At 35.6% G+C, this 144,179-nt stretch overlaps 1 protein-coding gene across 1 annotated transcript; it reads right to left on the reverse strand.

The window, feature by feature from the left end:
* Window positions 1-24,144: 24,144 nt before the first annotated feature.
* Window positions 24,145-93,744, reverse strand: LOC131161813 (GABA transporter 1-like). The gene is made up of 7 exons (XM_058117799.1): window positions 93,371-93,744; window positions 57,518-57,640; window positions 54,607-54,701; window positions 54,310-54,496; window positions 54,097-54,227; window positions 53,567-53,782; window positions 24,145-24,668 (listed from the first exon to the last, which is right to left on the reverse strand). Exons 1-7 carry the CDS (start codon window positions 93,591-93,593, stop codon window positions 24,273-24,275), a joined length of 1,371 nt encoding a protein of 456 aa, XP_057973782.1. The 5' UTR covers window positions 93,594-93,744; the 3' UTR covers window positions 24,145-24,272.
* Between the last annotated feature and the right edge of the window lie 50,435 nt (window positions 93,745-144,179).

Genomic DNA, 144,179 nt, shown 5'->3' on the forward strand with positions numbered 1-144,179 from the left:
ACACAAAAATAAATAATACAATAAAATAATAAAAATAAATATCATAATACATAATACAAAATATGAATATACCCAGAATCAAAAATACTAAGAATATTTAATATTGGAAGTAATAGGCAGTAATGGTAATGATAATGGTAACATATTACTATAATGACAACCCTATGCTAATTATATTACATTAATAATATAACCCGATATTATGATAGCAATACATAATAATATTATAACACTACTACATAAATAACAATATTACAATAATTACATAGCACGCGCTCATAACACATAATCATAATAATACTGCCTTAATAATAATATAATCCTAGCTTAATAATAATAACACATCAATAATATAATGGTAGTAATAATACCATAGTAATTCGGTACATAATAATAACAATAATAATAATAACAACAACTATATGCCATGTGTACTATATACCGATAAATCACTATAATACCTAATAACATATCCTAATAATAAACCAACCTAATAGATAGTAATGATATACACATAATAATAATAATAATAATAATAATAATAATAATAATAATAATAATAATAATAATAATAATAATAATGTAACACCTACCATAATAATACTAAACTTATAATAATAATAATAATAATAATAATAATGATATATCATACGTAATAATAATAATAATAATACACTAGCATATAGTAAGACATTAACATCCTATAAATATTATAATAATCACTTAGAAATAATCAAAACCCCAAATTTAACTCTCAATATCTGCACATATGGAAACAATTAATAATAATAATAATAATAATAATAATAATAATAATAATAATAATAATAATATGGAAACAATTCAAACCCTAAAATAAATATACGATATATACAATAATCATTATGAAAATAATTGAAATCTTACCATTAATATACAATAACAATGTGGAAACAAATTAAACCCTAGAAATTATGTACTTTTATAGACATGTAAGGAAAATGAATGTGATTATGGACAATAATTCACGTCATGAATCTATTATAAAATATACACAAACTCTAAAATATTAATATACCTTAATATGGAAATGTTGTACATAAATATGGAAAATAAATCAAATTCTTCCAAGCCATATAAAAGCCAAAGAAGTAATATACATTTTATGGAAACCCTTAAAATCAATATTCAATGGTATGGAATCCCTAAAATTAGTACACAAGCTATGACTTCTAGATATGGAAACCAATCAAAATTCTAAAATTGATAAAAAATCTATATAGAGGCAATCAAATCCTAAAAATATTAATAACATGCTAATTATAATAACGATGATAATAACAATAATATTTTAACAATAATAAACAATATGCTTGTATTCATACATAAGCAATGTACTTAATACTACCAATAATGTACAAATAATATAATATTTATACTAACACAATTCATCTAATAGTAATACTAATAAATTAACGATGATATAACCAATACTAGTATACAAACCAATAATAATATTAACAATGCCAATAATAACATTATTACTAACAGTGCTGCACAAACAATACAACATTAATACTAATATAATAATAATATTGTTAATAATAATATCATAACATTACTGTTAATAATAACACACCATAATATTGCTAATAATAATATCTTCTGAATGATAATCAACTGTATATATACAAAGGGACTGCCTTGATATGTGTATATATATATAAACATATATACCTAGCTGGCTGGGGAAAGTGACTGGAGAACTGGTCGGCGGCGACGGCGGGCACAGGGAGGCAGCAGTAGTGCTGTGTGGGTGGTCTGGAGGAGGAGGTCTTCGGGTCTCCTGGGGTTGCTGGGCTTCGGGTGGACGGCTGGGTTGTCTTGTGATGTTGGATTGCAGCTGTGGTGAAGCCGTGGCTGGTGTGGTGTGGTTCTGGCCATCGAGTGTTGCAGAGAGCCATGAGGCTCTATCGGAGAGGGCAACAGCTTGCTGTGGAGAACTGCTACTGCTGCTCTTCACCGGAGAAGACGATCAGGGACGGAGGAACGCCGGAGAACCTGTAACTGAGAGATGAGAGAGAGCCAGAGGTCGAAGAGATGGAAGGAAAGCATAGAGCAGTTCGCGAGACTGAGATATTCCCGGATGAAGAATACGATGCCAAAGCACACCGGTGCAGAGACGTCAGAGAAGAGAGAACCACCGGAGAGATAGGGTGAACAACGATGAGCGCCGATGAAGATGACTGCTGCTGAGAAACTGCAAGATGGCCAGGGAAAAAAATAGAGAGTTAAGAGAACAACGCTGTAACGGAGAACGAACTATAGGGGATGCCAGAGAAACCCATCAGAATCAGGACGTCTTCTTCAAGTTTGTGTTGTAACATGCCGGAAGCCAGGGATGTGATGGCGAGATCGGTGGATGCGGCGGTGGTGTTTGGTCGTGGGGCTGCAAAGGCATGCACAAGGGAGTCGTGAGGGCAGAGGGAAGAAGATGATGGTGTGAGGGCTTGAAGATGGAGATGAGGGTTGTGCTTTTTGTTTGGCTCCCTTCAGCGCTGGACTACGCTGCGCCTCCTAGCTGGGCTGTGCGCCCGGCCGTGCCCCCCCTTTTATAAAATCTCAACCCTAAAAATTCCTTCTTCTCCTTTCCTTTTTCATTTTTATTCCCTTCATATTTTATGGTAATAATATATATAATAGTAATGACAAAAATAACTAATAATAATAATAATAACAAGATAAATAAATAATAGTAATAATAATAATGATAATAAAGATACTAAAAATAATAGTGACAAAAAAATAATAACAATAATAATAATAATAATAATAATAATAATAACCAAAATAAATAATAATAATAATAATAATGATAGTAATAACAAAGATAAATAAATAAATAAAATAATAATAATAATAGTAATAATAAAGGTAAACATACTAATAATAATAATAATTAAAAATAATGTCAATAATAATAATAAATAATAATAATAATAATAAACAATATAAATAGAAATAAAAATAAAAGTAATAATAATAATACTAATGAAAAATAATAATAATAAATAAGATAATAGTAATAATAGTAAAAAAAATACTAATGATAATAAAAATAATAATGAAAATAATAATAATAATAATAATAATAAAGTACTATTAATAATACTAATGAAAAATAATAATAATAATATAGAAAATAATAATAATAATAATAATAACAAGATTAGTGAAGATTAATAATAATAATAATAATAATAATAATAAGAATAAATAATAATAATAATAATAATAGTAATACATATATTGGGCCTGGGTAAAAATGAGGTGTCTACAGCTGCCCCTCTTTGTAGGATTCGTTGCTTCAAAGTAAAAGTAAGATCTCTCTTACGTTATTTGTGGCAACAAGCCTACAAAGATAAAAGACGCTGATTTTGGACCAGGCCCATTGTAACGGAAAAGACCAAAATGATTTGTGAAAACCGATTTGCATGTATGCTTGAGAGCACATGAGAATGACTTGCGTCGAGTGTAGGAACCCGAGCTATAGTTCATGAGAGGTGACTTGCATCGGGTGTAGGAACCCGAGCTATAGTGCACGGAAGGTGACTTGCACCGGGTGTAGGAACCCGAGCTATAGTTCACGGAAAGGTGACTTGCACCGGGTGTAGGAACCCGAGCTATAGTGCATGGAAGGTGACTAGCACCGGGTGTAGGAACCCGAGCTATAGTTCACAGACAATGACTTGCACCGGGTGTAGGAACCCGAGCTATAGTTCATGGAAGGGTGACTTGCACCGGGTGTAGGAACCCGAGCTATAGTTCATGAAGGTGACTTGCACCGGGTGTAGGAACCCAAGCTATAGTTCATGGAGGGTGACTTGCACCGGGTGTAGGAACCTGAGCTATAGTTCACGGAAGGGCGACTTTCACCGGGTGTAGGAACCCGAGCTATAGTTCACGGAAGGGTGACTTGCACCGGGTGTAGGAACCCGAGCTATAGTGCACGGAAGATGACTTGCACCGGGTGTAGGAACCCGAGCTATAGTTCACGAAAAGGTGACTTGCACCGGGTGTAGGAACCCGAGCTATAGTTCACGAAGGGTGACTCGCACCGGGTGTAGGAACCCGAGCTATAGTTCATGAAGAGTCAATAAGGTGGGACCGTGAATGGTCAATAAGATGGGACCTCGATGGGTCAATAAGGTGGGACCGCAAAGGGTCAATAAAGTGGGACCGTGATAGGTCAATAAGGTGGGACCATGAAGGGTCAATAAGGTGGGACCGCGAAGGGTCAATAAGAATGGGACCGCCAAGGGTCAATAAAGTGGGACTGTGAAGGGTCAATAAGAGTTGGACCGCGAATGGTCAATAAGATGGGACAGCGATGGGTCAATAAGGTGGGACCGCAATGGGTCAATAAGATAGGACCGCGATGGGTCAATAAGAATGGGACCGTGATAGGTCAATAAGGTGGGACCGCAATGGTTCAATAAGATGGGACCGTGATAGGTCAATAAGGTGGGACCGCAATGGGTCAATAAGAATGGGACCGTGATAGGTCAATAAGGTGGGACCGCAATGGGTCAATAAGATGGGACCGTGATAGGTTAATAAGGTGGGACCGCAATGGGTCAATAAGAATAGGATCGCGAATGGTCAATAAGGTGGGACCGCAATGGGTCAATAAGAATAGGACTGTGATAGGTCAATAAGGTGGGACCGTGAAGGGTCAATAAGATGGGACCGCCAAGGGTCATAAAAGTGGGATTGTGAAGGGTCAATAAGAGTTGGATCGCGAATGGTCAATAAGATGGGACAGCGATGGGTCAATAAGGTGGGACCGCAATGGGTCAATAAGATGGGACCGCGATGGGTCAATAAGAATGGGACCGTGATAGGTCAATAAGGTGGGACCGCAATGGGTCAATAAGATAGGACCGTGATAGGTCAATAAGGTGGGACCGCAATGGGTCAATAAGAATGGGACCGTGATAGGTCAATAAGGTGGGACCGCAATGGGTCAATAAGATGGGACCGTGATAGGTTAATAAGGTGGGACCGCAATGGGTCAATAAGTATAGGACCGCGAATGGTCAATAAGGTGGGACCGCAATGGGTCAATAAGAATAGGACCGTGATAGGTCAATAAGGTGGGACCGCGAAGGGTCAATAAGATGGGACCGCGATGGGTCAATAAGAATAGGACGGTGATAGGCCAATAAGGTGGGACCGCGAAGGGTCAATAAGACGGGACCACGAAGGGTTAATAGGAATGGACCGCGATGGGTCAATAAAAGTGGACCGCGATGGGTCAATAAGAGTGGACCGCGATGGGTCAAATAAAAGTGAATAAGATAATCAAAATAATTTGGATGAAACTGCTCTCATGAATGAGGTAATCAAGAAAGCTTTGAGGTGATCCAACACCTCGATTTCGTCGTGAACAACACCAATTTTGGATGTGAGGGTCGATGCCCTAATTTTAAGGTAGATGACTCAATTTGGACCAGGAAAATGGCTACTTTGTATGGGGGATGATGAATCGGGTACGAAGTCTTGAGATTTTTTTGGAAAGTGTCTTCAAGCATAGGGCTCAAAATTATTCCATTGGGGATTATCAATCGGGAATGAAAACATGAGTTTCTTTGGCTGTCTTTAGATTACCCTCTTTGAGACTCAACAACCAAGAGGTCAACTGCCACAGTTTCAAAGTATGTTAATCTGTGCATTGGGGCCAGCTGCCCCAATTTCAAAATACGTCTAGACCAGAATGGCTCAGTCAATGAGGCAAAAGAATTATTCAAAAGTTTATTCAACCAGGCAAGTGTGATTGAATAGTACTCTATTGCTATATGTATGCATGTTGCTACCTAAGATGCTAGAATGCAGTGAAATGTTATTCTGTGTGCATAGTGATGCGTGAATGCAAAGATGTATGCATATTGAATGAGATGCCCTTTATATTTTCTTTCTTATGCAATGCATAAAATGTATGGTAATGAATGAAATGCATGGTAATGCATGAATCTTTTCTCCTTCCAACATGCTTGTAATCAACAACCCAATCTCTGATCTTGGGTGTGCCTGCTGATTCTGGCCATGTTTCAAATTCCAAAAGGCACTCAAAATCTGCCCTAGTGTTTACATGCCACTGGTCATGACCCTGTTTTTTACTTTGATTCTGTCCTGAAAGCTCTTGAATTTGCTCCAATGAACTCAAAAATTGCCTAGTTTCGATCTTCATCCACTGATATTGGCTATGTTTTCATCATGCACTCTGATATGACGGCATCGGAATTAGTCCAAACAAAACTCAACCCAAAATCTGCCCCATTTACCATCGTTTGTTACTGATATTGGCTTCAAATTTGATTTTGACACGAAGGCACCCCAAATCAGCGTCACTAGAACTCAACACGGAGTTTGGATCATTTGAGTGCATCTGTAACTATTCTTGACAATTTTACCTGTCTTTCACAAGGATCCTCTTTTGGCGAATGTGTCAGTGATTAAGCCCTTTTGACCATCCGTCCTCCTTTTAGAGCTTTTGAAGAATGGATTTTTTTTGGATAGGGGAATGAATGATGAATGATCATGCATTTAGGACATCAACTTACTAAATCAAAAGGTCATATGCACAAAATAGATGTTTTACTGAGTTCGCTTGCTATTTCAATGGAAAAAATTCATACCAGTATTCGAGAGCCCTAATGATGATGGTGCTAACTTTTCGAACTGAATAACTGATTTTCTTTTTTAACCGATTGCCCTAGTTTTATTGGGGGACTATTCTTCCACCTTGTTCTGCCGTGAAACCATTGAGAACCTTTTGTTTAATGGTTGCCCCTAGTTCAGTCAAGTCCGACTAATGTTTTGATCTCAAGATGGTCTTTAAGACTCGGGACGAACTGTTGGATGAGGGATATAGGTTTTCAGAATAAAAGAAAAACTAAGGCTCAAAAATCCCATCCCATAATGATGTTTTATGCTCCCCGTTTGAATTGAGGCACTTGCAAGATATTGACCGAACTTGTCATTTGGACAAGTTGCCTACGTACCCTTTCAGGATCAGGTCATTACGTAGTTCAGACACAATATTGCGTCTGACAAATCATTTGACACAACAATGTATACCAATCTGGTCAGGACTTCATTTGGACTGTAATGCAAGCTAGGGTTTGGGTTAAAGAAGAAAAGAGTTAAATAAGGCTCAAAATCATTGATTTTATCAAGGGTAATTTGGTCAAAGATCACATATGTAGTATGTCCCTTATTTTTCTTTCTTCTTCCTTTTCTTCTTCCTTTTATCGCAACTTTTGCTTTTCCTTTTATGAAGGAATCTTAACTTCATTTTCATTTGAATTCCATTTGGGACTGATCATTTTCTTAAAACTGCCCCAGTATGGAGTGTGATCCTTTGACGGGTTAAGAATGAAATTTTTCAGGCTCAAAAAGGGCTTTGCAAGGGGTTTCTCTTTTGCCTTTCTTTTGGGTAGCAGAAAAAATAGCCTGCCATCCTTTTGATAATGATTATTGTCTCAAATGACTTGTCAAATGCTAAGGCACCCAAACCCGAGTTAAATTTCTGGTGAACTGACTTTTAAGAAAAATTAGTTTAACAATCAAGCTCAAGTGGGTTAACAAATGGTAAATCACTATTGGGTTCTTTTTAGGGATAACTGATCGGCCAAAGATGGCCATCTATCATTCGATCAAAACTTGATTAGCGGACTAACATGAGATTCATGGAACCAACCCATATTTTACTGAGGCTTTCAGAACTTCTTCGCAGTATTCGAACTCATGGAGTGACGAACATTGTTTCATCTTGCTTTATTTTCGTCTCGTAGCTTGAATTTTTCATAACTAACACCTGCTTTTGGTTCATGAATACTGGTATTTTATTTTCCTTATCTTAGCAAAGAAACACGAGTAAACAAAATTTTGAACATTGAACTCCTGATGCAAGTGATATACGAAAATGCATAATTTCGTTTCTTTGATAGCAAAGGAAACTTCGGAGATAAAACCTTTAATAAATTGCAACAAAAGAAAGAAGAAAACAAAAGAAGATAAAAGCATCCATGTAGGGGGCGAATAATCAAAAGCTTGCCACTTGTATTTCTCTGTTTCCATGGTCAAAAGTAAACCCATTTATTCAGACTATATGCGGAATATCTCTGGTTCAAAACTTGTTGTACTTCTTTGACAAATCTGATCTTCAAAATATTCCTTCAATGTTGCATAATAGGCTCCTCCACGTCAATTGCCAATAGACCCAAATCTCTTAAGGTTTGTACTTTATGCTTGAAATGCCAACATTTTTCGATTGAATGACCTATTGCCCCAGAATGATACTCGCATCGAGCATTTGGGTCGTACCACCTTGGGAAAGGGGGTTGTAGCAACAATCCTGGTATGGGTGCAACCATTTGAATTTCCACCAATTGCGGGAACAATTCTGCGTAAGTCATCGGAATAGGTTGAACTTCTTTTCTCTTTCTTTCCATTAGGGGGCTCCCTCCCATCCTGAACACTCAGCTGCCTTGAAATAGGCTTAGGTCCGAAGGGAACTGCTTGGGGTTGCGCACCTGAATGCACTATCTGATGGACTATGGGTTTGTAGGAAAAATTCTTATTTGTCCCCCGGATTTTACCCTCTTGGTAATGATGCCCCTGAATCATCTGTGCTTCCTCGTCTTTCTTCCTCTTACTTGGGTCAGTTTCTGCATCACCACTTTTGGTTTTTCCGACTTTGATGACCGTTTCAATTCTCTCTCCAGTAGCAACAATATCCATAAAGTCATGTGGGGTTGCCCCTAGGAGATGTCCGAAGTAGGGATCTTTCAATGTATTCACGAATAGGGAGATAGCCTCCCTATCTTCCACTGGAGGGCTCACTTGGATGGACATGTCCCTCCATCTATATGCATATTCTCTGAATGTTTCACTAGGTTTCATTTGCATGCTTTGTAAGGTCATGCCATCAGGTACCATTTCTATCACGTGGTGGTACTGAGCTATGAAGGAATTTGCCAGATCTTTCCAAGTACGAATTCGAGCTCGATCCTACTGAATGTACCATCTGATAGCTGCTCCAGTCAAACTATCTTGAAAGCAATGCATCATCAACCTTTCATCATCAGTATGTGCAGCCATTTTTTGGCAATACAAGCGCAGGTGGGTCTGAGGACAGTGGGTCCCATCGAATTTTTCAAAATCCGGCAACTTGAATTTTGGCGACAGAGTGACCTTTGGTACTAGGCAAAGGTCATTAGGGTCAACGGAATCAAATGTATTATACCCTTCAATTGCTTTCAAGCGCTCCTCCAATACGTCACAACGACGCTCAGACTCAGGTCTATTTATCCCCATATCAGGAGTTGTTAAGGGGGAAGTCCCTGCCACTGGAAACCCCTGTGCAGGCACAGTTGGGATAAATGGAGGCATATTTGGCATTGGATCCCCCATGACACCCGGCGGTGGAGCTGATGTTTGTCCATGATTTAGGGTGAACCCTGGAGGATGAGTAGGGTCTATATCTGTTTCAGAATCATTTTGTACCGCTTTTCCTTTGTTCATCAACAATTCCATAATTTTACTCATTTTTTCAATCAATTCTTCCTGTCCTTGTTCTATGCCCAGGACTCTACCTTCCAATTGTTCACTTATTTCTTTTGCCCTTCTCCTGGTATTGTATTGATGCGTGACAGTCTCAATGTTGCTTGCTCAGACGAATTCTGTGGCTAGGCACTGCAAACCAAAACCTTCCCTTTTTAGAATCGTGAATGCATAGGTATGAATGCATGGATGCAATGTATGTTTGTGCATGGATGTAACTAGTGCAATTACACATACAAATAGAGATATGAACATGCATGTGACCTAGCGTGCATGATTACGCGTGAAATTACGCATGAATACATGGATGCAATGTAACCTAACTAACTACTTTGTCAGCATTCTAGGAAAAGTCCCACTAATGAGAGATTTCAAGACAATCGTTGATGGGCCACAATTTAAATTCAATTCTTCCCTCAATCGGTTCATGTATCTCAGATTCTATGAAGGGTCAAATTATGATCTGAGGTTGGGGTTGACCCAGGTTGGTCAACCCGTTGGATTTGTTCAGTGCGGACTTGTGGACTTTAGTGTGCACTTGGGCCTCAAGTATTTTAAAATATGGGCTTCAATATACTTCATGATGGGATCAGACCCTAATTTTAAAAGGATTTGGGCTTGGATTGTTTAGAAAATATGGGCCCGGATTTTTAGGGTAATAAGGCCGAAGCCCATTTATGGAAATCTGGATTTGACCCATTTTGAAAATCAGGCCTGGACCGAGTTTTTACTTGGGAAAAGGTTGGGCCTATACTTGTTATCTCTCAAAAAATTGGGCCCGAGTTACTTGAAAAGGGTTTGGCCAACCCATATTTTAAAATGCTTGGGCCAAGTGTTTCATTTTTTGAAAGGATGGGCCATGGTCTCATTATTGGGCTTTTCCAGAATACTGGTTAAGTAGTATGTATGGATGTCAAATGTATGATATAATACAAAGTATCTCATAACTTATATACAACACACTATACGTGGAGAAGGATCTGGCTCCTGTCCCAACCCAGGGTAGGTACACCTATTTTATAGGGTTTCTTCATGGCTCTATCCTAATTAGGGGAAAACTATGGACAATTACGTGTGGGTAGGCTTTAATCCCTATTGACAAAAAGGTCCCCAATTTAAAATTTCATCCTCCCCCATAGGGGTTCGGACAAAACTCGCATTGAGCGGGGTGGTTCGCGGGTCCCATCAAGCTTAAGCTACGAAGGGACAAACGCTATTACACCCCTATCTAATCTTAGCAGGTAAAGCTCGGGTATAGAGCGTGACAGTGTGTGAATTCAAACTTTAACCTAATCCCGCAATCCCCACATTTATTCACATGCTATAAAGAATATGGAAGCAAAATATCTATCATTAATGTATTTATTCACAAGATATGGAAACATATTATCTGCCATTAACATGTTGATTCTAAAAAATTTGGAAACAAAAAATAAGGAAACAAAATATTTATGATTAGTATACAAAATATCTATAATTAATATGCTTATTCACAATATCTACAATTAATATGCTTATTCAGAATATTTAGAAACAAAATATCTACAATTAATGCTCAACAAATTAGGAAACAAAATATTTTTAATTAATTGAGGTCTTTTACAAATTATGAAAGTAAAATATTTACAATTAAGTAAAGTTATTTACAAATTACAATATTTACAAAATAAGGAGTAATTAATAGATTTATTAAATTTAAACTTGGGATAATTTTTAATTAATTAATGGCTCGACTCTCTAGGTCCCCAGTGGAGTCGCCAAGCTGTCGCGACGTCCCGGGAGCGCGTGTGCCCGAGCGGCGAAATTAAAATCAGTTTAATATTTTCATAGAAAAATATGGTATAGGAGTCGCCACTAACCTTTAGTACGGTTAGAACACATGATTACTACCCCGTTAGGGGTAGAATCGGTCTACATTACCAGAGTTAGGCTCGGGAGTTCGGTTACGCGAGGGGAAGGTACGAGCACCCCCTACGCGCCCGTTCTTTCGAACGGTACCTAATTAATTTAAAATTATCCCTTAGTTAATCTAATAATTCTTTAAATTACTCCTTTTTTTATGAATTTATAAGTACATGTAAAAAATAAATACATAAATAAATAAAATAATAAATAAATAAAGATAATATATATATATATATATATATATATATATATATATATATAGATATTTCCTCAGAGCTTAGGGTACATGATGCCCGAAGGCTCATACCCTCGCAATAAAATTATAGGGATAATATACACACAAAAATAAATAATACTATAAAATAATAAAAATAAATATCATAATACATAATACAAAATATGAATATACCCAGGAATCAAAAATACTAAGAATATTTAATATTGGAAGTAATAGGCAGTAATGGTAATGATAATGGTAACATATTACTATAATGACAACCCTATGCTAATTATTTTACATTAATAATATAACCCGATATTATGATAGCAATACATAATAATATTATAACACTACTACATAAATAACAATATTACAATAATTACATAGCACGCGCTCATAACACATAATCATAATAACACTACCTTAATAATAATATAATCCTAGCTTAATAATAATAACACATCAATAATATAATGGTAGTAATAATACCATAGTAATTCAGTACATAATAATAACAATAATAATAATAACAACTATATGCCATGTGTACTATATATCGATAAATCACTATAATACCTAATAACATATCCTAATAATAAACCAACCTAATAGATAGTAATGATATACACATAATAATAATAATAATAATAATAATAATAATAATAATAATAATAATAATAATGTAACACCTACCATAATAATACTAAACTTATAATAATAATAATAATAATAATAATAATAATAATAATAATAATGATATATCATACGTAATAATAATAATAATAATACACTAGCATATAGTAAGACATTAACATCCTAAATATTATAATAATCACTTAGAAATAATCAAAACCCCAAATTTAACTCTCAATATCTGCACATATGGAAACAATTAATAATAATAATAATAATAATAATAATAATAATAATAATAATAATATGGAAACAATTCAAACCCTAAAATAAATATACGATATATACAATAATCATTATGAAAATAATTGAAACCTTACCATTAATATATAATAACAATGTGGAAACAAATTAAACCCTAGAAATTATGTACTTTTATAGACATGTAAGGAAAATGAATGTGATTATGGACAATAATTCACGTCATGAATCTATTATAAAATATACACAAACTCTAAAATATTAATATACCTTAATATGGAAATGTTGTACATAAATATGGAAAATAAATCAAATTCTTCCAAGCCATATAAAAGCCAAAGAAGTAATATACATTTTATGGAAACCCTTAAAATCAATATTCAATGGTATGGAATCCCTAAAATTAGTACACAAGCTATGAATTCTAGATATGGAAACCAATCAAAATTCTAAAATTAATAAAAAATCTATATAGAGGCAATCAAATCCTAAAAATATTAATAACATGCTAATTATAATAACGATGATAATAACAATAATATTTTAACAATAATAAACAATATGCTTGTATTCATACATAAGCAATGTACTTAATACTACCAATAATGTACAAATAATATAATATTTATACTAACACAATTCATCTAATAGTAATACTAATAAATTAACGATGATATAACCAATACTAGTATACAAACCAATAATAATATTAACAATGCCAATAATAACATTATTACTAACAGTGCTGCACAAACAATATAACATTAATACTAATATAATAATAATATTGTTAATAATAATATCATAACATTACTGTTAATAATAACACACCATAATATTGCTAATAATAATATCTTCTGAATGATAATCAACTGTATATATACAAAGGGACTGCCTTGATATGTATATATATATAAACATATATACCTAGCTGGCTGGGGAAAGTGACCGGAGAACTGGTCGGCGGCGACGGCGGGCACAGGGAGGCAGCAGTAGTGCTGTGTGGGTGGTCTGGAGGAGGAGGTCTTCGGGTCTCCTGGGGTTGCTGGGCTTCGGGTGGACGGCTGGGTTGTCTTGTGATGCTGGATTGCAGCTGTGGTGAAGCCGTGGCTGGTGTGGTGTGGTTCTGGCCGTCGAGTGTTGCAGAGAGCCGTGAGGCTCTATCGGAGAGGGCAACAGCTTGCTGTGGAGAACTGCTACTGCTGCTCTTCACCGGAGAAGACGATCAGGGACGGAGGAACGCCGGAGAACCTGTAACTGAGAGATGAGAGAGAGCCAGAGGTCGTAGAGATGGAAGGAAAGCAGAGAGCAGTTCGCGAGACTGAGATATTCCTGGATGAAGAATACGATGCCAAAGCACACCGGTGCAGAGACGTCAGAGAAGAGAGAACCACCGGAGAGATAGGGTGAACAACGATGAGCGCCGATGAAGATGACTGCTGCTGAGAAACTGCAAGATGGCCAGGGAAAAAAATAGAGAGTTAAGAGAACAACGCTGTAACGGAGAACGAACTATAGGGGATGCCGGAGAAACCCATCAGAATCAGGACGTCTTCTTCAAGTTTGTGTTGTAACATGCCGGAAGCCAGGGATGTGATGGCGAGATCGGTGGATGCGGCGGTGGTGTTTGGTCGCGGGGCTGCAAAGGCATGCACAAGGGAGTCGTGAGGGCAGAGGGAAGAAGATGATGGTGTGAGGGCTTGAAGATGGAGATGAGGGTTGTGCTTTTTGCTTGGCTCCCTTCAGCGCTGGACTACGCTGCGCCTCCTAGCTGGGCTGTGCGCCCGGCCGTGCCCCCCCTTTTATAAAATTTCAACCCTAAAAATTCCTTCTTCTCCTTTCCTTTTTCATTTTTATTCCCTTCATATTTTATGGTAATAATATATATAATAGTAATGACAAAAATAACTAATAATAATAATAATAATACAGAAAATAATAATAATAATAACAAGATAAATAAATAATAGTAATAATAATAATGATAATAAAGATACTAAAAATAATAGTGACAAAAAAATAATAACAATAATAATAATAATAATAATAATAATAATAATAATAATAACCAAAATAAATAATAATAATAATAATAATAATAATAATAATAATAGCAATAACAAAGATAAATAAATAAATATAATAATAATAATAATAGTAATAATAAAGGTAAACATACTAATAATAATAATAATAAAAAATAATGTCAATAATAATAATAAATAATAATAATAATAATAATAAACAATATAAATAGAAATAAAAATAAAAGTAATAATAATAATACTAATGAAAAATAATAATAATAAATAAGATAATAGTAATAATAGTAAAAAAAATACTAATGATAATAAAAATAATAAAAATAATAATGAAAATAATAATAATAATAATAATAATAATAATAATAATAATAATAATAATAATAATAATAATAATAAAGTACTATTAATAATACTAATGAAAAAACAATAATAATAATACAGAAAATAATAATAATAATAATAATAATAATAATAATAATAATAATAACAAGATTACTGAAGATTAATAATAATAATAATAATAAGAATAAATAATAAAAATAATAATAATAATAATAATAATAATAATAATAATAATAGTAATACATATATTGGGCCTGGGTAAAAATGGGGTGTCTACACTGCTCACTTTGTATCAATGAAGGTTAGCTATTCTTTGAGTAGGCTAGCAGATTTGTGCGTGCAAGAGATAGTCAGAACGCATGGGGTACCGGTGTCCATTGTTTCAGATTGAGACCCAAGATTCACTTCTCGATTTTGGAAGAGTTTACAAGAAGCATTAGGGACAAAGCTTACTTTCAGTACAATGTTCCACCCCCAGGCTAATGGACATTCAAAGTGGACGATACAGATCTTGAAGAATATGTTACGGGCTTGTGTGTTAGACTACGGTGGTAGTTGGATTCAATTTCTACCATTAATGGAGTTTGCCTATAACAACAGCTTTCAGGCTAGTATCGGGATTGCACCGTTTGAGACATTGTATGGTTGGAGGTGTCAGTCTCCTCTGTATTGGGATGAGGTCGGTGAACGGTAGATACTGGGTCCTGAACTCGTACAGCTGTCATCTAAGAAGGTCAGATTGATCAGGGATAGGATTAAATTTGATGAGAGTTGGCAGAAAAGTTACGCGGATGTTTGTCGTCGTGAGTTGGAATTCGAGGTTCGAGGTAAGATATTTCTGAGAATCGCTTCGATGAAAGCGGTGATGAGATTCGGGAAGAAGGGCAACTTGAGCCCAAGGTATATCGGACCATTCAAGGTACTAGAACAAGTGGGTCTGATGCCCTATAGGATTGCACTACCCCCAGCGCTCTCGAGGATCCATGATGTGTTTCACGTATCCATGTTGAGGAGGTACGTGCCGGATCCATCGTATGTGATTAGTTACGAGTCCTTAGAGATTGGGAATGCTTTGGCGTATGAAGAGATACCCGTTCAGATTTTGGACCGTAAAGTTCAGAAGTGGCGTACCAAGGAGATACCGTTAGTGAAGGTATTGTTGCGGAATCATGCGGTTGTGGAAACTTCTTGGGAGTTAGAGACAGAAATATGCCAGAAATATCCGCAGTTGTTTTGAGTAGTAGTTTTGATAGCAGGATTGGTATGGGTATGTATGTATGTAATATTTTGTTATTGTAGTAATGATGTGTGGTTAGTCTTTGGCAGAGTATGTGATATTGTGAGCTCCCAAGAAAGTGTATGTATGTAACCACGGTATTCATCTTCTATAAGTCAGGGTATGTATGTATTTGGGATAGGACAACTATGTGGGTGGCTGTCGGCTCTTCCTAGAGTAGGGTATGCGTTTAGGTATGTAGTTGAGTTGGTAAGTGAGAGATTTCAAATTTCAAGGACGTCGACGAAGGCCCTCTTACTCTTCATAGCCGAAATTCAGAGCTTCGTCAACGAAGAGATACTGAACACGTTGTAAAAGATCGGAATAGGGTTTGTTGCTGAAGGAGCCGATTCGTCGACGAAATGTATGGATGATTCATCGACGAAGGTGCCATCTCATCGATGAGGTTGGCCGGGTCAAAGGGGCTATAAATATCCTATTTCATTGCTTCACGGCCAAGTAGGCTAAAACTCTCTCTCTCTCTCTCTCTCTCTCTCTCTCTCTCTCTCTCTCTCTCTCTCTCTCTCTCTCTCTCTCTCTCTCTCTCTCTTCGATTCTTCGTTGTTCATCGCCTAATTCAACAATCCGACGTTACTGCGTGGATCAGGTGAGGAATCTCTACGTTTTTAGCGAATTGGAAAGTCATTTCGAGGATTTTTTGGGTTTTGATCCAAAACCTAGGTAAAGGTCCAATTTCAGTTTCATTTCGGTATCTATATAATAGTAAGAATTATAGTGAAATATAGTTCTTGGATGTTTAGGTTTATGTGTCTCAGTTCGTAGTTTTGGAACCGTAGAGTTCATATTTTGGTATTCGGGAAAAGGTAAGGGAATTCTGTTTATATCAGTTTATTTTTGAAATCGGGATCGGTAAATCTGTAGTTTACGATCATATATATGTTTTGATTACTTATTTGGCTAAATCTATCAGGTGAAAATGTAGGATTTTCGGGTTACAGTTTTTGGAAAAATTTGGGGGTTTCAGGTATCATCTCTATTTTGTTGGAGAAACCGTATGCTATATTAAAATTGTAGTATTGAGATGATCATACTCATATTCATATTAAACTGTATTCTTGAATTGAAAATGATAGGAATTTCTGTATATCAAATAAGTGTGGAATGAACTATTGTATGTAAAATGTTCCAAGTTTTGTAAAAATAGCTAGGGGTAGCTAATTATCGTACGCTGATGAGTATAGGGACATGAGTTCCAAAATTGTTTCAGGTTTTGTATATCAGCTAGGGGTGGCTAATTACCATACGATGACGCCATGTCTCGGCTAATTACCATGGGTGAGAGTGTTCGACTCTATATCTGAGGGTGTGAAATATCGCCTGTTCTTTCCGGCTAGTCACTGATGGGTGTGAGCTACACCGTACTAGCAACGATATCACTGTGAGACTTTAGTTATTGTAGGGTATCAAATGCTTGAGTGTGACGACACTGGTCATATGTTTGGTATCGTATGTACTGGAACGAATTTGTGAAAAATATTGGAATTATATTAAACTGTATTGTCTTGTATTGTATTGTGTTATGCTTTACGCCGAAACAACACTCGTATGTCACACACTGATATAACCTACTTTCTTCCTTACTGAGAGGTGTCTCACCCTGAATATACAAATGTTTTTTAGGTCCTTCGAGTAGCCGAAACTAGCATCCTAACGTCCGGAAGCGAGGGTGTCGATTAGCTGCTTTTAGTACCCGTGTAAGTACAAGTTTTGTAACCGGGTTGTCATTGTTGGATTTTGTAGACACTCGGAGTATGTACTGTAATTTTGGGAACGTATATTCTAGTTCTGTATAGACTCTGGTATGGTATGATGTATGTATAGAAAGAACATTTTCCACTACTTATTTGATGAGTATGGATATGTGTGTGATTGAGTATAGGGTTTACGTGTACCTCACAGGGTCGGACCCTCATTCAATATTGTATCATGTATGTTTAATTGATATAAAGATAGGTTAGGTTACTATATTCGCACTTGGGACCCATCTGTGGGTTTGGAGCATGACACATCCACCACCCAAATGAGATATATGAGAGTTGTGTTCTTAGCAAACAAAACAGAAATAGCTTTGGAAAGCAAATCAATTGGAGAGCAACCACGCCACTCAAGCTAGTACACATAAACGAGTGTTGTCCATTAAACCCAGTTTCAAATGGACAAAATCGATGCTTTCTCACATTCACTGATGATTATAGCCGGAAGACTTGAGTTTACTTCCTCAAAAGGAAGTCAAAAGCATTCGACAAGTTCAAAGAGTTCAAAGCTTTTGTGGAGAAGCAAAGTGGCTATCACATCAAGTCACTCCGATCAAATCAAGGAGGAGAATATGCTTCAAATGCTTTTCAGAAGTCCTTAGGCAACATGGAATTTGACATCAATTTACCTTAGCTTACACTCCCCAGCTGAAACCGCGTAGCTGAGAGGAAGAACCAAATGATCCTTAACATTGCTAGAAGTATGTTGAAGGATAAGGAAATACCCAAAAGTTTCTGAGCCGAAGCAGTGTTGTGTGTAGTCTATTTGCTCAATAGATGCCTTACCAAGACCTTGGATACAAAGACTTCATATAAACAATGGAGTACTCACAATCCCAATATGAGTCATCTCAGAGTGTTTGGTTTTATAGCCTACACCAAAATCCCAAAGGCCAGAAGAACAAAATTGGAAGACAAAGGAGATAAGTGTATCCTTGTTTGAAATGGCGACAATACTCTGGGTTATCAACTCTACAACCATGTCACCAAGAAAGTGATTTTCAGTAGAGATTTCATTTTTGAAGAAAATGAATCTTGGAATTGGGAACATACTGAAGCTTCAAGAAATACAAAATTAACACTTGAGAGAGAAGAACTAGCATAAACAAAAGAAGTTGCTGGAGAGCTACAACTACTTAAAGACATGCTGACACCCCCACGTGGTTTCCTATTGCCACAAAGGTATGAAGCTCCATTACCAATAGAACAAGAACTCTCGGATATGAGGCCCCAAGGAGCTTATACACTAGATGATCTATATGAAAATACAGAACCTATGGATGAATATATTAATTTATATTGTCTGCTATTAACCAATGATCCAGTTAATTTTGAGGAAGCTAACAAAGAAGACAAGTCGAGAAAAGCAAAGGATGAGGAAATTAAATCAATTGAAAAGAACAAGACATGGGAGTTAACCACTCTCCCAAAGGGTTGCAAGACTATTAGAGTGAAATGGGTCTACAAGACCAAGAGGGATGCTCGAAGAGAAGTCCAAAGATACAAAGCAAGAGTTGTTGCTAAATGCTACAAACAAAAGAAGCGAATTAATTATGAAGAAGTCTTTGCCTCAGTTGCTAGACTCAAGACCATCAGGTTGTTGATTTCACTAGCTATACAGAATAGATGGAAGATTTACCAATTAGACGTGAAATCAGCATTTCTAAATAGTTTTCTTGAAGAAGAAATATATATTGATCAGCCACTTGGATATGTGAAAAAGACCAAAGAAGATAGAGTATACAAGTTGAAGAAGGCTCTATATGGTTTGAAGCAAGCTCTTCGAGCATGGAATATGAGGATTGATGACTATTTCCAGACGAATGGATTCGAGAAGTGTCCCTACGAACATGCACTATATATAAAGAAGGTGACAGATGGAAGCATGCTACTTGCCTGCTTATATGTCGATGATTTGATATTCACCGACAACAATTCATCTATGTTTGAAACTTTCAAGCAAAGCATGGTCAAGGAATTTGAGATGACAAACATTAATCAAATGACTCATTTCCTTGGCATAGAAGTTATTCAAAGTGAAAAGGGAATCTTCATCTCCCAAAGAAACTATGCGAAGGAGATTCTGAAGCAGTTTGGTATGGAAAACTGCAACCCTATCACGACTCTGGTTGAAACAGGATTGGAGTTGAGGAAGAATGAGCAAGGAGATGTTGATCCCATATACTTCAAGAGTTTGGTTGGAAATTTGAGATACTTGACGTGCACTAGACCGGATACACTCTATGGAGTTGGACTTGTCAGCAGGTATATGGAGACTCTTGACCAGTCCCATTTGAATGCAGCAAAGAGGATACTCCGCTATATCAAGGGTACGATCATTGATGGTATGTTCTACACATCGAGTGAAGACAACAAACTTATTGGCTATTCAGATAGCGATTGGCCGGGGAAGAGATCTGGATGAAAGGAAGAGTACAACTGGATTCACTTTCTTTATGGGAGATACATCGTTTACTTGGTCATAAAAAAAAACAAGTCATTGTAATGTTATGGTATTAGGATCAGATTTATTTTGAAAATTTTGAGATTTTCACAAGATGATCCCACATAGGTTTATATCGATGATCGGTTAGCTATTGCTCTTGCAAAAAATCCGGTCTTTCACGAGAGAAACAAACATATTGATATTCGGTATCACTTCATTAGAGAGCATGTGAAGAACAAGGAAGTGGAATTGATTTCTTGTAGGACTTATGATCATATTGTTGATATTTTCACAAAGCCACTCCAGCAACGATAATTTTGCAAGACTAAAGACGATGCTCGGCATGACAAAGACAAGAGAGTCAAGTTTTAAGGGGAATGTTGAAAAGATAAACTTGACAAAATCAATTTATGTGTGCTTCTAGATATTCAACTAGCAACCTATGTGGTAAAAAAACTTGGATTCTTCAATAATGGCAACTCTAATTTGTTTTTGCATTTGTTTTTAAAATAGGTGTGCCACCTACCATCTTTGTACGCCTGTAAATAGATTGTAAGTTTGTAATGAAAATCATGAAGTGAAGAATAAGAAATCTAGAGAGAGAGAGAGAGAGAGAAATTATAAAGGAAGAAAAACTTCCATTGTTATTTTTTTAGATTGATTGATTTCAATAAAATTCAAGTATTATTTGTGTGCAATAATCTCTTAAGAGAATCACAACCAGTGACCTCAACCATTCCACTCCATCCAACGCGGAATTTATTTGTAGGGGAAGACAAAAAGCGTAGTTTGGAGGAGTGTCAGAATTGCCTCCCATTCTGGATTCTGGCATGGAGTTTTGTTTAATGGATATGCTTGCATGCTCCTATTTCCAATGTCTTCTTTTCTTTTAGTTTTCTTCAATTCCTAGTTATAATATTGGCTTTAATGAGGTTTGGTTTTGTCCCAATCCAACTTATTTAATGATGGCCTTCCTTGATATTGTTAATTACTTCTCCCTTTCGTTTTTTGGTTTCTTCTGTTTCAGTGTTGTGGTACCATTTTCTTTAAGCCTCTAACAATAGCTATTCCAATATCAATAATTGCAATAGCTAGCAAGCAATTTACGAGACTAGGTAATTCATATCGGTTTGGGCAAAAGGCGCTCACCTTTCTTTAAGGTTAATAAAAAGATAAAAATCTCTCTTGAAATTCAAAAAATGTCACAAATCTTTTCTAAGCTTGTCAAAAAGACCTAAAAAAATTTATCTCTTTGCAAAATAAAAGGGGAGGTTTGTGTTTTTTTATTAAATTTTAGAGGTCTCTGAAATTTTTAAAACCTTAGGGGAGGTCATTGTTTAATAGATTAGTTGTAATTAGTTATAAAAAGAAATTATGTTGTTATTATGAAGCAAATCAAAATGAAAAACATTTTATGAGTCCATAAAAAGAAAACAATGAATAACTATTCCCAAATTTCATCATACGAATGTTTATTCCTCTCTTATTACAAGATGAATAAAATAATTAGGAATAATTATTCCGTTGATCTAAAATTTAAACTATATTGCATCTCATTCGAATGAATAACTATTCCGCCGAATCAAAACAAGTTGTTCGTTTTATAAATTCTTATCCCAAAGCTTATATTAGTGTGCAATCTAACCCAACCACAAATAAAGTTGTTATATCTATTTCCCTATATCACGCATGCAGATCTCCAAATTAATTATTTTATAGGCATCTCATATTTTGCTTGAAATTATTTAATTAGACTCACCTACGATAAACTTCTTATAAATATTACTAACTGTTGTGAATTGTAACTCACATTTTAAGGAAAAACATGAAGGAAATCAGAATGCACCAATGCAGCAAGGGCAGTATTTTCTATTCTATCTTAAATTGTCGACAGTTTGCCTAAAACTGTCGATGATTTGGCTCAAGACAACGAGGTTGATTTTAAATTTTAAATTTTAACTTTGAACGTTAGTATGATTGAGTGTTTGGAGGAAAACCTTCCAAGTGTTTAGAAATATACCATTTTGGGTATATTCTAATGATGGAAGATCATTGTAAGAGGAATTGTATTGTATGTTGTTTGACACTTACATAGTAAAACTTTGCCAATTGCTCCCATGGATGTAGGTATTAGCGAACCACGTAAATTTTTGCATTGTTGTTCTTACTTTTAGATATAATGCATGTATATGTTCCATATTTATTCTTCATTGGTTGCTACATTTAATTTCCGCTGTACAAATTCATTCACAGCACTAACGTCCTTATTGCCATAAGTTTTAGATCCATTTGGGCATCATCAACCACCACTTGTAGAACTATGAGCTATCCACTTTGGCTTTTGAAACTTTAGCTTTTGAAAAAAAAAAAAAAACACCTAATATAAAATATTCAAAATTTTGGTTCAAGATCTTTTCCTTAGGGAAAAAGCACAAAGAAGTTGAATATTTGTGTTTATTGTGGGTTTATTTTGGGCTTTGTATTGTTTTTGTTGTTGTGGGAGTGCAATGAGGAGTAATTTACCTGCTTTCGTAGCAATGGTTCACGCTTAGCAGATAAAAAACAACTCATTTGCTCTTAAAAATGTTAATGTCATCCATCAAGTCTTTGACAAAATGGCTTGCCTATGTTGAGGAAACATAAGGTGGGGCTGAGAAATGGCTTAACTATATAGTTCAAAGGGAAGAAAACCATAGAATTTGAATGCAGAGGAACTATACTTCTGGTACAAAACTACTATAACACCAGAATGTTTTTTAATGTTAATTAAATCATTAAAAATTGGATTCTATTGAACCCAAAAGCAATTGTAATAGTTTCAACATTACTGATCAAAGAGATTGGAGAACACTATTTTTTTGATTGAAAAAAACATAAAAGATATGCAATAAATTCAGTAGCTAGGGAGTTTTTTCCACAAAAAATCTAGTTGCTAGAAAGAACTTACAAGGTTTTCCTGTTGATGACAATATTGCATCCCTTAAGAACCTTTGTCAACACCTTATGTTTCTCTAAAGGCATTTCAGGACAAAATAGTTTCACCACTAAATGATTTAGGAATCACATTTTTTGTCCCTCAAGGCTTTCAATGTTTTTCGGGATGAATTTTACGTGTACAAATTTTAGGATTTTAAGAGCAATATTTGAAATGATCTATGATCGCATAAATTGACGGAAGAGAATTCATATAGCCGACCCCAATTAGTGGGACTAAGGCTTGGTTTTTATTTTTGTTTTGTTTGAAGAGCAATATTTGTTTGTTAACTATAAGTCTAGGATCTAATATTTATTTATACCTTTTCCAGGAGAAAATATTCTGTCCGGGAAAATCAGTACTACTGAAATTTAAAATTTTGGGGACAAATTTCAAGACATTTCTTGTATTGACATGAAAGTGAGAAAGAGAGACAAGAAATATACATGTACACACACACACACATACATACATACATACATATATATATATATATAGCAGATTTAATTAAAATACAGCGTTTTCCTTGCATATATGTAGAAATTTGATTTGCTTTCGTCTCCAAGGAGAGCTCAACCATTTGATGGAGAAATAGTCATGCTGGAAGTCCTATAGTCAATCTGGAACTAAGAACCGGTAGGAATTTGAGATGGGAGATGGGTTACACAGTGCCCAGTGCAAATCTTTCTTTAATGCAAGCAGTAAATTCATAAAGTTACCATTGTTGACTGAAAAATCTTACAGCGAAGAGAGATTAAGACGGTAGATCAAATACCAAAATCCAAAATCTCACATATCATGAAAGAATTTGTAAGTTTTAATATCATCTATGATGAATCTGATGGCCCCAATGCAACCCAATACGGCAACCACCGAGAACCAAGCTGCTATAGTAAGGTTAAGGAGCTGCAGTGACAGGCGAAGTTTTGGAGACTTGGGCATTCTTCCGGCCTTCAGATATGCCAAAACAGGGAATACAAAGTCAAGAGGAGTAAATCCAATGGCTCCGCAGATGGACACAAAATCCCCAAAGAAAGGCATGGCTGCAGCAACAAGAGTAACAAGAACCATATAAATTGAGGTTGATACAAGGCGAAGAAGGTGGTTTCTCAGGAGAAAATGGTTTGAAGATCCCTGGAACAACATTTTCCGCTCAAAGTACGCATATGTTGGCCTGCAATATATCTATACAAAACAAATATTACAATTAGACAGACCAAAGAGCTACAGTTGACAGACATGAGGAAGGTTGTCTTAGTCGACAAATCTACCAAGATTCAAGAGCATGAAGCCTATACACACTTCAAAATATTCATCTTGGGAGACTTAAATTTAAGTATATAATGTTGAAGCTTTCTAAAAATAAATCTTGATTTTGGTTTTTAAAAAAGAGAACAAGGTAGTGGGATTTGTTCTACATTGGAAAATGAAGTTAATCTAAGGGCTTGTTTAGTTGTAGGAAATATTATCTATTTTCCATTTTCAGTTTTTTAAAAACTAAGAAAAATGTCACCCCCTTTTTTTTTTTTCTTTTTCCAATTTATCAAAATTTAAATGGAGAACTTGGGAAAAAAGAAGAAGATATTTTCCATCTTTTTTATGCAAATGTTGGAAAACTGGAAAACAAGATTGCAAATTTATAATTATATGGCAACCTAAAAAAGGAAAATGAAAAATTGGTTTTACAAAGGTGAGTTCACATGGCTACAATCCTATTTACACACTATTAGCATACATTACACACGATGTGCCTTTAGCAGAATGTGACACTTTGACGGAGCTCCGCACTCTGCTAGGGGATGTTATAATGAGGGTTGCAAGCACTCCATTTATGAACTCAGCTAATCATCTGTGTTGTGTTTTGTGGCTCATATACTTGATGGAGTACATAAACAAAAAAATAAAATATAATTGAAATCACTTGTGCAAAGGAGCAACAGTAAACTGTCGACTGATTGGCCAAATTAGTCGACTGATTAATCTAGAATGCAGACAATTACATTCTGCTTGAATTAGTCGACTGATTGGCTCAGGACAGTGAGACTATTTCGAAATTTGAATGTGAACGTTAATATGGTTGGGTGTTTGGAGGAAAACCTTCGAAGAGTTTATAAATATACAATTCTGGGTATATTTTGAGTGTAAAGATCATTGTATTGGATTGTATTGTATTCTTTGACATTCTCATAGTGAAAACCTTTGTCGATTGCTCTTGTGGATGTAGGCATTGCCGAACCACGTAAATCTTCGTGTTGTTTCTTTTCTTTTAGATATATTTGCGTGTTTGTTCTTTACTTGTTCTTCATTATTGCCGCGTTTATATTCCGTTGTACAATTTCCAATTTCATATTCACAACAATTGGTATTAGAGCATTGTTGTTATGGCATCGGGCACTTCATCTGCAAAATTTTATGTTGTCAAATTTGATGGAACTGAAAACTTCGGTTTGCGGCAGAGGAGAGTGAAGAATTTGCTTGTGCAGCAAGGGATAGTGAAGGCCTTATATGGTGTTCAACCGGAAGGTATGGATGAGGTTAGTTGGAGAGAATTAGAGGCAAAGGTTGTTGCTATAATACAATTATGTTTGGCCGACCAAGTACTCTATCATGTCATGGAGGAAGATTCTCCTGCGGCTGTTTGGCAAAAGCTTGAAAGCCGATATATGCCCAAATCATGGTATTAAATAACGGTCGTTACATAGCGTGACGACCGTTACGTAACAGAAAAATAGGTGGCTGATACCGTTACAGGTCGCATTAGCGGTGAGTAGGAAATTCACATGGGTAACGGCCGTTACGGAAACATAATGGCCCGTAACGGCCATTACACTTACGTTACGGCACGTAACGTCAATTACGACACGTTACGACCGACAGCCCCCTTCCAGCGTACCTTATCTCCTCGAATCTGCTCCATTTGTGCGTCTCTCCTTCATCTGATCGCATCATTTGAAGCCTCTAAAGAACCAAAGAGCAGCTCGAGCCTTCGAACCCTTAGATCTGTCGTCTGAGCTCCCTCTTCACTTGAATCACTCTTCGAGTCTTCGTCTCCTTCCTTCGTACAACTTCGATCTACTGATCTGAAGCTTCAAAAACCCTAAAATCCCAAAAATCAGCTTCGTCTCCCTCAGTCCTTCTCCTCCGTCATTCGTTTGATCGTCTCCCTCAGTCCTTCGTCCAATCGTCTCTTTCGCAGGTAGCAGGCTCGCAGGTCGCAGCCTCCTCAGTCCTTTGTCCAATCGTCTCTCTCACAGGCAGCAAGCTCGCAGATCGTAGCTTCCGTGGGAGTTGGGTGTGCCGTGTGGGTAAGAGTAAGACACTAAGACGGTAAGTTACTTCAAGCCTTCTTCCTTAATAATTTTGTTTTATAATTTCAATATATACTTTATATAAATTGTAAATTTTAGTTTGTTTTAAATTTCAAATTGTTTAATTAGTATAAAAACTGTAAATTCCAGTTTATTTAATTCGTATATAAATTGTCAATTTCAATTATAAATTTAGTTTGTTTTATAATTTCAATTTATACTTTATATAAATTATAAATTTAAGTTTATTTAATTAGTATATAAATTGTAAATTTCAGTTTGTTTTATAATTTCACTATTTTAGTTTAAAAATATAATTAATATATAAATTTAGTTTATTTATTATTTAATTAGAATATAAATTAACAATTGTAAATTAGTAATGATTGTATAAGTAGAATTTATTAATTAAAATAAAAAATTAGTATAAAATTTTTAAAATATAAAATTTATAGAGTTACTTAAACTCTTAGAGAGTTAGAACCTTGACAATTAATAATTTAATATTAGATCTACAATTTAGTAACTTTATGTCTTTAATTAATTGATTCTTCATTTTAATTACATTTCTACATCTTTTTACTTATTAAAGTAATGTAAACTATAAAAAAATATGTTTTTTTTTTTGTAAACAAAGCACTAAAATTAATATAAAAATCATAATGCCTATTAAAAAATATTTGTAGGTTGAATGAAGACCTTTAAAATTCATTAAAAATCATGTATTAATGGATTTCGTGCTTATTTTTCAATTTTGGCATAGTTGTGCATGCATGAAAAAAATTCACAACCGTTATGCCCGCTTCCCGTTATGTAACACCTGCATCTCCCGCGTCTCGCGACACCCGCGACCGCGATTTCGAACCATGCTCCAAATCCCTTACCAACAAATTATTTCTTAAGCAGCGCCTTTATTGGCTTAAGATGGTTGATGGTTCGAACCTGAATCAACACATCAACACATTTAATCAAATCATAAGTGATTTAATGTGGGTTGATGTGAAATTTGAAGAGGATGATAAGACGTTGATGCTACTGAATTCCTTGCCAACAACTCACACATAAGAGAATCTAGTTACCACTCTTACATGGGGAAAAGAGACCCTAAACTTGGAAGAGGTGACAAGTGCCTTGTTGGGGGTTTCATCAAAGGATGAAATTCTACGATGATAATTCACACGGAGAAGGACTTATGGTCAAAGCTAACAATGATCGTGGGAGAGGAAAATTCAGAAATTGATTTAGTCAAAAATATCAAACTCAATCCAAGAAGAAAAAGAATATTCGACATTATAAGTGCAGTAAAAAGGAGCACATTAAACTGGAGTGTCCGGATTGAAAGAAAGGAAATGCTGAAAAGCATGAAGAGACTTCAAAATCAACGAATATAGTTCAAGAGGGAAATTCAGTTTGCAGTGATGGTGATGTACTTTCAGCTTCATCGGGGTCGAATTGCCTCACGAACTCATGGATCCTAGACACGGCATGTTCTTACCATATGACTCTAAATAAGGAGTGGTTCAGCACTTATAGGTTGGTAAATTCAGGTTCAATTCTTATGGACAATGATATCTCATATAAGATCATTGGCATAGGAAGTGTTAGAATAAAAATGTTTGATGGTGTTATAAGAACCTTGAGTAATGTAAGACACATGCCATATCTACGAAAGAGTCTAATCTCACTTGGCACCTTGGATTGTAATGGATTCAACTGCAAGTTCGAAGGTGGGATTATGAAAGTGTGCAAAGGAAATCTGACGGTGATGAAAGGGAAAAAGTTAGATGGTAATATTTATACATTGCAGGGAACTACAATTGTAGGTGGAACTGTAGTCATAGATACTAAATTTGATGAGAGCGTTTTGTGGCATATGCAGCTTGGACATATAGGAGAGCATGGTATGAAAGAACTTCACAAGAGAAAACTCTTGAAAGGTATGGCAACATGTAAGCTGAATTTTTACAAGTTTTGTGTTCTTGGGAAACAAAATAGAGCAAAATTAAAACCAGCTATTCACAAGATGGAAGGTATTCTTGATTACATACATTCTAATGTTTGGGGGCCGGTTAGAGTAGCATCAAAAGGTGGACATGTTTATTTTGTGAGTTTTGTTGACGACTACTCACGGAAAGTCTGGGTATACTTCATACGGCACAAGTCTGATACGTTTGCCATGTTTAAATTATGGAAAGTTGAAATGAAAAACTAGAAGGGGAGGAGAATCAAATGTCTCAGGTCAGACAATGGGACCGAATATGCTGATTCTAGGTTCATAGAGTTTTGTGAGTAGCAGGACATTAAGAGACATTTTGCTATTCGCCAGACACCTCAGCAAAATGGTGTGGCTGAAAGGATGAACCGAATTCTAACTGAAAAGTTCGGTGTCTCAAGCTTAGTGCAGGGCTACCAAAGGACTTTTGAGTAGAGACAGTTAATATGGCTTGTTTCTTGGTAAACTGATCTCCAAAGGCATCACTGGAAGGGAAAGTGGCAGAAGAGGTATGGACGGAAAATGCAGTAGACTATTTTGGATTGAAGGTATTCAGTTGTCTAGCCTATGTTCACATGTTTAGTGAGGAGAGATCGAAGTTTGATGCAAAGTCTAGATGCGGCATCTTTTTGAGATATCAAAAGGGTGTGAAGGGGTTCAAATTGTGGGATCCAATGGCAAACAAGGTGGTGATCAATAAGGACGTAATTTTCGATGAGAAGGCTATGGTGAAGCGTAATCAAGTTGATGATAAAGAGAAACAGGAGCAAGAAAACTGGAGTAGAGACAAACATGTTGTGCAGGTGTAATTAGAAACTCAGGACAACGATAATGATCTTGTTCCTCCGGTTGCAGGGAGTTCTAACTCAGGAAACCAGCAAGTCAACAATATTCTTATACGGAGATCCAGACGCACTATCTGACCACCGCCAAGGTATGGGTTTGAAGAGTTAGTATTTTATACTTTCATTACCAATTGTAATGATCCAGTTACTTTTCCAAAGGTAGTGCACGGCCAAGAGAAAAGTAAGTGGATGGGTGTTATGATTGAGGAAATGAAATCGTTGCATAAGAATCAAACTTGGGAGCTGGTGGAGCTTCCAAATGGGAAGAGGTTGATAAGTTGCAAATGGATATATAGGAAGAAAGAAGCAATTTCAGAAAAGGAAGGAGAAAAATTCAAGGCACGGTTAGTGGCAAAAAGGTACTCACAGAAAAAGGGAATAGATTATGATGAAATCTTTTCACCTGTGGTCTGAAACACTTCTATCAGGGCAGTGTTGGGGTTAGTAGCTCATTACGATCTGCATTTGGAACAAATGGATGTGAAGACGGGATTTCTTCATGGTGATTTGGAGGAATGGATTTATATGGTATAGCTGTAGGAATTCAGTGAATCAGGGTAAGAACACTTAGTTTGCAAGTTGAAGAAATCTCTTAACGGGCTGAAAGAGTCTTCAAGGCAATGGTACAAAAAATTTGATTCCTATTGGATCAAGATTGGCTACAGAAGATGTGAATATGACTGCTGCATGTATGTGAGTAAGTTCGACAATGATTCTCTTATTTTCTTATTGTTGTATGTCAATAACATGTTAATAGCTGCAAAAGATTTAACTGAGGTAAATCAATTAAAGGATCTATTGCATAAAGAGTTTGACATGAAAGATCTTGGTCCAACAAAGAAGATACTTGGGATGGAGATTTGCCGGAACAGAATTGTAGGGAGGTTGTGGTTATCTCAGGATGGTTGTGTGGAAAAGGTGTTAGAAAGGTTCAACATGACTGATGATAAACCGGTATGTACACTTCTAGCAAGTCATTTTAAGTTGTCTACTACTGAATGCCCAAATACGGATGATGATATCTGAGACATAAGGTCCTATGCTAGTGCCGTGAGAAGTTTGATGTATGTCATAGTATGTACAAGACTAGACATGGCACATGCAGTGAGTGTGGTGAGTAAGTTTCTTTCTAATCTGGGTAGACAGTACTAGGAAGGCGTCAACTGGATTTTCAGATACTTACAGGGTACTTCTAGTTATGGCATCATGTTCGGCAAGCAACAAGATAGTCCATCAGTTGTAGGATTTGTTGATGCTGATTATGTAGGGAATATGGATAATAGAAGGTCAACAAGGGGTTATGTTTTTACCCTTATGGGAGGACCTATATGTTGGAGGTCTATGATACAATCCTTGGTGGCATTGTCTATAACTGAATCTAAATACATGGTAGTTGCCGAAACTACAAAAGAAGCCTTATGGCTTACCGGTTTGGTCAAAGAACTGGGTATACAGCAAAATGGGGTTGTGCTACGTTGTGACAGCCAGAGCGCTATCTACTTAGCGAAAAATCAAGTGTATCATGCTAGAACCAAGCATATTGATGTAAGGTTCCACAGAGTCTGGGAATTGATTACTTCAGGTGAACTTATATTAAAGAAGGTTCACACATCTGAAAACGCAATGGACATTTTGACAAAACCGGTTACAACTGAAAAGTTCAAGCATTGCTTGGACTTAATTCATGTCTCCAAGTGCTAGAAGGGAGACGAACCCAACCAAACGTTCCAAGGTCAAGGTGGAGCAACGAGATATGTTTTCAAATTCTCCTAAGGGGCGTATACTCGCCAAGGTAGAGATTGTTGTGTTTTTGTGGTTCATATACTTGATGGAGTACATAAACAAAGAATGAAAACATAGTTGAAATCACTTGTGCAGAGAAGCAGTAGTAAACAGTCGACTGATTAATCCAGAATGCAGACAATTACATTTTGCCTGAATTAGTCAACTGATTGGCTCAGGGCAGCGAGGCTGATTTCAAAATTTGAATGTGAACGTTAATAAGGTTGGGTGTTTAAAGGAAAACCTCCGAAGTATTTATAAATATACCTTTCTGGGTATATTTTGAGTGTGGAAGATCATTGTATTGGTTTGTATTGTGTTCTTTGACATTCTTATAGTGAAAATCTTTGTCGATTACTCCCGTGAATGTAGGCATTGCAGAACCATGTAAATCTTCATGTTGTTACTTTGCTTTCAGATATATTGTGTGTTTGTTCTTTACTTGTTCTTCATTATTACTACGTTTATATTCTGCTGTGGAATTTCCGAGTTCATATTCACAACACTATGAGATATATTAAAAAAAAAAAAAAAGATTTATTTCAAGATGCTTTGTCTAATTTTTGCAAAAATATGGGATTGGTTGATATTTATGCACTTCTAGCTAGAGGCAACTTGAGAGGGAGTGATTGAGAGGCATAGGTTATTTTGTGTTTACTGTGTGTGGGTGGGGGGTGTATATTTTTGTCATATGCACTTTACTAATCAAATGGGGTATGGTTTGAGAGAAAATAAAATAAGATTATCTATGCTAGTTAACTCCTCCATTTTCTCCTTCTTTCTCCTTTCTCTTGCTTTAAACCTAAGTTCTTTTTATTTCATCAACACATTTAAATTGTTGTTTTGAGATTTACAACAATCTTTTTGACACCTATCAACAAACTATGAGGGGATTTTACTAATTTTATGAAATTTAAAAAAAAAAATATTACCTTAAGCAAAATCAAATGAACATTTTCATTGTGAACCCACTCCCACCTACTTGGAAAGACACATTCAAAGAAATTCTAAACACGAGAAAGATACAACTCTCGAGTAAGCTAAATGCTATACCTACAATTTGAGGAGGAATATTGCAAACATGTTGACAGAAATGGCAAGTCTAAGGTCCTCATGGTGAAGGAAGAAAATGTGGCCAACACTTCAGAAAGGAACCAAGAAAAGGTTCAATCATCTAGCCATAGTTCAAAACAAAAATAAGAAAAAGAAAGGCACTTATTTTCCCCATAGCAAACCGAGACAATACAAGAAACAGTCAATTTTGGACGAAGAAAGATGAATATGCTCCAAAAAAGAATTAGCACGATGATATTCAAGGCTAAATAGGATAACATCCTCGAAGATAACATATCTTGGTGGATGGACTGCAGTGCCACAAGGCATATGTGCAATAACAAGAATCTATTCAAAAGGTTTATAATGGGAGTATTTTCTGCATTGTAAATTTTTTAAGCATTCTAATTCAAGGCATGAGATTTGTGGACTTGAATTCATCTCCAGCAAGACTAACTTTGGATGATGTATGCTTTAGTGTCTAGTAGCTCACTTAGTAAGCATGGTGTTATGGTCTCATGTTCCTTCATCCAAAACTTGCATAAGAATCCCATGACAGAAGCCTTGGAGAGGCATCAATGGATGTATCATGAATGAATCACATTATGAACCATTGATTTGGTCAAGGTGTCATTAACATACCTCCAGTGGCAATATGACCAAATAGAATTTTTGTATATATATATTTTTTATGAAATTCTTGTAAATAAGTGGCAGATGACTCCTTAGAGATATTGAAGTTTCCTATTGCCAAAGTGAGGATGGCAGAAAAAGCTTTGTATGGGGAGAACACATGGTGAGCTGCCTACCACCCCCAGTGCTACAATGGGCACTAAAGAAGCATCCTAAGAACGGGCAGTTCCTCGCATCCATTAGAGGTGCTAGGAGCTTCCATGTCAAATTGGAAGCCTTATGGAGTGTTATCTCACACCCCCCTTGGTGAAAGATTGAGCATTGTTCCAGCTAGGTTCCCCAGATTACCACCTTGTGCTGCCTTCTTGTTTCAATTGGGCTATACTGAGTGCCATAGTATCTTCATATGCACTGCATGTAACGTAGTATCCCACTTTACACATGGATTCAAACCATGAAAGTTCAGCAGCAAACATATTTACTCAAGTGTTGTGCTGTGGGAGCTAGAGTGATCGTTAATGCCTGCGAACGAGCATGAACCCATTAGCATTCAGGATATGTTTGCTTAATGACCATTCTAGTTGGAAGAAGAGTTACCCTATCAACTAAGCTCAGACCACTAAATGGATCTATGAGTATTTTTTATACATTGGATGACTATGGCAAGGCAGGACTTCGTAGAGTCGTATTGCCTCATAGACATGCTTCCATTGTGATATCTGAGAAGACCAAGGCAAAGGTGATCCGAGATATGGGTATAAGGATATTTTCCAGCTCGTGACAGTTGGCATCAAAATGGTTACTCCTTTGTGGGGTGAAATTGGATTAATAGTGCTAGTAAGCTCAAAGAGTGACATTGAGCTTATAGAAATGGCATATTGCATGTGTTTTAGTTCGAGCCAAACACACATTTTTTGGAGTTTTTGCTAAAAGAAAATCCGCTAACTCTGCATGAAGCTTGGAAGAGAAAAAGCCAAATCTTAGTTACTTAAAAGGTTCAAGGTAATACAAGTGTAAAGACTAAAAAGAAGAAACTTGGATAAAAAAAAAAAAAAAAAAAAAGAAAAGAAATAGAGTGCATATTTCTTGGATATGCACATGCAACTCATACAGGTTCACTGTTATATAGGCTAATGACTCAATTGAAATAAATAAGGTAACTAAGTATGAAGATTCTATCTTCGATGACACATGACTTTCTTCTTTCCCAAATCAAAGAAGCTTAGGAACTTAGCATTAAACAACATTTAAAGAAGTTCCTATGGAAGTTCAGAAACATAGGAGCAATTTAAAAATCCTATCAACTAGATATGACTGTTCATGGTGGTAAACATTAGTAAAAAGTATAATTTCAAAAATTTCTTCTGTCATTGTCATTGAATCCAATTCAAAGACCTTAAAAGAGATCATAGGTAGATGCTTTAAAAACAGGCACTAATACTTAGATATTAGTATATTATACCTGGACCAAGCCAATCGGATGTAAATGTGCATCTAAAAAGAAGGAAAAGAATTAATGGAACTATTGAGAAACACAATGTTCAATTGGCAACCAAAGGAACTGTTGAAAAACAAAATGATAGATTGGTAACCAAGGCCATAAAAAAAAAGGAAGGAATATGCTGGCTTTGATACTTATGCTTTTAGTTGCTAAAATGACTAATATTAGAACCTTACCAGCATCAGCTTCAATTTACAATCTTGAAACTCACCAATTGAGGTCAAAACAGCATTCCTAAATGGTGCAGTGGTAGAAATTAACATGGAACAAAAATGGGCTTATAGTACATGGACAAGAGCAAGGAGTACAAATTGATTAGGTCCTTTTCTGGCCTTAAAAGCTCCTAAAAATGACATCAAAAGTTTAATGATGCTGCTTCATCTCATAGTTTTACCATTAATGAACAAAATGTGTGTATGCAATTGGTTAGGTCCTTCTATGGCCTTAAACAAGCTCCTAAAAATGACATCAAAAGTTTAATGATGTAGCTTCATCTCATAGTTTTACCATTAATGAACAAAGTGTGTAATGTGTACAGTAGATTTTCTAATGATGAAAGTGGAACTTATTTGTTTATATATATTTCTTTTATAAAGAAAAAATTGCAATAAAAGAGAAAAGAAGATAAATCAAAAAAGGAAAATCAAAAAAAGAGAACAAAATTCCTCTCTCTTTACAAAAAGAAAACCAGGTACACAATCACAGGGGAAAAAAGAAAAAAGACAAAAAAAAAGAAAAAAAGAAAAGCAACTCAATGAAGTAGAGCCAACCAATCCAGCTGTAAGTCTTCCAACGAAAGAAACAGTTATTTGTTTATATGCTGTTGATATAAATATCTGATAATAGATGACTCTTAACTTATGACAAATAGAATCTGCTAACAATTTTTTCTTGAAACTTTGACATAAGAGACATCAATGCAGCAAATGTCATTTTAGGGAATAAAATCATAAGGAATGATTTATTCTAGATGCAGGCAGCCCTTTACCTTCTTGGTATTTTCACTTTTGAAGGTCCTTGAGTGATAGGGAGACGGAAGGGTCATCCTTTCTTAGCTTATTGAATAACTTTTGGTTCTCTTTGGAAGCTAATAGTCTATCTTGGTCTTCAGATCCCTTAAGGTTTTATTCATGCAAATCTTTTTGTAAGTTCTTGACTAGTACCAATTTTTCCTTTCCTCTCCATAAAACTATTTGGAAGGCCAAAGTCATCCCCTTAAAATCAAAGCTTTTCTCTGGTTGATTGTGCTCAATAGGATCAACACTAATAACTTGTTGCTGATTAGGAGGCCTTCGAAAGCTCTCTCTCTAAGGGTTAGTATGCTCAGGTTTAACTGCTCAGAATCTGCTCTGCATCTTTTCATGCATTGTGATTTTTCCTGCAGGGTATGCAACAAGTTATTCAATTATCTTGGAGAATGTTGGGTTTGTCCAGAGGCAGGGGAGAAGTATTTGGCAATTTCTTTTGTCGGATTAGGTAGGAAAAAAGGAAGGAAAAGCATTATGGAAATGTGCTTTCTTTGCAGTATTTTGGGGCCTGTGAATGGATCATAACATGTGTATTTTCTCAGGGAAGAAGTTGCCATTTCTGTTGGTTTGGGAGAAGACTCATTATTTGGCTTCTCTTTAGTGTGTGGGAAACAGGAACTTCAAAGGGGTGTGTTCTTGGATATTCAGTACAATTGGCATTCCTTGTTGACTTGTAAAGGCGTGCTGATTTTTCTGGGTTGTTTTTCGTGCCTTTTGGTTCTTTTTCTTTTGCTTTTTTCTGGGGTAACCCAGAGTTTTTTAAGAAGATATCTTATACTCCAGTTTGTACATTCTTAATCTATCAATAAATTTTTTTTTTCTATAATAATAATTGTTGACACTAACTCAATCTCACTATACTGAAAATATGCTTGAACAATATGATTATTTTTTAATAGGACACTAGTTTCTACTCATGATTCAAGCATATTTTTTAATAGGACACTAGTTTCTACTCATGATTCAAGCATGGAATTATTACCTAATAGTGATTGAGCAATATTGCAATGTATTTTCTAGGATAATTGGTTGTTAAAAGTACTAGTACTAGAGTCGATATTGCTTTTGTGGTTGGCAAGCTTATTAAGTATACTAGTAATCTTGATAAAATATATTGGTATTCAGTACATGATGATGTTAAATACTTAAGAATGCATTATGGCAAGTGTTATAATGGGTATCCAACAATTCTAGAAGGTTATGAATGCTATTACTAATCAAAAAGATAACATGTCCACTAAAGGGTGAATTTTCACTATTGATGGACGAACCGTATCTTTTACTTCCAAGGGCAATCATGCATAACTGATTCTACTTTAGTTGTTGAGTTCATGACATTAGCGACTACAAGCTGCGAAGCAGGATGGCTTAGGAGTTCGTTATTGAAATTCTCATATGGCCAAAGCCCATGTCACCAATTTCTCTACAGTCTGATAACTAATAATGAAGCGACTTTGGCAAGAGCTTATGGTCATGTTTATAATGGGGTTATAATGGTTGATTTGTTACACTGGTCTGAAGTTTAGAAGATCCACCAACATAGGACTTGCAAGGAAAGATAATAGCTAAGCCTATCTAATAACCAACAATGATGGAACTTTGGCTTTATTCATGAAAAATTCATGACTTTGAGTGCACTAACTGCATGTTAGGTACGTAGGATTGGAATGGAATCAGGGGTAATGGAATCAGATTCATCACTTGATTTCATAATGCTCTACAATCAAATTTTCATTCCATTCCTTTCCTATCCCATTCCATTCGGCAAATCAAACATGACATAAGTGATGGTACACCACATAACTGGATGCAAACACCACAATAAATGTCATCCCAAAGTGAGATATTCGGTACATTGCGTGCCAAAGTAGGGTTAGTTATATGCACTGTATAAGCCCATGACTTTTTTTATGTCTAATTATGGGGATGCTTAGATAGGCCTACCTATGTGATTGTGGAAGTTGCCTTCAAGAATTGAAAAGGTTTTAACTCTAAACAATTGGAGAAGGATATGGACCGAGGCATTTAATGGTGTCATGCAGTGGGAGAAACACTTTCAAGAGATAAAATTTGTGTGGGACGTACTCGGCTAGTAAATAAGACTGCTAGTTCAAACACTTATCCATTATGCAACTTAACTAACATTGATATGCTCTCACTAATTGAAGGTTTGAGTCATGAGATTCCTTCATATATGCAGAGTACTATATGTAAGAAAACACAGCATGCAATATCCAATGAAAAATAAAAATTTAATCATTCACATGTCAAGAAGAGGGTTTTGCTCTGAATAACCTCCTATGAGAGTTGCTCCCTTTAAATAGAAAATGTTGGGCTCATTACAAAGCTGAAAATCAGCCATTACATCGTACTATACAAGGTAAGAATAAACACCTATCAATTATATGCCTATATACAATATACTCTTCTATATATGGCTAGACTAAATAAGGTACAATATATGCTGCAAATAAATGCCTATCAATTATATGCCTATATACAATATACTCTTCTATACATGGCTAGACTCAATAAGTTAGAATATATGCTGCCTTAATAGACTAGGCCAGCACATACAATTCTGCTAACATCCACCCCCCCTCAAATTGATGTTGGGCAATTGAGAAGCATCAATTTTTCAAGCAGAAACTGATGGCGAGGACGAGAGAGAGCCTTGGTGAAAATATCAGCGATTTGGTATTCAGTGCAAAAGTGTGGAAGAGTAATCTCTTGACAAGCAAAGGCTTCAAGAATGGAATGACAATCCGCCTCAATATGTTTGGTGCGCTTATGAAAAACGGGATTGGCAGCAATCTGAATAGCACTGGTATTATCAGCATGAAGAAGAGTAGGAGTAAGCTACCGAACACTAAGTTTGCCCAACAACCCTCGAAACCATACGATTTCAGAACAGGCAGCCGACATAGCCTGATATTCAAACTCGGTGGATGACTTCGAGACACGAGCCTACTTCTTACTTTTCCAAGAAATGAGGGCATCACCAAGAAACATACACCAACCCGTAGCAGAGCAATGAGTATCCACACAACCAGCCTAGTCGACATTGCTAAAACCCTCCAACTGTAAAGAATTACCGGAAGGGAAGAATAAGCCGCGACCATATGTCCCTTTGAAATATTGAAGAAGACGACGGACAAAGGCCAAATATGTCTGGCATGGAGCCTACATAAACTGACAGACCTGCTGAATAGCAAATGAGACATCAGGTCGAGTAATGGTCAAATAATTTAAACTACCCACTAGCTGCCGATACATCAAAGGATCAGATAAAGGATCACCATCCGCCTGATGCATCTTCAAATTGACCTCAATAGGTGTAAGAACCTAATTACCATCTTGAAGGCCAGCTAAGGAAAGAAGTTCTTGGGTATACTTATGCTGATGTAAGAGCGTGCCATTCGGACAACGTTGAACCTCAAGCCTAAGAAAATATTGCAGTGGACCAGATCTTTCATATGAAACGAAGATTTGAGGCGCTGTTGGAGCTGTTTAATTAACTGGAGATCAAATCCTCTAATCACAATATCATTGACATACACAAGAAGTATAACGATCCCAAGGGGTGTCTTGCGAAAGAATAGAGAGGAGTCATATTGACTCTTAAGTAAAAGTGAAATCCAATAGAGACATATGAAACTTCTCAAACCATGCCCATGATGCCTGTTTCAAACCATACAGAGACCGCTTCAAGCGACAAACCTCAACAGAAGAGGAAGAAAACAAGCCAAGAGGAGGAGACATAAATATTTCTTCCTTTAGATCACCATGTAAAAATGCATTCTTCACATCCATCTGGCGAAACGACCATCCTTTCGAAACAGCAATGGTCATAACAGTGTGAACAGTAGTCATTTTGGCCACAGGAGGGCATGTTTCCTCATAATCAACCCCATACTCCTGCTGATTCCCAAGTGCCACCAGACGAGCTTTATGTCTTTCGATAAAGCCATCAGCACGTAGCTTGATGGCGTAGACCCATTTGCACCCAATGAGCTTAACTCCACCAGGACAAAGGACAATGTCCAGAGTTTGATTGTCCTAAAGATCCTGAAGTTCGTCTTGCATAGCTTGGCACCAACACTCTTGAGTAGAAGCCTGAGAATAAGACTTAGGCACAGAAGTAGTATTAAGAGTAGCCTAAAGAGCGGAAGAAGAAAAACCATTCCAATCTAGGGGTTGGGAAACCCTAGTACACCGGTGGGGCTCATGCAAGACAGGATCGAGTGGCAGTTCAAAGGAAGGAAGAGGCAGTGGGCAGCGTCTTTGATGCACAATACTTGGCCTAAAACGAGAAGGAGGACTAGATGTTGGCCGAACATGGCTTTCGAATATCGTTTTGATGATAACAAACAAAGGTTGATTTAACATGTTGTGTTTAAGTGATGATATTTCAAGAAAGCTTGAATGACAAAAGTTCAAAAGGAACAAAAGAATGGAAGTTCAAGATCACTAGTACCATAAAACCACACTCCATCTTCAAAGTGATCAAAAGAAAGCTCAAGAGGTCCAAAATGTTCAAAGCATATGGAACCCTAAAGATGACTCAAGCTAAAGTCTAAGAGGATTCAAAGCAAAGACATATATGAAGACTTCAAGCTTAGAGTGTTTAAAGTCTTTAAGATAACCTATGTAAGTACTTCATACTAAATATCATTTTAAAATGCTTTGAAGCTCATTAGGGGTGGTCATGGACTTAGAGACTTTATTTTAAAACCCCGGAAAAAGCTTTTTAAAGAAACAAAGCAAGATAGCTAAGAGCTTTTGAAAACTAAACTGAAAAACAGAAATTATAAATGTTCAAGTGACTGAAGATTAAACCTCAGGCGCCTAAAGAATTTCCTGAACAAATTCTGAAGAGGCAGTGTAAGCCCAGGCGCCTGACCCTGGTAACCTCAGGCGCCTGACCCTGGTAACCTCAGGCGCCTGACCCTGTTTTAAAGCTAAAATCTCACAGTTTTCTAAAACCTCAAGAGACTGACCCCGAGACCTCAGGCGCCTGACCACTATTAACGACTATATTTTTTAAAAGTTTTAAAATTCAAATTTATATTTCTTGTGCCCCAAATTTCATATAAACTTGGGAAACGTTCCAAGTAACTTGGGCAACACAAACTAAACCTTTTTTAGCCTATAAATACATGATTTCTGAATCAAATTAGTACCAAGCATTGAAAATCTACTCTCAAGCCATACTGAGAATTGTTGGGATATTCTAAGTCTCTGATCAATCTTCTCTGAGTTCAAACTTCTGAATTGCTAGTTCTTATCAAGAGAAGAAATCCGGTGAATAAATTCTTGAGTTTCAATTCAATTTCTTTGATATTTGTTTTGAAGTATATTAGTGCTTTCAATTGTACTAACCAACTCTATCTGAGAGCATCTCTTGTATTCCTTATTTTTTTGATGGTTCAGGTCATTGGATCGTTGTACCGAACGTGGGATATTGCTTGGAGAGGGGGCTCCACCCTAAAGGAGGGATTGTAAACGGTTTGTTCCGCCCGCAAAGGAACGGTTTAGTGGAATCCTTAGGTGGTCTTGCCAAAGGCGAGGACGTACGCTGGGGATAAACCAAACATCGTAAAAAATCTCGGTCTCACTCTTGCTCTTTACTCTTTAAATTTTCAACATATATAAATTATGTTTCTAAGTGCAAGTTGCTGAAAACAAAGATTGAGAAAAACTTTTAATTTAAGAGAGTACGTTGATTAATCTTTTGCGGAAACCTTAAAGGGAGTACGTTGATTAATCGTTTGCAAAAATCTTTGTTAAAAGAAGCGCACAAATATTAATTCATACAGGGCTTTAAACAGACTTTTTGAACGCTGAAATAAGAAAGTGCTACAGCTCTCGCAATTGGTTAAGTATCGTGTGTTTGGTTGATTGGTTGATTGTTTTTGTTAAAGGTATTTGGCTTGTGTGTGAGTTGTTGGTGGTTTGATTAAGCATTTAAAATCAAAACATTCTTGTGTGTTTACTAAGATTGTAAAAAGACTTAAAAGAATTTTATAAACCTAATTCACCTCCCCCCCTCTTGCGACTACACCTTAACTTTCAATTGGTATTAGAGCTAAGTTATAGCAAAACTTAATTAGAAGTTATATCAAGGTCTAAATGACACACCTAGGTGTATCCCCTTTTGCTGAAGGTCAATCCTCAACTAGACCGCCTATTTTTTGTGGTTTAAACTATACGTTTTGGAAACAAAGAATGAGAATATATTCAAACTATGGATTGGAAAGCATAAAAAGTTGTCACACATGGTGACTACATTCCTACTAAATTAGTAGATGGTAAAGAAGTTCCTAAAGAAGAAAGAGACTTGACCGATAATGACTATAAATGATGCAAGTAAACTCAAGTGTCATGAAAGCACTATATTGTGCATTAGACGTAAATGAGTTTAATAGGGGCATGACATGTAAGTTAGCCAAAGAAATTTGGGACAAGTTAAGTAACCTATGAAAGAACTATAGATGTTAGAGATAGTAGAACCGACATGCTCACTAGCGAGTATGAGGCCTTTAAGATGAATCCGGAAAAAACTATCACTAGCATGTATACTAGGTTCACTCACATAATAAATTCCTTAAATGCTTTAGGGAAATATTATTCTACATATGAAATGATTAGAAAAATCCTTAGAGGACTTCCTCCGATATGGGAACCTAAGGCCACAGTAATCACGGAAGGAAGAAACCTGAAAAATACCTCCCTTGATGAATTAATCGGATCCCTTCTCACATATGAGATGGCGATGAATGAAAGAAATTCAAAGAACAATAATAAAAAGAAGAAATCAATAGTCCTTAAGGCTGGAAAAGAAAGTTCTAATGATGAAGATGAAGACAACGAATTAGATGATGACGAACTAGCCTTTATCACAAAAAGACTTGGAAAATTTTTCAGGAAGAATAGGAAATTCCCTCAGAAGTTTAAAGGATCAAAAACTAACAAAGGAGAAACAAACACAAAGGAAACTAAGAATGAACCACCTACATGTTATAACTGCAAGAACGTCAGACACATTAAACCTAATTGTCCACAGCTGAAGAAAGACAAAAAGAAGAAAAAGAAGGCAATGAAAGTTACATGGGACGATACAAGCTCAAACGAATTGGAGGATGAATCAAGTGAACAAGAAGTTGCCAACATGTGCTTTATGGCACACAATGCTAAGGTAAACTCTTATTATAGTTCATCGGAAGAATCTAGTGGAGAGTCTTGTAATGATTCATGTGATAGTACGCCTTCATACAAGGAAATCCAAGTGGAACTATTTACCTTACACAATAGGTTCATTAAAGTATCTAAAAGGTACATAGCCTTGAAAGAAAAAAATGAAAATCTAAAGAATCAACTAGAAAGTTTTAAAACAGCTGAAAAAGAAAAGGAATCTCATATTGATGATCTAATGAAGAAAATTAACAACATGTCTCAAGAATTAGTAAAACTACAAGTGAATGGAGAAAGCAAGAAAGACTTAGAAATAAGTGAACTTAAAAGTAAAATTGAAGATAAAGATAAAATCATTTACAATTTTACTAGAGGAAAAGAAAATTTTGAAAAGATGGTTTTACAACAAAGGATGATTAGTAATAAAGAAAGAATTGATTATAATGGAATTGAAAACAAAAGGAAAAAAAACTTATTTATAGGATACTTTGTAAAAGAAGCAAAATACTATGCAAGTATCCTCTACAAATATACATGAAAACACTACTTGCTACTTATGTAGGAATAAGGGACATATAAAGTTTAATTGTCCACTTAAAAAGAAGTATGTCAAAATCAAGAATGAATGGAAAGTGAACACTAAAAATAGATATGCTTAAGAAATTCGATATAGAAAGTAGTAAGCCCATAGGTACCCATGAGTACTTCCATAAGCCTCGATAAAGATGAAAAAGGGAAACCAGTAGATATGAAATATTATAGAGGTATGATAGGAAGTTTGCTATACCTAATAGGTAGTAAGCCGGATATAATGTTTAGTGTATGCATGTGTGCATGGTTTCAATCAGCACCTAAAGAATCACATCAAATAGTCGTTAAAAGAATCCTACGGTACTTGATAGGTACAATTGATTTAGGACTTTGGTATCCTAAGGAACACCGGATTCGAAATGATTAGTTATTCGGATGCCGATTATGCAGGCTGTAAGATTGATAAAGTACAAGCGGGACTTGTCACTTCCTAGGACGATCCCTAGTATCTTGGTCTTCTAAGAAACAAAACTTCATAACCTTATCCACAACTAAAGCTGAGTATGTAGTAGCTGAGAGTTGTTGTGCACAAACCTTGTACATGAAACAAGAATTAAAGGACTATAATCTAAAATATTCTACCATACCAATTAAGTGTGATAACACAAGTGCAATAAACATCTCTAAAAATCCAATATCACACTCAAGAACAAAACACATTGACATAAGACACCACTTTTTAAGAGATCATGTTCAAAAAGAAGATATACTACTTGAATTTATAAATAATAATGACCAATGGGCGGATATCTTCACAAAACCTCTTCCTGAAGAAAGATTTATATCAATTAGAAGAGAACTTGGGTTGTTACACAGTAGGGAAGTGATTTAGGAAGATTTCAGGTTGAGTAAAAAGAGAAATTTAAAAATTTAAGGACTTCAAGAGACTGAGTTAGGAAGTTCAGGCGCCTAAACAGTGTATTTTGGAGGCTCACGGGCCTGAGCCATCAAACCTCAGGCGATTGAGGTGCTACTGCCTGCTGAATCTTCAGGCAACTAAGCCAAATCTTCAGGCACCTGAACTCGAAGGTAATATATATTTTTAAGCGCAAAAACCCTAATTCTTTAGACTCTAGGCTACTGAACCCTACCCCATCACTCACTCGAAGTTCCAACTCTTGGTCTTCCTTGATTCCTCACTCAAAATCCCTCGAATCAAAGCCTCAAAATCCTTCTCCTACACCTTTTCCCACGGATTCTAGGGTTTCTCTTGGCTAATTTCTTCCATCCTCCAAAAATCAAAGATGCCTCGCACCAAAACTACAACAAATCGAGGATCTTCTTCCGGAAGGGATGATAACAACATCGAACAATGGCTTGTCACCCCTCAATCGAAGCTTCAATATCATTTTCATCTCCGTTCTACGGTCCGTTCTACGGACCCGATTTTTGGTATAGTCATCAACACCACCTTCTTCGATTCAGAATTTCCGAAAATCCTACCTATGTTTAGGAATATCGATTGGAAGAATTTCGTAGTTTATCAATCCAAAGGATTGTATCCCAACTTAGTTAAAAAATTTTATGCCAACATGATCCATGGAGAAAATGTCCTAACCACTGAGGTTAGAGGAAAGAAAATAGTCTTAACTCCACAAATCTTATTTTGCATATCACCCCAGGTGAATTTGAATGTCCAGCCTTTGCTCAAACTAGGATTCTAGAGCAAGGCTTCACACCCGAAGAATTTTTTCCATTGATTATGGTAGAAGAACCCGTTTATTTTGGCCATCCACCTATGTATAAACAGTTGAATCTTCAGGCCCAAATACTTCATGAAATCATCACCAACAACATCCTCCCAAAGGCTAGTTCATATGATCATCTTTCCTATGTCAATTGCTTTGTGTTATGGTGTTTACTAAAGGGGAAGAAACTTGATCTCTCTAGCCTAATTTTGAAATGGATGTTGGCCAAATTGGAAGCCACTCGTATAACTCTTCCGCATGGTGGTGTATTGAACCTTATCTTTGCTCAACTTAATGTTACCACACCTACTGAATTGTTCATCAAATGTACAAGATATGACCTTTTCACCTCCACAACCCTTAAGCAAATGGGATATGAAAAACATAATCAGGGTTGGTTTTTGAAAGGAGGACGACCTTAAAAGCCAACAGCTGTACCTCCTCCTCCTCCTCCTCCTCCTCCAGCACAAGACCAAGGACCCCCAACTAACACTCCCTCTTGGTTTATCCCCTTCAATCATGAATTCTCTACTTTCAGCAGAGATATGCGATCAGGTCTTCAAACCCTTCAGGAGAATGTCTCCTCACTTGATCAGCACCTCACTCACATCGAGCAGTATAGGGCTAGCTCATCTCGTAGTGTTGATCCTATGGACACTAGTTCAGCCCCTCGTAGTGATGTTTCATCTGATGAAGAATCCGAGGAAGGAAGTGAGGAAAGTGATGAAGAGGAAGTTGGTGATGATGATGCTGCTGATGCTTGATTTGTTTTGTGTTTTATTAAAATCCTCTCTATGTATTGGCATTGTCTTACGTTGCTTTGTTTGTTTTAGTTTTAGTTTGCCTTGTAACTCCATTGCTTATGACTATGCTCTTTATGTGCTAAGACTCTTTGTGCCCCTGCTCCTCATTTCTTTTTGACTGATGTCAAAGGGGGAGGGATATTTTAGAAGAGCAAACATGAGAAGAGAGCATTTTAGAGAGCAACCATGAAAAATGAGAACATAGCAAATATGTCAAGTAAATGAGAAAAATGAGAACATAAGAAGAACAAGACTATAAGCAAAATGAGAACATAAGAAGAATGAGACTACAAGCATATATGTTGACATGAGCTATAATGTAATATACTTGATTGTGACTTATTGAGTTTTTGAACTTACTTATATTTAATCATCATTTTTTATATTTGTCAAAATGCATGCTTATTGTAAGGGGGAGCCTTATCAAAGGTTCTCTCATTTTTGCTCCTTATTTGTCATCATCAAAAAGGGGAGATTGTTGGCCTAACATGGCTTTTGAATCTCGTTTTGATGATAACAAATAAAGGTTGATTTAACATGTTGTGTTTAAGTGATGATATTTCAGGAAAGCTTGAATGACAAAAGTTCAAAAGGAACAAAGGAATGGAAGGTCAAGATCACTGGTACCATAAAACCACACTCCATCTTCAAAGTGATCAAAAGAAAGCTCAAGAGGTCCAAAATGTTCCAAGCATATGGAAGCCTAAAGATCACTTAAGCTCAAGTCTAAGAGGATTCAAAACAAAGACATATATGAAGACTTTAAACTTAGAGTGTTTAAGTCTTTAGGATAACCTATGTAAGTACTTCATACTAAATATCATTTTGAAATGCTTTGAAGCTCATTAGGGGTTGTCATGGACTTAGAGACCTTATTTTAAAACCCCGGAAAAAGCTTTTTAAAGTAACAAAGCAAGATGGCTAAGAGTTTTAGAAAACTAAACTGAAAAATAGAAATTATAACTGTTCAAGCGACTGAAGATTAAACCTCAGGTGCCTAAAGAATTTCCTGAACAAATTCTAAAAAGACAGTTTAGGCCCAGGTGCTTGACCTTGTTTTAAAGCTAAAATCTTACAGTTTTCTGAAACCTCAAGCAACTAACCCCGAGACCTCAAGTGCCTGACCACTATTAACGGCTATATTTTTAAAAGTTTTAAAATTCAAATTTATATTTCTTGTGCTCCAAATTTCGTATAAACTTGGGAAAAACTCCAAGTAACTTGGGCAACACAAATTAAACCTTTTTGAGCCTATAAATACATGATTTCTTGAATCAAATCAATACCTAGCATTGAAAATCTGCTCTTAAGCCATAATTGCTTTTTCTCTCTCAAAGCTCTCTTGCTTGCACTTTCATACTAAGAATTGTTGGGATATTCTGAGCCTCTGATCAATCTTCGCTGAGTTCAAACTTCTGCATTGCTGATTCATATCAAGAGAAGAAATCCGGTGAATTAAGTCTTGAGCTTCAATTCAATTTCTTTTATATTTGTTTTGAAGTATATTAGTGCTTTCAATTATACCACCCAATGAAGCCGTTTTTGTAGGCCCCTATACATCTGTATGGATGTAGTCTAAAATACCTTCAGTCTGGTAGATTGCAGTGTCAAATTTCACTTTAGTTTGTTTTCCCAAAATGCAATACTCACAAAATTCAAGTTTGCACATCTTTGTACCGTTTAACAAACCTCGCTTAACTAATTGTTGCAAAAATTTTTCTCCTGCATGTGCTAATCGCATATGTCATAACCTGGTTGTATCTAAACCTACATCTTTCTCAAAAACAACAGCTGTTGAGCCAATAACTGTACTACCTTGTAAATAATACAAGTATATTTCCTTATTCCTTTCATCACCACCAGCGCACCTGATTTAATCTTTAAGGCTCCATCTTTCAAAGTGATAGTGAACCCTTTAGATTCTAAGGCACCCAATGAAATTAGATTTTTCTTTAGGCTTGGAACATACCTAACATCAGTCAAAGTTTTAATAGTTCCATCCTGACATTTCAACTGTATTGATCCTATTCCAGTTATTTTACAGGTATTATCATTTCCCATAAAAACAACACCACCATCTAATTCTTCAAAATTAGAAAATCATTTCCTATTGGGACACATGTGATAGGAACAACTAGAATCCAAAATTCACTCACCAAAATAATGTGACGAAGATGTTCCAACAAGAGAAAAATCTGACTCACTTCCATCATCATTGGCAATATTGACATTAGAATGTGCTTTGTCCTTATTCTTCTGTTGTAATTTAGGGCAATCTTTCTTCCAATGTCTACTCTCACGACAAAAGGCGCATTCATCTTTAGCAGATCTCCCATGAGATTTACTCCTCCTTCCAAGCTTACGACTTTGAGAACGTCTCCTTATTGTTAGTGCTTCTGTTATTTCCTTATGGACCCTCTGATCCTTCTTTCTGCATTCAGTACTAATCAATGCAGTACAAACAGCATCAAAAGTAACTTTATCTTTCCCATACAATAAAGTGGTGGTCAGATGTTCATAATCATCAGGTGTCTACTCTGTTTTATCCTACGAAATTCCACTTTGACCAAGCTGACCTCCAGGGAGCGACTGAGTCGCAAAAGTCTTTGAGCACTCGCTTAGACAAGGTCTTTCTTAGGCATCAAACGTGGAATCAAGGATCTTAATAGAGGAACACCTCCGTATCGACACTATTCAACCTAGCTCTGATACCAATTGTTATGTTGGGCACCCCACTTGTGCCAAACACCAATACTACAACTAATGCTATTAAAAATATAAAGAACTAAAGCAAATGCAGAAACTAATAATGAAAGACAGTAAAAAGAACAAGACAAGAATTTAACGAGGTTCAGTACAGAATTACCTACGACCTCGGGCGCCGACGATCAATCCACTACTTCTTGACAAAGCACAACTTTGAGGTCTGTTTTACAAATGGAGAGTTGAGCTCTTTATATAACTTCAACCTCAAATCCAAAAAACACTTCTCACCAATGTGGGAAAAACAATAAAAAAATTCAAAACAACTTTTTATACCAATGTAGAACTATTCTACCAATGTGGGACAAAAAACAACAGAATAGAGCTTCTATGTGGAAATCTCTCTAAAGATAAGAACCTCCTAAAATGATTTTCCCTCGTTCTAAACATTAAGAAATGGTTGGCTGCTCTGAAATTCCTAATCCCTGGACTAGCAGTTTTTGTAAAGATGAACACTCTGAGTTCTGCAGCAAGCCACCTCCTTTCCTCCAAGGAAAACAACAAAAACCCCATTGGCATTCTTCACCATTATCTTGAAAAAAGAAAAACATCATCCTCAACAAAAGAAAATTGCTTATTGCCTGTGAAAAAGATGGCTCCCCCATAATCATGAAAATGAATGAGTCTAAAACTTGAAAACTAAATCAACTTCTAGGCGATTTCATCTTCTTTGGTTGCGTATCACCTCATGGCAAAGTAGCTTTGCCAAAGGAAAGATCATATTTCCTTGGAAAATGTTATTGAGGGCACAGAATCCACTTACAGCTTCTATTGAAGCTGGAAGACAACCATAGGACATTTTCAAACATTTACCTCTGTAAATGAGCAGATGACTTCACCGTGCTTTTCATTTAAACACCACAAGAATTCCAATTTTTAAAGAGGGGAAGCATGCATCATTTGTGATGTTACCCATCTGCAACAAGGGCTTTATAAAGTCAGGATACTCTTCAATCTCATGCACACTCAACCCCTTCTCTCTCAATCCAGCCCCTCTTTCTCTTCACTATCTCACTCTTTGTTCTTCTTCATCCCCCACCCCCACCCATATTTTTTAAATTTAATTCACTATTTGTTCATTTTTTTAGCACTAATTTCCTGGTTTATGATGCAATGTTGGTGCAATTTTTCTCATCATTTTCCTTTCTTTCTTCAAAATTTTTGACTTGCTGCAGTTCTGCTAGTTGATGCTGCAATTTTTCTTTTCTTTTATTTTCCACCTCAGTTTTCTGCTTCTCTTTTTTGCTACAAAATTCCTTTTTTTTTTCTTTTTTTCTTACTTCATTTTGCTACAATCATTCTAATCCTTCTCTATTTCTCCCGTTTTTTATACAATTCTTTTCTTGCTACAACAATGTTTGAGGCACAAGATTCACCCCAACATCGATAATAAGTCCAGTTGGCTAAGCTTCAAGACTGTGAAGTTAAAGATCAGACAACTCCTATAGTCAGTGCAGCTGCAGAGTTGCTTAAAAAATAATAATAATCTACAGAGGCACAAGATTGACCCAATGTTTATATTAGTTTTTTTCTTTTTCGGTTTGCTGCTCTCTGCTAAAATTTTTCTAATTTTATGCTGCAATGTTTACCCTAATTTCTTTATTATTTCTGGCTTCTCTTTTTGTTTGGGTTCTTCGCTGCATTCCTTTTGATCTGCATTTTTTTTTTTTTGGCAAAGTATTTCTGCAATTTTCTTTCTTTTTCCCAACTTTAAACTACCATTTTGCTGAAATTATATTATTATTTTATACTTTTTTGCAACAAGTTTTCAACCACTATTGTCGTCTAATCTGTTTTATCTCTACTTTTCTTGCTGATATTTCTTTAACATGTTTTAATTGTATTCAAGTAGAAACAACCAAGATTTGAACACATTTTTCAAATTTTCAATGTGATCACTGATTTTCAGTTTCTACAGGTTTCTCAGTTTTTCCATATAATCTATTTTTATCACAAAAGAAATTTATTAAGAAATGGAAAAGCCGGATTTACAACCAAGAAGAGGACCAGAGATCCTGAAAGCAGGAAACAAGAAAAAATCAAAATTAAAAAAAAAAAAAACTAACAAAAACCCTAATTTAAAAAACCTTTCTTTAAGCCCTTCCCTTTGTAATTGATAGAGCTCTGCAATCTTGCTAGTTCTCACTACCTTTTAATCATTTTTCTTTGAACACCATACAATTGAACTTCATTTCCTCCCACATCAGCCAGCCATACTCCCATATCATCTACAATTTTTTGAGCACCAACATGCTGTGCACGAATGTCCTCCATTGGAGTAGATAATGATACAACCCTACATTGATTAGTCACAACCAATTCTACCCCCACCCCCCTCCTCAGATAGAAACATCCTCTAAACCGTTAAGCAGTGAGCAAGGCACATAAGAAACATCCCCAAGATAGTCAAAAGAATTGGAACTATAATCCATATTTTCACAAATCTCATCCAATAAAAGACAACTGCCACAAACAAACTCGCTTTCATACTCACTGTCCTCTTCCGAAAAATCCCCACATTTCTTTTTTTTTATTCTTCTAAAAATAAGAAAAATAGAAATTAAAAGGGGAGAAAAAAAATAGAAAACTATTCTCGCTTCCAAGATTATTGTAGCATCTAATTTTTAAAAAACAAAATTCAAAACTAAAACTATTTTCATTTATTTTGAAAATAATAACAATAATAAAACTTGGTTTTGGTTTTTAAAGAAGAAAAGGAGACAGTGAGATTTGTCCCTCAATTGAAGAGGAAAATTATGTCTCGTAGACGTGGATGATCTACACATCTTGTGTACGTGGACACGCTAAATGAGGCCTTGTAATGGTGCACTTCGCTTTTTGCTCTTGCGCATTGGCACAACGCACAAGTGGGGCACTTAAATTTCTGCAGATGGATTGAGTCACAACCAGTGCAGGTTCTGTTCCAATAACAGACCCAACCACTCTGCAGGTCAACCTAGTGCACCCAATGGTTCAATCCAAGTAGCAACTCAACAGGAGCAATTGATTTTTATCAAGTGATGTGATGTAAATAATTCAAAAAAAAGATTGTGCATATCTAAGTCTGACCAATGGACACAACTAATTGAAAAGGTTTTGTCCACTGCAAGAACAAGTCTTATAGAATTGCACCCTTGTTTGTCTAGCAAGTATTCAATGGCCCATCCTCATTCGTGCAGTGCATGTGGATATTGGCTTCAGTACGGCCCTAAATTTCAACAAAAATTCCACTTTCCACCACCCTCAAAACCAACATAGCAGCCAATTTCCATTTTATAAAACTTCTGTCAAAATTTCCACAAATCACTTGAAGTTCATCAAAATCTCAAAATTTTAGTCAAATTTTTGAAATTTTAACAAGGGAAATTTCTTTCTTAATTTATATTCTTTCCTTATTGAAACTAAAGATTGTTACAAGGATATGAATAGCTTTCTGGCTTTCAAAATTATATGAAATTTAGATATCAGCTATAACATTTGATTTGACCATTAATGTCTAAATCATGTGTATTTGTATAATGAATAATATTTAACTGATTTATGAATTTCATTTATATTAATTGAATATAAGTAATACCGTTATTATATCTTGATGTATTTTATTTATGATATTTTAATTCAAACTTTTGTATTACTGAGACTATTAATATTTACTAGATTTTCATAACAGAATTCCATGTTCTACTGCATATTTCCATCATTTTAAATTCAAAATTGAAATTTGCATCAGCAACAAAATTTCCATCGAGATCTGCACACAAATTGTCATATGTGCGAATAAACTTTTAAAGGATGCAACATTTGTAATGTGCCTTGAACCAATTTCTGCATCTTGTTTACACTAGTCTTCCAACATATAAGTCAGGGACAATTCTAATATTCGCAATGTTCCTTGACAATTCACAATCTAAACTCTATTTGATCAGATCAGGAAGTATAGTGCATCAAAAAATCAATAATTTAGAATACTTTGGAATCATGATGCAACAATACTGAGTATATGCTCCACCAACTTAAATTGTTAGTTCACCAACTGAAATTTAAACCTACCATAAGATGCCAAAAGATATTTTAAAATGCACAGTTCTTTGAGAGCATCAAGAGTTTATATTCAGTTCAAGGAAATCAATTCTGTCTATTGAAGTAAATCAACCTACGCTCAGATCTTGGGAAAGAATAAAATGAGGGAAGGGAAAGAAAAGTTCTTAAAATATAAAGAAAACAACTATTAGCCACTTATAAGTGTTGTCCTTGAACTAACCATAATTTGATCAAAATGTCAATTATCAAAAGTTCCTTAAATTCTACAAAGTTGTGTCTAATGGAGCACCTTCACTTTCTGAAACATGTAGAAATAGAAATTACTTCTATACTACTAGAAACAAAAAAATTTAACATAATGGTGAGTAAAAAAAAAAAAAGAAACTTGGTTTGAAAAAATCAGAAAAACCTGCCACAAATATAATTATAACCTTAGTTATCCAATATCATATACTATTAATGCTGCATTTGGGAGCAGACCTTGGATTGGGCTTTGGGTCGATTTGGACAAATTTCAATACAATTTTATATTACTTATTATCCATATCCAGTACAAATCCAAATCCAGGGCCTCTCTAAAACTAGGGTAAAGGCATAGGAAGTAGCCAAGTTCATTGTGGGAAAAAACGAGGAATAATTTTCTCAATTAGGAGAGTTAATTAGATATGTATCTATTTCCTCAAAGAAAAATTGTACTGTACCATATGTTGTATCATGTATCATAAATTTTTTAATATACTTGAGTGTGTATTTGTGCACATATGCTTTCAGGATTGGGATCCATTCAAAACGTGGAATAAAATTGATTACAAATATTTTGCAAATATTAATTACTCATTCAAAAAATGTAACAAAATCACCTGAAAGCATCCTGATATTTGAATCGCAGCAAAAATATTTGCCATAACAGTTGTCCATCTAGGAACAGTTAAAGAAGCCAGTATGTAAGGTCGAACTTCTGAACCAAATGCCCAATAGCCACAAAAGGCCAGCTGCCAGTAAGTCAAAATGATGAGACTGTATGCTGCTGAGACACCTCTATACATATTCTTCTTTGCTGGTTCTCGCAATGTACTCTGGCAAAAGAATGAGCATATATGGTCAATCATAATAAATATTAGATATTTTGTAATAAATTTTAAAAGACTTTCAGTACTATACTCCAACCAAACTTAGTGAAGATGACTTGAACCTTGACTATAAACAAATAAAGACATCTGACCAAAATAGATGCAAGTTAGTCATATATAAATTGGAGTTCAGTAGTTTATTCCTTCTATTACTAATTTAGCAAAGGTAGCTTGAGCCTTGACTATCAACAAATTAAGATATCTATATGAAAAAAAAATTGCAAGTTAACCATAAATAAACTGAAGTGGAAATAAGTTGCCTGAATTTCTGGAAGCATTGCATCTCCAAATGAAAAGGCAATTGCCCCAAGAGCATTAAAGGCTTTAAATGTCCTATACGAGGAGCTCCCTTGCAAACTGTAGCTGATTGAATTTCTATCGATTCTTTTTCCTTCAAGAAGAATGGCAGGGAGGACATGTTGTCATTTGGGTGCAATGAATAACACAGAAAAAGAAACATATCCGACGCCCACCATTATAAATTGTCACCCCAATGGTCGTGCCAGCAAAGCCAATTGTGCTGAAAGTGCATAAAGCATTTACCCATCTCAAAGAATGGATATCTGGAAGCTGGGATAGAAAAAGTTCAAAGGCCCCAAAGAAAATGATAAAGTGCTGCAAGGTTAATGTACCCTCCTTGTGGTAGTATTTGTAAACTGCCTGCACAAAATGGCGGGGAAAAAAAAAGACACAACAAAGTCCAAGTTGAAATGTGAGAGGTACCATTCATTTCTATAATTCACAAGTACTACACAGCCAAATTAACTAACCTTAAGACTGCTGCCTGCAGCAATATGAATGGCAATATTATTGCCTAAAGAAGCTACCTGCTGGAAAAATGCAATAGACCAGCAACCCCAATATCCTTCAAAAACCAAAGAGAACAACTTCTGTCCATGAACCCAAAAAAAAAAAAAAAAACGAAGAATCATAGAGCAACAAAAGAACAAAAATTGAACAACAAACTTTTTAGTTAATGCCAGAACATTCTACATCTATGGCGCATGAAGCTTTTTTGGGCATAATAGAAATGAATATTTATGATGAAGAAAAAATAATTACCACTAAAAATGTTTTGGTAGAAGTGAAACAATTATAATGAAACAGCACAAACAATTGAATAGAATGCACATCAATCTTCTAAAACTACACAAAAAAATTCACGCATTACAATTTTGCTATCTAGATTGAAGTTCATATTGACTACCACAGTCAGAGTAACCAAGAACATTGCTTTAAAAGCACCCAGTGAAAATATCACCAACTTCTCACAATTGAAGGAAACTGATAATATTCTGGTTGGTCAACCTTGAGCAGCCTATATCTACCCATCAGGACCCTAAATGGGAAGGCTCTCAAAATAGGATCCATATGCAATATTGTCAGCAATCAAGGAACAACTATAAGATACGAATTTTCTTTAAGAAAAATGAAAAAAAAAAAAAAGGTAAATCCTTTCCACAAATAGTCAAAACTTCCATTTTCTCACGATGTATGCCTACAATAGCAATGGATTCTAATGAAGGTGCTTCTCTTTCTAAAGGGAGGTATTATTCTTTTACATGATGTCACCCAAGGTCTTAAATTTCGATTTTGACTCAAATTTCGAAGCTCCAAAAGTACGGAAATTTCGACGGAAATTTCGATTTCGATGTTGATTTCGATTTCGATTTGAAAAAATAACGGAAACTAGTAATAAAGCATGGAATTCTTTGTGAAGCTTTAGAAATGGTTAACAAACATAAAAATATAAGTTTTAAGACTAATATATTACAAATTAAATACATCTATGTTTTGTATGAGGTGGAAAAGTTGTAAAATAGTATGTGTATCAAACATGTTTGTAAGATAATGTACATTAAACATATTGAGTTAATGCAAATGAAATTCATGAATCATTTAAATATTATTTATTATACAAATATTGATAATTTAGACATGAATGGTTAAATAAAATATTACTATAAGTTTATTTTTTCATATAATTTCAAAAGCACTTGTGATAACCTTTTGTTTCAATAAAATAAATAAAATAAATTAAAAGAGAAATTTCACTTCACTCTCGAGGTTTCGATATATTTCGACCAATTTCGCTAAAATTTCGAGGTTTTGATAAATTTCGGATGATTTGTTGAGATTTCAACGGAAATTATGCAAGACGGAAATCGACTGCCATTTCGATTTCGAAGGTGACGGAAATCGGAAATTTCGACGGAAATTTCGATAGTTTCGTGGAAATTTAAGACCATGATGTCACCTAACAAACCAAATTGTTATGTACAGAGGCACAATATTCAAATAGCCAAAGATTTTGATTTTGATGTAAATTTCAATTTCGATTTGAAAAAACAATGGTAACAAGAAATAAAGCATGGAATTGTTTTATGAAACTTTAGAAATGATTAATAGACATAATAATGAAAGTTTTAGGAAAAATATATTACAAATTAAATGCATCTAAGTTGTGTATAAGGTGCAATAGTTGTAATATAATATGCAATGTTTTAAAAGGTGAATGCGTAAGGAGAGGCGCTCCAACCCTTAAGTGGCGAGGCGTACACCTCAAGGCGTTGGGGCATAAGCCTTTTGAGATTTTATTTTTAGATAAAAATATGTAAATAAATTACATATTTAAAAAAAAAAAAAAAATTTAAGAAAATCTCAAATATAATGTTAAAAAAAAAAAGTCAAAATCAAATGTAATTTGCAAACTACTTGTTGGCCATTCAAAAAAATTGCTAACTTAAAATCAGTATGTAAATCATGAAAAGAGATAGCTATAACATTGCAAAGTTCAAATTAATTTTCAAGATCTAAGATACAACTCAATTGTTTTGGAAAGGGTCAAGTTCAAGAGTTTTAGAAATCAGCTCATATTATGACATTCCTTTTACATAAACATAGAATTAATATTTTCTAGCCAAATCTCACTTGAAAATCACACACCCAAAATGCGTAAGCCTCACGTAAAAAGGCATGCCTTTTGTACAAATGCGTAAGCCTTAGTGTGTAATGCATTAGCCTTTTTGGGATTTGGTATTTTGGATTGAGCCCAAAGGTGTTTTAGGCATGCCTTGCCTTGAGCCGAGCCTCAATTAAGCCTTTTGAAGCATTGATTATACGTGTATTAAAATATATTTGTGATATAATATGCGTATGAAACATATACAACTAATACAAATAAAATTCATAAATCAATTTAATATTATTAATTTTTTTGAAATCAAGATATTAGACATGAATGGTTAAGTAAAAGTATGTTGTAAGTTTAATTTTCATGTAATTTCAAAATCCTTGCAACGTTTTTTTTTTCAATTAAAAAAAAATAATTAAGATAAAAATTCCACTTGACATCTAAATCACACATTTGAATTTTAAGGAAAATTCATTCTATAGTTAAAATTTTGACAAGTTTCGCTAAAGTTTTGAGATTTCAATAAATTTTGGATGATTTTTTCAAATTTCAATGAAATTATTCAAGTTGGAAATTGACAGCCATTTCAATTTCAAGGGTGATGGAAAGCGGAAATTTTGATGGAAACTTCAACAATTTCGTGGAAGCTTAAGACCATGACCATACCTACAGTACGATCATGTCATCCCATATACCGTGCCAATACTACTACTTTACTAATAGAATAAGAGTCAATTATTAACTTAAATTGAGGTGAGAATACCAACCAAAGATACTCTCAGCAAGATGCTGATATGTAGTGTGCCTCTTTCCATCCCATTTCCATAGAGAAGCAATCAAAAGACTGGAATACCATGTGGACAGAGTTGCACCCACCAAACTACTTACACCTGTGTAGACAGTAGCAAAAGTGCTCTCAAATGAACTTGGGTTGCAAGAATTCCACTTCAAAAGATAAATAAAATTTGCAACATCTAAAGCTAAAGCTAAACAACAGGATGAAAGAATAAATCTCATGATTCTATTACAAATGTTGGCAGTCGGGAAAGCATTGTAAATCAAGAGTCACAATCTCACACATCATCTAAACTATAGAGATATAACAAATCTCTCCCCCTCCCCCCCCCCCCCCTTTTTTTTTCTCTATACACACACACACACACACACACATATACACACACACAAGTCCTTCTTTCGCCTCCAAAAAGCCAATTCTAATTTTTCTCCTGATTTTAAGTTCTGAAAACAAATTAAATTATGTGACAAATAAGAGATCATATTTTGAATTTTAAAGGTCCTTCTAATGTAAAAGGTCCACATGTTTCACCCAATTATTCATTTTTACTTTGGTGAAACAAAAGGAAATATATTTATTATACATTTTAAAAGAACTTTGATTCTTTTTTCTAGTAGAAAGATCTTCAAGACTAAACAAAACAATATCACAGCCCAGCATGCATAGGTAAGGATTCATCTTTAAAATATTTTAATTCTCAGTAACGCTTGCCAAAAAATTCAGTTTGAATTATGGAAGTTCTGAAAGACCTGTTAAAGCACAAACAAAATAGGAATTCTCAGTATGAATTTGCATGCACATACAGTCAAATGCAAAGCCAGCATTGAAGAGCTTAAACACAAACAGAGAAAAGGGATTATACACAATCCATTAAAAGTTAAAACCTGTTAAAATTGAAGAACTAATACTACTGAAACAAAAATAAAGAAATGTAACTGTTCGTGTGCTGCATTCAAAAGCCTAAAGCTCAAGATACTCAATACAAAATCAGCAAAAAAATTGAAATTTTTTATGCTCCAAGTGCAAACAACTGGAAGAAGATCAAAAAGAGCCACTGATGCCACCATCATATGACTGGGTCCCTCCTCATGGATAAATAAAGCTTCTGTAGATAGGAAAACAAATCCATTCAGAAAAGAATACAAGGAAGGGAAAATAAGACTTGCTCCATGAAAGGAAAAGGGAATTACATCAAAGCTGCTTTCCAATCCCTTTGAATATCTGAGAGTGAACAACCCACAAAAACCCCAAACGAATGACCCAAAAAGGAGAAAAAAAAAAAAAACTTTCTCCCAAAGCAAAATCAGAGAAGTCTTCTGGTCTTTGAAAAGTCTAGCATTCCATTGGAGCCAAAGCATCCACAACATAGGATATATTGCACATCTCCAAAACCCTCATCTATTCTTCCCAAAACCCCCAAAAGTTCACCATCAAAAATCAAACTCTGTGGAGCTACCCAATCATCACCATAACAAGAAACAAATCGTTCCACAGATACCTCGCCACCCAGAAATGAAGGCAAAGGTGACCATTAGTCTCAGTTGCCTCATGGCACATCATACAAACATGCGGACTGAGCTTTATCAGGATTCCCTATCTGTAGCAAATCATTGAGGTGATTCTTCACCTTCTGCATGGGTGAAGAAGGTGAAAAGGGGAACTACATAGGACAACCATGGCAGGAGGAAGTGAAGGAAGATCTCTAGAGATCCCAATATTGGCTGCTTTCTTAGTTAGACATCACGCGTCTTTTGAAAGGCATATATGATTACCATGCATTTTTAACTTTTTAAAAGGTGTAAATTAGAAGGCAACTATGCCTATGCTGTGGCGCATTACTTCTTTTCACACACAACCAGTCTCAAGTGAGGGTAAAGGAGGAGGGTTTCATAGGTAGCTGACAACTAGCATAGAATTTGTCAAATATCTATGACTAAAAGTTTTACTGATTATTAGTTGGGGCATCCATTATGAGCAACACTTTGCAAGGTGTAATGGAAAATAGGCAAGGGCTTCATCGTCACCCAAAAGCAATTGAAGGTGCCTGATGTCAAATGTGCAAGGGGTCTAACATTATTCTGAACATGGGGCGATAAATAAGATAGCTCAAAAGAGTAGGGTTCAATAAAAGCATGAAGGTAGTTGAAACAATTATTAGAAGAAAAATTAACATTTTGCCTTCTAAGGAACTAAGTGTAAGAGAGAAACACTACAGAAATTGAAGAGTGAGGATTTGAAAAGTACACCAGCACCATAAGAGAAAAAGATGAGAATAAGGTAGGTATCATGGTATATAAAGACCTAAAAGATAGTATTGTAGATTGAGCTGTTAAAAGAGTAGGGCATAAAAATTAAGATTGTCTTAGGACAAGAGATAACAAATGTCATTAGCATTTATGCTCCTCAAGTAGGCTTAGCTGAAAACCTTAAGAGGCAGTTTTTGGAAGCTATGGATAATATTATAGAATGGTGAGAAATGAGAAAATATTCAAAGAAGGAAATATGAATGGTCTCGTAGGAAATAATAATAAAGTTTATGAGAGGATACATGGAAACAAGGATTCTTAGCCGCATGTTTTTAAATTGCGATAGCGGGTAGCGTAATGTAACGATAACGTGTGTAACAGGAAGTGGGAGTAGCAAATGTTACATAATGGGAAGTGGGTGCAACGGCCGTGAATTTTTTTCAAGCATGCACAACCTTGTGCATATTAAGTGTATTTGCATGTTTTAAGCTTTTAACCCTTCTTAAGGAGTTTTAGTGTATTTTGGATCCTTCAATTAAACCAACTAAGTTGTTTGGTAAGGGTAAGAAGTTTACATTTGTTTTAAACCACGATTGACAGAAATTAAATGTGTATTTATACTCCTCATTGTTCTTATGCATGATAAATTCTTATGTGTGCTAAATTAATAAAACAATATACGTTATATACTCCATTAACATTTTATACACATTAGGCATCCAAATAATACAAATATACAACAACTAGAAAAAAAAAAAAGTTGAAGTTGAAAAATATAGAACATAAATATCAAATTTCTAATGTTATCAAAATAAATTATTTTTTTAACAAGTTAGTATTTTCAAATTAATACTTAATGCATCATTTGGGAGTATTTAAAAAAATAGTAAATTTTGTATCATTATCATCCTCATTATAATCTTCTTCCCCTCTCGCCACATAGTATATTGAGAATGATTTATGAAAGTGGGGGAAAAAACAAGTGAGAAGAAAAAAGTCAAAAATAAAATAATTTTTTTGACATAACAGTCCTGTAGCAGTAACGTAACAGCTTTAGTGGCCTTTACGCAATGGTTGCGATCCGTAATGGCCGCTACCGCTGTGATTTTTCTTCCCACTGATTTCGCAATGTGTAACAGTATCAAGAACCCAAAAAACCGTTATGTAACGGCGTTACGTAACGATCACAACCATTATTTAAAACTAATCTTAGAAATATGATGGGTAATTCTATTAAAGAGATAATGAAATAGGTTTTAGGTGAATCTAAAAGAAAATGCATGAAATGGTGTTTATTATTCCCGTTGCCTCCTCTTGCTATTTGTTTTGCTTTAGTTTCACCACTGCAAATTTATCATCATCATGGACATTGTTGGAGAACTTAAAGTTTTAGTCCCTAGTTTGAGTCATTTTCAACAAATGATAATTTCCTTATTCCATTATGTTTTCTCATGAATCTCTCTTTCTTCTCATTTTTAGATAACCAAAAATAAAAAATTCATCGAAGCAAGAAAAGACAAAAAAGAAAGAAAAAAAGAACCAATCACAAAAAGAGGATAAGATATTTTCCGAAATAAAACAAAAAAAGGAAAACAGGCAATACAAAAGATTTACATTGATGTTGCCATCCAGTCCTTCTGGATATTGGACAGCAAAAGACGCTCAAAATCCCCAAAAGAGTGAGCCCAAAAAGAAGCCAAAAGCGTAGCTTTCTCCCAAATCAAACTTGAGGGAGTCTTTTGATCTCCAAAAATTCTGGTATTCTGTTGAATTTTGATTAAATGAATAACCTAACTTGAAGTTAGGTCTCTCCCTCTATTTATAATAGAAATCAAATACATTCTAATGACAATAATACTCTTACTAACTCTCACTAATTAACATACTAACATACTAAATAATAATAATAATAATAATAATAATAATAATAACAACCTACAACACTCCCCCTCAAGCTAGAGCATAAATATCATATGCTCCTAACTTGTTACAAATAAATTTAACATGAGCATCCTCAAAAGCTTTGGTAAACAAATCAGCAAGCTACATATCAAACTTCACATAAGTGATGGTAATGAGCTTCTACACAAGTTGCACTTGAACAAAGTGGCAATCAACTTCAATGTGCTTCATCCGCTCATGAAAGACAGGGTTGGAGGCAATATAAAAAACAACTATGTCACCCATCAACTTCATAGGCTGAGAATGTGAAAAACCCAAATCTTCTAACATGTTCCTCAACCACACAAGTTCACAAGTAGTGTGAGTCATAGTTCTATATTCTGACTCAGCACTTGGCCTAGTTACCACAAATTGTTTCATACTCTTCCAAGAAACCAAATTACCACCAACCAAGATACAGTACCCGGTTGTGGATCTCCAATCAAAAGGCAAAACAGCCCAATCAGCATTTGTATATCCATGGATATAAGTGTGACCCTAATCATGATATAAAAGACCTCTCCCAGGTACACCTTTGAGATATCTTAACATGCGAATTACTATGCCCCAATGACTTGTCCTCGGAGAATCTAAAAATTGACTCACAATACTTGTTGCAAACAATATATCGAGTCAAGTGACTATAAGATAATTTCCGACAAGTCTCCGGTATTGTCTAGGATTAAGTAGCAAATCACCCATATCCGGCACTAACTTGCTATTAGGATCTATGGGTGTATCAACCAGTTTAGATCCCAACAATCAAGTTTCATCCAATAGATCAAAAACGGACTTCCTCTGTGACAAAACAGTTCCCATACGAGATCTAGATACTACTATACCCAAGAAGTATTTCAATGGTCCCAAATCTTTGGTTTGAAACTTACTCTATAGAAAAATTTTGAGACTTTGAATATCTTAATCATAATCACCTATAATAACAATATCATCCATATGAAAAACAAGAAGGATCATATCTGATGAAGTACGACGACAAAAAACAGAATGATCCACTACACACCGTGGAAGACCAAACTCAAGTACTACAACACTGAAACGACCAAACCATGCTCTAGGAGACCGTTTTAAACCACATAGTGCCTTCTTGATCCAACACACTAAGCTTGACTCCTCCTGAGCAACAAACCTAGGTGGTTGCTCCATATAGACCTCCTCAAGATCACCATCAAGAAGATGTTCTTCACATCTAACTGATCCAGAGGCCAGTGACAAGTAGTAGCCAAGGAGATGAACAGAGATACTGATGTAAGTTTGGAAATCGGAGAAAATGTGTTAGAATAATCCAAATCATACGCCTGATTATACCTCTTAGCAATAAGATGGACCTTTAGACGAGCCACAGAACCACCAAGGTTGGCTTTCACAATGTATACCCAGCGACAACCAACCACAAACATGTCAAGAGGAAGAGATGCAAAGTCCCAAGTGTCATTGTCCTGTAAAGCATTCATTTCTTTAACCATAGCATTCCTCCACCCAGAGCGGGCTAAGGCTTCCAAAATAGATTTAGGAAGGGTAGTAGATAATAATATGATGACCAGATGAGGAAACCAAAGCCGTGGCAGTAGAAGCTAGAGGGGACTCTCTTCCTTGGAGCCGCCGTTGTGAATACACTTGAAATTAAGATGATCGAGATGATGAGAAGGACTCGATCTACAAGGAGACTTAGATGGTTGGTTGGGCAAGGACAGCAAAGTAGAATCTGAAATATTAGGCAGAGGAAGAGACTCAATGAGCTCAGAAGCACTTAGGGATCACGTGTAGTAAGGTGTAAACTCAAAAAAGGTAACATCGGCAGAAACAAGGAAGCAGTGCAACATAGGACTATGACAATGATATCCCTTTTAAGCATATGAGTAGCCCAAAAAGACACATTTTATAGCACAAGGATTCAGCTTATCCACCCCAAGAGATAGTTGATGAACAAAGGACATACAACCAAATATACGAGCAGGGAGCGAAAATAAAGGTGAATTAGGAAAGAGAATGGGGTAGGGAATTTTACCACTAAGAACAAAGGATGGCATCCTGTTGATCAGATAGCAAGGAATAAGTACAACATCACTCCAAAATACTTTCGGGACATGCATTTGATTAAGTAAGGGGCAAGTGAGTTCAAGGATATGTCTATTTTTCTTCTCTACAACCCCAACCCATATTGTTAAGGAGTGTGAGCACAGGATGATTGATGGACAATACCAAACTAAGTCATATAAGTAGTGAATTGTGAGCTAAAATACTCTTTAGCATTATCACTTCAAAGATTACAAAGTACCAAAAACTTAACTTGGATGCAACTCTACTAGGACCCCAAACATCAAATGGGAATTGCAGCCCATTTATTGACTTGGGAAGCAAAAGGGACACGATGGTGCTTTCCCAACTGACAAGACTCACAATCAAGACTAGAAACAAAACTCAAATCAAGAACAAGACATTTTAACTTTTCCAGTGAAGGATAACTGAGACGACAATGAATTTAGAGAGGTGTGGCAGCAGCAGTGCAAGCAATAGAAGGAGATAGCGGCTTAAAGTGATAAAGTCCACCAGTTTCACACCCTTTGCCAATCGTCCTTCCTCGTCTTCAAATCTTGAATAACCACAGAATTAGAGAAGAATGTTACAGAACAATTCATGGATTTAGTAATCTTGTTAACAGACATAAGATTGAAAGGAAATTTAGGTAAATACAAAAACCGAAGGAAGAGAAATAGAAAAAGTGGGATTTACAGTCCCATTTCCCTTGACTTCAGCGGTGGATCCATCAGTAAGAGTAATACAAGGTAAATTTGCAAGATATTGAAAAGTGAAGAAGAAATTAGGTATATGTGTTATATGATCTATGGCAGCAAGTCTATAACCTAGGTACTAAGACGGATAGTACTTGATGACAGACATACTGTGAGATTACCTATTTGGGCAAGAGATGCAATGGAAAGAGAAGCTTGTTGTGACGATACTACTAGAACATGGAATACTCTGACATGGATATAGTACGTTGCCCCCCACTCGGCCCCAAAGGTGTGGGGTCAGTGGGGGCTGCATTGGTTGCCCCTAAAGGTGTGAAATCGGTGGTGACTGCATTGGCAACACATGAAGGTCTACTATGGAGATCCCAACACTGATCAATAGTATGATTACTTCATCCACAATGAGTGAACTTGCAAGGAGTGCCCTACCTCATCCATCTCTACCACTATGACCACTCGAACCACCTCTATAACTTCTTCAGTTGTTTGGTAGAGAACTAGAACCACCCTGTGAAGCAAAGGTTGTCCTCTCAGAGCCAGATGCAAGAGCAGGAGAATTTGTGCTAAAGGAAGCACGAAGGACACAAGAATAAGCATCCACAAATGATGGCAACTCTGCACTACTAAGTATCTAGGACCAGACTACATTAAACTCAGGTCTCAAGCCCGCTAGAACTCGAATAACTATCACCTGCTCCCTCTGCTTTGGCATCTCACGAATGTCGGCAGTTATAGGTTGCATGATGTTAAGCTCCTCAAGAATATACTTCATCTCCACAAAATAATCCACAATGCTCCTATCTCCTTGTTGTAACTAAAAGTACTCCAAAAATAAATCATACATATGTGTAATTTTACTAGAATATAGAAGCTTGGCATAATCCCAAATCACCCTGCACATATCTAGATGCATACACATCCATGCAATTTGTGGCTCCATCAAATTCCACAAGAGGGAAAAGATCAAGGCATCTTCTTGAATCCACACTTCTTTTCTCTTCTTATCAAAAGGATCATATTGAAGCAAGTGGTCAAATTTTCCTAATCCTGCTAAATAAACCCAAACAACTTTAGACCACTGAACATAATTCTTTCCATCCAACTTTTGAGTCGTTATCTATGGAAGCAATGAAGGAAACACATTTTTGGGATTTATAGACTCCATCACAACACTCGCAAACTTGCAGCCACAACAATGTCAAACAAGAAGAACAATCAAAACCCAATAGGGCAATCACAAACTATGTGAAGCACTAACACAGCCACGGACGAGATGAACAACTTACCAACTAAGATAGCACTGCCACAGCCTCACAATCTTAACTTGTGAACACTACCACTGCTCCAAGAAACTCACAAAGAAGTCTTTACAAGCACCGAACAAAAACTAACAGATAACCATGAATGCATGATCGAAAAAGGTTGGATCTTTGGACAAAAAACATGTCCAACAACTTGATAATATTGTCCAAAGAGGGAATTAGAACATGGCAGAGGGGGAAAAAATGGCGGCCGAAAACTCTCTCACACGTGAGCACATGGGGTCGACACTACCAGCAGTTGACCGGCCCGTGGAGGAGCATGGGGCTGTTTCTGTGGGGTTTTGTGGGGATAGGCTTTAGAGGGGTTATGTTTTTGGCCATATGGTTGACTTTGTGAAATACTGAAGTATGGAAGTAGATCTGAGAAGAGCAATAATGGGAATGTGTTTTTCCGGAAAAAGTTGAGTATGATAGGGTTTAGGTTGGACCATACTCTGATATCATGTTGAGATTTTGATTAATTAGATGCCCTAACTTGAAGATAGGTACCTCACTCTATTCATAACACAAATCAATGACAATCTAATGACAATAATACCCTTACTAACGCTAACTAATTAACATACTAACACACTTAATAATAATAATACTAAAAGACATAAATAACCTCTAACATGTTCCTTTCAAGCCAAAGTGTCCACAATATAGGAAAACTGCACAATTTCAAAACCTTTTCTTTTTCCTATTCCTTCCAAACCACCAGAAATGCACTACTATGAAATAATGTAAAACAACCTTCAATGCTACATTGCTACCCAAGCCTCACCAAAACAAGAAAATAGATTGTCCTACAACACTCTTGCCACCTCACAATGCAAAATCAATGACAATTAGTCTCACTCTCCATGCAACACATCATGCAAACATCTGGACTGAGAGCTATATAAGGCCTCCTGATATTAAGCAAGCCATTCACATTAACCATGTTGAGAACCGAATTCTAGATGAAAGCTTGAATATTAAAAGGAACAATAGCCTTCCAGACAACTTTATCCAAATAGAAAGGAATAGGGTTAACAGATTTAGTAAGATGGACATAAAAATACAGAAGAAAAAGACCCTGAAGAGTCCCCAATCCAAAGTCTAGCATCCCCCTTCTATTTGGATTGAAAGAATTCAGCACATCAGCAGGCCAATGCACTTATCTATCCCTCTCTCATTGAGACTCCTAAAAAAATGGAAGTCTTGCAACTCTTTTCATTCCTATGTATATGTTTGGATGCATTTCCTTCGTACATCAACTTGCTTTGGATGCTCATAAATTAGATCCTCATGCAATCAATTGTATCTTTTTGGGATATTCTTGCATTCAAAAAGAGTATTGGTGTTATAGTCTTACATTGGATCAATTATTTGCTTGTGTTGATGTTTCATTCTTTTAGTCTACTCCTCATTACACTACCAAAAATATTTTTGCAAATATTCATGAATCTTCTGTTGTTGGTTCCTATTCTTACTCTTGTTCCCAAGTCCTTATTGTTGATACCTTCGTCTTGTCTCCCTTCTTCAGGCCATCCATCTTTGGCATCGTCACAAGGTTGTGTAGTCAACTATGGATTCACCCATTTTTCCAATCATTCCTTTGTCCTTTGATCCAATTCATAATGAATTAGACCTTTTGATTGCTGTCGGTAAGGGAAGCGCACTTGCGCTTCTTATTACATATCATATTTGCATTCTCTGCATAGTCACAAATTACGCTAAGTTCACTGAAACTTTAGCCAAATTTTGGATTTGGGGTTCAAAATGAAATGAAGATTCAAATTCCTTTTTGCAACATTTGGTAGAAACTATGGGTATAGTGGCTGAAATTTCGTGAATTTAACCAAGTTCTGAGGGGGAAAAAAAATCAAATTAGGGTTATTTATTCTATTTCCAAATTATTCATATCATATGTTTTAATATTTCCCAAAGCTCCATTTGAAATTTCTATAATTTACAATAAGTTTCCGTTGTTTCTTTAAATTGAAATCAGAATTTCTATCAGAGTCAAAATTACCTTCAGGATTCCCGTAAATGATACCCTTGAAATTTCCATTAAAATCAAAATTTTAGTCCTTGATCCTATGCCACCTTCATATTAAGCATTTTTCCCTTCACTATCTTTGATCACTCTTCTACATCTGTTTCTGATACTATACCTCAACTGGCTCAGAAAACCCTATCCAAAGAAAAGATGAGAGATTTGTTACAAATAGGGGCTTCACTTACATAAGTCTGCTCTTGGTTGTTGATGGTTGTTTATGAAGTTAACCTGAAGATTGGTATTGTCTTATGGCTAAAGGCGTACTCAGTTTATGACAAGATTACTTCGATAATTTTTCCAAGGCAAAGATTGCAGCCCTGCATCTATTTTTGTCTCTTGCATCACCTTTAATTTGTCATTGCATCAGCTAGGCAACAAAAATGCCTTCTGCATGGAGATCTTCACAAGGAAATTTTCGTAGACCTACTTCCAGGTTTTGTTGCTTAAAGGAGTCTATGTTGGTTTGTCATTTAAGGAAATCTCTATACTAGTGTTTAAAAAGACGAAGGCATAAGGCAAAACATTTTACCCCTAACAAGGCGAGGCATAAGCCTTAAGGCATTAATGCGAAAGCCTTTTGGGAATTTAATTTTTTATTTAAAAATATATAAAAATATACTATACATATTCAAAATCATAAGAAGTTTATTTAATAATTAAAATAAAGCATTTTCTTTAAATTTTACCCTTAAAATAGCCTAAAAAGTTTTAGCTCAAGCTAGCTATGGGGGCATTGGCTATAGGGCCACTACCACATGCCCATCCAAGCTTTAATATTTAACTCCAAACCCATTGCCTTTCTTGGTTTAAATAGTTTGACTCAGTCATGACTCTCTCTTTCCTTTCTCTCTCTCTCTCTCTCTCTCTCTCTCTCTCTGAATTGATATAAGTATGTGAATAGTGATGATTTTTCGCAAGCATCTGAGTGTAGAGAAGAGAGATTTCTGCATGAAGATCCGAAGTAGCTGAGTGTTGAAGAGAGAGGCTTCCGTATGAAGATTTGAAGCAGCTGAGGGTCGAAGAGTGTCAAAAATCAGAATTAGGTCTTCAACGTAGGAAAGAGATCGCCTGAGAAATCAAGGGCATAGATCTGCAAAAGATCTAATGTTGGTCAACGATTGAAGTAGGTAGAGAGAGAGAAAGAGTCGCGGTGCTTGATTGCCTAAAGAGAGACAACCATGTCGTCCTGTCAAAGGAGTCTTCTTGAGAACATCAATCCATGGAAAGAGAGTATTCATTGATGTCAAGGAAGCTTTTTTTGCCCTGCAATTTGCACAAATAATGGGGTCCGAAATGCGTACGTCTTGTCTGTTGAGGCGTGAAATGTGAGTTTTTCTATGCAAGGTGTACGCCCAACTCCAAAATGCATGCGCTTTTTGAAACTTTCGCCTTTGACATTACGCCTTAGGGCATTTTACCCTCAAAACGCATTACGCCTCAAGAACGCCTTTTAAATCACTGTTGTATATAATTTTAAACAAGACACAAAGATAAAATAAAATAATGACCACCATTGAAAAACAAAAAGAAAATGAATAAAGGACTGAGGAATGTACCTAGATTATCGAGGAGTTAATAACCGAAGTAGGCTCAAATATGGACTAGGTTCAAGGGTGTTGTAGAGTGTCACGGATCCTCAAGTAAGACTCAATTAATGTCGCACGACACTTGTCGAGAGCTCTCCCCCAACCGAGTCAGCTGATAATTAAGTGTTCAAGCCTGCATACATGAGCACCAGATAAGTCTCAAAAACCACTCATAACCATTAAAGCATTTATACAAACAACAATAGATCATGAAGGCAAGAGACATTCATACTCAAGATATTTATATAGATCAATAGGGTATATTCTCTCCAAGACAATGAAACTCAATGATAAATAGGACAACTTATTTTATTTAATTAAGAGGACAACCATACAAGCCATAACACAAGTAACTTGACATCCATTATAAATCCCTAGAGAATACATGTAAAGCCATCTCCCCCCCCCCCCCCAAATCTAACCCATTACATTGTCACCTCCTAACATCCTCTTATTTTATCAGCGTCCTCGTCAATTTGTTGTAAGGAGTCTTCAATCTTCAGATTCTAGTGTTGTTGCCATAGAGTTCATGAAATATTGAATCTTTTGTGTGGCATGCTGGAGGTTTTCTGTCTTCCCCCAACTGTTCTCTTCTTCTCCCAACCCCATCCACTTAACTAGGTACTATTGTTGTTGTCTTCATTCTGGCAATGGTTGATCTCCTAGACTTCTATCTGTATGGATCTTCTTCATCAACATGGGATGGTTTTTAAGTTGTTGGCGTAAAGCACTGGATGGATTGATCTTTGTATTGTCTTAGAAGCCTTCTGTCCTTACCATATGATGAAATCAAAATGTTTCGAGCGGTACTTTTTCAAGCACTAGGTCTCTAACTTCAAATTGTCATGGTCATCACCCCTTGTCCGCACAGTTCTTTGTGAATTGGTAGGCTTTTGGGGACTCCCCAAAAGCCTTAAAAGGACTTGTTTTTTCCCTGATTGGAGTTCACAAAAGGTTGCAAGTACAACATCCCATTAAAGCGTTCTATTTGGGCCATTTGTTTGAGGGTGGTAGCATGGGGAAGGATTAGAGCTTGATCCCATTAAAGCAAAAGAGTTCTCCCCAAAATCTACCAATGAATCTTACATCCCGCTCGCTAATTAGGCTCTCGGGGACTACCCAAAAGCCTTAAAGCTCCCACCATATCCTTTTTTTCTACTAAGTCTGTTTTCGAGGCTTCCATTCCCTCATGGAATGCTTTCAAGGCATTCAAGGCCTTCCGTTTTGGACATTCTACTACACAATGGAGCCCCATGCACAAAATACAAGCAATTGGTGATCAATACTCCCCATTCCTTTTGTCTCTGCCCTTTGACCCTCCAGTTGTTAAGGGTCCCCTATCTCTCCAAAAGCCATTAGATCCCTCTTGTCAATTCCCCCGCTTGTAGATCTATACACCTTGTTGGATTTTTGTTCATTATTGGTGGACGTTAGATAGTTCCTCTTCGAGAACTATCTGAGTAATCATCTAATTGACTAGCTGCTGCGAGGGTTAAGTTTGAGAAATCATATAATTTTTCAGCTGCTGCAAGGGTCGATGGGAGGTCATGAACCCCTTGCCTTCACAGCTCATTCTTTGGCCATGTTTTGAGTCCTCGAAGGAAATGGAATACTCTGTCAAATTTCGCCATATCTTTGATGTCAAGCATTAGGTCTTAGAACTCCCGTACATAACTCCTTATCGAGTATGTCTGTTGTAGGTCATACACCTTGCAACGCGCCATGTACTCCGCATTTCCCGGATAAAATGTGTCTTCAAAGCCTATTTCAGTCCCTCCCAAGTATTGATGGCATACCAATTGTTTTGCATGTCTTCACATTTGGTTCACCACCACAACTTAGCATCCCTAGAAAGATATACTATTGCAATGTTAACTCGGTCTTCTTCTAGTTTGATCCTTGAGCACTTAAAGTAGTGTTCTAGGTCAAAACGAAAATTTCCAACTCCTTTGCATCTCGAGCACCCCCCATAACATTTAGGTTTTGGAACCTTGATTTGAGACCCCTCAATGGTATCGGTTATTGGCCTTCAAGACATTTGTGCCACTACGTTTAACTTAGCATTCATCTTCTGCAAGTTATTCTAAAATTGGTCTGTTATGTTCCGGAACTTACCCACTTCCTTCAAATCCTCTTTCAAGGTACCAATGGATTTTTTGACATTTTCTACAAGAAAAAAAATTTGTCAGTTAATTCCCGTAGGGAGGCCTCAAGCTCTATTAGTTATTCCCCTTGGAATGTAAGGGATTGCATCATGCCCTTAACCCATTAAATTGTCACCCCCTAACGCAGAGCTTCAATGGCATTCAAGGGATTCAAAAGCAAGAATAATGCAAACTTGCCGTAAGGCATGTTTACATACAAAATGATGGTGACATGTCTTGAATGACGATGAGCGACACAAATTTATTCATTCAATGAAGTCAACCAGACAATGATGCGTAGTCGAAAGTGCAAAAATCAAGTCAAGATACAAACCTAAATGCATTGTATATTTCCTAGTCTTACCAAAGAGATGTTTCCCATTGATCAGTCTTGTCAAAGAGATGTTTCCCATTGCAGTCATGGGGTAAGCAAAGGGAGAAGCTCAATACTCCCACTCCTAACACTAGTTGGTCGTAATGAGCATGGGGGCAATTAATAAGGATAAAGTTCAGATCTGTTGATCAACCATGACGTGACAGCCAGTCAAACAACACAAGTAACACATGATCAAAAATCCAAGGTTATATAGACCAGAAAAGACTTATGCATAGCCCAAACAAAAATAGATTGTCAAGCCGTATAAGGAAGTGCTTAAGTGTAGTACACTGCCATAAAAATCATGGAACTGTTGCAACATTCATATAGGAAACAAGGCTTACATTGTTACATGCTAATAAGCATCATTTTTGTCAGACCAATTAATCAATAGAAGCACTAGAAAAGCTCCATGCTTAACGCCCTTTCCTTATTTGGGAACCAAAAAACCACAAGACAAATAATAGGAAGCTACCTTATACCTAGGTAGGCACGAGAGACTCCATAGAGTCCATACTGCACTTACTCTCCCTCTTACACCTTCTACTAACTTGGGCATAACAGGATCATCCAGTTTTGTTTTATAGGTCACATTCTAAAGGCTTATTCAACGGTCACTGATCTATCCAAGCTATCTAACAAAGCTTTGTATCAATGCTAACATGGATTCCAAAGAAATTATCTACTGAACCCACCAGCTTCTGCTGCAATGTCCTTCAAAACCAAACATCAAATTTGCTGAAAAAGAAAAAAATCCTTCCTTGAAAAGTTAAACACCTCCACCTGCACTGGCATGTAAATGAGTCAAGTTGGCTTGCAAGCTACACAGGCTCAACTTTGTAGCTCAATTTGGCATGATTATATTCGCGTTCAAGTTGAGTTCAAGCTACTTAATTAAGCAACTTGACGAGTCAAATTCAAGTTTCATAATACTACTCGCAAGCCTAATTGAGCTAAATTGATATAAATTATTTTAGTATTTATTTATGTAATACAATGGATACATTATATATTTTATTATATATATAATACATTGTGTTTGCTATATGTATTTCGTATGTTTAATATTATTTTATAACCGAATTAAGCTTAATTGAGTCTACCTCAAGTTTCAAGAACTTGCAGCCTAGTCAAGTTCGTGTTGAGCAATTATAAGGTTGATTGAGTTTGAGTTCAGTTAAACTAGAGTTTTGAGCCTAAAATTTTCTGTTGACTCTACGAGTCCAATCTGGTTTTGATAATGACAAATCACTTCGTATTTGATCTGTGGGTTGAGTTTGTGAACAAGAACCATATTAAGTATGCACGGAAAGATAATGAGTGAGTCATGGAAGCCTTAAAGTAAAGCACACATATCTTGGTAAGATCCATGGAACTCAAAGAGTACAAGAATCAAGATGCAAGCGGCAAAGTTCAAGAACATCTTGGGAATGGGTACTTAGACCTCATGTATTTACATTTTCGTATGATTTAATTTGAGGCTCAACATAACTTAGAAAGAATTTAGAATTCATGCATTTCATGTATATCATTAGGGGACTTTCATAGACTTAGAAATACTTTTAAAATCATGGAAAATATGTTTTATAAAAGACCCAAGAAGGGGAGCAAAGCAGAATTTTAAATTAGAAAAGAAAAATTCAGAAAATGGGAACAAACGTCTGAAGAATAAGTTCAGTCGTCTGAAGTTTTATGGGTGAAAAATAGAAACTGGCAGAAGCACCTCAGATGACTGAACTTGACACTTTGGTCGTCTAAACTTGACACTTCGGTCGTCTGACCCTTGACTTCGGTCGTATGACCCTATGTCCAAGCTATTTTTTTGAAGGATAAAATGATTTCAGTCGTCTGGGCTCTTGACCTCAGTCGTCTGAACTTGCGGGAAAGATTAAAAGTGTAATTTTTATTGATCAAACACGCGAGCTATCTCATTGATCCAACGGTTGAGATCAATTCTAAGGGTAAGACACTATATATACTGAATATCTAAACCCCAGTACGTCAGCTAAACACAAGAAGATCAACGTAAAGCGAAGAACACATCTTGTTGAAAAGAAAACTGATACTTGAGCTGATTGCTGTACGTTTGCCTACGCTCTAGTTTCTACACATCATCTTTGGGCAAATCACCTCAGAAAATTTAAAGGGATCTCTATTATACATCTTGTGCTTCAACTTGGTTTGAGGTTTGGTTATTACATTTAGTTTTGTTAGAGAATCTCATATCACCATCTGTTTTGATATCTTTAGAGAAACTTGATATTGAGTTTTCACATTTATATAAAGATCATTTTTTACAAACTCAATACTTGAGAAAGTTTTGTATTTGGCAATTGATTAAAGTTTCTTTATTCAAGTGTATTCTTAGTTTAAGGCTAATATGTTTGAATACATCTAAACTATTTGAATATACATATATCCTTAGAAGTGCATAACTATCTATATACATATTGAAGGATATTTTATGAAAATCAAATATTAAGTTTGTTGATCTTTGGCATTATCATCTTAGAGATACATACATATATATATACAGACATACATACATACATATATACATACATACATACATACATATATATATATATATATATATATATATATATACACATTAAGTCAATATTATCAAGATCAGTTTGAAACATTTAGAAAAATATTGTTTGTTTGACAAAGTGTGTTTGGCATCTTTGCAATCTACAAAGCTATCTTTATATTTAAAGATCTAACCTAAGATCTCCAAAGTATTGTTTTATACAAACATTTTTGGGAGATTTGATAAAAAGGGATTTGTGTGTTAAAGCATATCATACATAAACGATTATATCGTTTCATACATTCTGAACTTCAAGTTATATCATATGTTAATGTATTAGGAATTTGAATTGTACTCACGAGCTTTTGTTTGGAAGCATTTTTTGAGTGTTTTTACAGATTCTATTGTATTCACGGTTCTGTATGTGAACCGGTGTTTGAGGAGAGAGTTGTATCTCTTGTAAGCAGCGGAGTAGAAGGGAGTTGTACCTCTTGTAAGCAACGGATTGTAAGGGAAGTTCTGTCCCAATTTAAGGAGCAAGAATTTTAGTAAAATCCTTGAGTGGTTGCTCAAGGCAAGGATGTAGGCCGAGTTGGCTGAACCTCGTAAAAATCGCGTTTGTCTTCTCTCTTCCTTTTATTCTTTACTTTCAGCACTACATTTAAGTTGTTCATCTTGCATGTGTAGGTTGAATAACATTGCACACAATTAATTGGGTAATAAGAACTCATTGCTAAATATACAAGTAGGGATTAAGTGGTAAATAGATTCAACGAATTTTAAAATACCCAATTCACCCCCCCTCTTGGGATTACACCTAATTCAACAATTGGTATCAGAGCGGGTTTATATAGACTTAATAATCAATTTGTAAAAAGATCACATGGCACATATCGGTGTAACTTCGTTCAGTGAGGGACACTCATCCACTAGACCACCCATTTTCTGTGGTATAAACTACACCTATTGGAAACATAGGATGAACATTTATCTATTGAACGTAGATTGGAAGGTTTGGAAAATAGTGACTAAGGGAAATCACATTCTCATGAAAGTAATTGATAAGATTAATGTACCTAAAACTAAAGATGAGTATACAGAGGAAGACTGGAAATCAGTACAAATCAATGCTACTGCCATGAACTTGCTTTTTTGTGTATTAGATGTCAATGAATTTAATAGGGTAATGGCATGTAACTCGGCTAAAGAAATTTGGAAAAAATTAGAAGTTACATATGAAGGTACTAAGGAAGCCAAGGATAGTAGGATAGACATGCTCACCAGTGAATATGAAACATTTAAAATGACAGTTGATGAATCTATACAATCCATGTACACTAACTTCACACACATCATCAATTCTTTGAATGCACTTGGAAAGACTTACCCTACTTATGAGTTGATCAGGAAAATACTCAAGGAACTACCTCCAGTGTGGGAAGCAAAAGCTACGGCAATAGAAGAAAGGAGAAATCTCAAGGAGATGTCGGTGGACGAACTCATTGCATCGCTCATCACCTATGAGCTGGCAATAAACGAGAGGAGGATTGAGCAAAGCAAAGCAAAGAAGGTCACTGCACTTAAGGCATCATCAAGCTATTCAAGTGAAGGAAGTGATTCCGAAACGGATGATGACATGACCTTGCTAACAAAGAAGTTCGGGAAGTTCTTGAAGAAGAACAAGAGGTTCAACAAAAATTTCCGGTACTCTAAATCGGAAAGAGGAGAGCCTAGCATGAAGAAAAAAGAGGATCCACCAACATGCTACAACTGCCGAGAAGTTGGACACATCAAGCCTAAGTGTCCTAAGCTAGTGAAAGCCTCAAAGAACAATAAGAAGGCGCTGAAAGTCGGCTGGGATACTCACAGCACTAGCGGTTCAAAATCTGAATCCAGCGACGACGAGATTGCCAATCTATGTCTAATGACACATGATGACCTTGAGGTACAATCATCATTTTCATCATCTTCGTATTATTCTAGTGAGTCTGAAAATGAAAATGACTTGATTTCATATGATGAACTGAAACAAGAATACCTATACTCTATTAAAATGCTTGAGAAGAAAACAAAGAAAATCTCTGAGTTGAAAAGAAAGGTCAAAGAACTTTCAAATTTGGTTGAACGCCAAAATGAATCTCATGCATCTTTCATAAAAGATAAAGATTTGAAAATTGAGGAGTTAGAAAAGGATTTGAAAGATAAATCTAACATTATTTGTAAATTTACTGAGGGACAAAACAATTTTGAAAAGCTCCTAGGATCTCAAAGAAATTCCCCAGAAAAGGAAGGGTTTGGCTTTAATGGAAAGGAAAATCTAAAGAGTATACATCTTTACATGGGTTATTTCATAAGAGAGTCAAAGTCATATGTTCCAACTAAGAATTATTATAGAAATACTACATGCTTAAATGTAGAAGGTTGGGTCACATACAATTCGACTGTCCTTTCAAAAATAAAGATGTCAAAATCAAGAAAGAATGGAGAGTCAAAGGAGAATATAGCACTAACCCCTTTGGACCCAAGAAAATCTGGGTACCAAAGCTAGTTGTTTGATTGTGTCTTGTAGATATGCTTAAGATCAGCATCCTCAAAAGATAGATGGTATATGGATAGCAAATGCTCACGTCACATGACTGGGGATAAAGCAAAGTTCACATCCATCACACCCAAGGATGAAGGGTTTGTTACTTTTGGAGATAATGCTAAGGGAAGGATCACAGGTGTAGGTAAAATCGGTAATGATTCCTCACTCATTATAGATAATGTTTTATTAGTTGAAGGTTTAAAGCACAACTTATTAAGCATAAGCCAACCATGCAATAAAGGCTACAAAGTATCTCTTGAACATGACAAGTGCATAGTTGAACACAAAACGGATAATAAGATATTGTTCACTGCTAAGCGTCATGAGAATGCATATACCACAAGCTCTGATAACTTAACTTCACAAAGTGTGACATGTTCATCTGCTATGAACGAAATTAGCTAGATTTGGCATACAAGACTAGGACACACTAATATGGATTTAATCTCAAAACTTGTTAAGAAAGAATTAGTTAAGGGACTGCCTAAGACTAAATTTGTGAAAGATAAAATCTGTGATGCATGCCCACTAGGAAAACAAACAAGAACAAGCTTTAAGAAGAAGAAAGAAATCTCCACCACTAGGCCACTCCAAATGCTACACTTAGACTTATTTGGTCCAAACCCAATTCTGAGCTTTAGAGGAAAATCATACGCTTTTGTCATTGTTGATGACTTTTCAAGATATACATGGGTACTATTCTTAGGCCACAAAGATGAAGCAAGTGAAAAATTCATAAACTTGTGCAAAAAATCCAAAATGAAAAGGGATATACTATTACTAAAATTAGAAGTGATAGGGGTAGAGAATTCAAAAATTAGGGCATAGAAGACTATTGTAATTCATTAGGAATTGCCCATTATTTTTTAGCTCCTAGAACACCACAACAGAATGGTGTAGTTGAAAGGAAGAATAAGTCTATACAACAAATGGCTAGAACTATGCTTAACAAACATAAATTACCTAAGTACTTCTGGGCTGAGGCAGTGAATACCGCCTGTTATGTTCTAAACAAAGTATTGATTAGACCATCTCTTAATAAGACCCCTTACGAATTATGGAATGGTCATAAACCAAACATATCATATTTTTATGTCTTTAGCTGTAAATGTTTTGTGCTTAGAGATAATGAACACCTAAGAAAGTTTGATGTAAAATTTGATGAAGGCATCTTCCTAGGTTATGCATTAGATAGTAAAGCCTATAGAGTATATGACAAACGAATATTGATGGTCATAGAATCTATTCATGTAGTGTTCGATGAGTCAAATCTCTTCTCCAAAAGAACTGATGAAGATGAAATTGAATTAAACAAGGAATTTGAAGAACTAACAATTGAGAATGATTTAGAAAAGAAAAATGAACTTAAGGAACCATCCATTGAAATTGATCAAACTGAAAATGGTTAATGAACCACCTAGAGAATGGAAATATATAAAGAATCATCTCATTGATCAAATAATAGGTGAACCATTACATGGAGTAGCCACTCGCTCCTCTCTTAGGAACATGATTAGTCATTTTGCATTTCTATCTCAAGAAGAACCTAAGAATGTGAGTGAAGCTATAGAGGATGAATCTTGGGTGTTGTCCATGCAAGAAGAGTTAAATCAGTTTGAGAGGAATAAAGTATGGACACTAGTTCCTAGACTTAAGGATAAATCAATCATTGGAACCAAATGGATATATAAGAATAAGAAAGATGAACATGAAATAGTTGTGAGAAATAAGGCTAGCTTAGTAACTCAGGGATATAATCAAGAAGGAGGTATAGATTTTGAAGAAATATTTGCACTTGTAGCTAGAATGGAAGCCATTCGAATGCTTTTAAGCATATGCAGCTTTTAAGGATTTCAAGCTATATCAAATGGACGTCAAAAGCGCATTTTTAAATGGTTACATAAATGAAGAAGTGCATGTAGAACAACCCCCAGGCTTTGAAAACCATAAAAATCCAGATCACGTGTATAGACTGACAAAAGCCTTGTACAGTTTAAAGCAAGCTCCTAGAGCTTGGTATGAAAGGCTAAGCGGTTTTCCATTAGAAAATGGATTTATAAGAGGAAAGATAGATTCAACCCTGTTCATTAAATCCAAGAAAGATGATATTCTCCTAGTGCAAGTAATGTAGACGACATCATATTTGGCGCTTCAAATAAAGAACTGTGTGATGAATTTGCTAATACCATGCAAAATGAATTTGAGATGAGCATGATGGGTGAATTAAATTTCTTCCTAGGACTTCAGATCAAACAAGCAAAACATGGAATATTCATAAATCAATCAAAGTATATTAGAGACCTACTCAAAAAGTTTAATGTGGAAGATGGAAAAATACTAGGTACACCTATGAGCACTTCATTGAAATTAGACAAAGATGAACAAGGTATACCAGTAGATGTCAAACTTTATCGTAAAATGATTGGTAGCTTATTATACCTGACTGCCAGAAGACCTGATATAATGTTTAACGTATGTTTGTGCGCAAGATTTCAATCTGCACCAAAAGAGTCACATCTGTTAGCTGTTAAACGAATACTTAGATACCTAATAGGAACCGTGAAAATTGGATTATAGTATCCTAAGTACACATCTTTTGAGATTCTCAGCTATTTAGATGCTGATTTTGTGGGTAGCAAAGTGGATAGGAAGAGCACGAGTGGTACTTGTCATTTCTTAGGAAATTCCTTAGTCTCTTGGTTTCCAAGAAGCAAAATTCAGTTGCTCTTTCCACAGATAAGGCTGAATACATAGCGGCAGGTAGTTGTTGTGCTCAAACGCTTTACATGAAGCAATAACTGAAAGATTTTGGATTAAGTTATGAAACAATCCCTATTAGATGCAACAATACGAGTGCGATAAATATTTCAAAGAATCCCATATTACATTCACGAACTAAGCACATAGAAATACGACATCACTTTCTTTGTGACCATGTATAAAAAGGGGATGTGACACTAGAGTTTGTATGTACGGATGAACAATGGGCAGATATATTCACAAAACCACTTGCAAAGGATAGGTTTATTCAAATTAAGCGTGAATTAGGTCTCATGCATAGTCGAGAGGTTGCCTAGAATTATGTTAGATGATATAATTCAAAGGGAGCAACATCACTTACAATTGGTATCATATTAATCAAATTTTTGGTATTGCATTAATCCAAAATTGGTATCAAAAATTTGACATAACATTTAATCAACATTTGGTATCCTCATGTAATCTTTGAAATTTATGCGTTAGCAAAAGGAGGATAGTTGATGTCAAAAAGCATGGGAAGGAATTTTTTTTTTACCTAATGGTTGAACACGTTTAAAACCTTAAGATTTCTAAGGAGAGAAGAACATAAGGGTACGTCTACTCATATTTTATTATTTTACACCTTTTTGTTGATGTCAAAAGGGGGAGAAAATTGGGAGCAAAAATAATAGAAATCAGGAGAAAAAAGCATAAATAAGAGAAATCGAGAAAAGGGAGCAAAAATTAAAACTTTGTGTTGGGGAGAAATATCAAGAGCAAAAATTGTTGGCGAAACAAATTGTGCAGAAGGGGGAAAAGTATAAAAACAAAAATTGTTGAAACATCATGAGCATATTGTCATTCATTGAATATTTGATGCATTAATTGAGAGGGAACCTTATTTGGTGTAACCCATTATATATATTTTTGCTAGTACATTTGTCATCATCAAAAGGGGAGAGATTGTTGACTCTACGAGTCCAATCTGATTTTGATAATGACAAATCACTTGGTATTTGATCTGTGCGTTGAGTTTGTGAACAGGAACCATATTAAGCATGCACGGAAAGATAACGAATCATGGAAGCCTTAAAGTAAAGCACATACATCTTGGCAAGATACAAGGAACTCAAAGAGTACGAGAATCAGATGCAAGCGACAAAATTCAAGAACATCTTGGGAATGGGTACTTAGACCTCATGTATTTATATTTTCATATGATTTAATTTAAGGCTCAACATAACTTAGAAAAATTTTAGGATTCATGAATTTCATGTATATCATTAAGGGACTTTCATAGACTTAGAAATACTTTTAAAAGCATGGAAAATATGTTTTATAAAAGACCCAAGAATGAGAGCAAAGCAGAATTTTAAATTAGAAAAGAAAAATTCAGAAAATGGGGACTTCGGTTGACTGAACTTTAAGTTCAGTTGACTGAAGAATTTCCTTAGACGTCTAAAGAATAAGTTCAGTCATCCGAAGTTTTATGGGTGAAAAACAGAAACTGGCAGAAGCACCTCAGATGACTAAACTTGACACTTCGGTCATCTAAACTTGACACTTCGGTCGTCTGATCCTTGACCTCGGTTGTCTAACCCTATGTCCAGGCTATTTTTTCGAAGGATAAAATGACTTCAGTCGTCTGGGCTCTTGACCTCAGTCGTCTGAACTTGCGGGAAAGATTAAAAGTGTAATTTTTATTAATCAAGCACACAAGCTATCTCATTGATCCAACAATTGAGATCAATTCTAAGGGTAAGACACTATATATACTGAATATCTAAACCCTAGAACGTCAGCTAAACACAAGAAGATCAACGTAAAGCAAAGAACACATCTTTTTGAAAAGAAAACTGAGATACTTGAGCTGATTGCTGTACGTTTGCCTACGCTCTAGTTTTTACACATCATCTTTGGGCAAATCACCTCAGAAAATCTAAAGGGATCTCTATTATACATCTTATGCTTCAACTTGGTTTGAGGTTTGGTTATTACATTTAGTTTTGTTAGAGAATCTCATATCATCATCTGTTTTGATATCTTTAAAGAAACTTGATATTGGGTTTTCACATTCATATAAAGATCGTTTTTTACAACTCAATACTTGAGAAAGTTTTGTATTTGGCCATTGATTAAAGTTTCTTCATTCAAGTGTATTCTTAGTTTAAGGCTGATATGTTTGAATACATCTAAACTATTTGAATATACATATATCCTTAGAAGTGCATAACTATCTATATATATATTGAATGATATTTTATGAAAATCAAATATTAAGTTTGTTGAACTTTGGTATTATCATCTTAGAGACACATACATACATATATATACATATATACATTAAGTCAATATTATCAAGATCACAATGAGTTTGAAATATTTAGAGAAATATTGTTTGTTTGACAAAGTGTGTTTGGCATCTTTGCAATCTACAAAGTTATCTTTATATTCAAAGATCTAACCTAAGATCTCCAAAGTATTGTTTTATACAAACATTTTTGGGAGATTTGATAAAAAGAGATTTGTGTGTTAAAGCATATCATACATAAACGATTATATCATTTCATACATTCTGAGCTTCAAGTTATATCATATGTTAATGTATTAGGAATTTGAATTGTACTCACGAGCTTTTGTTTGGAAGCATTTTTTGAGTGTTTTTACAGATTCTATTGTATTCACGGTTCGGTGTGTGAACCGGTGTTTGAGGAGAGAGTTGCATCTCTTGTAAGCAGCGGAGTAGGAGGGAACTGTACGTCTTGTAAGCATCGGATTGTAAGGGAAACTCGGGCCCAATTTAAGGAGTAGGGATTTTAGTGAAATCCTTGAGTGGTTGCTCAAGGCAAGGACGTAGGCCGAGTTGGCTGAACCTCGTAAAAACCGCATTTGTCTTCTCTCTTCCCTTTACTCTTTACTTTCAGCACTACATTTAAATTGTTCGTCTTGCGTGTGTAGGTTGAATAACATTGCACATAATTAATTGGGTAATAAGAACTCATTACTAAATATACAAGTAGGGATTAAGTGGTAAATAGATTCAACGAATTTCAAAATACCCAATTCATCCCCCCCCCCCCTCTCTCTATCTCTCTCTCACTCTCTTAGGATTACACCTAATTCAACATTTTCAAGCCGAGTCGAGCTTGAGTATCCCACTTTGTCAATTAACTCTAGACTCAACTAAAATACACCCCCACCTTCAACCCAACCCAAACACGTAAATATGCAAAGATTTTAACATTACAAGAGACTAATTATGCATACGACAAGCACAAGCACACATACAAATCCATAGGGAATTAATTTCCTTACGATGACCTTAGTGTTGTGTTGGGCACCCCACTTGTGCCAAACACCAATACAACAATTATTATTATTGAATATATAACAAGACTAATACAATGTAGAAACTAATAATAAAAGACAGTAATAAAGAACAACACAAGAATTTACAAGGTTTGGTAAAGAATTAACTACGACCTCGGGCGCCGACTATCAACCCACTACGTCCAGAAAATTATAACTTAGGCAAATTTCAAATTACCAATAGTAATTAGAAATCTCCTAGAGTACAAATACTATTTGTAACTCTACAAATGAGAGGTGTGTATACAAGTGATGAGGGAAGCTCTATATATACCCTCCAACTAAAATTTTAAAAAACCCTCCCACCAATATGGGACAAAAAAACCAACAAATCTCCACCTTGACGACAAATTCAACAAATTTTTCAGTCACAAGACTCACAACATTTTATGGAGTTCCACATCATCGGTGTTTTCCAAAAATATTTAGACTTTCAGAATATTGATTAAGTCCAAACAATGTTGGAACTTGATTGTTGTTACAATCTTGGTCAACATATCTGCGTGATTCTCAGTTGTAGCAATCTTCTGAAGAAGTATTTTGCCTTCATCAATTATGTCTCACATAAAGTGAAATCGAACGTCGATGTGCTTTGTTCGTGCATTGTAGACTTGATTCTTTGTCAAATGAATAGCACTCAGGCTATCACAAAACAAAGTAATGTGATCTAAACAACTCTCAAATTTTCAAGTAAACCCTGCAACCAAATAACTTCTTTACCAGCCTTTAAAGTTGTCATATACTCTGCTTTTGTCGTAGATAAAGCAATAAGGTAGACCTCCAACTCACTGGACCATTAACAAATGTAAATACATATCCAGTAGTTGATTGACGTTTATCAAATCACTTGCAAAATCAGAATCCACATATCCAACAATACGTTGATCAATAGTATTATTTTTCTCAAATACTATACCAACATTAATAGTAATCATAATGTATTGTAAAATCCATTTCACAACTTGCCAATGTCCTTTACCCGGATCATGCATATACCTGTCCACCATACTAACAGCTTGTGAAATATCAGGTCTTGTACAAACCATTGCATACATCAAACTACTTACTGCACTTGCATAAGGAATTGTGACATATACTTACGTTCCTCGTCTAAATTAGGAGAAAAAGATGCAATAAGTTTGAAGTGAGGAGTAAGCGGAGTGCTAACTAGTTTTGACTGCTCAGACATGCCAAAACTTTGTACTACCTTCTTCAAATATTGTTTCTAAGTCAAACTAACAGTCCCTCTCATTATGTCCCTACATATCTCCATGCCAAGTATCTTCTTTGCTTCACCAAGATCTTTCATGTCGAACTCTTGATTTAACTGACCTTTCAGTTTGTTGATTTCTTCCATCTTCTTTCAAGTTATCAACATATCATCAACATACAAATATAAATATATAAAAGATTCATTTTGTAGTCTGTGAAAATAAACACAATGATCATGTTTATTTCTAATGTACTTGTGATCAATTATAAACTGATTACATCATTTGTACCACTATCTTGGAGATTGTTTTAAACCATACAACGATTTTCCTAGTTTGCATACCCAATTTTCTTTTCCAGAAACCTTAAATCCATCTGACTGAGTCATATAGATTTCCTCTTCCAAATCACCATGTAAAAATGCAGTTTTTACATTGAGCTAAACTAGTTCAAGATCAAATTGTGCTACCAATGCCAACAAAATTTGAATGGAAGAATGTTTAACAACTAAAAAAAATATCTCATTATAATCAATACCTTCCTTTTGTGCGTGTAGCCCTCAGCTATCAATCTAACTTTGAAGCAAATATTATTTGCGTCTGGAAATCCTTCTTTCTTTATATAAACCTATTTGCAACCAATTGCTTTCTTACCTTTGGCCAGCTGGGCTAACTCCCAAATCTGATTCTTATAAAGAGACTGCATTTCTTCATTCATCGCTCTTTTCCATTTGTCTGATTCAGAGTTCCTCACTGCTTCTTTGAAAGTGCAAGGAACATCATCATCTACAACTGGAAGCGCAAAAGCCAACATGTCAGCATACCAAGCAGGTTTTTGAATTTCTCTTCTTTGCCTCCAAGAAAAAATTAATTCTTATTATTGTGAAGATTCTTGAATTGAAATCTCCTCTTCTTGTACACTCTTCTCCACTGTGACTGGGTAGTTACATCATGTAGCCTCATTTCTCACTGGGTCTCCCAAAATTATCTCAACCTCCACTTGTTGTTGAGTACCACTGGTCTTTTCTTCAACTCATGACTTCTTACATATTATTTTCTTTATCATTGCAAGTCCATCAAAAGTCACATCCCTGCTTAGAATTATTCTTTTCATCTCTAGACACCAAAGACGATATCCTTTGACTCCTGCACTAATCCCAAGAATATTGCTTTCTTCGCTTTTGCATCTAACTTAGATTCTTTAACATGATAACAAAAAACAGTACCAAATACATGCAAATAATCATAATCATTAGCAGGTTCTCCAGAAAATACCTCATAGGGTGTTTTTCCCCCAATAACAGATGACGGTAGACGGTTGATGAGATGACAAGCATACCTAACAGCCTCAACCCAAAACCTTTTGTCAAACCCAGCATTAGACAACATACATTGAACTTTCTCCAGCAAAGTCTGATTCATGTGCTCTGCCACCCCATTCTGTTGTGGTGTATTTGTAACTGTAAAGTGTCAAGCAATACCTTTATCTTGACATACCATACCTTCATAAACAAATCACTCGTGTATTCACTACCATTATCCGATCTGAGTCGTTTGATTTTTCTGCCAGTTTGAGTTTCAACCAATTTTTTTCCACTTAAGAAAAATATCACATTTCATTTTTATTTTTCATAGCATACACCCAAGCTCTTCTGGAAAAATCATCAACAAAAGTGACAAAATCATGCATCACCCAATGAAGCAGTTTTGGTAGGCTCTCATACATCTATGTGGATGTAGTCTAAAATACTTTCAATTCAGTGGGTTGCAGTGCCATATTTCACTCTTGTCTATTTTCCCAAAATACAGTGTTCACAAAATTCAAGCTTACAAACCTTTGCACCCTTCAACAAGTATCATTTAACCAATTGTTACAAAGATTTTTCATCCGCGTGTGCCAATTACATATGTCATAACTTGATTGTATCTGAACCTGCATCTTTCTCAGAAACAACAGCTACTGAGCCAATAATTGTACTACCTTGAAAATAATACAAGTTATTTTTCCTAATACCTTTCATCACCACAAATGCGCCTGATTTAACCTTTAAGGTTCCATCTTTCAAAGTAATAGTGAACCCTTTAGATTCTAAAGCACCTAATGAGAGTAGATATTTCTTTAGGCTTGGAACATATCAAACTTCAATCAAGGTTTTAACAGTCCCATCTTGACATTTCAACTGTATTGAACATATTCCAATTATTTTACGGGTATTATCATTTCCCATAAAAACAACCACACCATCTAATTTTTCAAAATTAGAAAATCATTCCCTATTGGAACACATGTGATAGGAAGAACCAGAATCCAAAATCCACTCACCACAATAATGTGTCGAAGATATTCCAACAAGAGAAAAATATGACTCACTTCCATCACGCTTGGTTGTATAGGCATTAGAAGGTGCTTTACCCTTATTCTTTTGCTGCAATTTAGGGCAATCTTTCTTCCAATGTCTTTTCTCATGACAAAAGGCGCATTCATCTTTAGCAGTTCTCCCTCGAGATTTACTCCTTTTTCCAAGTTTACGACTCTGAAAACGTCCCCTTATTGTTAGTGCTTCTACTACTGTTTCCATATGGACCCTCTGATCCTTTTTTCCACATTCAGTATTAATCAATGCAATGCAAACAACATCAAAAGTAACTTTATCCTTCACATATAATAAAGTAGTGGTGAGATGTTCATAATCATCAGGAAGAAAATTCAATAACAATAAGACATTATCCTCATCTTTGACCTTTTCATCCAAATTCAACAAATTAGCCATTATTTTATTGAAAACATTTATGTGGTCATTTATAGATATACCTAGTTGATACAGGAAGCGAAACACTTTCTTTTTCAAATAGAGCTGATTTTCCAGACTCTTGGTCATAAATGTACCTTCTAATGTCTTACACAATTTATTTGCAGATGTCACCCTCATAACACAATATTTCTAATTTTTAGCGAGACACAAACGAATTGTACCATATGCTTGACGATTGATCTTTTTCCAATCTTTGTCGCTCATGTCCTCTGATTTATCATCCAAAGCAATATCTAATTCCTACTAGTACAAGATGTCCATCACCTCACATGGTCACATACCAAAATTATTGGTACCATCAAATTTCTCCACCTCAAATCGAGCATTAGCTATTGTCTTTGAAGATGATGACGACGCATGACGCAGCTATTGGGGTGGGAGTTCGTGTAGACAAAGTTTCTTCTACTGCTACAGGCATAATTTCTACCTTCTTCCAAAACTATATATCCAATAGCAAACCAACAAAACAGAAAGTCTATGATGGATAGTACCGCACTTATCCCAACTGTGTCTACTCTGTATATCTTATGAAATTCCACTTTGATCAGGCTGACCTCCAGGGAGTGACTGAGCCGCAATGGTCTCTGAACACTCGCTTAGACAAAGTCTTTCTTAGGCATCAAAAATTGAATTAAGGATCTTAACAAAGAAACACCTTTGTATTGACACTATTCAGCCAAGCTCTGATATCAATTGTTGTGTCGGGCACCCCACTTGTGCCAAACACCAATACAACAACTATTGCTATTAAATATATAATAAAACTAAAGCAATGCAGAAAATAATAATAATAATAATAATAATAATAATAATAGACAGCAATAAAGAATAACACAAGAATTTACAATGTTTGGTAAAGAATTACCTACGTCCTCGGGCGCTGACGATCAATCCACTACTTCCATAAAATTACAACTTGGGCGAATTTCAAATTACCAAGAGTAATTAAAAATATCCTAGAGTACAAATACTATTTGTAACTCTATAAATGAGAGGCATGTATACAAATGATGAGAGAAGCTCCTTATATACCCTCATACTAAAAGTTTAAAAAACTTTCCCACCAATGTGGGACAAAAAAACCAACACTGAGAACCTTAAACCTGGCATAAATAATTAGTAATTACACATGTTAAGCATTAATCAAGTTGGGATGGGTGTTTTTAAGGAAGGAAAATATGATCCATCCACATAAGCATATTAATAGATTTAAATAGCTGCGATTGCTTTAGTCAATAATTCATTTAATACGTCCTAGGGAAAAAAATATTTTTTTTACGTTTAACTGAATTTCCCTGTTCCCAACGTCCCGTGGATGCAGTGAACAAAAATTGTTAAAAAATTAATAATTGTTATGAAAACCATAAGAAATTAATGGTTGTTACCCTTTCGTTTTCCACCCCAATAAATTCTTTGCTATCCTTATTGCCCCTATAAAAGGGCACCCTCTCCCTCTCATCTTGACACACACATTGCATGCTTGAACACACATTGCATGCTTGAAGTAAGTAGACATATAGAAAGGATGAGAGAAAAGGAGAGATAGAAAGAAGAAGAGAGATAGAGAGAAGAGAGATATTTTGTACAAGGCCGGTTCCAAATCATTTGTAATTTCTCCTGAGATAGTGAAGTTTTTTATCTCATCCGCCCGTGGAGTAGGTATAGCTGAACCACGTAAAATTTTTGTCTCATCTCTATTTATTTTCCTGCATCTTTTATAACACGTTATTAGCACAAGACTCTAATTATCTGAGATATTCCTTTAAATCCTATTCAATTTATTTCTTGTAACTTTTACTCCACAAGAGTATAATATTCTCCAGAAGAGAATATGTCTTTTAAAGTTTAAAGAATACCAATCTCCAGAATAGATGGTAAGATAATCCTCTTGAAGAGGCTATATATTTAAATCTCTCGTCTATATATTTAATCTCCCGAAGAGACAGACCTCCTGAAGAGGTTATATATCTAATCTACAAAAGAGATGGTAAATATTTACCTCCTGAAGAGGACATATTTTAAACCTCCCAAAGAGATGTTAAATTCACCCTCCTGAAGAGGTGAAACGTTTATCCTCCAAATGAGGTAGTATATTTAATCTCCAGAAGTGGTGGTAAATTATTACCCAATTTAATATTCTAAATTAGAATCATACTCCTGAAGAGTACAAATTGAGAAAAATAATATAATGTTCCTGAAGCAACATATTTAAGTATCCCGGAAGGGTGGAAATAATATTATATTATTATCTCAATTTTATTTCAATTTTTACATTTTGTTTTCTAAATTACCTTATTATTGTTAATTTATTTAGATGTCGAACCAAAGTAAAGTTGAATTTATTCCCCTTGCCATCAAAGGCAACAATTATTTATCATAAATTCTTGATGTTGATATCCATCTAAATGCAATGAACTTGGGAAACACTATTTTAAATGAAAACACCGCATCCTTACAGCACCGCGCAAAAGCTATGATCTTCCTCTGTCATCATTTAGATGAAAAATTAAAAACTGAATACCTCCCTGTTGAAGACCCACTTATCTTTTGTAAAAATTTAAAAGATAGATTTGACCACCAAAAAACTGTGATTTTACCAAAAACTCGATATGAATGGTTGCACTTGAGGTTGCAAGACTTTAAAACAGTCGGTGAATATAACTTAACTATGCATAAGATTAGCTTAAAACTAAAATTAGGTGGCGAAAATATTACTGATGAAGACATGCTTGAAAAGATATTTACTACTTTCCATCCCACTAATGTGCTCCTGCAGCAGCAATATAGGGAGAGGAAATTTACTAAATTTTCTAAACTTATGCCATGTCTTCTTGTCGCTGAGCAAAATAACGAGCTTTTGATGAAAAATCTCCAAACTCATCCAACTGGTTCGACCCCATTCTCTGAAGTGAATATGAATACATCTCGTGATCGAGGATGAGACCGCATGCATGGTCGTGGGCATGATCGTGGCCAAGGTCGAAATAATCACTGACATTGATGTGAGGCTGCAATCCCCCAGAAGAGGGATAACTCCCGAAAGAGGGATGGCCCCAGAAGCGGGAAAATGGTCAAAATCAGCAACCCAGACATCATGAAAATGAATGCTACAGATGGAGAGAAAAAGGTCATTGGTTACGTACATGTCATATGCCCAGGCACTTGGTAGACCTATAACAAGCCTCTATAAAAGAAAAGGAAAAGAACAAAGAAATTGAAACAAATTTTGCTAATAATGTTGTTCCAATAGACCTTGATGGTAGATCATCCAACTCAGCTTATCATGTTGTTGCTGATTTCCTTGTAAATCAAAACGAAAATAATGATGTAATATTTTAAGATATAAAGTAAGCAATATTGTACTTTGATTTTAACAAATAAATTATTATATTTATTGTTGCTATGATCAATTATAATAATGGGTTTTCAAAATATGTGTTGTAGTGTGAATTGTCTTAAAGCTTTGATCGATTCTAAGATATCTTTGGAAGAAATTTCTTTAACTAGCAATACTGCAACACACAAAATTCTTTGAGATAGGAAATATTTCCATTACTTTAATATATCTTCAACAAATTTTAAAACAATATCTGATTCTACAAAGTTGATTGAAGCCTTTAGAAGAGCTAATATAAAGTTACCCAATGGTACTTTATTACAAATTGATTAAGTTTTATATTCCAGCAGATATAAAAGAAATCTATTGGCTTTAAAATTTAAGACTCGATAGATATCACATTGAACTACAAATGAAGGCAGTAAAGAATTTCTTTATATTACTTCTATTGTTTTTAGGAAGAAACAAATTTTAGAAAAACTGTCAATTTTATCTTCTAGATTGTATTATACAAATATTGAAGCAGTTGAATCATATAATGTCTTGCACCAGAAGTGCAATGACCCAAAGTTATTCACACTTTAGCATGTTCGTCTTGGACATCCTGAAGATGTAATGATGCAAAGAATCATTGAGAATTCACATGGTCATCCACTCAATAACCAGAAGATTCTTTTATCAAATGATTTCATGTGTACTGCTTGCTCTCAAGGGAAATTAATTGTCAAACCATTTATTTCAAAAGTAAGTCTTGAATCTCCTAGTTTCTTACAAAGAATTCATGGTGATATATGCGGACCAATACGTCCACCATCTAGACCATTTAGATACTTCATGGTTTTAATCGATGTATCTACGAGATGGTCACATGTTTCTTTTGATAATTATTGCATGTCACTTGGAATAGATGTTGAACATTTTGTTGCTCATACCCATACACAAAATGGTTTAGCTGAATCTTTTATTAAAAGACTTCAACTCATTGCTAGACCTATGATTATGAGAACCAAATTGCCTTTATCTGTTTGGGGACATGTTATTCTTCATGCTGCATGTTTAGTTCATATAAAGTCAACTGCTTACAATAATCTTTCACCCATGCAATTAGTTTCTGGGCAACAACCTAATATTTCTTATTTAAGAACTTTTAGTTGTGTTGTATATGTTCCTATTACCCCTCCTCAAAGAACTAAAATGGGTACTCAACGTAAGCTTGGTATCTATGTTGATTTTGATTTCCCTTATGTTGATGATTTGAATTTAGTTGGGACTCCTAAAAAGCTCATTAAAGCTGCTAATTATTTAATGACAGAATTTTAGATGAAAGATTTAGGAAAGACAAAATATTGTCTTGGCCTACAGAATGAACATTTGACGGAATTCTTGTTCATCATTCTAAATATACCGAAAAGATATTAAAGCAATTCTATATGGATAAAGTTCATCCTTTAGAATCTCCGATGATGGTGTAATCACTTGATGTTAAGAAAAATCCATTTCGACCTCATGATAAGGAGGAGGAATGGTCCTGAAGTAGCATATTTAAGTGTTATCGGCTCTTTGATGTATCTTGTCAATTGTACACAACCCAACATTGCATTTACTGTAAATCTACTAGTAAGATATATTTCTGCTCTTACTCGGCGACACTGAAATGAAATTAAGCACATACTATGCTATTTAAGAGGTATATCTGACTTGGGTCTATTCTACTCTTTGATTCCAAGTCTCAATTAGTAGGATATGCAGATGCTAGATATCTATCTAATCCTCACAATACTAAATCTCAAACTGGATATGCATTTCTTTATAGAAAAACTGCAATATCTTGGAAATCAATAAAGCAGACGGTTATAGCAATATCCTCGAATCATTCTGAAATACTATCTATCCATGAAACTAGTACAAAATGCGTGTGACTCAGATTAATGATTTCTCATATCCAATCAAATTGTAGTCTTCAAACAATCAAGGGTATTCCAACAGTTTTATATGAAGACAATGCTACATGCATAACTCAATTAAGAGAATGATACATAAAGGGTGACAAAACAAAACATATCTCTCCAAAATTCTTCTATACATATGAACTCCAGAAGAATGGTGATATAGATGTTCAGCAAATCCGATCAAGTAATAATCTAATAGATTTTTTCACCAAAGGTTTGCCTACCACAATATTCAAGAAATTGGTTCATTTTATCAAAATGAAACATCTTAAAAATCTTAACAGAATGAGTTAATATATAGGTGACATCCAAGGGGGTGTTATGAAAACCATAATAAATTAATAACTGCCACGCTTTCGTTTTTCCACCCTAATAAATTCTTTGATATCCTTGTTGCCTTATAAAAAGGGCACCCTCTAACTCTCATTTTGACACGCACATTACATGCTTAAAGTAGTAGACATATAGAAATGATGAGAGACGATGAGAGATACAGAGAAAAAAGATATTTTGTATAAGTTCGATTCCAAATCATTTGGTATAACCAAACCACGTAAAATTTCTGTTTCATCTCAATTTATTTTCAAACATCTTTTATAACAATAATATATTTTGCTTCCAAAAGCTATAATTAAAAAAAATTGCTTCGTTTGGCTAGTTGCTGAGTACGGATCCGGACGGAAAACTAAAAGCAAAAGAGAAGCGTATATTCGCTATAGCTAGCGTTGATTCCTGAGAAAAGTTTTTATCTCGCGTCTTCCAAATTTTCCAGAGTTTTTTTTTTAAATCGGGAACCAAACAGAGGAGGAATGCTGAAATAAAATATATAAGGAAATATTGATTCATGAATTCATGGAATTAGCTAGAGGCGTACCGAGAGGCCAGCGGAGAGAGGCGAGAGCGAAGGGAAGGGGGGCGTAGGCAGCAGGGGTGGCGATGGTGGTGGCGACGTGGAAGGCGGCGTGCTTCCACGTTCCACGGCCGGCGTCCCGATCTCCCCCCTCTGTTCTTCTTCTTTCCTCATCAACATCTCTACTCCTCATGGAGTTCTCATCTGTAGTTGTTGTTGCAGTAGTCGCATCGCATGAATGGTCCATTTGAGCTGTTCTTCTTCTTCTTCTTCTTCTTCTTCTTAACTGAAACTGGTTTGGGGGTTATGAAGAGTTGAGAATAGTCCATTGATGGACGGCGGCGCCGCTTTGACATTTGCGTTGCCTACAGAGACGAGAGACAAGACTCGGGGGGGAGAGAGCGAGAGCATTGACCGGTGATTTTTGGACGTTTTTGAGTAGGTTGACATGGTCAAGACACACGGCCTGGACAAATTATGTGTCATAGGCAGTAATTTAAAATGGCCTGAACAAATTATGTGTAAATTATCTTCGAAGTTGTTTGTTGGTTAATATATGTTAACAAAGGAAAATTATATTGATTTAAAGTTGTCAATTTAATATGATCAGGGATGGAAATTATTGGAGCCATGATCACGAGGTTATGTATAATGATAGATTTCCATTAACAAGTTTGGATGGTTAATTTGATTATGTCAAGTATCTTATTAATATTTGTTATTGTTGGGATGTAAAACAAGTAATGGTTAAGAAAAAATCATGTGTTAGCACAAGTGTTGATTATGGGAGTTGACAATGTCAAGTGAATTATTTTTAGTGTTAATATGTTGGCTAAATAGGTAAATACTTGGCAATTTATCTTTGTATGTCTTGGAATTGATGTATTCCCCGAGTGGAGGGATGAATTGGAATTTTAAAAATTTTTTCCTAATTTTAACTAGATATCACAACTTAAGGTCTTTCTAATCATATACCAATTGCACAAATAATGATATGCGGAAATTAAATCATGCGCAGCATTCACAATATATTAAATATAACATATATGTGTAGAAATATAAAGTGCTGGAAATTAAAGTAGACATTCGATATGTTATTGGAGTTCAGCCAATACTGCCTATCTCCCTGCCTCTAACTCGCAAGTCCGAGGATTCCACTGCGGCTCACTTAACGAGTGAAGCGGCATCGGTTACAATTAGGTCAAATTACCAGGATTGACTTCAATCTTTACATACAATCCTTCCGAACTGGATTATCACCCCTTCAGGCCACGCCTAGAATACAACAGATATTCAATTTAAATTTCGTATACAAAATACGTGCTTCTCCAACAAGCAAATATGTACTAATACGCACAATCAATTATATTTTAGTATGATATGGATGTACAAGGTTAGTGAAGTTTAAATGCCAACAATCAGTTATTTGCAACAATAACAATTTATATGTGAGAGTGGTGTGAATACATCAATATGCATGTCAATCGCAAGCCATAACCTCAAAGATCTCAAGAGCACACTCAAATATCTCTAAAGCAAATATCACGTATAAAATATAAGAGATATTTGAAATCAAACTTGTTTGAAAAGTATTTCACAAAAACACGAAAACAAGCTCAAGAATCTTGCAACACAAATGCAAGACTCACAAAACCTTTGAGAGTTATTCCCAATGAAGACTTATGAATTAAATCACAAGAGAACTTTCAAGCATACTTTTAATAAAATCAATATCAAATAAATATGATGAGAGTGTATGCTAATATGAACAATCTCAATAATACTCTTATCAAAGGATTTTAGCAAGTAGGATGGGAAAGAGAGGGATTTTTAGCTTATGTGAGTATTTGGAAATTCAGAGCATTTTGGCTAATGATATTTGTTAATCTCTCTTTAATCTTTCCAAATGAATTAGTATATATAGACATTCATAAAATTATGACCGTTGGGGGACATAAATGGAATTTTAGAAAAGATTAATGATGGTTAATTAAAATTAACCATGGTTTAACGCGGTAAAAATAAACCAATTCAAGAGATTCAGTTGACCGGTCCATAACGTTGGTCGCCCCAACAAACACAAACTTATTCCAAGTTTTGGGTGGCTGAGGAGAGTTCGATTAGCTGAATGTTAGGGCGATTTCCCAACCTTCGTGGTTTTGGGAGCCTAGTCCATGGTTCGAGTAGCCAAACGTCACAATTCGATTGCCCGAACCTATTTTGAACTACAAGTTCGGTCACCCGGGGACAATGGAAAAAATGAACTTTCATATTCGGTCGACCATAGATATGCACAAAATCAGTTTAGTCGCCTAAGTCATAGTCGATATTTTGACTTTAGGCTGGTTCGATCGACTAAGACATTTATAACGCCAAGGTTCAATTGCCCGAAGTCCTTTGAAAAATATTTCCTCTTCTTTTGACCTTATATGATTTTATCTCTATTTGCATATGCTTGCAATTAGGCTTGAGGGGATTTTTCATGAAGTGAACTAAGATCAATCTAAGGTCTTGAGTTAACCCAAAAAATCTAATGTCGGTCAACCGAACCTAAGGTCATTCTACAGTTATTACTGAACTTTCATTCATACCATACATGCGATGCATTGTTACACATCAAATAAAAAAACTAAATACAATACAATTGAAATTTAAATATCTTCAATCTTCTTTGCTCTTGTGACTTCTTTGGAATGCGCCAGATGATGTACATGTTCTTCGAATTTCTTCTGGCTTTCATTTTCAGTCTCCTTATATGTGTGTTCTGAAATGTTACATGTTCAAGCACTAAATACACACATAAGACACTAGTAGTTTGTCAGCATCAAAATAGAGATTGGATTCAAAAAGTCAATATTATGACTGAAAAATAGACTTAGTTAGTTGATAAATTTATGGGATATATGGGCATGTGTTTTAGCCATTTACTTGTAAGTATAACTTGTGTTTGCCTTATTAGAAAATGTTGGTTACGTCCAACGCAACGTAGGCAACTAGGGTTGTCAACTTTGGACCTAGATAGTTGGAGGCATCAACTGAATATCAATTTAAGATGAGGATGGCATATGGGCACAAGGGATGGACTTGTTTTGTGTTCCTACACATGTTAGAGGATATGTTGCTTTTGAACAAAAGAAAGGTTGGGAGGTGTTACTCCGATAAATATTATTGTCTTGTGAATGCTGTTCAAATGGATATACACTTGCATGACTTAACCAATGAATCTATGTGTGTGTGACATTGGCTTAACCAAGCACTACAAAAAAAAAAATTTATTTTAGTGACGAAATAAAATCGTCACTAATAAGTCAAAATTGTCATCATTAGTTATTAATGACGGTTAGTAACGGTTCAAAATTAGTTATTATATCGGCTGTCTCAAGTGATCATTAGTGATGCTTTCACAAACCGTCACTATTGCTCACTTAGTAGTGACGAAAGTCAACTGTCACTAAAAGAATTAAGACCATTACTAAAACTCAAATTATTTTGAAGTCGAAATTCGTCACCGCTACTTGACTTTTGGTGATATATTCAAATTCGTCATTAATATTCTACCTTTAGGTGACGAATTTGAATCCATCACTACTACTTGACTTTTAGTGACAAATTCAAGTTCGTCACTAATACTTTATGTTTAGTGATATATTTGAATCCATTACTATTATGAGGATTGTAGTGACGGATGGAGATTTGTCACTAATAGTCTACCTTTTAGTGGCGAATATGAACTTCGCTTTCAATGACGAATTCAAATTTTTCATTAATACTCTACTTTTAGTGACAAATATGAACTTCGCTTTTAGTGGGGAATTCAAATTCTTCATTAATACTCTACTTTTAATGACGAATTTGGTTCCGTCACTAATAGTCACAGTTTAATAAATAATGACAAATTTGACTATCACTACTAAGTTAGACAATTTTATTTTATTTTATTTTTTTGAAAATCGGGCGTTCCTGTGAAAATCCTATTCATCATACATCATTCAACCATAATTCGTGGTCCATTGCTATAATCATTAATAAAATGAAAAATATATACATAAGTAGAAAATGAAAAATATGTACATAAGCACAAGAGATATTCGATCAACGTTAAATTGTATGACAACCAACATACATGGCCTGTCCACATGACAAAAAAATTAAAAAAGCAAAATAGTATGCATCATCAGTCATCATCATCATCGTCATCGTACACATTGTAGAGCCTACAAAATAATAAGTATAGAATAAATTAGTAATATATTTTTAACAAATAATGTATAAAAATATTCACAACAATATAAGTAAAAATTATTTGAAATATAGAAAATGATTACTACTTGATTAATTAACAAATGATATAGTTTTAAGTGTCTAACTTTGGTTTTAAGGGTCCAACTTTAAAACCAGGATGAATTTTTAGGGATTTTGAGCTACAGCACACCCATCTCAATGTCACGGGCACGTCAAAGCTAATCCCATTAAATTTGGACCTTTTATGCCCAATTTGGACACTTGAGTTCTGAAATGAATCAAGTACATAAACTATAAAACTCATTTTGATTATAAGTGTCTAATTATCAACTCTAGAGGAGTTTTTACATATTGTCAGTTCTGACACATCTACTTCAATGTCACAGACATATTGAAATTGGCCCCGCTCAAATTAGACCTTGTATGTCTAACTTGGACACTTAGAGTTCATGATTTGGGCACTTGAGTTCTGAAATAAACTAAATCATTTTAACCATCAAGGTTAAATTCGTTCTAAGTGTCCAAATTTAAAATTGGGGTGAATTTTTGGGGACCATAACCTTTATCACGTCCACTTGAATTTCACGGATGTATCAAAACTGACCTCACTCAATTTGGACCTCGTATGTCTGATTTGAACACTTGAGTTCTGAAATGAACTGAGTACCTAAACTATGAATTCTTAGGGATCATGAGCATCAGTACATCCACTTCAATGTCACAGACGTGTGAAAACTAATCCCATTCAATTTGGACCTCGTATGCCCAATTTGGATACTTGAATTCTGAAATAAACTAAGTACGTAAATTATGAAACACATGTTAATTCTAAGTGTCTAATTATCAACTCGAAAGAAGTTTTTGTGTACAATCAGCTCTAGCACGTCCACTTCAATTTTGTGGACAGGTTGGAACTGACCGCACTTAGTCTGGACCTCGTATGTTTGATTTATACACTTGAGTTCCGAAATCAATTAAGTAATTTTTACAATTAAAGTTAAATTATTCTACGTGTCTAATTTTCAAATTGGGATGAATTTTTGAGGACCGTAAGCTCTGGCATGTCCACTTCAATTTCATAGATGTGCCAAAACTGACCCCACTCAATTTGGATCTCGTATGCCCAATTTAGACACTTGAGTTACAAAATGAACCAAGTACATAAACTATGAAATTCATTTTGGTTATACGTGTCTAATTTTTTAATTTGAGAAGAGTTTTTGGGTATCATTAGTTCCAACACATCCACTTCAATGTCACAAATATGTTAGAATTGACCCCACTCAATTTGGACATCATATGCCTGATTTAGACACTTGAGTTTCGAAATTAACTATGTAATTTTAACTACCAAAGTTAAGTTTGTTCTATGTATCTAATTTTCAAACCATGGGGAATTTTTAGGGACCGTGACCTCCGGCACGTCCACTTCAATGTCACAAACTTGTCAAAACTAACCCTACATATTTTGGACCTTGTATGCTTGATTTGGAAACTAGAGTTCTGAAATGAACTAAGTTCCTCAATTATAAAACTCATTTTGATTCTAGGCATCTAATTTTCAATTTGAGATGATTTTTTGGGTACTGTCAGCTCTAATACGTCCACTTCAATGTCATGGATATGTTGAAACTAACCCCACTCAATTTGGATATCGTATGCCTGATTTGGACACTTGAGTTTCGAAATTAACTAAATAATTTTAACTATCAATGTTAAGCTTGTTCTAAGTGTCTAATTTTCAACTTAATAAGATTTTTTGGGTTTTGTTAGCTTTAGCACTTGAGTTTTGTCAAGTAGTTAAATACAAGCAGATGGACACGTGAAGGATGAGGTCTCTTATATAATTTCTCTATGTAAAAAAATAAAAGAAGGGAATTTTGACTAATTAAAATGGGCATATGCAACATTTGAGGTTTGAGTTAATGTTAGTAAAAGAAGAAGGGATAAGGGCAGGTGTGGAGTAAGTTGGAAAGCCATGCAGTAAGGACTTTAACAAACCTTCATTCGTCAAAAGATATTGAAATGATTCATGTGGCCGATTCACAAAATGAGACTTATAGAATTATTGCTGCCCAAGAAGTCTAAGTATCAAAAAAGAAAGGCTTAAGGTGCCCTAGCCCTACTGAAGCACTTGTAGAGAGGAGTGTGTGTGCGTGTGAGAAAAAAATATTTATCAAACATTTGGTATTGACTTACTTTGTTCAATTCTCAAGACCTTTTTACATTGTGTAAGGACAACATATCAATCAATGTTAAACCACAAGAAGGGTTTATGTTAAACCATTGAAAAACTTAACATTAATTGATATGTTGTCCTTACACAATGTAAAGAGGTTTTGAGAATTGAACAAAGTAAGTCAATACCAAATGCCTGATAAATATTTTTTCTCACACACACACACACTCTTCTCTACAAGTGCTTCTGTAGGGCTAGGGCACCTTAAGTTTTTCTCTTTTAACACTTAGACTTCTTTGGTAGCAATAAATCTATTAGTCTCATTGGGTGAATCGACCATATGAATCATTTCAATATCTTTTGACAAATGAAGGTTTGTTAAAATCCTTACTGCATGGATTTCCAACTTACTCCACACCTAATCTTATCCCTACTTCTTTTATTAATATTAACTCAAACCTACTTTGGCAAATGTTGCATATGCCCATTTTAATTAGTCAAAATTCCCTTATTTTATTTTCTACATAGAGAAATAATATAAAAGACCTCATCCTTCATGTGTCCATTTGCTTTTATTTTAACTTTTTTTTTTCCTTTTTTTTTTTTTTTTCATGTTCATTAGTGTGAAACTCCAATCTAGGAAGTATACAATTCACAAAAAGAACACACATATATATGTACATAGATATGTGCATACCCAATTACCCATGCACAATTTGTTGAAGTTTCATGTGTGCTGCTAGTTTTGAACCAATTTTTTTTTTTTATTGGAAACAATTTGTACATTTGTTCTTCCTTTAAATTGTTTTTCTTACATTATGTTATGTCATGGAATTTGTAAAAAAATTCAACATACTCATGTTCAAGATTGTTTTTAAAGAACTTGCTAAGAATTGATTTTTCTCTATTTCTTTCCATTTTTTTTTTCAGAATTTATGTTGGTTGTTGTTGTGCATGTATAAGCTTCTTGAGATGTTTGTTGAAATGCGTATTAGGTGTTTGTTAGTGTAATAACCCAAATCCAGAAATTAAAAGAAAATAAATATAAAAGAATGAAATAAAGGGAAAATATAATAATAAAAAGAAAATTTGGGAAAAAAAAATGGATTTTGGCCTGTTCAGGAGAAAACTGGTGATGGTTTTCTAGAGAAGGGAGAAAATCAGTAACGAGTTTCAGAATTTACCACTGGACGATAACTAGTAAACAATAAATCTGGGCTGGTTAAAGAGAAAATAGGTGACGATTTTCTGGAGGCCCGGGAAAACCAGTGATGGTTTTCTGCGCAGAGGGGCTTATAAGAAAGTCTTGCGAGCATTTTTCAAAGGAAACCAAAATTTTCTTTCCTTCTCTCTGAAACCCTATGTTTCTCCTCTCAATTTTCTTCGATTCTCACTCCACAAAGGTTTATTTTGACGATCCAGAACCACCATGAGGTTCATGGGATCATTCTCGGCAAAGCTACTGGAGCAGATCGTTGATTTGGGATTTTGGGGCACCATTACAAAATCAGGGTAAGTGAGATATTTTAATTTTTTATTACTATATCAGTATATGGGACCTAGGAAGTGTTAAATGAGTATTGTTTTGATATTTGACTAAGTTGAGATTTTTAGAATACAGGGTCTCGTTTTCTATTGGCTTAGGCAGAAATTTGAAGAGCAGGTAAGGGGAAAACGTTATAGCGGCTTTTTATTAATTTTAAACTGGTTAAATTCGAGTATACAAATAATATATATATATATATATATATATATTTGTTTAGATATGATTTATCTGAATAGTTAGGCATTTGGAAAATAATGATTTTGAATATATTTTATATTTGGGAAAAACCGTGTGGCGTGAAAATAACTTTCATAATTAAAGGGTTGCAAGTACTGTGTGATTATGTTTTATTGTTTGCTTGTGGTTACTGTTTGGGTTGTAAATTCTATCTGGTTGTGAATACTGTTCAGCTGTGAATATTGTTGGATTGTGAATACTGTGGTGAATGCGTTGATGTGCCTGGATATACATTGTTCTATGGTTAATGTAAATTGCGATATAGCGTTGGCAGTGGTATGAGGAGGTCGTTATATCGTACCTGATATAATCACCATATAACATTGGCAATGGTACGAGGAGGTCGTTATATGAGTGTTTACATTAAGGGGGGGTAAAACATTGGTAGTGGAATGAGGAGTTTGTTTTATCGATTTACTATAAACGGGGTTATGTGTGTGGATTTGTAGCCTGTGTGGTTGTGGAGCCTATGTGGGCCATGATGTATTCTGTGAAGGTGTTAGTCTTGTGTGGATTGTGTATTCTGTGAAGGTGTTAGTCCTATGTGGACCATGTATCTGTGAAGGTGTTAGTCCTGTGTAGACCGTGTATTCTGTGAAGGTGTTAGTCCTGTGTGGACCAGTCATGTGTGGACCGTGTGTTTTGTATGAATAAGAGTCCAGTGTGGACTATATTTCCTACGTGGATATGGACCCTGTGTGGGTGTGAATGAAGATTGTGTGTATTTCTTGTGTGGATTTGGTTGTGATATACATATACATGTGGATTTCTGTGAAATGATTAGCATTTGGATGTGTGTAAATTTAATTACATAAGTATTAATGGTAAAGTAAAATTCTCCACTCGAGGGCTTGCTGAGAAAGGCGAGTGCTCTGGTAATTTTATGTTGGTACTAGAGCAGAGGAAAGGTACTTGTATGGGTGGGTAAGCTTCCCTATTCTCAAAATACTTTGCTTGGATACTTAACCCGAGGGTTTACTGAGTAAGGTGAGTTTCCTAGTATTAGTACTAGAGCAAAGGGAAGTTACTTGTATGGGCGGGTAATCTTCCCTATTCTTGGGAGTTATTAGTAAAAATAACTATAATTGTGTGTATAATATTAAATGACAGTGTTCTTATTAGTGATGCGACATCTCAGCTTCTATGTTATTGGTTATTAGATAATTATTTTTGGTATGTATTAAACTCTCTGCCACACACTGTTATAGCCTTTTCTTCCTTACTAAGAGGTGTCTCACCTCGACGATTTATTATTCTTTTCAGGTCCTTTAGGTGATTGAGCTTAGAAAGCTCTGGGGCAGGGTTTAGTTGTGAGTAGTTAAAAGAACAGGTTTATATACAATTTTATGTTAAATTTTTCAGGTTATGTAATATGGAGGATTAGGATATACTCTTTTATGGGTTTGTATATATATGTATATAGAACTTTGGTATTCTGTTTGAGGCTGTTTAATTAGTTTTGCTGCATGAATGGTATCAGAGACACCTGATTGGTCTCATAACACCTTGGGCCCCACTTGGCGGGTTCGGGGCGTTATAGTTAGAATGACCGTTATTCCCTTTTTCTGAACCACTCTATCTGGCCCAACAAGAACCGCAGACAATATGATTGATTGTTGTTGTGATATTCTTTTCAATTAGCATGTTTTGGTTCCTATTAGATAAATCAACTTTAGGTCCAACATGGAAATTTGGATCTTAAATAACTTCATCACATACATCATTTAGAGAATTGTAAACTACAAATGAAAGACAACCAACAAAGGTTTAGAGACTACTCACATCCATGTCTATTGTTTAAAGTTTATATAATAATTTGCTACATCTGCACAATATAATTGACTCTCCCAAAAATTTGCATTTCATGGTTAAGTTGATAGGCAATAAGATTTTTTCTTCTCAAAAACATAAGTTCCTCCTTCACATGACTAAATGCTCAAATTGAGTGGATGAGAATGTAACCGCACATATTTTGTATAAGAAATGTGGAAACAAAAAACAGTGTTGTATTAACATGGGAAGCAAACACACCTTTTAAAAAAAAAGGTATGTTAATGTGTGTGTTAGCCTTAGTGGCTACATTCGTATTTGATGTATTTTGATGATATCAACCTATTTGTAGTTCCAAGTTTAACCTATCTTTGCAGATCAAGTTAGTACAGGTACAAGTGACAAATTCATAAACGTACTGGATCAAATGCAAAGATCAGATCAAGTGGACATTCGAGTAGGAAAGATCAAATCGGGCAATCACTCTTAAGGACTCAAGCACATCCAACAAAGTCATCGTGTAATAGGGAGTATTTGAGGTAGGAAGTACTATAACTCTTGCGGTATTGTTTCCTGCAAGATTATTGAGCAAGAGTTGAGCAAATTTCATGTGCATACTAGTTCATAAGAGTATATAGGATTTCACTAAGTCATAAGTTTAACGCTCATGGTTTTCAAAAGACAAAACAAAGAGTTTGACAAAAATATCCTATACTCAAATGTATTTTAATATGGGACAAATTTTAAATCATATTAGTATTGTAATCTTTTAAAGACTTGGTCCCAGATGGATTAAAACCATAATCATGCACCTTAAAGTCAAGTCAAATAAGAAACAGGGCAAATCATCGACAGTTTGGTCCAGGTGCATCGATGGCTTTAGGTAGAGAGCTAATTGGGTTTTGGCCTAGAGGAAACCATCCACGGTTTGAGCAAATCGTCGACAATTTGGGGGAATCCGTCGACGGTTTGCGTTGGGATTCTACACCCAAAGGCTATGAACGACTAGTTTTCAAAGTAAACAATTATTTTATTAGCTCAACGACCATAAAATAGCTAGTAGCCTGATTTTTCTATAAATACAAGTTCAAATAGTTGTTTAAGTATGGGTCTTAGTGATTATCATTTCCAAGCACATTGCCTTTAGTTCATCATTCTAGTGCTCAAAATCTCTCTTGCACCTTATACTTGTATGATTCATCATTTGAGATATTAGTGTAAGGTTCTCACTATATCAAATATTAGCTCATTCAAGGAGCATTGTCTTTGTAATTCATCTTCTTTGCAATTCCCTTAAAGCTCTTGGTGCGCATTAAAGGATTTGTTCCCTTGGAAAGGCTCTTAGTGAGTGTCAAGGGATTGTTCCCTTGGAAAGGTTCTTGGTGATCTGAATTGCAAGGGTTCTTAGTGAACCTTGCTAAAAGGCTTTGAGTGAGCGAAAGGGACTTGTTCTCATGTGTAAAGGCTTCTCTGCTGGTGAAAGAGGTTGATAGTGGATTGTGGAATCCTTGAGTGTGTCTCAAAGCGTGGACGTAGGTAAAAGGCTGAACCACGTTAATATCGTTTGTCAAACTTTTCTTCCTTATACTCTTTAATTTATATCTTGTACATGGTTTATATTATTTATATTGTGATATAATTGCTTGCATTTTGCAAAGATTTTATATTTTGTAGAGGAAAGCTAAAATCTGCAAAAAAGTCCATTCACCCCCTTAGACTCAACTCTAGGGCCAATAGTGAGCCTTAGGTTTTGAACCAAATTTTTTTTTTCTACGACCAGACTATCCAGCCTAGCAAAAACCAAACCACACACAAATTTGGGTATTGCAGTATGTCGTCTCACAGGTGGTTAACGGCATTGGGTTCCTTCCGTCAACTAAAATCTACATCTCTCTCCCAGCCACACGTCACCCATCCAAATAGTCGACGCAAGGGCATGGTGGAGGGGTAGGAACATTCTATAATTTTCCATTATAAAAGGCCTATGAGCCCTACTCCTTTCTCTTCGCTCTTTATTATGCAAAATAAGTGTAAGGTAAGACTGCACACTATAGACTTATTGTGGTTCGTCTCTTTCTCAGACCTCATAAATGTGGAAGCTTTATGTACCAGATTGCCTTTTTTTTTTTTTTTTAGAATTAAATTTTTTAAATTTATTTTTTGTTTCTTACCTTTCTCTTTTTTGGATTGGTCTGCCTTAACTATTTTTCTTCCCAACACTTTCATATTATAAAACTAATCTAAATTATTAACTCCCCTTTATCCTTTATTTATATTTACATATATTAAAATTATAGAATTAAATCAAATTCAAATTATTAAAAAATGTAAAAATACATAAAAAGTTTATTTTTACATACATAAAAAATTATAACATTAATTTAAATTATTTTATAATTATGAAATTAATTTAAATTTAAATTATTAAAAAAATATTGAATGATGTATCTTTTATTTATGTTTATATACATTAAAATTATAAAGTGATTGGAATACAACATAATTTTTTCACTTATTTTATACAAAAAAGTCTTCAATAACAAATAAACAATATAATTATATTCAATATATCTATACTAATATGTTGGACATCAGTCTAGCCACAAAAGTCTCCAAATATTGAACTTAAATTTTCTAAAATTTACAGTTATTTTATTTTTTACTAAAATTATAATCGGTTAATCTAAATTAATCTCAATTCCTATTGCTTCCTAATTTAACCTATTTGTTTTAGAAAGTGAAAAAAAAAACTTCCAATTTTTGGCCTTTGGAGCCTCATTCACACACAAAACACCTAGATTGAAATTTGGGAGTCTCTCTCTCTCTCCCTCTCACGTCGAGCCCCTTGATTTCCCTCCCTCTCCCAAATTTCTCACTTAATTTTTCACACTTCTCTCTCTCTCTCTCTCACACACATACACACACACATTTTTTCCCATATTATTATTATTTTATAATAATATATTAAATAATACTTTGTTTGGGAAAATTTTTCCCAGTTTGATGCTTACGTAATCTCGTTGCTTGCTTTAGTAAGATTTGTCACACGTCACACACCAAGCATTTCTTAGGCACATCTCGCTGCTTGGTCCAGTGAGATTTGTCTTGCCACGTGTCAACACTCGACTTGCCTGGCCCTTTAAATCTCATTGCTTGGTCCAATGAGATTTGTTTAAATCTCATTAGACCAAGCAGCGAGATTTATTGTGCATGTTTTTTTTTTTTCAAATTTAAAAATTTGCATTTTTTTATCTTTTTACTATGCATTCTTTTTATCTTTTAAAGATTTTTGAACACTTAATAATTCGTATGAAATTACTATATTTACACCATGTGAATGCATTGGCATTAAAAATATTTTAAAAAATTACAAAGTCATTCATCAAAGTGTTATCCCAAAATTAGCACATTAATACACAAAAGGTTACAATCATAAACAGTAGACGTATGATCTGCTTCATTAGTATTTTTATAAATACAAAGCAGAAACAATGAAAATATATTTTTTAAAATTTTAAAAAAATATTTATTTTTATTTTTATAATAGTACTAATCATATACTAGATATTTTCAAAATATAATTGGGATGCAATATGTTCATTTAATTTTCTTGCTTTTCATATTTTATTAAAGTCATATTTACTTCATTGACTCTAATATTACGAATGAATTTTCAATTCTTAGTTTTTCCTCATATGTCACTTCTAGGTTTAAGTTTTTGATTTGTTTTCATTAAACAACTTATTAAAGTATCTTCACCACATCTCTTTTAATTTTATTTTTTTTAAATCACTAGGACATTATCATTCTTGCCCTTTATACATTTTACATTTACTTAATCTTTGCACTTTCTTTCTCTAACTCTAACTGGATTATACGTTCCGTAATAGTAACTTACAGAGATAGAGAACTTACCATTTTTGATTACTAAATGAGAGAACTTACCATTTTTTATTGTTCTGCTGTATCAAAATACCTCCTGCTGTTCCATTGGCCTCAAGGCATGCCTATTCTATTGACTCTCCTTCCACAAGCATGCAACAATAATCTGATTTACCAAGCACAATTTTGATTCTTGATAATAAATAATGTTCGGTTTCCATTGATTCAAGGCAACAATTTTGTTTGGATTCTTTTATCTGAATCATTTAATCCTCAGACATTCCATTACCATCCATGCACTAAAATTTTGGGCTCCCATGTTTTAAGTATGATTTTCCTTTTGGGTAACCAAAATAATTATAGACAATGTTCGTGATTTATGTTATAACATATATTGTCTCTAATAGTTATGCATATGAGAAACACGAGTACTGACTCTTTTCTTCATTTTCTTTCATTTCACTCAAGACATTTTCACGGGACTCTCCTTTAGCTGTCGACTTGTCAACTGCAATTCTAGGGCTATCTGAGAATGGAGATATTGAGGCTAGTTCTAGGAACCTTCAAACACTTTTATCAATAAAGGATGAGAAGGAAGATCACTCAAAGAGAGAGAGAGAAAGGAAAAAAAAATGGAGGGTTCACCCTCAGATGATAATGATCAGGAAGATGAAATAAGGAGGAATCCGAAGAGGAGACGAACTCAAAAATCATCGATTTTGAAGATTGCTATGTATTTTTCAACATCTTGGAGCTTGTGTTTCTCCTTAAATTTACTTGGTTGTTTAGCTAAGGATTGTTTGTAATGACTTATAAGAAAATTTTTTTTTTTATAAAAAGTATTTATTTAATTGTTAGTATTTAGCCAACTTGAACTTTTTTTAAAGAAAAATAAAAATAAAAACTAATTTTTATATTTTGATTGAACTTTTTAAACTTAGTAACAAAAAAAGTTGCCTTTTTTGGTTACATATTTCTATATTTCAACAATAGCATCATTGCTAGTATCAACCTTAAACAAGGAGACATTCCCGTATACCTTTAGGAGGAACTTAACCTATATACTTGTAAAATTCTTGTTTCGTCATAGTTAAATACAATGTAAGCAAAATATTACCTAATACTTTTTTTGTTAAGCATATAGTCGTTTGAACATCTGCTACCTTCTTAAATTTATTTTGAAGATAAAATTATATTTTTGTATAAAGAATGAAAAGACCTCGAAAATATATATACGATTAAAGCATAATAATAATAAAATAATAAAAATGATCATTAAGTTAATATCAATACAGAAGTGTTTTTCTGTAGAATTCTTAATTCCATGTTTGATGCCTAAGAAAGATCTTATATTAGCGAATGCTCAGAGACCATTGCGGTTGCTCCCTAGAGGTTGGCCTGGTCAAAATGGAATTTCATAAGATAAACAGAATAAACATTATTTGTATGCGTAAATAAATACATATACATAAAATAATGTTTTAACTGACATAATTTGTAGAAATTTATAATAATAATAATAATAATAATAATATAGGTATCCTATGTGGGGCCCACATGAGTCCTGAAGTTGTGTAGGACACATAAAACCGTGTAAGGACTATTGGAGTTACGTAGGACCCACTTGAGTCTCGAAGTTGTATGGGACCCACAAGACCATATGGGGCCCACGTGAGTTTTCGAAATTCAAACTTAATTCTTTTTTAAAAAAAATAATATATGTATACTAAAGCATAGTTTAAAAATAATAATAATGATAATAATAATAATGATTTCAAAAAAATTAATTAAATGGGAGTGTCGGCAAACACTCCCATACATAACTCAATCCATACCTATTCCTTTATTTTAAAAAAATTATAATTTCACCACTCTTCCTACACTTTTACAAATTTTATTTTCTTCCTCAAAATTTGCCTATAAATAGAAAGCTCTCAAGCTTCATTTTTCACAAAAATTTTCCAAAGGAAGAGAAATATTAGTGAGTGAAAGAATTAGTGGTGGAGAGAGATTTTTTGTTATAATTAAAATTTTCACTCACTTACTCTTTCCGATCTCATTTTTTGAGATATTCGTTATGATCGTATCAAAAGGTTAAGTAAAAGGTAAGCAAATTTAATTATGTTAGATTTTTATTTAAAATTTATACCCGAACTTATTTATAAGTAAATTTGATTATATTATATATTTTTTTAATTCTAAATCCCTTAGGTATTTTAGAGCATTAACTTCTACTCAAAAGAAAAAATTTTAACACCAAAATTGTGTGGCATGAGTTTATTTTTACGTTGCATGTTTTACGAAAATATGAGTAAGATGATATGAGTTGATTTTTACGTTATGTATTTCACAAAAATATGAGTAAAAATGAGATTTTCATGATATTTTTTTAATTGTATAAATTATATAATAAGATGTTTTCAAAACCTCTTATGGCTCAGACTATACAGAAAATTATGAATGTTTAGTACCGCGACATAAAGTTTAAAGGGATCAGAGTACACCCACACTATTTACAGAGTAGTTTTATATGGTAGTGAATTTCTCTTGAGCGCACACTTAGGTCAGATCAGGGTTTAATAGGGAAAATCTCACTTAATAATTATGTACGTTGCTTTAGTTTGGCTGACCAGTCAGCTAAGTCTAGTCGTCGGACTGCACAATCCAGTCATGGGGGTAAACACGACTTACGGCTAACAGAAACACAACTTATGACCAATAGACCCAAGGGTGATTTTTTTTACAGTATATGTACAGAGCTATTGATGATTTGAAGAAAAAATATATGTTTATGTGAATAGGGTCATTTTTGTGCCTAAATGATTATCTAAAGGAAACGTATAAGGAAAAGTATATATGTATATAATTAAATATTACAATTACAGTTTTAAAGTTAAAAGTTTAATTTAACAAGTACAATATGTGGTTACAAAATTTAACTACTATAGTTGATGGTAAAAGTTTTCTGTAAAAAATTTTAAATTTACATTTATTTTAAAAGTAGTTTTGAAGTTATAGTATTAAATATTATTTTATGAAAGTATAATATTATGAAAGCTCATTTTTGCTACACACTAATAATAATCTTATTTACTTACTGAGCATCGTCTCACCCTAATTGTTATTTTACATTTCAGATAATTTGAATAGTATACCAGAAATCGGGCGTAGCAAGAGCATGAGCATGAGTAGAAAGAGTAGAGTAGAATAAAAATTTAATACAATACAATTTAGAATATGTTTGTGTATTTTAGAATTTTAGAAATTTTCATTTTAATAGTTGAGACATATTTTTGTAATAAAGCTAATTAGTACTCTGGTAATAAAAATAATTTAAATTTATGTGCGTCTGTTGAAAAATTTATATGTAGGAACCCACTTGGATTCGGGTCCTTACAAAGAATATCAAAAGACATACTTAGGTAATTTTGATATTAAGAAAGAATATTTTATTGTGAGCCCAAGGTCAACTTAATCAATAACATCAAGTAAGTATTTAGCACGGTGCGGGTGTCTAATTATATAAAGAATCATTATTGTAAAAATTTCTGCTGAGTCTCCTTTTAAAAAATGACCATATCCTATCCATGCACCTGTTCAAAGAAAACATTTTTCCTAAATAATCGATACCAGTATATTCACAAATTTCATTCACAACTTTCATACACGTTCAAAGTATTAAATTACTGCAAAAATTTCAGCAAAGTCTCCTTTTACAAAATGACCATATCTTATCCATGCACCTGTTTAAAGAAAATATTTTTCCTAGACAATCGATGCCAGTATGTTCACAAATTTCATTCACAACCTTTTATACACGTTCAAAGTATCAAATTACTGTAAAAATTTCAGCATAGTATCCTTTTAAAAATAACCATATCCATCCATGCAATTGTTCAAAGAAAATATTTATCCTCGACAATTGATACTAGTATGTTCACAAATTTTCATTCAAAATTTTCATACACATATAAGTGCGTGGGAACAATACATAAGAGCACCTGTTCAAATCCATGCACTTGTTAAAAGAAAATAATTTTAATCAGGAACACTAGTATGGTCACAACATTTATTTACAACTTTCATTCACAACTATCATTCACAAATTTCATTCACATATACATGTTGAGGAAAATGAATAAATATTCCTAATTATACATAAATAATGCAGCGATGCTATACAAATGAACAAAAAATAATCGATGCTATAAATATGAAATAAACATAATCGATGCTATACACTCGAAATCAAAAGGTGACTACTCTATGCCGCATGGAGGTTGTCTCTGGTTTTAGGGTGGCTGCCGTTTGGTCTGCCCTCTCCTGGCTGCTCATCTGCATCTGGTGTCCTATCTTGTCAACATGCTGTATGTTCAGCATCTTCACCAAGAGATACTGCATAATCAGCATTCATGCGAAGCGGATAGAGAGATAACACATATGATGGCTCTGGACTAGAACGAGGTGGTATGACAAGTGCATCCACCTCCTCTGTATCGACAATGTCGTCCAATAGGTATGACATCGATGGGGTGGCAACAGAGTTAGAAGGGGCGTCTGCTTGTCTACTAGACGGTCCAGCAATATCGGCTCCTGGCGAAGGCGCATATGGTGCTAACAGGCCAAACATGTATTTCTCATGTACAACCGGCGGTAAGAATGTGGGACTCAATGGATGACTGGAGGAAGCTGCTCGACCTCCTCATATTGGAGCTTGTCGACTTTCCCGTGATGCGGGGCGGGTCAAGGTGTAGGGATTTGTTGGCCATCCTCGTGGACATGGTCCAATCCAGCTCTCACTAAACTCTGAACTGTGGGACTTGGAGAGATTAGATCAATCTCGTGTAGTAAGTCAGCTTGCAGTATACGAAAAAAATTGGTTAACACATTGACGTTGTAACGTACACATTAAAAAGTAGTAGGTGTGGGTTAAAGTCTTCTTACGAGGCTCTTATAGACAGCAACGATCCTGTCGACAAAGCATCGTGTGATGGACCTTTACCAGGTAAAGTTTGGGTCATCTGGACGCATCTGACCATCCTTTGCCACTTTTGGTAGAATGTACTCTTGCCGATGTTGTCATTCAGTCATATACATCCTATGCATAGTCGCCCAATTCATCACCCCTCTACCGCGTCCATCAATTTCATGTAGGTCCTCCCCACGTACATCTACTTTCGAAGTCAAGAAGCAGTCGCGAATGCCCTGTCGATAGCCAAACTGCTGCATAACTTGGTCAAGGAGATACCACTTGATAATATGAAAGCATATGAGTGGCACTTAGGCTACCCACAAGTCACTTTCAACTGCATAATTGGTGGGTAGGTCGGCTATAATTTCAAGCATGTAGGGTGTCCATATGAACTGCACTTAAACATAAATAAAATGCAAGTGAACTATATGTATCTGGTAGAAAAAGACTGATATGCTACTCATTGCTGTACTATGCCTCATGGTCCCGGTGCATATCCAACTTGAACCTGAACCAAGGCAATGTGTGTTGCACAACCGACAACGCTCTTATGTCCCTCCATCTGTACAAAATAAAACGTAAGTTTTGAATGTAATGACTAGTAAGTTCTACAAATTAGTATTCGTAGTATGTATAACACGAATGAACTGTAAAAGATGTTATTACTAATTGGAATGTGGGATTGGGTCAACCGGATGACCATCCTTGTGCCTCTCAATATGTAGGAAACTGCGGCGCATAGGAGCTAAGGAGGGGAATCTTTGCCAGACCCAAACCTATAGTAAGCGTAGTGGGCCTAAGATCTCCCGCCTCAACATGTGTGCAGTGCGACACATCACCCTGTAAAGCCACGCCAAAGTCGCAGACTGTAGGGACCTGAATCTAGAAAATAAATAAAATAGCAGAGCTCGTCGATGAGGATCCTTTTCTCGTCGACGGAGTCTCTTCTGTGTCTCGGCAACAAGACGTAGTGGTCCGTAGACAAGAAGATACCAAGGGATTTTCAAAAATTCTGGAATCTCAAGCTCATTGACGAGGTCACTCTCTCGGCGACAAGCGCTCTTCTTCGGCTCGTCGACGAGAACTCCAACTCGTCGACGAGGCTGGTAGGGTCAACCTAGTTATAAATAGAATATTTATTGCTTTATTGCTAAGTTATCTCACTTCTCTCTCTCTAGAACATGAACCAGCCCTCTCTCTCTCTAAGATTTTGTGCCTGCCGTCTGTTGTCGGAATTAAATATCCGAAGTCGCTACATGGATTAGGAGGAGAATCTCTACAGTTATAGCGAATCAGATCTTCGTTCTAAGGATTTTCCTATTTTTCCCATAAATCGAGGTAAGGATCTAATTTCATTTTTGGTTCAGTAGATATGTAGTGGGATTATAGTGAAGTATTGTTCTTCGATTTTTAGGTTTCGAGGATCCCGTGTTGTTGTTTTGGATCGATCGTTCGTGTTTCGATTTTTGGGAAAAAGGTAAGGGGATTTGTTTACATCAGTATTTTTAGAAAATGAAACCACTAGATATGTAGCTCATGTTTATATGAATGATATGATTGCTTATTTGCAAAATTTCACTGGGTAGATATGTCGGTTCTGCAGTTTTACGATTTTGGTAAAAATAAGGTTTTTGGCATATGATCTTAAATTTATTAAAATTAATTTATTTGCATTAAAACTAAAGTAGGAGATGCTTGAAACTCTTGATTGCAGTAGAAATGATATTTTTCAAACCAATTTATAGAAAATGTATATTTTGACCAAATAGGTGTGGCATATGATATGAAATGGTACTATAATAGAATATACTGATTCAGTTAAGTGCGTTTATGAAATATGGGGAATGAGTCCCAAATGACTTTTAGGAATGCAGAATTGAGATGCGGGTTAAATACCGTGCACTATGTATGTAAGGGTTAAACCGAGAGGGTATGTGCCGATCTTTACCATAGTATGAATGAAAGATAGTATATATGAAAGATTGCATGAATGAGGTTGCGAAAATACTTTAATTGCACAAGTTAATACATTTTATGGTAAATTGTATATATGATAATTAGGACTGTAGCTTGTTACTCAGAGCATAAGAAACTCAATAGTATATGAAGCCTTAAAATGCTTATATTATGTAAGCGCGATACCGTTGCTAAAATAGATAGATACAGTGTAACCACACACATGTTTTCAGTGTGGGTATCTAGTAGTCGGCTTGGTACGAAGGGCCACAGGTCGAAAGGGATCAAGGTGGTGATGGCCAAGTCAGGCTGCAGTATGTTATGATGCCTGACAATGCCTGCACGAACAGGGCTCGATCAGTGCTTAGTCATTGCACAACCCTGGTTACAGGGAGTTACTGGCATAGTTATGATAGTTTCAAAGCTGGACGGTGTTTTAAATATGCTTATACATGATTTAAAAGATCACTCTGATACTCACCGACGAGAGCTAAAGTTCGAGGTAGGAAGTATGTTATTCCTAAAGATCGCTCTGATGAAATGGGAAATGAGGTTCGAGAAGAAGGCGCAGCTAAGTCCTTGATATGTTGGGCCTTTCGAGATCTAGGAAAGGATAGGTTCGGTTGATTATCAAGTGGCTTTACCCCCAGCACTATCCAGAGTCCATGACATGTTCCACATGTCAGTGCTAAGGAAGTACGTGTCAGATCCTTCATACGTGTTGAGTTACGAACCTCTAGAGATCAGTGATGCTTTATCGTATGAGATGGTACCAGTACAGATATTAGATCGAAAAGTTCAGTAGTTACAAACTAAGGAAATACCGCTAGTGAAGGTATTATGGCATAACCATGCAGTGGAGGAAGCTTCATTGGAACTGGAGTCAGAGATACGCCAGAAGTACTCGCAGTTATTTTCTGATGGTACGTATGTATAGTAGTATAGGTGGTTCAAGTTAAATTGGTACGGTCTTTGGGAGAGTTTTGTATGTGTGTGTAATCTTCTGAAACATCATGTTGTAACTATGGTATTCCTCCGCCATAAGTGAGGGTAGGTAATAAATTCAGGCCGGAGCTGCTTTGTGGGTAGTTGCCGACTCTTCTGTAGGTCTCCAATGTAATGTAGAGTATGCTTGGTATCGGTTGATGAATTTCGGGGGCGAAATTCTTATAAGGAGGGGAGATTGTAAGACTCCGAATCTGAAAAATAAATAAAGAAAAGAGAAGGGAAATTTGAAAGGATAAAATAGCAGAGCTTGTCGACGAGGCTCCTTTTCTCGTCGACAAAGTCTCTTCTGTGTCTCGGTCATAAGATGCAGTGGCCCGTCAACGAGAAGATACCGAGGGATTTTTGAAAATCTTGGAATCTCAGGCTTGTTGACGAGGTCACTCTTTCGGCGACGAATGCTCTTCTTTGGCTCGTCGACGGGAGCTCCAACTCGTCGATGAGGCTGGCCGGTTCAACCTAGTTATAAATAGGATATTCATTGCTTCATTGTTAAGTTATCTCAATTCTTTCTCTCTCTCTAGAACACGAACCAGCCCTCTCTCTCTCTAAGATTTCGTGTCGTCTATTGCCAAAATCAAATATCTGATGTCGCTACGTGGATTAGGAGGAGAATCTCTACAATTATAACGAATCAGATCTTCATTTTGAGGATTTTTTGGTTTTTCCCTAAAATCGAGGTAAGGATTTGATTTCATTTTTGGTTCGATAGATATGTAGTAGTTGGGATTATAGCGAAGTATTGTTCTTCAGTTTTTAGGTTTCGAGGATCCCGTGTCGTTGTTTTGGATCGATTCGTTCATGTTTTGATTTTCGAGAAAAAGGTAAGGGGATTTGTTTACATCAGTATTTTTAGAAAATGAAACCACTAGATATGTGGCTTATGTTTATATGAATGATATGATTTCTTATTTGCAAAATTTCACTGGGTAGATATGTCGGCTCTACATTTTTACGGTTTTGGCAAAAATGAGGTTTTTGGAATATGATCTCAAATTTCTTAAAATTACTTTATTTGCATTAAAACTAAAGTGGGATATGCTTGAAACTCTTGATTGCAACAGAAATGATATTTTTTGAACCAGTTTATAGGAAATGTATATTTTGACCAAATAGGTGTGGCATATGATATGAAATGATACTATAAGAGAATATACTGATTCAGTTAAGTATGTATATGAAATATGGGGAATGAGTTCCAGACGACTTTCAGGAATGCATAAATGAGATGCCGGTTAAATTCCGTGCACTATGTATGTAAGGGTTAAACCGAGAGGGTATGTGCCGATCTTTACCATAGTATGAATGAAAGATAGTATATATGAAAGATTGCATGAATGAGGTTGCAAAAATACTGGAATTGCATAGGTTAATACATTTTATGGTAAATTGTATATATGATAATTAGGACCGCAGCTTGTTACTCAGAGCATAAGAAGCTCAATAGTATATGAAGCCTTAAAAAGCTTATATTATGTAAGTGCAGTACCGTTGCTAAAATAGATAGATACAGTGCAACCACACACATGTTTTCAGTGTGGGTATCTAGTAGTTAGCTTGGTACGAAGGTCCATTGGTCGAAAGGGATCAAGGTGGTGATGGTCAAGTTGGGCTGCAGTATGTTATAATGCTTGACAATGCCTGCACGAATAGGGCTCGATCAGTGCTTAGTTATCGCACAACCCTGGTCATAGGGAGTTACTGGCATAGTTATGATAGTTTCAAAGTTGGACGATGTTCTAAATATGAATATACATGATTTAAAAGCTTTAATGGGCAAAGTCACAGGTTTGAGTACTGGGCGGAGGGACTGTGCAGTGTATGGACCTGTACCCTACCCTAACCTCAGGAACTCTAGCTTATATCAATGTTGAGTTACAGGAACTATTTACATATCTCCTATATTACAAGATTGAGAATGCTTAAGATACATAATTGCTTTCTATTGGTTAAATATATGTTGTCACACACTGATGTAATATCTTCCTCCTTACTGAGAAGTTTCTCACCCAAATCTTACAACCTTTATTTCAGGTCCTACAGGAAATTGATCCTAGTCTTCTAGAAAGACTTTGGAGCGTAGAGTTTGGTTAGCTGACGTAAGTTTTGTATGAGTTCTGGGTTTTTAGCCAGGATGGGTTTTTGGGAATGTAATATAGTTTATGTTTGACGTACGGACGAATGTATGTAAGGAACGGCCAAATACTCTGGTACGTCTATTAGAATCCATATGAATGTTTATATTTTTCCGCAATACATGAAAGTACAGATCAATATGATATACCCTTATGTCCCTATTTAAGGTGGGTATTCGATGTATGTTATCTGAATGTAGAGGTTATGTATGTATAATAGCACTCTGGGGCCATATAAAGGGCTGGGGAAGTACATGGATCCCCAACCGTATGAGTGAATCTCTCCCAGGTCTGCTAGCCGTGGAAGGAACATTAGATGTTCAAAACTCCTCGAAAGGACATAAAACAGGATCCCACATGTTAAATGTAACATATGGGCTCGGGCGTGGCACACTACAGTAGCATCATCTACATCTTCTAGGAATTGACGAAACATCTTGGCTTCGAGAAACCGCATGCGGATGTGTGCACCAACCAACTCGCTGTCTAGTGTGTCACGCCCCGAACCTACATATGAGTCCCAGGTGTGAATATAGTAACCTAATTTGTCTCTATATCAATTAAACATACATGATACAAAACTGAATGAGGGTCTGACCTCGTGGGGTACACATGAACCCTATACACATTCACATATATATCCATACTCATCAAATACGCAGCGGAAAATGTTTTTTCTATACATACATTATACCATACCAGAGTCTTTACAGAACTGGAAATATACATTCTAAAATACAATAAATACTCCAGGTGTCTACAAAACCCAACACTGACAATCCGGTTGCAAAACTCGTACCTACATAGGTACTAAATGTAGCTAAACAACACCCCCGCTTCCGAACACTAGGATGTTAGTTTCGGCTACCTGAAGGACCTAAAAATATTTGTATATTCAGGGTAAGACACCTCTTAGTAAGGAAGAAAGTAGGTTATATCAGTGTGTGGCATACGAGTGTTATTTCGACGTAAAACATAACACAATACAATATAGTACAATATAGTTCAATACAGTTCCAGTATTTTTCACAAATCTATTCTAGTACATACGATACCAAACATACGGTCAGCGTTGTCACACTCAAGCACCCGATACCCTGCAACAACTGAAGTCTCACAGCGATATCGTTGCCAGTACGGTGTAGCTCACACCCATCGGTGACTAGCTGGAAAGAACAGGCGATATTTCACACCCTTGGATATAAAGCTGGACACCCTCACCCTCGCCCACGATAATTAGCTGAGACATTGCGTCAATGTACGGTAATTAGTAGCCCCTAGCTGATTTACAAAACCTAGAATAATTTTGGAACTCATGTCCCTATACTCATTAGCGTACGGTGATTAGCCACCCCTAGCTGTTTTTACAAAACCTGGAACATTTACGTATGACATTTCATTCCACACTTATTTGAATATATAACAAATCATATTGTTTTTCAGTTCAAGAATATAGTTTAATACAAATATGGGTATGGTTATATCAATACTACAGTTTTAATACGACGTATGGTTTCTCCATCAAAATAGAGATGATACCCGAAACCCCAAATTTTCTCAAAAATTGTAACTCGAAAATCCCACATTTTCACCTAATAGATTTTCCCAAATAAGTAATCAAAACATATATACGATCCTAACCTACAGGTTTACCAATCCCGATTTAAAAAATAACTGATATAAACATAATCCCCTTTCCTTTTCCCAAATACCAAAATACGAACTCTACGACTCCAAAACTACGAACCGAGACACCAAAACCTAAACATTCAAGAACTATACTTCACTATAATTCTTACTACTACATATAAACCGAAACGAAACTAAAATTGAACCCTTACCTTGGTTTTAGGTCAAAACCTAAAAATCCTCGAAATAACTTTCTGATCTGCTAAAAACGTAAAGATTCCTCCCTTGATCCACGCACTAACGTCGGATCGACAAATCAAGTAATGAATAACAAAGAATCGAAGAGGGAGAGAGATCCCGTTGGTTCTAGAGAAAGAGAGAGAAAAAGTTTGAGATTTCTTAGCACCTAAGCAATGGAATAGGATATTTATAGCCCCTTTTGACCTGGCCAACCTCGTTGACGAGATGGTGCCTTCATTGACGAATCATCCTTACATTTCGTCAACGAATTGACTCCTTCGGTGATGAACCCTATTTCGATATTTTACAATATGTTCGATATCTCTTTGTCGACGAGGCTCTGAATTTTGGTGATGAAGAGTTCGAGGGCCTTCGTCGGTGAGAACAATGGCTTCGTCGATGAAGCTTGAAAAATTTACCTTTTGACCCTTTCACTATTTGGTTAATCTATATATCTCGGGTCGGGTTCTTACATGGTGGCACCACCCCTAACAAATGCTTGCACATATGGCGTAGTGCGAGTCCTCCCTAATGGTCTGCAAGGCCCTCTATTGGCCTGGCGATAAGGCTAATGACAGGCGTCTCATTAATCGACGGCCCGAACAAAACCATAACGTCCTGTAGTGTGATGGTTGCCTCTATGTGCGGTAAGTGGAACATGTGCGTCTCTAATCTCCATTGCTCCACGAAGGTAGTCACCAGATGCCAATCTAGCTGGATATGGGCAATTTGATAGATCCCGTAGAAGCCTGCATCACGTATCCATCTAACGATGTGGCCGTTGGCATCTAATCGGCGCTCGACAAACAGCGTGCCCCCTCTGTAGTATAAGGGGTCCGCGTGATAATCAGTCCATGCTCAGTTGAACTGATGATCATAACCCATCGTCAACACACTTCGATCAGAAGACCCTGGATTGATCCTAAAAAATGCACCAGTGTAATACAGTAAATATATAGAGAACAGGATGCATACTAAAAGTCCTATAAGTGCGTAAGAAGTTAATGCGATGGTCCATCTGCATCCTTAGGTTGGGTCCTTCTCAGACACCTTGTGCGGTTATGTCGTTCTTGATGACATATGTTGAACGTGCTCTTCTTCCTACCTACCTTTGCGTCCATCTCATTTCGTAGACGTGACTCCTATACCGACCTTTATGCCTAGCATACACATGATTTGCCTGCAAAGTTGGTAACGAGGATGCTGGCCAATACGCCTCATGCATAATCGGATGAAAATCCACGATATATGTCACATAGTGCTCGGTAGTGCTCAAACATAACTCAACATATTGGACAGTGTTTAGCCATGTCTTTGCATATGCAACCAAAAGGTGGGAGTAGGGAAAGTGTAAAGCTTGCCGCTTCCCATATGAGCATTCGTGTCTACTTATGCTCAAAGTTTGGACGTTGTTTCCTTCATGTGGCTTCGTTTGCGCGATTGTGATGCTAAAGGTACCTCTGGATCGGTTGAATGTCGTGACTTGATGTCTGGTCGCCTTCAGCTTCCTTCTTTCCATCGCAAGCAGGATATGCAGAGTAAATACATTTCCTCTAGATATTGCGCTACGAGTAACCTCCCGTCGGCTATTGAAACAATGTGCAACGTGATAAAATGTTAGTTGCACAAGAGCCATTATTGGGAGGCTACGAGTTCCTTTCAGGATGGTGTTGAAACATTCCATAAGATTAGTAGTCATGTTCCCATACCTTTATCCACTGTCGTGGCACTGAGTCCACATAAGAGGAGGGATCTACTTGAAAAATTAACTTTGTTGGTTCTCCACCCTCATCTAATATTCTCTCCACCCACTTGTCAAATTTTCTTACCTAATGTTCCATTCCCGCTCGCTCAGTTATATGCTTTAGATCGACACTCTATACTTTCGTATTAAAGTTGCTGACCACGTATCGAAGGCAGAATCGGTGAAGGGCATGTGGTGGTTGCTAATCAGAATTGCGTTACACTGTAGTGAGAATTCCTAGATGCCGATCTGATATCAGGCAAATGTCGTCCCTATCAGTGATGGAACGAAGACAACATGGAAACCAATTCCATGTGTCCAGGCTTTCCTCTTGGACAATAGTGAATGCAAGGAAAAATATTTGCCTATTTGCATCCGAGCCGGTCGCAATTAGGAGTTTACTATTGTACTTACCGTACAGGTGTGTCTCGTCTACACATATAATAGGAGGACAATGATGAAAAACCCGAATAGATGTTGCAAACAACCAAAATGCAGATACAAATGCTGTGGTGTTCTTGTAACCTCGAATAGGAGTCCACCTCCACTTGACTGCAGTATCAGGATGTACGTGCACACCGCTTCCATCTACTTCGGCAAAGTTTGATAGGACATCTCCCAATTATCGAATAATTGGGGATTTGCCTTTTGTTTGTCTAACCAGACCTTCTTATATGAGATCAAATAGCCGAAGCGAGAATCTAAGAACTCTTTCAATGTGGCGATTGATGTCGACACATATCCCCTTATCATATTCACTATCTCCCTGGCAATGAGGGACGATGTGATTTGGTTATGGTCATACGAGAGAAGTTCATTGAAACATGTGTTGACCACCATATTGGGTGATTTTGAATAATTGGTGTTTAATCTGATACATTGCACCCACTCTCCATCCGCAATCGAACTCCTTACACCTAGCAACCCATAACACTGGGGTAGACTATACAACGTAGAAGTCATGGTTGGTTCGAGTGTGATATATTCGCACTACTGCTATCAACTGATCCTTCAACCCGAATAGCATCCCCTTACCCAATTCAGACGATTCATCCCAATGAGTCGCTCATATTGGAAGCTCATTTTCACGTGACAAATCTGCAACTTCTATATCAATTTGAGCATACATTGGAGGTTCATCCATAAACTGGGCGTCGTATGCGGCATCATTCATTTCACCGGGGGGTGGGTTCACATCATTGGTGAACTTATTTAACCCTTCACCCTTCTCCTGCTCATACGTGTCTTCATCTTCTAAATTAACATCATTCGTAATATTCATCCCCTCGTTTAACGCGTTGTTTGCAATGGCGAACAACGATCCTGGACCTTCTGCCAAAACTTCTTCGTAACCTCCCTGATCATCTGTGTGAAGAATAGGTCTTTCGTACGTTGGCGGCTCGAACGATGATCCCGGACATTTGTTGAAATCCACTACAGGTGTCCCACCTACCTTCGCACTCGTGTATGGTTCAATACCTTCTTTCGTAGTCATTTCATAATGACATGTTTGTTGGGTGTCTTCCTCCATTTCAACCACATGCTCGGCAGACGTCTCCGTCTGCCTATCCGCGACGACACCCATATGAGGAATGGTTTTGACATATTACTATACAATTAAATATGTCGGACCTACGCAATGTGCATCCAAGACAATGCGCAAACCATAATCATCAGTTACGGGAACAACCTTATAGAGGACTATATCATTGAACCATCGCATAGGGTATCTTGCGGTCACTTGCAATGCATATTAATCTGGATCAATATACAAATATTTGTATATATTCGCATACAATTTATTTAATTTACTCCTATGGCCAATTCAAATTGGTCAAACCGGCTTAGTACTAGAACTAACACCTTCTACTCCAGTAATAATTCCCCCTCATATACAACAACACTGTCACCGAAACACTGTTTGAGCTTCCTGGCATATCGACCCTTAGGAAATAGTAAAGACTTACAAAAAACAAAATTGTATATATAAATGCATGACATAACAGCTCTTTTCATTCATGGTAAGCTAATCAACTATAATCATGACTTCATTCATTATGTAGTAATCATTTAAAATAAAGTTCAGCATGCAACATTTGTTAATTATTCGGCACATGGTTTATACACTTTGATTATTTTGAGAAAAATTTTATCAAAAATTCGACAGTATGACGTCTATAAACAGAACATTTTCCCATCCTGCATATCACAAATCATGTACCAGATATCCTAGGAGTTTCTATAGCATGCAATTCACAAGTCACTGTATCAACCATGTAAGTGGCATTCAATTTATTTAGCATGCACTCCTAATCAACTACCAGCATGCATTTCACAATACTATATCAATCATGCAGTTGTTGTTCCAGATTAATCATGAAAAAATAGTATATTCAATAACAGTTAAGAAATAAAACTATTGTGTGCATGAACATCAAATAGTTAAGAAGTAAAACTACTATGACTACAATAAGTCATAGTACTCATATCAAATAGTTCGATGGTAAGTGGTTTTCTTTGTAAGACAAGAGAAGAATAAAAAATTTTAAAGAAGGGAAGAGGATTATTATCGCATGCCTAAATTTATAACTTTTAGAATGTGTTATTTTAGGTCAAGAAATTTTGAGAAGGGGGACAAGAGGTTTAAACCGCAATTAAGAATTTTGAACTAAGAATGGGGAGATACAATTACCCGAGTCAAATAGTTTTATTTTTTTAATAATAATTACAAAATAGATTATTTTATGATGAGAGTCTAACAAATTCTCATTAAATATGTGTCTTAATTATTTGTTAATGACAACATTACTAACTTTTTGTTTTTAATATTCTTTTTATGCTCATGTATGTATGACCATGCATGTGAATTTACGGTATGTGTATATATGCATGTACACAAAGTGTGTGTGTGTGTGTGTGTGTGTGTGTGTGAGTTTGTACACAAATATGTGCACGTGAATGTGAGTTTGCATATGTATATTTGTATACATGTATAAGTATGTGAGTATGTGTATGTATAGATGTATTTGGTAGGCTTGCATGTATAAATATCATATAGTGAATTAACATATGATTGTGAAATTTTTTAATAATATTTCACCAGTTTTAATTATTATTTTTATAGTTAATATAATTCATATTGTTATTTTTTAACTAAAAATTATTTATTATGATGCATATTATTTTGGCCAAATCCACTACAACACAACCTTAATTTTTAAAACCAAATCAATTTTCTTTAGATATCTTAATAACACACGTAACTTTCAAATTCAATTACAAATAAAGAATTCAACCCTAACCTCATATTAATTAACAGCAAATTAACCAAATTAACCAAATTAACCTGACATTAAATAACAGCAAATGAACACATTAAATACATAACAATTACACATACAAAATACCATATAAAATACAATATATATTAATTATAGCGTACTTTATTTTTTTTTCAATAATAATTACAAATATATATACAGATATATATTAATTACAGATATATATACATCATACTTTAATTACACACACACACACACACACACACACATATATATATATATATATATATATTAATTACAGATATATATACAGATTATATATATGTCAAATTAACCATCTCAAGAAACAAATTAATCTAACTAATTTACAAATCAATACATAAATTCAACCATAAACCCTAAGCTCAGATTATTTAATAGCAAATTAATTAATAATATTTACACATTCAATATATAACAATTTCAATTTGATAAAATACAAATACTGAAATGAAACCCTAACCTTAGATGGGGGGTTTCAGATGCAGCTTCCAACCAAAAAATTGAAAGCATAGTACTAAATTATGAATCTAAAATAACAAATCTTCAAATCCAATTCAAATTAATCTTGAATGATCAATGAAACCAAAATAGATTTAGGGTAAGAAAAATATAAACCTCATTTCTCCCCTTTTATAGCTTACTCCAACAATCACCGGTGAGTTCCCGAACGGCCACCTGCTATGCCGAATGGTCACCTGCTAGTCTACTGCTACCGTCCTCCTCTCTACAACTCTCTGCTCTTGGCTGCTGCTCTGCTTTTGCAAGGGAAGTGAAGGAGAAAGGAGGAGTTGAAGGGCCCCAGCAAATCTCACTGGACCAAGCAGCGAGATTTGCCACGCGTCACACACCAAGTATTTCTCAGGAAAATCTCATTGTTTGGTTTGGCGAGATTTGCCTTACCATGCGTCAACACCCGACTTGTTCGACCCTTTAAATCTCGCTGGACCAAGTAGCGAGATTACGTAAGCATCAAACTGAAAAAAATTTTCCCAAACGAAGTAATATTTAATATATCATTATAAAATAATAATAAAATAGGAAAAAATCTCTCCCTCTCTCCTCAACTCACACCCAAAACATCCAGACTAAAATCAGGTAGTCTCTCTCTTCCTTTCACGTATAGCTCCCTGATTCCCCCCCTTTCCTTATTTTCTCATACTTAATGTATCATCATTTTCTCTCGTTTTCTCTCCTTCTCACACACTCTTTATTGAGATTGCAGCTAGTGGAGTCGTCGGCAGCCGCACCAACCAGCTGCTTATGCCGAATTTTGAGTTGCAGTAGGTGGAAACTAACAGCCACCTTCACCTACATTGCCCACCTTGGTTAACTTGTACCCCCCCCATCCATGGCTATAAATGTGATGGGTGCTGTGTTGTATTTGTGTGTTGTAGTGTAAATTCTGTGTGCGTGAGTTTGTGAGGCAGAACAAGGAGTGTTGTGTGAGAAAGAGAGAGTTGAGTTTAGTGCAGTAGCTTCCTCCTCCTTGTCATTCCCCCATTTTATAGTGAGATTGGTGTGCTTCGTGGACGTAGGTCATATTGGACTGAACCATGTTAATCTGGTGTTCCATTTTTGTTATTTATTTTTGCCCGTGTGTGATTATTGCTCCTTGATCCACCCCCAACAATTGGTATCAAAGCGAGGTTGGAGCGAAATCACCAGATCGGAGAAAAATTCCTAGATTGGAGCTTCTTTCCAGTAGCTCAAAACTTAGTTATGAGTCAGCCATTGTGTTCTTCTCATTGAGACGAAGCCAACGGTGGCAACTAGAGCTCGAACGTACTTCAGACGACTTCACATGCGCCCACACGCGTTGCCATTGGAAAGGCCACGTAGCCATGCACCTACATGCGCCTTCACGCACCTCCCGGGGCTTGGCGACTACCCTCATGCGCGCCCAGACGATGGCATTCTCCCAGCGAAGTTGAAGGTGGAAGACAGCTGACGTTAGTGTGACGTTAGCGTAGAGTCAGCATCCACATCAGCTCTCAGCACCACATGTTACCCAGTCACCAGCCGCGTCATCACCACGTCAGTGGATAAGTCAGTAGTCCATGTAAGCATGACACGTCATCTAGGCCCCACGCCACGTCAGCTGCTGGGACCTATAGCGGGCCCTACAGTGACACGCCAGTAGGTGGGTCCCATAGCACCACGTCAGTAAGTGGTCCCCACAGTTCCATGTTAGTAGGCGGTGTCATTAACAGTGTCACTAATGTTGTCAAAATATTCTGTTAGTCAAAAAGGAATATTCTATTAAAGGTAACCGAAGTTTGACCACAAGTTTGACCGGGCTTTTCGAAACCATTTCGTGTCCTTTTTTTCAAACGACTTGAACCATTTCTAAGGTTTTCGGCCTTTTCAGATCCAATCGTCCTATCTGTTTGAGCTAATTCCATATTTAGATTGGTGAATTGATATGTCAAATGAAAAGAGCTCATAGATCTAGATGTTTGATAGCTCGAACTTCAGTTTCTAGAAAATGCAGATTGAGGACTATTTGTTTGGTAAGGAGTTGCACTTACCATTTGAAGGAGAATCCATAATCCATGAAGGAAAGTAAGTGAGAGTTGCTTGACCAAAAAGCTCTTAGAGCTATCAGAAGGACGTTGGCAAAGTCTATTGCCTTTAACATCAAGCACTTGACAACTACCAAGTCCCTTATGGATGCGCTATCCAATATGTATGAGCAGCCATCAGTCGCGAATAAGGAACATCTAATGAAAACATTGTTTACCATGAATATGTCTGTAGGTGAAAGTTTTAGCAAACACATGAATAATTTTAACGAGTTGTCGGATCAACTCGCCTCGGTTGGAATTACCTTTGTTAGTAAGATCCGTGCCCTACTAATTCTTAGTTAGTTGTCTAAGAATTGGAAAGGTATTGTTACTGCGATCAATAGTTCCGTAGGAAAATTGAAGCTGAAGTACGATAAGGTCATCAACATGATTTTGACGGAAGGAATTGAAATGTAGTCGAATAATGCCTCCACTTCAAGTTCAGCCTTGAACATGGAAAGCAGAGGAAAAGGAAGCGGGCATGGACGATCAAACAATTATGGCAGATCTAGGACTAGGCGGTCTAGATCCAAAAATCCAAGAGGTTCCTAGGGCACAAAGAACGTTGAGTGCTGAAAGTATGGAAAGGTCGGGCATTTCAGAAACCAGTGCAAAAGTTTGAGAAAGGAGTCTGAGGCGAAGACAGAAGCAAATCTTGCCTCTTCCTCAAGAGAAAACGATGCATTGATATGCTCTCTGGAGAGCAAGCTGGAGTCGTGGGTCTTAGACGCCAGAGCCTCATTTCATGCCACTTATAGCAGAGATTGCCTAGAGGAGTACACACCAAGTAATTTTGAAAAAGTGCACCTTGGCAACGATCAACCTTGCGACATAGCCGACAAGGGATTTGTGATGATTAAGATAAATGGGTCAGTATGAAAGCTGAAAGATGTTAGATATATTCCAGACCTGAGAAAGAATTTGATCTCATTTGGTCAACTAGTAGATAAGGGATACATGACGACATTCATTGGTGATGAATGGCAGGTTTCAAAGGGTGTACTAACGATTGCACAAGGTAAAAAAAGTGGAACACTTTATCTGACCTCCAATGTCTCTATGTTTATTTCAGTTGCTATAAGAAATAATGATAGCAACATCTGGCACCAATGACTCAGTCACATGAGCGAGAAAGGACTCAGAGTGATGCACTCAAAAGGAAAATTGAGTGGTCTATGGTCGGTAGAGATTGACATGTGCGAGGATTGCATATTCGAGAAATAGAAGAGGGTCAATTTCTAGATAAACACCTGTGCCGCAAAGAAAGAGAGATTAGAACTAGTCCACTCAGATGTATGGGGACTGATGCTCATCTCATCCATAAGCGAAAGGAATTACTTCGTCATGTTCATTGATGATCATTTTCGGAAGGTATGAGTTTACTTTCTGAAGTATAAGTCGGAAGTCTTTGATGCTTTCAGGGTATGGAAAGCTATGGTTGAAAGTGAAACTGGTTTGAGAATCAAGAAGCTGAGAACAGACAATGGTGGTGAGTGTGAAGACATCGGGTTCAAGAAATTTTGTTATGAGCATGGTATCAAGATGGAAAGAACTGTGCCAGATACGCTTTAGCACAACGGCTTAACTGAGCGAATGAACCGAACGTTGACTAAAGATCCAGAAGAATACATATACAGTCAGGCTTACCATTGCAGTCCTGGGCAGAAGCAGTCGGAACAACAGCGTACTTGATTAATAGGGGTCCATCAATACCATTGGACCACCGTATACCAGAAGAGGTATAGAGCAAAAAAAAGGTGAGACTTTCACATTTGAAAGTTTTTGGTTGTGTTGTATATGTACATATTAATGATCATGTCAGAAACAAGCTTGATCCTAAGTCCCGAAAATACACATTCGTCGGTTACGGTGAAGATGAATATGGGTATCGCATTTGGGACGATGAAAACAAGGAACTGATCCAAAGTAGAGACTTGATTTTTAACAAAAAGATGATGTACAAAGACAGGCACACAATAGAATCCACCAAACCAATTTAGAGAGAGTAAACTTATGTAGATATGGATGATGTCCTAGAAGTTGTCGGGATGCAACAGTAGAATGCTAAGAATCCTCAGGTAGAGGAACTAATGGAGCAAATCGTCGCACCACCGCCTCGTAATCCAGCTCTGGAGCTTAGGAGACCCATGTACCAAATAGAAGGTATATAGATTATTTACTTCTTACAAATGGAGGAGAGCTCGAATGCTATGATGAAGCATGTCAGCTAGTAGATGCGAACAAGTGGGAGCTTGTGATGAAGAACGAGATGAAGTCCCTCGCCTCCAATAGAATGTGAGAACTAGTTGAGTTTCCCAAAAGTAAGAAGACTCTTCACAACAAGTAGGTGTATAGGATCAAAGAGGAGTAGGATGGCTTCGGAAGGTACAAGCCTCTGTTGGTAGTCAAAGGATTCAAGTAGAAGGAAGGGATTGATTACACCGACATCTTGCACCAGTTGTGAAGCTGACAACCATCAGATTAGTCCGCAGAAATCCAGCAGACAGGAAGGTGGTGACTACTGAGAAGCTGAAATTGTGCCCAACTTAAGTTGGTCTTCATGCTTGAAGACAGATATGAGCAAATTATTTACCGATACACTGGTTGAGATGCTGCCTCCATCTCCAAGTGGGAGATTGTTGAGATTGTAGTTGGTGGAGTCGTTGATAGCTGCACCAACTAGCTGCTTATACTGAATTTTGAGTTGTAGTAGGTGGAAACTGACAATCACCTTCACCTACATTGCCCACCTTGATTGACTTGCACCCCCCATCCATGGCTATAAATGTGATGGGTGCTGTGTTGTATTTGTGTGTTGTAGTGTAAGTGTTGCGTGCATTAGTTTGTGAGGAAGAACAGAGAGTGTTGTGAGAGAGAGAGAGAGAGAGAGAGAGAGAGAGAGAGAGAGAGAGAGAGTTGAGAGCAGTAGCCTCCTCCTCCTTGTAATTCTTCCAGTTTATAGTGAGATTGGTGTGCTCCATGGATGTAGGTCATAGTGGATCGAACCACGTAAATCTGGTGTTCCATTTTTGTTATTTATTTTTGCCCGTGTGTGATTGTTGCTCCTAGATCGATCCCCAACACTCTCTCACATGTTTGTGATTCCAAAAATTACACTTTCCCAAAATACTATAGGTTATCATTGATTCTTTCCTCTCTCTCTCTCTCTCTCTCTCTCTCTCTCTCTCTCTCTCTCTCTCTCTCTCTAGTGTCATTCATTCCAAATTCATCCATAACTCACAATCACTATGTGATGCTCGATCAACATTACCAAAAATCCCAAATTCACTTTCTTAGAATTCAGAAATGGAATCAACATTTAAATTATCCAAACTTATTTAGTATACAACCATCACTGAAGCATCAGCCCTAATCACCATTTGCAAGAAGAGTTTGTGTGAAAATGGTTAAATTTTTACAATTCGAATTTTGCTTATACTTTTGTTTGTACTATGTTGTGGTCTTTATTGTCAGATTATTACTTATTATGATTTGCTTTTCTATGCTCTTTTATTTAAATTGTTGTTTTATTTGTCAATTTTTCATATTATGCATGGATCTGCTGTTAATCTTTGCGATTCAATATCTATTTTCCGTGCATTGTTCTAATTGCCTCTCTTTCACTCTTTCACTTAAAGTTTGTTCATGTATGAGTTTTTAAATGAGTTTTGAGGGTTGTATGTGTTTGATTTTGGGTGCATGGTTGTACAATCACAAAATATGGAATTTGTTACGTTGATAACCTGCTTCTGCGTTTAAACAGGGAGAATCTTGATCCATGGAAAAAAAGTTTGTGCTTGATTCTTTGCCCATAACATGTTTGTTTCAATGTTTGAATGAATTAATTTTTTATTTGCTTCAATCAAATGATTCTGTCATTTTCAAGGTTATATAATATTATATTTTTACTCATTGAAGTATGAACTCTTAAGTTATATATCTGTCAGCATGTACCAAACTCATATTATGTACAAGCACTAATATTATAATATCTAATTGTTCATGAATCTTGCATTTGTGGAACTTACCAACCGATGTCTCCAAGATATTTCCATGTTTCCTTTTTCTTGGTGTTTGTCCATTATTTTTTCATATTCATTGGTGTGGAATTCTAGTCCAAGAAGTGTCAAATTCACACAAAAGAACAAACATATATATATATATGCACACAGATATGTGCATACCCAATTACCCATCGGGCAAAAAATAGGTCATTGTGACATTAGGTAATTTTTCAACAAAATTTTAATTAACTTTTATCTAGTTTTTGCACAAATTTAATTAACACATCAAATGAATTGTTATTTTGAGTGATACCAAGGAAACAATGGGGGCAAGTATGTATCAAAGTTTCAAGTAATACAAAGGAAGAAAACAGAGGAAATTGTGCATGCACAGTCTTAAGTTGTAAAGTCTAGTAGTAAACAATCAAAATGTATGGGATTTTCTACCCCAAATACAAATGTAATGCAATTGTATTGATAATGTACTAGTGAGTACCTTTTCTACACCATGGTTACAAGCATAAACTAGAGCATCTTCAAGGGTAAGTCTGTCTTCAATATCTTTGTTATAAATCAAAATATTTCCACGCTATTTTTTTTTTTTTTTTTTGTGTTTGTCCATTTTTTTTTTCATGTTCATTGGTGTGTATTATAGTTATGGAAGGATCCAAAAATCACGTCTCCAATAATTCAGCCAATCTCATCATATCATATGATTCTAGGCAATCCCTTGATTCTAGACAATAGCATAGATAGATAGTTTGACTCTATTGTAAATCATCTAACTGTCATAATCCCTTGATATAGATAATAACATAGATGGATAGTTTGATTCTGTTGTAAGTCATCTAACTGTCATATTGTATAAAATATTATATAAATGCAATACGCATACCACTAAGATCATTACGGTGATTTTTCTCATTACCTTATCGTGGTATTAGAGCCTTTTTTTGGATTAACCTCCTTCGATTCAATGGCTTCTGACACCCCTTCCACCACCTTGTCCGTCAACACTATGGTCCACCTCCTGACCATCAAATTAGCCTCCTCCAACTACCTTCTTTAGCATAGTCAAGTTTTACCTTTGCTGTAATGTTAGAACCTTCTTGGATATGTGGATGGTTCTCTCTGATCTCCACCTGCTACCATTTGGTCAAGTGCCAACGCCAATATGAAATTTGCTGAATGGGAGCAAACGGATCAACTGATCATGAGCCTTCTTTTTTGCTTCGCTGACGGAGGAGGCTCTGTCTACTGTTGTTGGCTTGACTTCTTTGCATGTTGCCTGGTCCACTTGGGAGAACACCTTTAACAATCGTTCAAAATCACTAGAACTTCGCTTGAAAGATGAGCTACAACACCTGAAGAAAGTTGATAAAAGCGTTGCTAAATTTTCTTGTGAATTTAAATCTGTTTGTGACCAGCTTGCTGCCATGGGTTGTCCGATTGATGATCTCGACAAAATTCACTTGTATTTGCGTGGACTTGGCCCTACCTTCTTTACTTTCTCTACTACTCAGTTATCTATTACTCCTCTTCCTTCATTAACTGATGTCGTTCCCCAAAAACCACGTCTCCAATAATTTAGTCAATCTCATCATATCACATGATTCCAGGCAATCCCTTGATTATAGACAATTACATAGATGGAATAGTTTGACTTTGTTGTAAATCATCTAACTGTCATAATCCCTTGATTATAGACAATAGCATAGATGGGTAGTTTGACTTTGTTGTAAATCATCTAACTGTCTTATTCTAGAGAATATATATAAATGCAATACGCATACCATTAAGATCATTACAGTGGTTTTTTTCATTACCTTCTTACTGTGGAACTCCAATCCCAAGTGTAAAATTCACACAAACGAACACACACACACACAAATATATATATATATATATATATATATATATATATATATGTATATATGTGCATACCCAATTACCCCGTGCACAATTCGTTGAAGTTTAATGTGTGCTGCTGGTTTTGAACCAAAATTTTTTTCTTGGAAACAATTTGTACCATTTGTTCTTCCTTTAAATTGTTTTTTCTTACATTATGTTATGTCATGGACTGATGGACTTCTTAAAAAATTACAGCATAGTCCTCTTCAAGATTGTTTTTAAAGAACTTGCTAAGAATTGATTTTTCCCCATTTCTTTCCATTTTTTAAAAGAATGTATGAGCTTCTTGAGATGTTTGTTGAAATGCCTATTAGGTGTTTGTTAGAATGCCTATGTCCTTTCTTTTTTCTGAACCACTCTATCTAGGCCAACAAGAACCATACAGACAACATGATTGATTGCTGTTGTGATATTCTTTTCAATTAGCATGGTATGGTTCATATTCAAGAAAGCGACTTTAAGCCCAGCATGGAAATTTGGATCTTAAATAACTTCATCACATGCATCATTTAGAGAATTGTAAGCTACAAATGAAAGACAACCAACAATGCTTTAGAGACTACTCACATCCATGTCTATTGTTTAAAGTTCATAGAATAATTTGCTGCATCCACACAATATAAATGACTCCCCCAAAATCTGCATTTCATGGTTAAGTTGATAACCAATGATATTTTTTCATCTCAAAAACATAAGTTCATCCTTTGCATTGCTAAATGCTCAAATTGAGTGGATGAGAATGTAACCACACATATTTTGTATAAGAAATGTGGAAACAAAAAACAGTGCTGTATGAACATGAGAAGCAAACACACCTTCAAAAAAAAAAAGGTATGTTAGTGTGTGGGTTAGGTTTTGAACCAACATTTTTTTCTACGACCAGACTATCCAGCCCAGCAAAAACCAGACACAAACCTTTGCCTTGGTGTAATCGTAGAGTGTGATATGTCAAACTTGGTTTCTTTTGAGTTCATTGATAGGCCCTTCCACATCCCATTAGCCTAACTTTCTTCTAGCTATATGTTAGTAGCCATATTTGACAATGCCCAACATTACCATTATTCTTTTGTGGCTTAGGATATTTTTGTCGGCATTTAAAATGAAGAAGAATTTTGTGTTTTGGGGGATTGTAGCTATGAGCTGTTTTATGTTTGGTTTTAAATGGTGATTTTATGGGTTGTGGAGCTCGCTCCTTCACTCTTCCGTTTCTGATGCGACTGGTAGAGCCTTTGCTCCTACCTATCTTTTATGGAAACAATTTGATTGTTGGGTAATTGTGAATGAATTAATGAAATATAATTCTGAATCTGGAAACAATCATTTTGATTGTTGGGTAATTGTGAAAGAATTAATGAAATATAATTCTAACTTTGGATTTGCAAAATTGGCAGAATTTATTTATTTATTTATTTATTATTTTTTCAGCATTTCATTTCTATTTATATTGTTAGGATGTTTTGTTTGAAAGGTATTTATGTTGCCTTTAAAAGTGATTAGGTCTGTGTTATTTTGATTTAAGGAAGCTATCGAAGTTGGTACTCATTAAATGAGTGATGTGGTCGAATGCTAAAATTTAATGAATAGAAGTCGAATCATCAGGTGTGTGATCAAATCAAAGAATGAAGATTCTTCTTTTATAATGTAACTTAATCGTATTGCGCTTTTATCCACTTCTTGATTAACTAAATCTAACGTAGACCAAGATGTGTTTGAACTATTTTCTAATTATTTTTGTCAGTTCTTCTCATGTGTTATTAGATCTTTCCATCAAGGGTTGATAGCTTCTCTTGACATTCGAGTTATGCATGTCTAATTTGAAAGGCTTGGTTTGTGAGAATTTCTAACACTTGGAAAATTACTTTTATTTTTAAAATTAACTTAATTACTTTTGTCAATTGGCTATCTACAAGGTGCACCAATTTTCTCTCAGAATTCAGAACAGAAGTTAAAAAGAAAGAAAAAAGCTGGGCATGCTAGGTAAAAGAGAATGAGTTGAACTTTTGGTGTTTTAAATTTACTATGATCCCACTAGTTCTTGATTAGTAAAATGATTAGTAAATATATGAATTAGTTTGGAGAAAGCCAAGACATGTTCCAAACTTTTGGTCAAAATGGAGCTAGAAATGTTTGCAAAAAATAAAAATAAAAATCCAAAAAACACCAATCAAATAGGTGGTACAACATACAAATAGACGATCTGGCTTGGAATGAAATGATGGTGTTCGAGGCTTTTCGGATACTCGACTAATCCATCAGGATAATGGGTCTGTCCCTTTACCCTTCTCTACCTAAATAAGAATATTATTTCAAATAGAAAGTCGTAACCCCTAAGACTTAAATTTTGGTTATTTAACCAAGAAAGTATCGAGTTTACTACCTGGCTTGGAATAATATTAGTCCTATAAGTCTTTGATATTGGTCTGGGAAGATAAGTAGGAACATTGTGCTTTTTTTTTTTTTTTTTCATTTATGAGTGTGATCTTAGGTTAAGAAATTAAGTAATGATATGTTACTCAATGGTTCTTAAAGTGGAAAGTTTAGTGGTAGCTAGAAATTAAATAAGAGATGGCACCAACCATTGGAGTCGAGAGAAATAGACCATGTTGAATGCAGAGCCAGAGGTGTTCACGAGGGAAGCTGCAAACGAAAAATTGCCCTTCTTGATATGCCCAAAATATATCGGTTAACAAAAGGAAGTCAACGCCTAACAATCACTCCCCAAGTCAAACCTTCTGACGAGAGCAATCAGCTCCAACTTAATAAAGAGGGGAGAGATCCACGCTAGCGCCTTAAATGCTCGAAGTAATACACGCCGACATTTTATGACCCAGGAGCGATCCACGCCCCCACGTCATCAAGATGAATCACTTTAAGGGTCAACCCACACCACTATAAAGAGGGGAACGCAAACAAGTGGAGGTATCTCATTCTTAACTCACCTTTATTGTTGCATTCAACCTCTTTGAAGCATTCCCATTACTTAGGCATCAGAGTGATCCCCCCGGAGTACATCCTAGGTCCTCCAAGCCTATTTTTCTTTCACCCTTTTTAGGTCATCGAAATTCGGAGAGCAGTATTGTAGGTCATCGCCATTTTTATCTCGCAACAGTTGGCGTTATCTGTGGAAACCACTTCTAAGAGGTGCACATTCTACTCCTGACCTCCAACACTCAAATAACGACAACCACTCACGGCTTAAGCTCTGGCCCTGCCGCTGGAAAAGAATCACCCTAGTCTATTCACTCCACACCCGTAGAATATTTGGGGGTCGCTAGGGAGGAATTTCTCGCCTTCGAAAAGAAAATGGAGGATATGTTCAACCTACTATTGTAGCAGAAGAGTAGGGAAGAGCTTGTCCCCCACCAACAACATGTTAGCCCCAACCCACCTAAGAAAGCAGAGAAACTAAAGGAGAGTGAGGAAAAAACTAACCTCATTAAGAAGGTGGAAGACGAGAATAGCGTAGGCATCAACAAGCAAAGATTTGACCGAGTTAGAGGAAAAGATTAAGAAGATAGACCAAATTGAGAAGATGATGAAAGAGGGTCAAAGCAACCCCTTCTACGGAGAAGCCTCCATAAGATCCTCGGAGCTGCCGTTCACCAAAGAAGTGATGGAGATTTAAAATTTAAAATTTATGTAATATGTTTTGATACCCATTCTTAATCCTTAATAGATGACTAATCCTAAGATCTAAGAAAGAACTATTTTAAAATTTATGTAATATGTTTCGATACCCATTCTTCTTTGGGTCTCAAGGGTAGCACTAGATGTTTCCTTCATTTTCCAAACCTTTTTAGTTTTCACACTTTTCCTTTCAACGGGATCTCAAATTTGATATGACCCTTCTTTTTGTATAAGAAACAGGTAGTGTGAGTATAAATATTATTCGAAGAAGTACTAGCATAGAATTTAGACTCTTTTTTTTTTTTTATACAAAATATCCCATGTAAAGGTTTTTCTTTTTCCTATTTTCTTTACCATTAAAACCGATGCCTTCTTTATTTAAGGTCATCTTCTGAGAACTCACTAGCTTATCAAAATTATCTTTTCCACTCATAAATTTATAAATTATTTTAGAGTAGTCTTCAATTTTACTTTCTAAGCTAGAGATCTTCAAATCCTTTTCATTTTCAATGGTAGCATGGGATTTTAAGCCTTCTAATTCTTTTGTCAATTCTTCAATCTCCTTTTCTAATCTAGTAATATTCAAATCATTTTCCTTTTCAAGAGTGGTGTAGACACCCTATTTTTGCCCTAACCAAATAGAACAAGGGTCCCCTCTTATTATTTTCTTTTTTTTATTATTATTATTATTATTTTTTTCCTATATTATTAGTACTTCACTATTATTTTGTTCGTATTTTTATTATCATTATTATTATTATTTTCCATTTTTATTACTATTACTAGTACTTTTATTATCTTTATTTTATTTTTACTTTACTATAATTATTTTTATTTTTCATTTATTATATTGTTTTTGATATATTATTATTATTATTATTATTATTATTATTATTATTAGCATTAGTATCTTATTTTGGCTATTATTATTTTTAGTAATGTTATCATTATTATTATTATTACTTTATTAATATTATTATTATTATTATTATTTTACCAATAGTATCTTAATTTTTATTTTTACTATAATTATTTATTATTATTTACTATTAGTATTATTATTATTATTATTACCTTATTGATACTAATATTATTATGATAATTATTATTATTATTATTTCCATTTTCATTATTACCATAAGAATAAAAGCATAAAAAAAGAAAAAAAGAAAAATAAAATCAAAGAAAGGAAGTTTTTTTATTAGGGTTTTCAAATTTTTTTTATATAAGGGCAAAAAGGGGGGGAGGGCGTTGAAAACACATCCGGGGGGGTAGGAAAGCTGAGGAAAGGAAAAAAATTCATCCTGTGAACCCTAGCCTCTCTTCCACCTCCATCCTCACCCTACATCTCTCCGTTCCCTCAATCTCCCTCAAACTCACCTTGCCTCCCCTTGCCGCCTCTTCCTGCTGCAACTCCGGTGAGCCACCAACCACTAACCAGCAAGCATCCGCACAGCCTCCACCCTCAGCATCTCGTTCTCTCCGGCCACCACGAGCGAGAGCTCCAGCCACCGTCCTCTCCACTATCAGAATTGCCATACCAGTTGGAAGTTCCCGCAGCCGTGATTTCCTCCCTCTCGAGATCCTCCCTGCTGCACCGACCAACACCGGTGGCCTCCCCAGCAATCACCGCCGCTACTGCAAGTCGCCGCCGAACAACAGCAACCCGAAGCTCACCTCCACACCGGCAGGCCACACAGCCACCCGAGGACCCGAGCACCGCTGCAGCAGTTGCCACACGCCTAGCCGTCCACAGATCCGAGGCCACGCGCAGCAACCATCGTCACTCACTCCCGTCACCGTCACCGTCACTCGCTCCTGTGGCCGTCGGCGTCTCCCGGCTGCACCCCCCTCTATAAGTCCCTGCACTCAAACACGATACACACACACACACAGCACCATGAACAGGGAACGCACACACCTCACACACAGTTCATTATAGATACCCATGTGTATTGTTTTTATTTTTTTTTTTCTGTGATATTAACTAGTCATTTTTACTGCAGAATTTTTTTGTTTGTTTTAAATTCTAGATTTCTGTGTAATTTTGTATTCATTTAATAATTGATAGTTAAAAAAAAAATATCCTTTGCTGTTGTATTATGTGTGGGTGTATATGTATATATATATTGAATTGGTATTGTATTATTTAGGGTCAAGTATTGATAAGATAATATTTTGAGTCTTTTTAGTATGTTTTATTATTTATATGTTCAGTACGCTTGATTTATTGTTATTTTTTGAGTTAAACTTTTTTTTATTGGTGTTGAATTAGTCACATTATTTCTTGTTTATATTTATCTGGGGTGTGAGATTATTAATTGTTGGAGTAGTTTCAAAGTTTTTTTATGATAATGTTTACATATACTCTAGGGTTGTTATTGTAAGGTTTTAGGATTGTAATGTTTGCTTTAATGTTTAATATATATGCTTTGTTTGTCTTGTTGTTATACATTATTTAATATTCATAGTGTAGGGTTTACAACGCTGTAAGATTTGTTTAAGTGTTGATATTCATGTTTTCATTTTTGTTGTGTTTATGGTTGAACGATTATTATTATTATTGTAGAATTTTTGTCGTTTTAATATTCAAAGTTTGAATTTTGTTATTAATGTTAATGTTCATATTGTAGGGTTAGATTTTTGTAGTATCTATTGTATATATGTTAAATGATTAATGTTAGTGTGGTAGAATTTTTATTGATATTATATATTTATTATATTAATTAGCATTTTTATAATATTGTAAATTTATTATTGTGAGAATGTGGTATTCCATATTTAATAGCTTGATGTTTTATTGACATTATATGTAAATTAATAATTTTAGTTACATGTATATCACATATTAGCAACTTAGGGTTTTTACATATTTAGTAATAAAAGTAATACTTTGAGTAATGATACCTATTTAGTAAAGTAGGGTTTTAGGCAATTACATATTTAGTAATAATGCAATGTATTTAGTAACTTAGGGCTCTAGGTAATTATATTTAGTGATTTGAGTATTTTTGGGTAATAATTCAGTGATATAATATCTTAAGTAATAATATGTACTTATGATCTTAATGCACATGGTATGTGGGATTATATTACTTATTTTAGTACTCGTAATATCTTAGTAGATATGTGTTATTATTAATATTATTAGGGATAGTGTAGTATCTTCACTTATTATCTTATTAATATACATTAAAACCTCCCAACTAGTATTTTAATACTTAGAAAAACCCTAGGAGATTTCCAAAATTTGGGAGTGTATTTTGTAAATTATCTTCGATTTTATCCCTATGATTTTATTGCGGGGGTATGAGCCTTCGGGCATCACATACCCTAAGCTCTGAGGGAATATATATGTATATATTATATTTATGTATTTATTTATTTTTTATGTGTATTTATAAGTTCATAAAAGGAGTAATTTAAAGACTTTTTAAAATTAACTTAGGGATAATTCTAAACTAATTAGGTACCGTTCGTAAGAACGGGCGTGTAAGGGGTGCTCGTACCTTGCCCTCGCATAACCGAACTCCCGACCGCAGCTCTGGTAACATAGGCTCATTCTAGCCCTAATGGGGTAGTAATCACGTGTTCTAACCACACTAAAGGTTAGTGGCGACTCCGACATTCCATATTTTCCTTGAAAATTAAAATTGATTTTTATTTCGCCGCCCGGGGCACACGCGCTTCCGGGACGTCGCGACAGCCTGGCGACTCCGCTGGGGACAAATAGAGAGTCGAGCCAGTAATTAATTAGAAATTATCCCCAGTTCAAATTTAATAAATCTTTTAATTACTCCTTATTTTGTGAATATTGTAATTTGTAAATAACTTTAATTAATTGTAAATATTTTACTTCCATAATTTGTAAATAATCTCAATTAATTAAAAATATTTTGTTTCCTAATTTTTTTTGAATATTAATTGTAGATATTTTGTTTTCAAATATTCTGAATAAGCATATTAATTGTAGATATTTTGAATAAACATGTTAATTATAGATATTTTGTATACTAATCGTAAATATTTTGTTTCCAAATTTTTTTGAATCAACATATTAATTGTAGATATTGTGTTTCAATACCTTTTGAATAAATATATTGATTGTAGATATCTTCTTTCCATATTTTTAATAGCTTGTGAATAAATGTGGGGGTAGCGGGATTAGGTTAAAAATTGAATTCACACACTTTCATGCTCTATACCCAAGCTTTCCTTACTAGGATTAGATAGGAGTGTAATAGCGTCAGTCCCTTCGTGGTAGAGCTTGATGGGACCCGCGAACCACTCCACTCAGTGCAGGGTTTTATCCGGACCCCTATAGGGGAGGATGCAATTCCAAACTGGGAACCTTTTGTCAATAGGGTTAGAGCCTACCCACACATACTTGTCTATAGTCTTCCCTAACTAGGATAGAGCCATGAAGAACCCTATGTATACGTACCTACCATAGGTTGGGACAGGAGCCACATCCTTCTCCATGTATAGCGTGTTGTATATATATTGTGAGATACTTTGTATTATATCATGCATTTGACATCAATTTAGACATGCATACTACTTTGCCAGTATTTTGAAAAAGCCCAATAATGAAACGATGGCCCATCCTTTCAAAAGATGAAGAACTTGGCCCAAGCAATTTAAAATATGGGTCGGTCCAACCATTTTCAAATAACTCAAGCCCAGTTCTTTAAAAACAAACTTGGGCCCGACCTATTCCTAAGCAAAGATTCAGCCCAGGCCTGATTTTCAAAACGGGTAAAACCCAAATTTCAAAAGTGGGCTTCGGCCCTATTATCCAAAAATATGGGCCAACATTTTTCTAAAATCCAAGCCCAAGTCCTTTTAAAACTAGGGCCTGATCCCATCATTAAAAGCTTGAAGCCCATATTTTAAAATACTCAATGTCTAAGTGCATATCAAGGTCCATAAGCCTGCATTGAACAAATCCAACGGGTTGACTAACCTGGGTCAACCCCAAATTCATATCATAATTTGACCCTTCATAGTATCTAAGGTACATGGACCATCAACAAGGAAATGAACGGTTGAGTGAAGATTTGAAATGAAATCGTGGCCCATCAATGGTCATGTTAATCTTGAAATCTGTCATTAGTGGGATTTTTCCTAGAATGCTGACAAAGTAGTTAGTTAGGTTACATTGCATCCATGCATTCATGCATAATTTCACACATAATCATGCACGATAGGTCACATGCATGTTCATATCTCTATTTGTATGAATAATTGCACTAGTTACATCCATGCACAAACATTTATTGCATCCCATGGTTATGCATTAAATACTCACACATTCATGCCATACATAATCATGCATTCAGTTCTAAAAAAGGAAGTTTTGGTCCGCCGCTCTCTCAAGGAAAGAAGTCGTTTGAGTAGCAAAAAGCAATAATTGAGACCACTACACATCAATACAATACCCGAAGAAAGGCAAGAGAAATGAGCGAACAGCTAGAAAACAGGGTCCTGGGCATAGAACAAGGACAAGAGGAATTGATTGAAAAAATGAGCAAAATTATGGAATTGTTGATGAACAAAGGAAAAGCGGTACAAAATGATTCTGAAACAGATATAAACCCTACTCATCCTCCAAGGTTTACCCCAGTTCATGGACAAATGTCGGCTCTGCCACCTGGCGTCATGGAGGGTTCGATGACAAGTATACCTCCATTCATTCCTAATGTACCAACATAGGGGTTCCCCGTGGTGGGGACTCCCCCATTAGTAGCTTCCGATCTGGGGATGAACAGATCAGAAACTGAACGTCGTTACGACGTACTAGAGGAGCGCCTGAAAGCTATTGAGGGATTCAACACATTTGACTCTGTAGATCCCAATGACCTGTGCCTCGTGCCAAAGGTCACCCTACCATCGAAATTCAAAATACCAGATTTTGAAAAATTTGATGGAACTCATTGTCCTCGAACTCACCTGCGCCTATATTGCCAAAAAAAGGCTGCATATACCGATAACGAGAGGTTGATGATGCATTGCTTTCAAGATAGCTTGACTGGAGTGGCTATCAGATGGTACATTCAGCAGGATCGAGCTTGAATTCGCACTTGGAAAGATTTGGCAAATTCGTTTATAGTTCAATACCGCCGTGTGATAGAAAGGGCACCTGATCGTATGACCCTGCAAAGCATGCAAATGAAACCTAATGAAACATTCAGAGAATATGCATATAGATGGAGGGACATATCCATCCAAGTGAGCCCTCCAGTGGAAGATAGGGAGGCTATCTCCCTATTCGTGAATACATTGAAAGATCCCTACTTTGGGCATCTCTTAGGAGCAACCCCCCATGACTTCATGGATATTGTTTCTACCGGAGAGAGAATCGAAACAGCCATCAAAGTCGGAAAAGCCAGAAGTAGTGGCGAAGAAACCGGTTCGGATAAGAAATGGACAAATAGGAAGAAGGATGATGAAACTCATATACTTCAAGGGCGACAATACCAAAGAGGTCATAACCAAGGGTTAGAAGAAATATTGTTAACCAGATAGTACATACAGGCACAGGGTCTCAGTTTGTTCCCTATGGGCCTACGCTCACACAGAAAAATTTTCAGACGCAGAGATACGGTCCTAATAGGTGGAACCAATTCACATGTCCTATTCGGAATTGTTCCCCCAATTGCTCGAAAGAAGGCTCATTTCAACCATCCCTGGAGTAGCTGTACGACACCCCCTACCATAATGGTATGACCCGGATGCTAAGTGCGCGTATCACTCCAATTCTCCAGGTCACCGTTGACCGCTGTTGGACATTTAAACATAAGGTACAGTTATTGAGGGATGCCGATTGGTTGGTCTTCGATGATGAGCAACCAGGAATCCAGAGTGATCCCCTACCCAATCACGGGGAAAGAAATGGTTAATATGTTATACGAAGGACTGGGAGCCGAGGTCAGGCAAAAAAATATGTCAAGTTATGGATCCTAGAGTTCTCGTAAGGAGCCCAAAGGGAGCAAAAGTACACAAGGGGCAAGTTTTTGATTATCAAGTTTGTTTTATGTGATGATGTCATTTTAATTCCCTATCTTCTGACAGTCTGTCGACACTATTGTCTCGGACGTTTTCCCTTTCATCAATAAATTGAATTATGCATTTTCTCATATCACTTGTGCCCTGAGTTCAGTTGAAGATGGCCATCTTTGGCCGACTAGTTATCCCTAAAAAGAACCAAATATTGATTTATCAATTGTTAACCAAGTTAAGCCTGAATGTTAAACTAGTCTTTTCTTAAAAGCCAGTTCACCGAAAAGTTAACCTGGGTTGGGTCTCCTAGCGTTTGGCAAGTCATATGAGACAACAATGGGCTATCAAAATGATGGCAGGCCATTTTTCTGCTACCCAAAAGAAATTCAAAGAAGAAATCTCTTGCAAGCCCTTTTGAGCCTGAAAAATTCATTTATTGATTAACCCGTCAAAGGATCACACCCCACACTGGGGCAGTTTAAAAGAAATCAGTCCCAAAGAATGTCCAAATAAAATGCTAAAAAAGTCCTTCACAAAAGGAAGAGCAAAAGTGCAGTAAAAAAGAATATGCAGGGAAGAGAAAGAAGAAGAAAAAGGAATGTTGACCTTATTGGTCACGCCCGGTTTTGATTATGACAAATACTCATTGTATCTAATGAGTAGTTGAGTTTTTGTGCAGGAATCAAGAATGATAAGATCAAGATGTGCACAAAGCAAGAAAGGCTTGAAGACAATTTCATAAACTCTTAATTATAATATTTTCCAGTGAAATTGTCTGTAATAGTAATTAGGGTTTTTCAGTTTGTAATAAGCTCACACACATCACATGAATGATTTACTTTGTAAGCTCAAACTGAACCATAGA

The sequence above is a fragment of the Malania oleifera genome, chromosome 8 (assembly GCF_029873635.1).
Source record: "Malania oleifera isolate guangnan ecotype guangnan chromosome 8, ASM2987363v1, whole genome shotgun sequence".
NCBI classification, from domain to species: domain Eukaryota; kingdom Viridiplantae; phylum Streptophyta; class Magnoliopsida; order Santalales; family Ximeniaceae; genus Malania; species Malania oleifera.

Excerpts from the sequence above, each read along its gene's own strand:
- LOC131161813 (XM_058117799.1), bottom strand. The coding sequence starts at position 93,593 with ATGGACCATTCATGCGATGCGACTACTGCAACAACAACTACAGATGAG. Across the intron at positions 54,702-57,517 it reads TCTTGCTGAGAGTATCTTTG|GATATTGGGGTTGCTGGTCT; the intron begins GTTGGTATTCTC and ends TGGTTTTTGAAG. Across the intron at positions 53,783-54,096 it reads CAATGCTTCCAGAAATTCAG|AGTACATTGCGAGAACCAGC; the intron begins GCAACTTATTTC and ends TTCTTTTGCCAG.